Source organism: Pituophis catenifer, unplaced genomic scaffold, assembly GCF_029215685.1.
Source record: "Pituophis catenifer annectens isolate HBS135680 unplaced genomic scaffold, rPitCat1.0.hap2 SCAF_1, whole genome shotgun sequence".
NCBI classification, from domain to species: domain Eukaryota; kingdom Metazoa; phylum Chordata; class Lepidosauria; order Squamata; family Colubridae; genus Pituophis; species Pituophis catenifer.
Window position 1 is genome coordinate 433,485 of NW_027256881.1, and position 120,364 is coordinate 553,848.

At 46.6% G+C, this 120,364-nt stretch overlaps 4 protein-coding genes across 6 annotated transcripts; 2 read left to right on the forward strand and 2 right to left on the reverse strand.

The window, feature by feature from the left end:
* Positions 1–585: 585 nt before the first annotated feature.
* MRM3 (mitochondrial rRNA methyltransferase 3) lies at positions 586–9,457 on the reverse strand. The gene is made up of 4 exons (XM_070931985.1): positions 9,183–9,457; positions 7,133–7,377; positions 3,584–3,751; positions 586–2,629 (listed from the first exon to the last, which is right to left on the reverse strand). The coding sequence occupies exons 1-4, from the start codon at positions 9,455–9,457 to the stop codon at positions 2,091–2,093; spliced, it is 1,227 nt and encodes a 408-aa protein (XP_070788086.1). The 3' UTR covers positions 586–2,090.
* A 204-nt stretch (positions 9,458–9,661) lies between these two features.
* GLOD4 (glyoxalase domain containing 4) lies at positions 9,662–28,636 on the forward strand. Its single transcript, XM_070931986.1, has 9 exons — positions 9,662–9,902; positions 11,537–11,586; positions 13,978–14,098; positions 16,231–16,375; positions 19,257–19,393; positions 20,015–20,101; positions 22,375–22,488; positions 24,946–25,032; positions 27,794–28,636. Exons 1-9 carry the CDS (start codon positions 9,813–9,815, stop codon positions 27,857–27,859), a joined length of 897 nt encoding a protein of 298 aa, XP_070788087.1. The 5' UTR covers positions 9,662–9,812; the 3' UTR covers positions 27,860–28,636.
* Positions 28,637–34,457: 5,821 nt separating this feature from the next.
* GEMIN4 (gem nuclear organelle associated protein 4) lies at positions 34,458–41,883 on the forward strand. The gene is made up of 2 exons (XM_070944942.1): positions 34,458–34,632; positions 38,613–41,883. Exons 1-2 carry the CDS (start codon positions 34,458–34,460, stop codon positions 41,762–41,764), a joined length of 3,327 nt encoding a protein of 1,108 aa, XP_070801043.1. The 3' UTR covers positions 41,765–41,883.
* Positions 41,884–52,679: 10,796 nt separating this feature from the next.
* TLCD3A (TLC domain containing 3A) lies at positions 52,680–94,467 on the reverse strand. Of its 3 annotated transcripts, none has more exons than XM_070931989.1 (5): positions 94,226–94,467; positions 74,785–74,868; positions 64,407–64,620; positions 60,747–60,842; positions 52,680–57,892 (listed from the first exon to the last, which is right to left on the reverse strand). In XM_070931989.1, exons 1-5 carry the CDS (start codon positions 94,345–94,347, stop codon positions 57,620–57,622), a joined length of 789 nt encoding a protein of 262 aa, XP_070788090.1. In that variant the 5' UTR covers positions 94,348–94,467; the 3' UTR covers positions 52,680–57,619. The 3 variants fall into 3 exon arrangements, with proteins under 3 accessions (XP_070788090.1, XP_070788089.1, XP_070788088.1); XM_070931988.1 differs by lacking the exon at positions 94,226–94,467 and adding an exon at positions 92,595–93,151; XM_070931987.1 differs by lacking the exon at positions 94,226–94,467 and adding an exon at positions 90,031–93,131.
* Positions 94,468–120,364: the final 25,897 nt, after the last annotated feature.

Here is a 120,364-nt window from a genome sequence, read left to right on the forward strand (position 1 = left end):
GTGTGGGCACACGTGCCCAAATGCACACACGTGTACCCGGACCACCAAAATGCAATGCAAGCACCCCCCCGTGCATGCACCCTACTCCCATGATTTGCATGCATCTCCTGTGCATTTGTGCATGTCTCCTATGCATGCGCTCTGGGCCCTCCCTGCGCCGTTTTGGCTTCCAGATTGGTGCAGGGTGCAAAACAGGGTGTATGTGGGGAGGCATGCATGCATAAACCCTCAAATGCAATGCAAGTGCCCCCGCGCATGCTTCCCCCCCCTCACGTGGCAGATCCAAAGACCAGCTGGCTAGCGGGAGGCGCTCACATATGCACGGTGAAGCTGGGATAGGGCGACGGCTGGCGTGCCCGGGAACATGGCTCCGTGTGCCACTTTGGGCATGCGTGCCATCGTTTCGCCATCACGGGGATAGGGTCTCCTGCCTGAGCAGGGGGTTGGACTAGAAGACCTCCAAGGTTCCTCCTAACTCGGTTATTCTGAAATGAGTACCGTTAACTCCGCGAGGAGATTCGTATTTCCCGCAACCTGCTGAATTTTGGGGCGCCTTTTAACCACAGAAAGAAATCAATCCAGATGGCAGGTGGCCACGAGTGTTTTATTACATCGTCGGAGGCCAGCGGTGCTGGTCGATGCCCCCCCCCCCCAAAAATAGGAAGAATCCGACTCAAAACGTTTGATTGAAACCTCAAAAGCTTCCGTGAGCTCAATGGATGCACAACGCCCGGGGGGGGGGACTTAGAACCAAAATGGCGACCCGACGATGGTCGTTGAGGGCTAGCTGCATGAGGAAACCTCATCCGATCTCTTCTTGAATTTGGCAAGGAAGTGTGCCAATCCTGACCCACAACAGCGCAGTCCCTTTTGCAAACATCCTCCACCAACAACTCTCCCTTCGCAGGGCTGCCAACAATTGTCCCGTTTAGTCAGAGGGGAAGGAGATATATGTGTGTGTGTGTGTGTGTGTGTGAGAGAGAGAGAGAGAGAGAGAGAGAGAGAGAGAGAGAGGGAGGGAGAGAGAGAGATCTGCACGTGTGTGTGTGATTGTGTGTGTGAATGTGAGAGAGAGAGAGGGAGAGAGATCTGTAACTGTGATTGTGTGTGTGTGAGATCTGTACGTGTGTGTGATTGTGTGTGTGTGTGAGAGATCTGTATGTGTGTGTGTGATCTCTGTCAGAGATCTGTAACTGTGTGTGATTGTGTGTGAGATCTGTACATGTGTGTGTGTGATTGTGAGATCTGTACATGTGTATGTGATTGTGTGTGAGAGATCTGTACGTGTGTGTGTCATCTCTCTGTGACAGAGATCTGTAACTGTGCGATTGTGTGTGAGAGAGATCTGTATATGTGTGTGTCATTGTGTGTGAGATCTGTACATGTGTGTGTGATTGTGTGTGTGAGAGATCTGTACATGTGTGTGTGTCATTGTGTGTGTGATCTGTACATGTGAGTGTGATTGTGTGTGTGAGAGAGAGATCTGTACATGTGTGTGTGATCTCTCTGTGCGACAGAGATCTGTAACTGTGATATTGTGTGTGTGTGTGTGAGAGAGAAAGATCTGTACATGTGGGTGGGATTGTGTGTGTGTGAGATCTGTACGTGTGTGTGTGATTGTATGTGTGTGATCTGTACATGTGAGTGTGATTGTGTGTGTGTGAGAGAGATCTGTACATGTGTGTGTGATCTCTCTGTGCGACAGAGATCTGTAACTGTGATATTGTGTGTGTGTGTGTGTGTGTGTGTGTGTGTGTGAGAGAAAGATCTGTACATGTGGGTGGGATTGTGTGCGTGAGAGATCTCTAACTGTGTGTGATTGTGTGTGATTTGTGTGTGTGAGAGATCTGTACCTGTGTGTGTGATTTCGTGTGTGTATGTGCATGTCTCAAAAAGTCAAATGGGCCATCCCCAGCTTTGCGTGATCAAACCCTCGCACGCATAAAGGAGGGGGCGGAGTTTTCATGACCATAATTACAGTGGCCATCTTGAATTTTTTGCCTCCTCTCTGACCCCGGAAGCTGCAGAGGCTGAAATGGAGACCACTCGGAGAGCCTCGAAACAAAAGTCAAGTTTCGGGATTCTAGTCCTCATTGTTTTAACTGGAGCCTGGAAACGCCGCCTTCCTTGACCAGCAGCTGTCTCTTGGCTTCGAAAAGGAGGACGCTGGCAGCCATGGCAGAATTCAAACTCTCCACGCCGGGGACCACGGGGATGGCCAGCTGCTTCCCGCCGCTCCTCTGCGCCAGCTGCTTGGCTTCGGGGCTCACCCCGTGGGTCTCCCCGCCGACCACGACGGCGACAGAGGCATCCATCCACGGATTGTAATAAGGCTGGACTTCCAGCCAGTTTGGTTCTTCCTCCTCCTCCTCCTCCTGGCTCCCCTTTGATGGGGCCAGCTGGGACGTCCGGTTCGAGGATTTGGGGGGCTGGCAACCGGCCTGGGCTGGCGAAGCCCGTTCGGCCTCTTCTGGGGGTCTCTCACGGCAGCTCTCGGCCACGTGGATGCAGCTTTCGGTGGGCAGGTAATTGGGCACGAGGTCCCACTCCAGGTTGGAAACGATGGGGATCCGGAAATGGGCTCCCATCCCTGCCCGGAGGACTTTGGGCTCCCAGGCGTCAACGCAGCCTGCGGGAAGGAGGCAGAGGTGAGGGTTTCAGCAGGTTCTGACCAGTTCTGGCGAACCGGTAGCGGAAATTTTGAGTAGTTCGGAGAACCGGTAGTAAAAATTCTGACTGGCCCCGCTCCCATCTATTCTCTGCCTCCCGAGTCCCAGCTGATCGGGAGGAAACGGGGATTTTGCAGTAAACTTCCCCTGGATTGGGGAGGGAATGGAGATTTTATAGTATCCTTCCCCTGCCACATCCACCAAGCCATGCTACGCCCACCAAACCACGCCCACAGAAGCGTTAGTAAAAAAATTTGAAACCCACCACTGGAAGGAGGAGAGGAAGGCTGCGTTGGCAGCAATGCTACTCCATCTGGGCACTGGTAAAATGGGGGGATTTCAACTCCCAGAATTCCATGGCCAGTTACAGGGTACACCCCTCTAAAAGCATGGCTGGCTGGGGGATTCTGGGAGTTTGAGTCCATCCCTCTTAAAGCAGGCTGGCTGGGGGATTCTGGGAGTGGAAGTCCACCCCTCTTAAAGCATGCTGGCTGGGGAATTCTGGGAGTGGAAGTCCACCCCTCTAAAAGCATGGCTGGCTGGGGGATTCTGGGAGTTGAAGTCCACCCCTCTGAATGCAGGCAAAGACAGTTCTTGACAGTGAAAGAAGCTGCACAGAAGGAAAACTTTCTTTCGACCCTTCTCAAACTGAGACGATAGGAAAACCTTACAACCCAGGATTACGCGCTTGGGTTCGTCTCACGAAACCTTCCTCTCCTTTGCAGGGGAAACAGCTGGAGCCCCCTCCCCATAAAATTATCCAGCAGGGTCCTGACTTTTGCCACAAGTGATCCAACACCTCCCAACACCACTACCAATTCTGCCAATTTCTCCCTTTCCATCCCGTGGAGGAAGACCCGAGATCGACTCCAGCCCACTTCTTCCCACCCAAGGCCCAGTGGCCCCCTCCTCACCTTTGACAAGCAACACACTGCAGCAGCCGGCTCCCGCCGCCGATCTCAGGATGGTGCCCAGATTTCCAGGGTCCCGAATGTTGTCGCAGATGAGGGTGAGGGGCAGGGTGTGTTCCTGTGGGATTTCGGGGTAGGTCATTTTGGCGTGATGGGGCATGGCGAAAATGCCTGCGAGAAACCGAGAGAAGCAGGAGGTGATTGGCTGGGAGGGGAAGAAAAAGTCCGGGGCGGAGGGGAGACGGAGAGGAACAGGCCTCGGTCTACCCCCAACCGTTAGGAAATGATTATTTGTCTAACTAGTTGGTCAGGCAATATATAAACCAACAATGTATGTTTGCAGTCAGAAAGGTATTATATTGCTTTAAGACTGTATTGCATCATCCTGTATCCTGATTGGCTAAGCTCCGTAGCCAATGTACTTAAGGGAAGTCAGGATCATGGCTTGTGTGGACACTACACCATTTTACCTGCTTATTTGCTGTGACTCTCTACCTGATCTCTCTGCATGATCACTGTTTGGTCATAGCTACATGTTGCTTTCTACTACTTATTGAATGTTTTGATATTGAACTTGTTCCTGTTTTGAAACTCAAGAAGAACTGTTTTTATTGTATATGACTACAACTGGTAAGAAGACTTTGTACTTGAAATATCCCTGGATTGATCTTTTAACTCTCGTCTTATCTGTGTATGACTTGGATTGTTTTTGGACTTTGCTTTACTTTTTCTAAAAGTAAAAGACTACCACAACTCAGTGTGTTTGTATGTTAACTGTGATTGTTCACAACTACTCCCAGTCGTTTTTCATGCGTTTACTCAAAGGGTACTCTGCTCAATAACCTACAACATCGGTTATGAGCCACGAATATCCTTAACATGCTCAATGACCCTCTCTCAGCCCAGCCTACCTCACAAGGCTGTCGTTATGGGAAAAAAGAGAACTAGGGAAATCTATGTATACCAGTATAGGTAGCCCTCGACTTAACAACAGACTGTCCCAAGTAACAACGGTGCTGAAAAAAGTGACTTAGGACCGTTTTTCACACTTAACGACCGTTTCGGTGTCCCCGCGGTCACATGATCAAAATTAGGCACCTGGTTCCTATTTATGACAGTTGTAGCGTCCCGGAGTCACGCGGTCCCTTTTTACGACCTTCCGACAAGCAAAGTCAAAGCCACTGAACAACCGGGTTCCTAATTCAACCAGTGATTCGCTTAACGACCCTGGCAAGAAAGGGGCAGCTTTGGGTCATAAAAAGGGGGCAAAACTCACTTAATAAACATCTTATTTGGTGACAGAAATTTTGGCCTCAGTTGTGGTCATAAGTCAAGGACTAAATTAGTGAAACACTGATCCCGCAGCGAGTTGCCCTCTGGTGGGAAGGCCGTGGCGAGTTGTCGTAGATCCGTGATGGCAAACCTATGGCATACATGCCACAGGTGGCACGCAGCGCTATCTCTGCGGGCACACGAGTCGACGCCCAGGTCAGTTCCACCGCGCATGCCTGCACGTCTCTCACTGGCCAACTGATTTTCGGGTCTCTGCCGGGAGAGGTGCGTGCATGCATGGGGTGTGGGGTGCCCCCTTCCCCATTTTGGTGCTAGCAGGCCTCCCTGAAGCCTCCTGGGACCAAAAACAGGGCGTGGGGCACATATGTGCTGATCGTTCCCGACTCTAGGGGGCGTTGCTCATCTCCGTTTCAAAGCCGAAGAGCCAGCGCTGTCCGAAGATTGTCTCCGGGGTCATGCGGCCGGCATGACTCAACGCCAAAGGCGCACGGAACGCTGTTCCCTTCCCACCAAAGGTGGTCCCTATTTTTCTACTTGCATTTTTTACCTGCTTTCAAACTGCTAGGTTGGCAGAAGCTGGGGCAAGTAACAGGAGCTCACTCCGTTACACGGTACTGGGATTCGAACCACTGAACTTCCGACCTTTCGATCGACAAGCTCAACGTCTTAGCCACTGAACCACCGCATTCCACTCACTATCATCTTGCAACATTTCAAAGTTGTCATGGGGGGGGGGGGGTTCCAACATTCAAATCTTGAACCCTGAGCCCAACACAGAAGCTGCTGCATCTTTTCCACCCAGGGCCTCAACTGGAAGGCGAAAAGACGGAGCAAAAACGGCTAAATTTCTTTTTCTTTCTCTCTTTCGCTCTCCCAAGTTCAGAAATGTCTTTTTCACAACCCCCCCCACAAATCGAGCGCTAAAAAAACAAAGGCAGGTCCCTTCTTGAAAAACCACAAACTGCTTTTTCGGCGTCAGGTACGGGATTTCGCCCTCCCGCCCGAGCTTCCTTCATCCTGGGAAAAAAAAAAATTCGCGGTTAGGAAAAATCCCCAAAAAGATTGAGCGGCGCTTAGCCAGAGGGCCCCGTGGATAACCTCCTCGGACGCCAACGCACAACGGAGAGACGTGAGAAGGTGCGAAGCATCTGCAGGGATTTTTTTTATGAGACTTTCCCAGGAGTTTGTTCCAAAGTTTTAACTGCTGGAAAGCAGCCAGCTGTAGAGTGATTTATACGCACTGCTTTGAAAAAAAAAGCAAGAAAGATTGCTCAACAAGGAAAAACACCAAGAAAGGACCAAAAGCTTTACTCAGAGGTGGTTCCCGTGGGATCCTACTCAGCCCAGATGCTAAGGCGGGGACAAACCACTCTCTGAGTCAGCTTGGTGGAGTGGTTAAAGGCGCTGGCTTTGAAACCAGGAGAAGGTGAGTTCTAGTCCTGCCTTAGGTACGAAAGCTGGTAGGGTGACTTTGGGCCAATCGCCGGGTGGCAGTGAGTTCTAGTCCCGTCTTAGGCACGAAATTCGGTTGGGTGACTTTGGGTCAATCACTAGGAGACTGGGAATTCTAGTTTCATTTTAGGTGCGAAAGCTGGCTGGGTGACTATGGATCAATCATTGGCAGACTGAATTCTAGTCCCGCCTTAGGCACGAAAGCCAGTTGTGTGACTTTGGGCCAATCACTAGGAGACTGTGAGTTCTAGTCCTGCCTGATGCATGAAAGGTGACTGGGTGACTTTGGGCCAATCACCAGAAGACTGGGAGTTCTAGTCCTGCCTTATGCATGAAAGATGATTGGGTGACTTTAGGCCAATCACTGAGAGATGGTGAGTTCCAGTCCCGCCTCAGCCATGAAAGCAGGCTGGGTGACTTTGGGCCAATCACCAGGAGACTGGGAGTTCTAGTCCTGCCTTAGGCTCGAAGGCTAGCTAGATGACTTTGGGCCAATCAACAGGAGACAGTGGCTTTTAGTCCTGCCTAAGGCATGAAAGCCGGCTGGGTGACTTTGGGCCAATCACCAGGAGATGGTGAGTTCTAGTCCTATCTTAGGCATGAAAGCCGGCTGGGTGACTTTGGGCCAGCTCCTGTCTCAGCCCAACCCACCTCACAGAGCTGTTGTGGTGAGAAAAACAGGAGGAGGAAGGAACATTAAATAGATTCCCTGCTTCAAGTTACTTACGAAGTTGTAAAGGCAGGATAAAAATCTCATAAATACATAGCAACTAAATCTGAAGCCCTCCAATTTCTAGCAGAACTTACCGATCAACCCCTGTGGCGTGATGACATCCGACCACATCTTGATCTCATTGTATTTCACTTTGACCAGGGTGGCCCGTTTGAGTTTGGCCGCCGGCAGCAGCTTCAGATTCTCCATTAGGCTAAAGAAGATCGTCTGCGGAACAGCTCCTGCCTCCAGAGCGTCCGAAATGAGCCTCCGGCCTTCCAGCAGAATTCTCCCATTCTTCTCACGAAATGCCCTGGACTTAGCAAGGGTCACCAAATTCCTGTTGGGGAAAAAGGGGGTCTGTGAAAGTCTCCCCAGACAGGAAGGCTGTAAAACAAAAGAAAAAGCAAAAGAAAGAAACCGGGCATCACCCAAAAATGGACTGACTCCCTCTATTTAATCTCTGTCTCTATCTCTCTATTTTATAGAATAGAATAGAATAGAATAGAATAGAATAGAATAGAATAGAATAGAATAGAATAGAATAGAATAGAATAGAATAGAATAGAATTTTTTATTGGCCAAGTGTGATTGGACACACAAGGAATTTGTCTTTGGTGCATATGCTCTCAGTGTACATAAAAGATACATTCATCAAGAATCATAAGGTACACCACTTAATAATAGTCATAGGATTATACATCTATCTACGTATCTCATTTTATATCATTCTGTCTATCTCTTTCTTTATCTCTGTTTCTAATCTATCTAGCTCTCTATTTCTATCATACATCCATCAATATCTATCTATCTATCATCTACCTATATCATCTGTATCATCTATCATATTTATCCATCCATATCTATCCATCTCTATCATGTGTCTTTATCTACTGTTCCATCATCTATCTTATCTCTATTTATATATCATCTATCAATATCTAATCTATATGTATGTATGTATGTATGTACAGTATGTCATCTATATCTAGCTCTCTATTTCTATCATTCATCCATCAATATCTATCTATCATCTACCTATATCATCTGTAATATAATTACCCATCCATATCCATCTTCCTATCCATATCTATCCATATCTATCTATCCACCCGTTATCATCTATCTATCTATCTATCTATCTATCTATCTATCTATCTATCTATCTATCTATCTATCTTTTACCTATATCATCTGTATCATCTATCATATTTATCTATCCATATCTATCCATCTCTATCATGTGTCTTTATCTACCTACCTACCTACCTACCTCCATCATCTATCTTATCTCTATTTATATATACCTATGTATCATCCATCAAACTCTTATCTAATCTATATGTATGTACAGTATGTCATCTATCATCTATCTAGCTCTCTAGCTCTTTCTATCATTCATCCATCAATATCTCTCCCTCTCTCTCTCTCGTCTATCTATGTATATCATCTATCATATCCATCCATACCTATCCATTTCTATTGTGTGTCTGTCTGTCTATCTACCTGCATCTATCTATTTTAGAGGTAATCCTTAATTTACCACCCCAACTGAGTCTGAAATTTCCACTGCAAAGCCAGACAGTTAAGCTTCTTTTCTGTCTTTGGCCTGATTTGTTTAGGGGTGGATTGGGTTAGTCACACGTTTAAATCATGGTGCGTTAATTGCACATCCAAGCCTAAAATATTTCACGTGTAAGCGAAGAAAGAAAGAAAAAAGGGCTTTTCTGAGGCAGTTTACTTTAGTTCAAATGGACTACAACTCCCACTGTTACAGGCCAGCAAGGATTTGACTCCATCACTGGTGCTGCTGCCTGTGGGGAGTGATGGGCATTGATGGAAATCAGGAGTTGGAGTCCAATATGTCAGCTACGACAGCAGGATGAGGGAAAGAAGGAAAGGATAGGAGGAAAAACGAATATCCCCGGCGGATTTTTCACCAAAGAAAGAAAAATATAGCTTTTTTCGCCTTTATTTCCCCTCAAAACTACAATTCCCAGAAAGCATTGCAGGTGGTCACAACCCGCGACTCTCGTCTTTCTCCCGAAGGACGCTGGGAATTGTGGTTCGCTCCTTCCACCTCCGTTTGTTTTCCCCAGCAACTCACACTACAGTACCCAAGATGCTTTGCGCGAATTAAATTACCGCAGTCTTTTCTCAGTGGGTCCGGCCCGCTCGTAACGCAGCTCCGCCTCTTCGGGTTCCGGTTCCGGTTGGCGCTCCTTTGGAGGCGCTTTTGGGATGTGAGTGGCCTTAACTTTGCTGGGGACGATCCGTTCCTTCTCCTGCGCCTCCGCGACCGAGGGAAGCACACGGAGAGGTTTTCTCCTTAGACCGCGAATGCCGCGGCGGCTCACAGCGCTAATCCGACACGGCGTCAAGAGCACAGGAGCCCACGCATGCCTGAACAAGGATGCCATCTTGCTCACGGGCAGAAATAGTCAAAGACGCGGGACTTAGCGCTAGCCTCGCGAGATTTCGATGTCAAGGAGACGGATAGCTGTCTCGAATGAAAACAATGGTTCAGTTCAGCCATAGAGGCACTGATATAGAGCGCCTAGAAACAACAGGAACTTCCGGTTAGAAATAGCAGCTCCTATTGGCTTTCAATGGGGGGAAGGGGATTTTCTGTACCGGAAGATTGAGTCCGCGTGGAAGCGGGTCTCCGGCAATGTTGAGTCTGTGACGCTATCAGACGGCGACACGCCGCGACAAAATAAAATAGCTGACAATCGCAGAACTCGTGTTACCTCCGCGATCTTTTGAGAGACCAAAATGAAGGCGAGACGCGCGTTACACTTTGTCTTCAAAGTCGGCGACAGAGCTCAGACCATCCGTTTTTACCGAGAGCTACTGGGCATGCGCGTAAGTAGGTGGGGGAGGCGACCAGAGACCCGAGAAAACGCGGAGGGCTTGGAACCTAAGAAATGACGTCATCGCCATCTGCCCTCTGAGGCGGAAGTCCACCGAGAATTGATTCCCTAGAGCGGCCACTAAGCTACGGCTACCTGTTGCATCCAAGTTTCCTTGGCTAACGTCGTTTGCTTTCGCCAATCATAACTTTAAAGATTTACATTTAAATTGTTTTCTCTGCACTAAGTAAGACCGTAGTCACTTGTCCATGTACAGGGAGTCCTTGACTTACAACAATTCATTTAGTGACCGTTCAAAATTACAACGGCACTGAAAAATTGACTTAGGACCCTGTTTCACACTTACGACCGTTGCAGCATCTCCGTGGGCACGTGATCAAAATTCAGACACTTGGCAAACCGACTCATATTTATGACAGTCGCAGTGTCCCCGGGTCACGTGATCCTCTTTTGCGATCTTCTGACAAGCAAAATCAATGGGGAAGCCAGATTCACTTAACAACCAGGTTACTAACATCTTACTAACTACATACTACATACTACCTACATACTAACTTTTTTTTTTTTTGCTGTAAGCTGCCCAGAGTCTCTAGGGAGTTGGGCGGCATAGAAATGCAACTAACTAACTAACTAACTATATACTACTAACTACAGCAGTCCTTCACTTAACGAATGTGGCAAGGAAGGTCATAAAATGAGGCAAAAAACTCACCTAACAACTGTTTTGCCTAAGCAACAGAAATTTTGGGCTCAGTTTGGGGGGTCGTAAGTCAAGGACTTACTATGTAGAAATACATTTTGTAAATAAATCAGTTTCAAGAGACACTTGCCTGTGGCTCTCTCTCTCTCTCTGTGCAAGTGATTTGAATCTCAATCCATCGGAATAGAGCTGGAAGGGACCTTGGAGGTCGTCTAGTCCAACCCTCACTGCTCAAGCAGGAGATAGTAGACCATTTCAGAGAAAGGGATTGCAATTTTAGTGGATTGCAGTTTGCTTGGAGAGAGGTGGGTTTTTTTCCCCATATCCCCAAGTGGTTTGACATTGCCTCCTTCCTAGGGCTGGGAGAAAAGGGCTGGCTCAAAGTCACCTAGCTGGCTTTCCCCTTCAGACCAGTGGCTATCCTGTCTCTTCTTAAAACCTCCTGTGATGAAGCACTCACAACTTCTGGTGGCAAGCTGTTCCACTGGTTAATTGTCCTCACTGTTAGGTAGTTTCTCCTTAATTCCAGGTTGCTTCTCTCCTTGATTAGTTTCCATCCATTATTTCGTGTCCTGCCTTCAAGTGCTTTGGAGAATAGCTTGACTCCTTCTTCTTTGGGGCAGCCCCTCAAATACTGGAATACTGCTATCATGTCCCCTCTAGTCCTTCTTTTCTCTAGACTGACCAAATCCAAATCCTGCAACCGTTCTTCATAATTGTCTCCAGGCCTTTAATAATCTTAGTTGCTCTTCTCTGCACTTTTTCCAGAGTCTCGGTATCTTTTTTTGTAATGGGACCAAAACTGGATGCAGGATTCCAGTTGTGGCCTTACTAAGGCTTTATATAACGGTAGTAATAACTTCACGCGATCTTGATTTCTATCCCTCTGTTTACTGACCCAGTTTGATGTGGGCTTGATCCAACAGATCCTGAGGCATGAAGAATTTGAAGAAGGTTGCAAGGCCACCTGCAACGGGTATGTAGGTTTCATCCTGGCTACTCTTATCAAAGAAACTGACTGGATTTGGAGGGTTTACGGGCCCTGCTGTCTCACCAACGAGGAATGTATAGGGAACTACACAAGAGCCTTGGTAGTACAGTGGTTTAAAGCACCCTGTTATTAACACAGCTGCCTGCAATTACTGCAGGTTCGAATCTCACCAGGCTCAAGGTTGACTTAGCCTTCCATCCTTTCTAAGGTAGGTGAAATGAGGACCCAGTTTGTGGGGGCAATAAGCTGACTTTGTATAAATATACAAAAGTATGAAGGCTGTTGCTTAACGCATTGTAAGCCACCTTGAGTCTCCGGAGAAGGGCGGCATATAAATCAAATTTAAAAAAAACAAAAAACAACTAGGCAGAACTTCTCTACTCCTTTCTGCAGAGATTTTGACGCCTTATAATTGCAACCCTTCAGCAGGTATGATGATTTTACCTTCTGCGTTAGATTTATTTATTTATTTAATTAATTAATTTGATTTATATGCCGCCCTTCTCCGGAGACTCAGGGTGGCTTACAGTGCGTTAAGCAATAGCCTTCATACTTTTGTATATTTATACAAAGTCAGCTTATTGCCCCCACAATCCGGGTTCTCATTTTACCTACCTCGGAAGGATGGAAGGCTGAGTCAACCTTGAGCCTGGTGAGATTTGAACTCGCAGTAATTGCAGGCAGCTGGCAGCTAAGTGCTACTTAACAGCACTTTAGTCCGCTGCACTGCCAAGGCTCCCTAGGCTTTGGGTTGTCTTAGCTGCTGTGCAGGGAATCCTCGACATAGGACAGTTCTTTTAGTGACCGTCCGAAGTTACAACTGTTAGCAGAACGAAGAGACAAAACCCCTTGTCCCCTCTTGATTTAACTACTGGGAATTCATGGCATTCACACACAGAAAAGTCCACGCAATCCTAATCCTTCCAAGGGTTAACTGAAGTGCAGACCTTATCAGTTATTGGATTATTGCCAGGCCGGGAGCTTCCAGCTAAAAAGCCAGTGCTGAGATTCAGCCGGTTCGGGCAAAACGGTAGTTAAATTGCTGGCTGGCCCCGCCCCTTCCAGAAGTCCCCACACGCCCCATTTTGGCTCCCAGGTAAGTGCAGGGAGGCCTACTAAGCCCAAAACGGGGTGCAGGGGGTGTGCCCCTCCCCCGCGGCCCGTTTTCACTCCCAGGAGGCTGCAGAGAAGCCTACTAGGCCCGAAACGGGGCATTGGGGGAGCGGCACCCCTCCCTCGCGGCCCGTTTTTGCTCCCAGTGGTGTGCGGGAGGCGACGTGCTGCCTGTCACACACCTCTGGTCACGCCCACTGTGACCACGCCCACCCAGCCGGTCTTAAGGGCAGAGAACCAGTTGTTAAATTATTTGAATCCCACCACTGCACAAAGCTGTATATTAAACTCTCTCAAGCAGGCTCCGAGACACGAAACACAATGAGCAAAATCTTCAGAAATACGAACGGTTGTCTCCTACGACCACCACTCCCCTTTCCTTCTATTTATTCCCCAGCCAGGGAGGGGCCATTCAGCATCCACATGTGCTTTGCTTCCCGAGTCGACTCCTTGTCCTCCGTTGTTCTCCTCTCCTAACTGCTCTGCGCATACGCGCATCTGGAACAGGGCCCAGCTGTTCTTCCTCCTCACTCATATCCGCCTCCAAAGGCAGCTGGGAAATGTCCGATGGCCCTGGCTCTCTCTCTCTGCTTCCGACGCAGAGCATCCATCAGAGCCTTCCCCAGACTCCAGGACTGGCCCAAGTTCCTCCCCAACCCCCTCATCATCCGAGCTGGCAGCTGGCGGGCCATAACAACAACATTGGAAAAAAGTCACTTTTGACTGTTTTTTTTTTTAATTTGATTTATATGCCGCCCTTCTCCGGAGACTCAGGGAGGCTTACAGTGCGTTAAGCAATAGCCTTCATGCTTTTGTACATTTATACAAAGTCAGCTTATTGCCCCCACAAACTGGGTCCTCAATTTACCTACCTTAGAAAGGATGGAAGGCTGAGTCAACCTTGAGCCTGGCGAGATTTGAACCTGCAGTAATTGCAGGCAGCTGGTCTTGATAACAGGGTGCTTTAAACCACTGTACTACCAAGGCTCCTATTTGTCTCACTAATGATCATTGCAGTTTAATGACCGTGTGAATCACAAATCAGCTGAAGGGATTTGCTTAACAACCGTGGCAAAAAAAAAAGGTCATAAAATGGGGCACACCTCGTTTAACAACTGCCTCGTTTATCAATGGAAATTCTTGTTCCATCTGTGGTCATAAGGCGAGGCCTACTTGTAAACTCAAGGCTGTTCTGAGGGAAGCATAAGATGTTTTACTTGTGATGCTGTTCCTGTAAACAACTTAAGCTGAATATGTTTCTAGTCCCTATGATGGCAAATGGAGTAAAACTATGGTGGGCTACGGACCGGAGGATGGCCACTTCGTCGCCGAGCTAACTTACAACTACGGTGTTGGGAATTACCAGCTTGGCAATGATTTCCTGGTAAGTGTTATTCCCAGTGTGGCTTTGTCTATTGTTATATAATCTGGAATTTGCATAAAAAGGAATAAGGGTATTACAGATTGTCCTCCACTTACAACTATTTGTTTAGTGACTGTTCGACATTACGACAGCACTGAAAAAAGTGACTTATGACAGCTTTTTTTTTCACACTTACGACTGTTGCAGCATCCCCGTGGTCATGTGATCAAAATTCAGACGCTTGGCAACTGACTCGTATTTACGACAGTTGCAGTGTTCTGGGGTCACGTGATCCCCTTTTACGACCTTCTGACGAGCAAATTCAATGGGGAAGCCAGATTCACTTAACAACCGTGTAACTTACTTAACAACTGCTGCGCTTCCCTTAACAACGGTGGCAAGAAAAGTAAACTTTGGGGCAAAACTCAAGAACGGTCTTTCTTAACGAAAGAAATGTGGGGGTCCCTTGTGGTCATAAGCTGAGGACTATCTGGATGAAGATATTCCGTACTTTTTTCCCTCCTTCCAAAGTGCCGTGAATTTTTTTTAGCATTTTAAGGTTATTTTCATAATAGAATAGAATAGAATAGAATAGAATAGAATAGAATAGAATAGAATAGAATAGAGGAATGAAGAATGGAATAGAATAGAATAGAATAGAATAGAATAGAATAGAATAGAATAGAATAGAATAGAATAGAATAGAATAGAATAGAATAGAATAGAATAGAATAGAATAGAATAATGGAATGAAGAATGGAATGAAATGGAATAGAATAGAATAGAAGAATGGAGAATTTAATGGAATGGAATAGAATGGAATAGAATAGAATAGAATAGAATAGAATAGAATAGAATAGAATAGAATAGAATAGAATAGAATAGAATAGAATAGAATAGAATAATGGAATGGAGTGGAGTGGAGTGGAGTGGAATGGAATGGAATGGAATGGAATGGAATGGAATGGAATGGAATGGAATGGAATGGAATGGAATGGAATAGAATAGAGGAATGAAGAATGGAATAGAATAGAATAGAATAGAATAGAATAGAATAGAATAGAATAGAATAGAATAGAATAGAATAGCACCTTGGAGGTCATCTAGTCCAACCCCCTGCTTAGGCAGGAAACCCTACACCACTTCAGACAAATGGTTTAGAATTTTAGAATTGTAAGCCGCTCAGAGTCACTTGGTTGAGTTATTATTATTATTTATTGAATTTCTATACCGCCCTTCTCCCGAAGGACTCAGGGCGGTGAACAGAATAAGATTTCATATACATATAATAATTCTCTTTTTTTTTTATAAACAGTAAATAATAAATTGAGTCAACTTAGTGTATCTGCTAAGACCAGATAACTAAGAGTTGGGCAGCTTCACAAAATGAATGAATGAATGAATATTAACATCTGATCAGTAGATGTTATTTGTGCCTGAGGAAACCCATAACAGGATGAAAACTCTTACTAGCGTAGATGTCGCTTTACCGACGGCCTCCCATAGGCCCACCGCTCAACATTTTGACGGCGCTGAAAACAATTTAACTTTGCAGCCAAAGTGCACATCAGTTGGTTCTTGTGATAACAAAATAACAGAGTTGGAAGGGACCTTGGAGGTCTTCTAGCTCAACCCCCTGCTGAAGCAGCAAACCTTATACCATTTCAGACAAAGTTATGGCATTTGCAGTGTCCCACAATCACATGGCCATGCTTTATCATGGTTTTGCCGATAAATTAGCAGTTATGTTTGTCCAATCTCTTCTTAAAAGCCTCCAGTGTTGGAGCATTTACAACTTCTGGTGGCAAGCAGTTCCACTGGTTACTTGTCCTCACTGTTAGGACATTCCTCCTTAATTCTAAGTTGCTTCTTTTCTTGATTAGTTTCCACCCGTTGTTTCTTGTCCTGCCTTCTGGTGCTTTGGAGAATAGCTTGACTCCCTCTTCTTTGTGGCAACCCCTGAGATATTGGAACACTGCTATTATATCTCCCCTCGTCCTTCTTTTCATTAAACTGGACATACCCAGTTCCTGCAACCGTTCTTCATATGTTTTAGCCTCCAGTCCACTAATCATCTTCGTTTCTCTTCTCTGCACTCTTTCTAGAGTCTCCACATCTTTTTTTTAATTATTTTTTTTCTCGTGCTTATACAGGGGATGACCGTTGCCTCGAGCCAGGCTGTGAAAAATGCCAGAAAATTACAGTGGCCGCTGAAGGAGACCTCAGCAGGCATTTATGAATCAGAAGCCCCAGGAGGATATAAGTTCTTTCTGGAAGACAAAGAACGAGGCCAAGAAGGTAAGGAGCAGAACAGAATAATGAGGCTGCCGCCATTCTGTTTGCACATTTGAAGCCTAAATTCGGGGGAAGATGATAGAACGTCTTCAAGAGCTTTGAAGAATGATGAATGAAGAGCACCTCTTTATAAATCGTTAAGTTAAGACCACAACAGGAATACAGGTAGTCCTCGACTTACAACAGTTGACTTAGTGACCATTACGTCACTGAAAAATGACTTACGTGTTGCGACCAAGGCCCAAGTAGTTATTGCCAGACACAATCAGTCCTAAATGAACATATTTTATTAGAACAGCTGAGAATTACGTTCATTCTCAGCTTAGTCCAAATTAATTCCAAAACAAGTTCAGAAAAAGTCCTTCGGCCTTATCACAAACCTTTATCTTCTTTGGCACCCTGCCAAAGGCTTTTCATGGCAAAGCCCCACAAAGTTCAGGAACAAGACAAGAAACAAATGTAGCAACGTTGCTTTCCTACAAAGAGCCCAAGAGTTTGCTGCTCTTTTAAGCCTTATGGGAGGGGCCAATCATCTCCTGGCCTTACTCCTGAGTCGTCCTTTTTGCTTTTTGCTGCTCTTGCCTTCTGGCAGCTCTCCGCATGCGCGCACTACGAACAGGCTCCTCCTGTTCCTCTGCCTCTCTGCTGTCCGACTCTGGAGGCTCCGGAGTCCGTGCATTGCTCCCAGATGGCCCTCGCCCCATCTCTGCCTCTAATGCAAAGCCCTCGTCCGAGCCTTCCCCAGCCTCCAGGACTGGCCCATGGTCCTCCCCAGCCTCCTCACTGTCTGACTCCGCTGCCAGCTCCGCAGCAAAGTAAACAGGGAAGCCAGATTCACTTAACAACTGTATTGCTAACTTAACAACTGCAGTGATTCATTTAACAACGGTGGCAAGAAAGGTTGTAAAATGGAGCAAAATTCACCTCAGAAATGTCTCACTTAGCCACAGAAATTTGGGCTCAAATTGTGGACATTAGTTGAGGACTACCTATACACGTACGGCATCCAGTTATGGTCCCCACGTTACAAAAAAGATGTTGAGACTTTAGAAAAAGTGGAGAGAAGAGCAACTAAGATGATTAAAGGCCTGGAGACGAAAACATACGAAGAATATGGCCAATATTTGGCCAATCTAGAGAAAAGAAGGACTTGGGGGGACATGATAGCAGTATTCCAGTATTTGAGGGGCTGACAAAGAGGAAGGAGTCAATTTATTCCCCAAAGCTCCTGAAGGCAGGACAAGAAGCAACAGGTGGAAACTAATGAAGGAGAGAAGCAACCTGGAATGAAGGAGAAACTTCCTAACAGCGAGGACCATTTAACCACTGGAACAGCTTGCCACCAGAAATCGTGGGCGCTTCATCACTGGAGGTTTTTAAGAAGAGATTAGACAACCATTTGTCTGAAATGCTATAGGGCAATGCCAGGAGCCGGGGGGGTCATGCGCGTGCGTGCCCACACCCATAATTCTATGCGCCCCACCCCCATGCACGACCAACCCCACGTTCCCTCCGCTCCTGGCATGTGATGGCCCGGTGAGCCTGTTTTTCTTTCTCCCCAGGCTCCAGAGCATTTCTAGGAGTCAGGGGAGGGCGAAAACGGCCTTTCCCACCCCACTCCCAAGGCCCTCCGGAGGCTGGAAATGGCCCATTTGCCAACTTCCGGTGGGACCGGAAGGCCTGTTTTTTTGCTCTCCCCAGGCTCCAAGCCTTTCTAGGAACCTGGGGAGGGCGAAAACAGCCTTCCGCCAGGCCGGGCTATCAACATAATAATTTTAAATTGGGGTATTTTAAATTTCTGGGGTTTTAAATTGAGCCGAATTTATTTAATAATTTTAAATTTTTAATTGATGTTTGTCTTGTGTTTTTAAATAGGCTGTACACCGCCCTGAGTCCTTCGGGAGAAGGGCGGTATAGAAATAAAATTATATTTATACTTATAGTTCCCCGCTGGAAGTTGGCAAACAGGCCGTTTCTGGCCTCTGGAGGGCTTCCGGGGGGAGGGGGAGGCCATTTTCGCCCTCCCCAGACTCCTAGAAAGGCTCTGGAGGCTGGAGAGAGAGAAAATCAGCTGGCTGGCGCACGCATGTGTGCCGGAGCTGAGCTCGCGTGCCCACCGAAATGGCTACGCATGCCACCTGTGGCACCTGTGCACAGAGGTTCGTCTCCTGCTTGAGCAGAGGGTTAGACGAGAAGACGTCCAAGGTCCCTTCGAGCTCTATTCTATTCTAAGCACTCAGATATCCTTCAGATGCAGTTGGGAAACCATGGGACTCACTGCCGGTTGGGATTTAGTGGTGAAGGCCTCTGGCTGACCCAGGCGAGGATCCGAATGTCTCAGGGTGAATCTGCTCCAGGGCGAGATGCAGTGGTGGGTTCCTCCCGGTTCGGTCCGGTTCGGCCGAGCCGGTAGCAGTGACGATGACGTCACCGAAACGGTTCTCCCCCCCATGCCCTCCCACACCTCCCCACATTATTCTTACCTTTTATTTGGTCCCACCCCCAATCTATTGCTGCCTCCTGAGTCCCAGCTGATGACTAGAGGGAAAAAAACTGTTGAAACTCTTGTGGCGGGGCTTCAAAGGGCCGCCCTACAGCTGATCAGTGTTAAAAGCAAACAAATGAGTCGGGTCATAAGTGCGAGGACTGGTCGTAAGTGCGAGGACCTTCCAGAAATGACTGGCCAGCTAGCCACGCCCACCTAGTCACATGACCTCCAAGCCACGCCCACAAAATAAGCCACGCCCACAGAACCGGTAGTAAAAAAAATTAGAACCCACTCCTGGCGAGATGTTTTGAGTGGCCAGGGTGGCCCCCCAGGTCACCTTATCCTGCCACAAAGTCTAGACTTGAGCCCATCTATGTTGTTGTTGTTACCTTCCAGATCCGGTGTTGAAGGTAACCCTGGCTGTATCCAACCTGTCGAAATCGGTGGATTACTGGTCCAAATTGCTGGGCATGAAAGTGTATGAGAAGGACGAAGGCAAGAAGAAAGTTTTGCTCGGTTATGCCGATAACCAGGTGAGGTTGATGTTCTTAGGGTAGTGTTTCTCCACCTTAGAAACTTGAAGGTGGGTGGACTTCAGCTCCCAGCATTCCTCAGCCTGCGTGCTTTAAGATACCTGGACTTCAATTCCCAGCATTCCTCAGCCTGCCTGCTTTAAGATATCTGGACTTCAATTCCCAGCATTCCTCAGCCTGCATGCTTTAAGATGTCTGGACTTCAGTTCCCAGCATTCCTCAGCCTGCATGCTTTAAGATGTCTGGACTTCAATTCCCAGCATTCCTCAGCCTCCATGGTTTAAAATGTCTGGACTTCAATTCCCAGCATTCCTTAGCCTGTGTGGTTTAAGATGTCTGGACTTCAATTCCCAGCATTCCTTAGCCTGCGTGATAATCCCAGATAAGCAGGGATTAATACCAGACAAACACTCAAGCAGAAAATAAGTAGAAAACCACTCTCCCAAGACAGACAAACTACAACAAAACTGTCCGTCACAATATACAATTCAGAAGTTTTTGCATCCTGAAACCAGATTGGTAGCTGTGTGAAAACTGACCGGTGTCAGTTTTTTGTGTGGGTTTTTTTTTTTTTTTTTGTAAACCCAAATGTTCTTATTTTTATTTCTTTTTTGATTCTAGTGTAAACTCGAGCTGCAAAGCATCGGCCAGGATGTGGATCACGGCACAGCCTTCGGACGAATTGCTTTCTCTTGCCCGAAGGAAGAGGTGAGATCGCGGTGCGACAGGCACAAAGGTTTATTTTGCCCTTTACAAGTGGTCCTCATTTTACGACCTCAATTGAGCCCCAAATATTTCCATTGCTAAGCAAGCCAGTTGCTAAGTAAGCTTTGTCCTGCTTTTGTGACCTTTTTTTTTTGCCACAGTTGTTAAAAGAATCACGCAGTCGTTAAGTGAATCCAGTTTCCCCCATTGGCTTGGCTTCTCGGAACGAGCCAAGGAAGGTCACAAATGGGGGGTCACATAACCCCAAGGTGCTGCAACCGTCATAAGTACATGCCAGTTGCCAATCGCTCCCAATTTTGATCACATGGCCACAGGGATGCCACAGGGGCCGTTGTAAGTGTGAAAAATGGTCATGTCATTTTTTTGATACCGTTGTAACTTCAAACAATCACTAAACCAATGGATGGAAGTCAAAGACTTATCTGGCTGTTTATAGTACAAAGTCAGGAGTGAGGAAGGATTTTGAGCAATGTTTTGAAAACGATTTCTTTTTACGTTTGAGGGAAAAAAAATTGTTTTGAAAATATTTTCTTTTTACGTTTTGAAAATCTTTTTAGGTTTTAAAAAACTCCAGGTTTCGAAAAACATTTTTACATTTTCAAAATTCTTTTTGCATTTTGAAAATATTTTATTTTTATGTTTTGAAAAGGTTTTTCGGTTTTGAAAATTCGATGTTTAGAAAATCTTTTTACGTTTTAAAAAAGCTCTAGGTTTCGAAAAACATTTTTACATTTTCAAAATTCTTTTTACATTTTGAAAATACTTTGTTTACGCTTTGAACGTGCTTTCTTTTCATGTTTTTGGAAAATCTTTTTATGTTATGAAAATACTTTCTTTTTACGTTTGGAAAATCTTTTTATGTTTTAAAAACTCTTTTTACGTTTTGAAAAACCTTTTTAGATTTTCAAAATACTTTGTTTTGAAAATATTTTGTTTATGCTTTGAAAACACTTTCTTGTTCTGAAAATCATTTTATGTTATGAAAATTCTTTCTACGTTTTGAAAATCTTTTTACGTTTGGAAAATCTTTTTACATTTCGAAAAACCTTTTTAGATTTTCAAAATACTTCCTTTTTACCTTTCGAAAATACTTCGTTTACGCTTTGAACATGTTTTTCTTTTCATGTTCTGAAAATCATTTTATGTTGTGAAAAGACTTTCTTTTTACATTTGGAAACCCTTTTTACGTTTCAAAAAACCTTTTTACAATTTCAAAATACTTTTTTACGGTTTGAAAATGCTTTCTTTTCATGTTCTGAAAATCATTTTATGTTATGAAAATTCTTTATGTTTTGAAAATCTTTTTACGTTTTAAAAGCTCTTTTTGCATTTTGAAAATATTTTATTTTTATGTTTTGAAAAGGTTTTTCTGTTTTGAAAATTCGATGTTTTGAAAATCTTTTTATGTTTTAAAAAAGCTCTAGGTTTCGAAAAACATTTTTACATTTCCAAAATTCTTTTTACATTTTGAAAATACTTTGCTTACGCTTTGAACGTGCTTTCTTTTCATGTTTTGGAAAATCTTTTTATGTTATGAAAATACTTTCTTTTTACGTTTGGAAAATCTTTTTACGATTCGAAAAACCTTTTTAGATTTTCAAAATACTTTTTTATGTTTTGAAAATACTTTGTTTACGCTTTGAAAACACTTTCTTCTCATGTTCTGAAAATCCCTTTACGTTATGAAAATTCTTTCTATGTTTTGAAAATCTTTTTATGTTATGAAAATACTTTCTTTTTACGTTTGGAAAATCTTTTTACGATTCGAAAAACCTTTTTAGATTTTCAAAATACTTTTTCATGTTTTGAAAATACTTTGTTTACGCTTTGAAAACCCTTTCTTCTCATGTTCTGAAAATCACTTTACGTTATGAAAATTCTTTCTACGTTTTGAAAATCGTTTTACATTTTAAAAACTCTTTTTTTACGTTTCGGAAAACCTTTTTACATTTTCAAAATACCTTTTTACGGTTTGAAAATGCTTTTCTTTTCATGTTCTGAAAATCTTTTTGTGTTATGAAAATACATTCCTTTTACGTTTCGAAAATGCTTTCTTTTCATGTTCTGAAAATCTTTTTATGTTATGAAAATACATTCCTTTTACGTTTTGAAAATGCTTTCTTTTCATGTTTTGAAAATACTTTCTGGAAGGGGAGGGCTATTGTTTGCAGCAAATTGACTGTGCCTCTTTTATATTTGGCCTCCTCTCTTCCCCGCTCCCCAAATGTCTTCTTCCTTGCATCCTGTTTGCCAAGTTGCCGGTTATTGAAGCCTTAATGAAAAAGGAGAACCAGAAAATTTTGACGCCTCTTGTGAGCCTGGACACACCTGGGAAAGCAACAGTGCAAGTCGTCATTTTGGCCGATCCTGTAAGTGCCCTTAAAATAAATATATGACTGGATTGGATGGAGCAGAGCTATGTTTATTTCCAGTCCCTGCCTTTCAGAGATAGACTGCTCCTCAACGTGAAGGCTCCACGGAAAAAAAAAGAATATGGCTAATACCCAGAGTGGCTGGTGATAACAGATAGTCCATGAGTGAGGACCACAGCTGAGCCCAAAATTTATGTTGCTAAGTGAAACATTTGTTATTAGGGAGTGACGCCACTTTTTACTTTACTTTACTTTACTTTTACTTTTATTTGATTTATATACCGCCCTACTCCCGAAGGACTCAAGGCAGTGAACAGCCAACAATAAAATACATACATACAAAATTTAAAAAGCAGAGATAAAATCAAATTTTATCTCTGATAAAATTTGATAGTACAGGGGTTTAGTGCACCCTGTTATTAACACAGCTGCCTGCAATTTCTGCTGGTTCGAATCTCTCCAAGGCTCAAGGTTGACTCAGCCTTCCATCCTTTCTAAGGTAGGTTAAATGAGGACCCAGTTTGTGGGGGCAATAAGCTGACTTTGTATAAATATACAAAAGGATGAAGGCTATTGCTTAACGCATTGTAAGCCGCCCTGAGTCTCCGGAGAAGGGCGGCATATAAATCAAAAAAATTTTTTTAAAAAAAAAATAGATTGGCCCAGACAGATTTAAAACCCCAATCAATTTAAAACAAATTTAAACTTTGAATATTAAAAATACTAAAAAGATATTAAAAAAACGACTTTTGTGGCCACAGTTTTTTAAAGCGAGTCGTTTCATTTGTTAAGTGAGTCACATGATTGTTAAGTGAATCTGGATTCCCTATTGGCTTTGCTTGTCAGAAGGTCGCAAAAAGTGATCATGTGACACCCCCCCCCCCCCCCGGGACATTGCAACCATCATAAATATGAACTATTTGCCAAGCGTCTGAATTTTACGTGAACATGGGAATGCTGCAAAGGTGGTTAGGGTGAAAAACGGTCGTCAGTCACTTTTTTCAGTGCCGTAGTAACTTTGAACTGAGTGGTGCAGTGGCCTAGAGATCAGGAGGCTGTGAGTTCGATCCCAGGTAGAGGCAGATATTTCTCTCTCTGGGCACGATGTGAATATATCTGCTGAATAGAACTCCGCACTGGCGACAGGAAAGGCATCCGGCCAGTAAACGCTCAGCTCCATTCAGTTGCCCACGACTCTACCCCGCAAGGGATGACGGGGTCGTTAAATGAAGGTGGTGGTAACTTGGAACCCTCGCTAAATGAACCGTTGTAAGCCGAGGACTATCCTGTATTGTATTCTCCACCGATTTGCTTCCTCCTTAAAGAAACATTTTAAGTTCTGTCACGTGTTATGTGACTATGAAGTCCACCAAGGAGAAGTTTTGTGTGTGTGTGTCCTGATTCGACCAACTGTCCATTTTGCTGGTACATTCAGGAATCTAGTGGAAAACCAGAAATGTCTCTGTCTGCAAGATTCAGAATTTTTAAAATGGAATTTTAAAATCGGTCCAGTGGTGGGTTCCTCCTGGTTCAGCCCGGTTCAGCCGAGCCGGTAGCGGTGACGATATGACGTCTTCGACTTAACAACAGTTCATTGAGTGACCGTTCGAAGTTACAACGAGTGATTCACTTAACAACTGTGGCAAGATTGGTCGTACAGTGGGGCAAAACTCACAAATGTCTCACTTAGCAGCAGAAATGTTGGGCTCGGTTGTCGTAAGACAAGGACTACCTGCATATCCAAGGGAGACACATCGGAACCGGTCCTTAAGTGACCGGTTGCAAGCCAAGAACTACCTATATCATTGATGGCTAACCTTTTTTTTCCTCGGGTGCCGAAAGCGCACATGTGTGTGCGACAGTGCACGCACGCGTGCCCACACCCATAATGCAATGCCTCCCACGTGCCCTGCGCATGCATGCGCGCCCCGTGTTTCCCCACTCCCTGCGCATACGCGTGTGACCCCATTCCTCCACCTCCCGCGGTCCCCTCCACCACACATGCGTGTGTGTCCCCGGCCTATTTTTGGTCCCAGGAGGCTTCACAGAGTCCTGCTAGGCCCAAAATGGGGATGGAGGGCACACCGCAACCCCCCTCCCCCCGTGCATGCGTTCACGCCCCCACGACTCCCTGCATTTGTGTGCACGACCTCCCCCCAGTACCCCTCGCACATGCACGCGTGTCTCTGCAAACCAGTCAGTCAGTCGGCGGGAGGGAGGCATGCGTGCATACTCAGTGGAGCTGACCTAGGGCGATGGCTCCCGTGCCCGCATAGATGGCTCCGCGTGCCACCTGTGGCACCGGTGCCATACGTTCACCATCACGGACCTATAGAGTTTCGAAGACAGAAAATACATTTGTGCTGATCATCATCTCCACTTCGTGTTGGGCAACCCCCCCAATGATGTTGTCTCACTTGTGTTTTGTGGGTCTCCCTCTTCCATTTCTCGTAGGATGGCCACGAAATTTGCTTCGTCGGGGACGAGGCCTTCAGGGAGCTCTCCAAGGTGGACCCGAACGGCGAGAAGCTCTTGGACGAGGTGAGTTTGGGGGGGGGGGGGTGTCTTCTCTTCCAGGTCTCTGATAATGTGATGACCTGGGGGCACGGCACAGAGGCAATACAGGCAGCTGGCAGTTCAAACCGGCCCTTTATTGCTCCAAATTCCCCCCAAACGCTCCGTTTCTGGCCAGTCCCAGAGCCAAGTGATGACATATGCACACATACGCACCTCAAGCAGCCTCTGGCTGCAAATAGTCCACCCCAATACTGTGAGCACCACGGCTGCAAGCAAGAAAATCCAGCAGGCAAGTCGAAGAGTCCAGAAAGCCAAGAATCCCAAAATCAGGAAGGACTCCAGGAAAGGTCAAAGGTCGGCACTCAACACTCCAGGAATTCAGCATTTGTTCCTGACGAATGCTCCTCCCTACAGCATCTCCTTAAATCTCAGTCCCCAAGGTGTGTCTTGTGAAGAGGGGCGCGGCGCTCTCCTCCCGAGTAGTCGGGCCAGTCTGCGCCGTTCTCGCCTTCTCTCCGCTCTCCGTGCTCGAGGATCGGGAGGGAGCGGTTCCTGCTCAACGCCTGAGCTCTGTCTCATGTTCACTCTTCCACATCCTGCCCCTGTTCCTCCCTGCTTACAAGCCGTCCTAATTCTGAAAGGCCCTGGTCTGTTACTCGGCCTGCTCCTCCCCATCTTCCTCCGAAGCCAACGAAGCCGCCCCCTCAATCTCCATCGGCTTCAGTTCTAGCTTGCGGATTCAGGCTCCGGAGGTGGGACATGACAGATAAGCTCAGATCTCCACAAGAGAACCAGGGATGGTCAAAACTTTGAAACAATAGAAAATACTCGGTGATAGCTCGGCTTTTATATTTTAGCAACGGTTTGCTCTCCAAACTTGTTTCGATTCAGCTTCTGAACGTTTCGTTACCATCATCAGGATTTTCTCGTCCTACTCCTCTTTAGCTTAAAACTCTGAACTTCCTAGAAGGGACCTGAACATTTTGATTCCACGTGACTTTGAATGCTTCAAAGTCTTAAGTATGAGAAAAAGGTGATAAGTTTCTTTTTTTTTTCCCCAGGGCCCTCATAACTCTGGTCACTAATTTTTTTTTCCAAAAAAACAAAACAAAAGAAAAAAAAACCCTATTTCCTTTTCTATTTATGACTATAACTTTGATGCTTGTACCTTTACGATTTATATTCTTTTATTTAGTTCCCTGGTACGATTTATGCTGACTCTATCCCTAAGTCTTGTATCTTGTGATTTATGATGAATGTATTTTGATGATGACTGCGATCACGGGTGGGATTCAAATAATTTAATCTGCCCTAATGACCGGCTGGGTGGGCGTGGTCATGGGGGGGCGTGGCCAGGGGGTGTGACAGGCAGCACTCCGCCTCGTGTACCCCCCCCTGGGAGCAAGAACACGCTGCGGGGGGCGGGGGGCACCTCTCCGTGCCCCGTTTTGGGCCTAGCCTCCATGCACTTACCTGGGAGGCGAAATGGGGCACGTGAGGACTCCTGGAAGAAGATTTTTAGATTTTGGATTTTATTCGATTTATATACCGCCATACTCCCGAAGGACTCAGGGCGGTGAACAGCCACAGATAAAACACATAAATATAAAATTTAAAAGCAAAGTAAAACCGAATTAAACAATTTTGGCCCAAGACAGATTTAAAACACCCCAATAATTTAAAACAGGTTAAAATTTACATTTTAAAAAGGGAAAAAGGGAAAAGATTAGGCCAGGCCAGCCTGATGGAATAAAAAGGTTTTAAGAGCGCGGCGGATGGTGCGCAGATCCGGGATCCTCCGTATCTCCGGGGGGAGCTCGTTCCAGAGGGCAGGTGCCCCCACAGAGAAGGCTCTCCCCCTAGGGGACGCCAGTCGACATTGGCCGACGGCACCCGGAGGAGCCCCTCTCTATGAGAGCGTACCGGCCGGTGGGAGGCTATTGGTGGCAGCAGGCGGTCCAGTAGGTAACCAGGTCCTAAGCCATGGAGCGCTCTAAAGGTGGGGTGAAAGGGTGGAGCCAGCCAGCAATTTAGCTACCGTTTTGCCCGAACCGGCCTGAACTAGTTGAATCCTACCGACTATGATCATGATTTATCACTTATAGCTTTTATGTGCAATGTGAGCTTATGCAGCGAAGACAAATTCCTTGTGTGTCCAATCACACTTGGCCAATAAAGAATTCTATTCTATTCTATTCTATTCTATTCTATTCTATTCTATTCTATTCTATTCTATTCTATTCTATTCTATTCTATTCTATTCTTTCCTAATTCTATTCTTTCCTAATTCTATTCTATTCTACTCTACTCTATTCTATTCTTTCCTTATTCTATTCTATTCTATTCTACTCTACTCTACCCTACTCTACTCTACTCTATTCCATTCCATTCCATTCCATTCCATTCTATTATTTCCTAATTCTATTCTATTCTATTCTATTCTATTCTATTCTATTCTATTCTATTCTATTCTATTCTATTCTATTCTATTCTATTCTTTCCTAATTCTGTTCTATTCTATTCTACTCTACCCTACCCTACCCTACTCTACTCTACTCTACTCTATTCCATTCCATTCCATTCCATTCTATTATTTCCTTATTCTATTCTATTCTATTCTATTCTATTCTATTCTATTCTATTCTATTCTATTCTATTCTATTCTATTCTATTCTTTCCTAATTCTATTCTATTCTACTCTACTCTACTCTATTCTGTTCTATTCTATTCCATATGAATTATTGTAAGTCGGAAATACTATTTATTTAATTTTTCTTCCTTGCAGGCAATGGCGGCCGATAAGAGCCACGAGTGGTTTGCCAAACATAACCGCCCGAAGCCTTCGGCGTAACCCACCTACGATTCCCTTCTGAGCCTGGCAAACCGGAAGCTTAAATTCCACCTCTACGGTATTGCCAGATATTTTTCCTTTTTCTTAAAGTTTCTTTTCCCCGCCTCTTCTGGGTCCTTGCAGGGTTTCACGATGAGGGTCATTGTGTCATTGTGTGTTCCAGTCAATGCAACCCAGAGCTTCCCACCAGACCCAGTTGTGATGGGCGTTGTCTTGTTGTTTTGCACAATTACTTTTTCTCATTCCGCTGAAAAATGCATCCGTTGAATTTTGGCTGGGAAATTACTCGGAAGGGATTGCAAGGAAGATCTCGAGCTGTCCAGGCCTGCTGGCTAAAATGGAGATTTTTTTTGTGTGTGTGTGTGTGTGTGTGTTTCCCCCAAACCTTCAATTTAATTCTAGCAAATTGGCATTCCTCTCCGTTTAACGTGGCTCGAATTTTGAGTGGATAGATCGACAGTGCCAGATTTTGGCGCAGAGATTCCATGTGCTATACTTTCAGCCCGGCAAGATATTGATTGCAACTGCCGTTAAGACTTTTTTGGCTTGCCCCTTTGGGCTTTTTTCTCTTCCCTTCCACCCCAAGCATTAAGTGCATATTCCATCCGACTCAAGATTTATGAACCGTAGAGGCAGCTCCAAGAAGTCACAAACGCTAAACCTGGTTTACAGGCCAATTGCGGAGGAAAAAAAAAAACTGATGTTGAGAATTAACATTGGCCTGCAAAATCTCGAATGTGAGCTCTGTGGAATTTAAAAGACAACTTATGAAAAGTGTTTGTATATGTCTGTTTCTTTCTTGCAGAGAGTTGCTTGTCAATAGCAATAGCATTTACACTTATATACCTACTTCATAGTGTTTTGCATCCTTCTCTAAGAGGTTTACAGAGTCAGCCTCTTGCCCCCAAGAATCTGGGTCCTCATTTTACCGACCTCGGAAGGACGGAAGGCTGAGTCAAATTTGAGCTGGTCAGGATCGAACTCCTGACTGTGAGCAGAGTTAGCTTGCAATATTGCATTACAACAAGTGTGTCACCATGCAGCACTTACAACTTATATACTGCTTTATACTTCTGTACAGCCCTCTCTAAGCGGTTTACAGAGTCGGCCTCTTGCCCCTCCAACAATCTGGGTCCTCATTTGACCGACCTCGGAAGGACGGAAGGCTGAGTCAAATTTGAGCTGGTCAGGATCAAACTCCTGACTGTGAGCAGAGTTAACTTGCAATACGGCCTTATAACAACTGTGCCACCATGCCTTCCTTCCTTCCTTCCTCCCTCCCTCCCTCCCTCCCTTCTCTCTTCTCTTCTCTTCTCTTCTCTTCTCTTCTCTTCTCTTCTCTTCTCTTCTCTTCTCTTCTCTTCTCTTCTCTTCTCTTCTCTTCCCTTCCCTTCCCTTCCCTTCCCTTCCCTTCCCTTCCCTTCCCTTCCCTTCCCTTCCCTAGCAATAGCATTTAGACTTATATACTGCTTCATAGTGCTTTGCAGCCCTCTCTAAGCGGTTTACAGAGTCAGCCTCTTGCCCCCCAACAATCTGGGTCCTCATTTTACCCACCTCGGAAGGACAGAAGGCTGAATCAAAACTGAGTCGATCAAACTCCTGACTGTGAGCAGAGTTAGCTTGCAATATTGCATTACAACAAGTGTGTCACCATGCAGCACTTACAACTTATATATACTGCTTTATACTGCTTTACAGCCCTCTCTAAGCCGTTTACAGAGTCAGCCTCTTGCCCCCCCAACAATCTGGGTCCTCATTTGACCGACCTCGGAAGGACGGAAGGCTGAATCAACCTTGAGCTGAGTCAGGATCGAACTGGTGGCAGTGGGCAGAATTACCTTGCAATACTGCATTCTAACCACCAGGGCTCCTACAGCCATAATACGGGAACTATCACTTCATGTAGAATCTGGGACGGTGGAGTCAAGAGAGGAATAAGCCTGGAGTCCTTACGTTCCCACAAATTCTACCCCTCTTCAATTCGGTAATTGACTCTTACCTAGCACCAATTTGGTGCTGACAGTTGACTAGATTCTTGTGTGCAAGTAGTCCTTGACCTACAACCATTCATTTAGTGACCATTCGAATAGCAAAGGCAAAAGCATTTAGATAGTGCTTTACAGTCCTCGCTAAGTGGCTTACGCTGTCAGCCTATTTTGCAACCGTCTTGCTTAGCAACAGAAATGTTGGGCTCCATTGTGGTCGTATGTCGAGGACTGCCTGTATTTCTCGTTCCGGCCTTCCGGTGCTTTGCAGAATAAGTCTTGACGTAGCACCATCCGGTCCTAGCACATGCTAGCTAACTAAGCCTTTAACAACTCAGCCAAGAATTTGGAGGCACAAAGACAGGGGTGAAATGCTCCCGGTTCGGACCGGATCGCCCGATCCGGTAGCGATGGAGGCGGGTGGTTCGGAGAACCGGTAGCAAAAATCTCTGCCCACACCCATACCCACCTGAGCCGCACAATCATCAGAGGCTTTTTTTTTTTACTTTTAAAAGCATTTTTTCTACAACCTCTTTGGCCGAAAAAATGTTTTTAAAAGTAAAAAACATGAGTCTCTGATGATCGCGCAGCTCAGCTGGGATCCTCAAAGGCTTTTAAAAGCATTTTTTTCTACAACCTCTTCAGAGGTTGTAGAAAAAAATGCTTTAAAAGCCTCTGAGGATCCCAGCTGAGTTGCCTGATCGGCAGAGGCTTTTTTTCTTTTAAAAGCCTCTGAAGATCCAAGCTGAGTTGCCTGATAGGAAGAGGCTTTTTTTTTCTTTTAAAAGCCTCTGACGATCCAAGCTGAGTTGCCTGATTGGCAGAGGCTTTTTTTCTTTTAAATGCCTCTGACGATCCAAGCTGAGTTGCCTGATCAGCAGAGGCTTTTTTTCTTTTTTCTTTTTTTTATTAATTTGATTTATATGCCGCCCTTCTCCGGAGACTCAGGGCGGCTTACAATGCGTTAAGCAATAGCCTTCATACTTTTGTATATTTTTACAAAGTCATCTTATTGCCCCCACAAACTGGGTCCTCAATTTACCTTCCTTAGAAAGGATGGAAGGCTGAGTCAACCTTGAGCCTGGCAAGATTCGAACTTACTAATTGCAGACAGCTGGAGTTAAATTACAATGCATTAGTCTGCTGAGCTATCCAGGCACCTTTTAAAAGCCTCTGAAGATCCAAGCTGAGTTGCCTGACCGTCAAAGGCATTTAAAAGAAAAAAAATCCCCTCTGACGATTGAGGCAACTCAGCTGGGATTGTCAGAGGCATTTAAAAGAAAAAAAGTCTCTGACGATCAGGCAACTCAGCTGGGATCCTCAGAGGCATTTAAAAGGAAAAAAAAAAGCCTCTGAAGATCAGGCAACTCAGCTGGGATCCTCAGAGGCATTTAAAAGAAAAAAAAGCCTCTGAAGATCAGGCAACTCAGCTGGGATCCTCAGAGGCATTTAAAAGAAAAAAAAGCCTCTGAAGATCAGGCAACTCAGCTGGGATCCTCAGAGGCATTTAAAAGAAAAAAAAGCCTCTGAAGATCAGGCAACTCAGCTGGGATCCTCAGAGGCATTTAAAAGAAAAAAAAAGCCTCTGAAGATCAGGCAACTCAGCTGGGATCCTCAGAGGCATTTAAAAGAAAAAAAAGCCTCTGACGATCAAGGCAACTCAGCTGGGATCGTCAGAGGCATTTAAAAGAAAAAAAGTCTCTGACGATCAGGCAACTCAGCTGGGATCCTCAGAGGCATTTAAAAGAAAAAAAAGCCTCTGAAGATCAGGCAACTCAGCTGGGATCCTCAGAGGCATTTAAAAGAAAAAAAAAGCCTCTGAAGATCAGGCAACTCAGCTGGGATCCTCAGAGGCATTTAAAAGAAAAAAAAAGCCTCTGAAGATCAGGCAACTCAGCTGGGATCCTCAGAGGCATTTAAAAGAAAAAAAAAGCCTCTGAAGATCAGGCAACTCAGCTGGGATCGTCAGAGCCTTTTGAAAGCATTTTTTTACAACCTCTTCGCCGAAGACGTTGTAGAAAAAATGGTTTTAAAAGTTAAAAAAAAAATTGGCCATGCCCACCCAGTCACATTACCCCACCCCCCCACCAAGCCACGCCCACAGAACCGGTAGTAACAAATTTTAGATTTCACCCCTGCAGAAAAAGAGGCTGCTTAGCTAACTTAATCTACCGTTTTATTAACGTTCCCACGGCAGGGAAGGGAATACAAGATACAAGGAAGGGAAGCGACTTGCACCGGGGTTAAGCGTTTAGATGCCTCCTGCCAGAGTTTGGGGCTTTTTCTCCATCATTCCTGCCTCTCCTTTCCTGCCAAGATGGTTCTTCAAAGTTCCTTGCTTAGACATCCTCCAGGTTTCCATTCCTCCGGCCAGGCCATTCTCCCCAGAAACGGCTAATCCCCAGCCGCCAGCGGTCACCGATTTTAAAGGCAAAAAAAACAGATTTTTTTTCCTCCCCCCCCCCCCGGCCGGAGGAGGCTGCCCTTACTTGTTGGACCACTGCAGAGGTTTCTTCAAATTCAAACGATGGCAGGCGGTCATAAGCGCCCCTTCCTTCTGGCCGGTGCAGAGCGACCGGCGGCTGATCAAGCGAGTGTCCGATTTATAAGCGCTGTCCCTTTAAGGGAGAGAAAAAGGAGACGTATCAGAGGCGACCGAAGACTTTGAAATTGATGCTGGGTGCTTTTTATTTCTCCGTTTTTGAGTCTGTTATGAATCCTGGCAACTGGTATAGAAATTTAATAAAAGAAATAAAATAAATAAATAAACTGCCTGGATAAGTCTTCAGTCCCTGCTGTTTTTCTGGCGAGATTTCAGAAATAGTTTGATCTTGCCACTGCCTCCTCCTCCTCCTCCTCTCCACAAACCCCACTCCCTTCTAGCATGGATGATGTTACCTAGTTGGGTCATGAAAGGTCTACGAGAAAACAGCCAAGCTCAGAGAGCATCAAGGACCCCACAGTGGTCCTCCTCCTCCTCCTTTCCCTTTTTCTTCTCCTCCTCCTCCTCCCCTTCTTCTTCACTCCACACACCTCACTCCCTTCTAGCAGTGATGATATTGCCTAGTTGGGTCATGAAATGTCTACAAGCTCAGAGAGCACCAAGGACTCGCAATCACAGTCCTTCTGCCGTTCTTTTTTCCTCTCCCTCCTCCTCCTCCTCCTCTTTCTCCTCCTCCTTCGCTCTACAAACCTCACTCCCTTCTAGCACTGATGACGTTATCTAGTTGGGTCATGAAATGTCTACGAGAAAACCCCACCAGACTCGGAGACCACCAAGGACCCCACAATTTTCCTCTTTCTCTTTGTGGTTTAGTGAAAGGAGGGGGAGTTGTGATACGTCACGTGATGACAATGTGACAACTCGGGTTTGATTCCCCTGGTCTAGGGTCTCCTGCTTCAGCAGGGAGCTGGACTAGATGACCTCCAAGCTCCCTTCCCAGCTCTATTCTGAGTGATTGATTAAAATGGTGCAAAGTGGCTGGATTAGGAGCCCTCCATTCCTAGCTCTGATTGATTGAGTGATTGATTGATTGATTGAAATGATCAAGGATTCTAGGGTCACCTGCTGGACCAGAAGACCTCCAAGCTCCCTTCCAGCTCTTGAACGATTGATTGATTGATTGATTAAAATGGTGTAAGGTGGGTGGATTAGGAGTCCTCCCTTCCCAGCTCTGATTGATTGATTGATTGATTGATTGATTGATTGATTGAAATGGCCAAGAACTCTATGGGTTCCTGCTTGAGCAGGAGGCTGGACTAGATGACCTCCAAGCTCCCTTCCCAGCTCTATTCTGAGTGATTGATTCAAATGGAGTAAAGTGGCTGGATTAGGAGTCCTCCCTTCCCAGCTCTGATTGATTGATTGATTGATTGATTGATTGATTGATTAATTGAAATGGCCAAGAATTCTATGGGTTCCTGCTTGAGCAGGAGGCTGGACTAGACGACCTCCAAGCTCCCTTCCCAGCTCTATTCTGAGTGATTAATTGATTGATTGATTGATTCAAATGGTGTAGGGTGGCTGGATTAGGAGTCCTCCCTTCCCAGCTCTGATTGATTGATTGATTGATTGATTGAAATGGCCAAGAACTCTATGGGCTCCTGCTTGAGCAGGAGGCTGGACTAGACGACCTCCAAGCTCCCTTCCGGGGCCAGCTCTATTCCGATTCGGGGAAAGCGTCTCCAAAGGACAAACCTCCCAGAAACCGTGCGTAAAAGTCAGCGCGCGCGGGAGTGGGAGTGGGATGCCGAGCTTCCCGCCCTGTCCCTTGGTCCGGGGGGGAGGGCAGGGGAACCAACCCCCGCGCGCAACGCGATCCTATGCCGAGCCGCGCAGCGCGATCCTAGGCGCGGGGGCGCAGTTACCAGCAGGTGTAGGCGGGGAGCGAGCCGGCTCGGGCGCGGCGTGCGGTGTTGCGCAGGAGCCGGCAGAGGTAGCTCTTCCGACGGTGCTTGGCTTTGAGCTGCCCCGTCTCGCTGGCTGAGCCGGGGCCGGAGGAGGAGGAGGAGGAGGAGGAGGCGGGCGGGCGGAGCCGGGGAGGGAGGCCGGGGAAGCGGCTGGTGCTGGGCAGGCGCGCCTTGTGCCGTGGCCGCTGCGCCCTGAGCGCACAATGGCTCGGCTCGTGTGCGGGGCCGGCGATGCCCAGGCGCTCGGCTCGGCTGGCTTGGCGGAGCCCGCGGGCGGCAAGAGGCGGCCGCGCAGCCCGGATCTCGACCATGCCTGCGCCTTGGCTCGGCAGGCAGGAGCCGCGTGGGGAGGGGACCCGGCGGCAGCCATGGACGTAGGTGGGTCGGCCGAGGAAGGAGAGCCTTCCCTTCCTTTTCCTTTTGTTATTTCTCTCCCTCCCTTTTCTCCTGAATACTTCTTCCTTCTTTTCTTCCTTCCTCCCTCCCTCCCTCCCTTTCTTCCTTTCTTCCTTTCTTTTACTTTTGTTATTTCCTTCCCGCCCTTTTCTCCTTCATACTCCTTCCTTCCTTCCTTCCTTCTTTCCTCCCTCTCTTTGTTTCTTTCTTTCTCTTCCTTCCTTCCTTCCTTTTACTTTTGTTATTTCCTTCCATCCCTTTTCTCCTTCATACTCCTTCCTTCCTTCTTTCCTTCCTTCCTTCCTCCCTCTCTTTGTTTCTTTCTTTCTCTTCCTTCCTTAATTCCTTTTACTTTTGTTATTTCTCTCCCTCCCTTTTCTCCTTAATACTCCCTCCTTTCTTTCTTCCTTCCTTTTTCTTTCTTTTTCTTCTTCCCCTTCCTTCCTTCCTTCCCTCCCATATTTTCCCTTTCCCTTCTTTCCTTCCAGTCTTTTTTCTTCCTTCCTTCCTCTCTTCATCATTCATCTGATCTCTCCTTCCTTCCTTTCCCTCCTTCCCTCCATTCCTTCCTTCCCTTCTCTAGCCATCCTTCCTCCATCTTTTCTGTCCTTTCTTATTTCCTCCCCTTTCCTCCCTCCCTCCCTTCCCTTTATCCATCCTTTGTCTGATTTCTCCTTTCTTCCTTCTTCCCCACTTTCCTTTCTTTCTTCCCTCCCTCTCTTCCTCTTCATTCTGCTAACCTTCCTTCCTTTCTTTTCTCCATCCCCCTAATCCACCTTTTCTCCCTTCTTCCCTCTTTATCTTCCCCCTCTCCCTTCCCTTTTCTATCCCTCCTTCCTTTCTCCCCCCCTCCCTTCTTTCCTTCCTTCCTCTATATCCCTCTCCCTCTCCCTTTCTATCCATCATTTCTTTCTCCCTCCCTCTTTCTTTCTCCTTCCCTCTTTCCCCCCCATGCTTGCTTCCTTCCTTTCCTCCATACACTTTATATTATTCCTCCCCCCACCGTCCAACTCCCCATTTCTCCTCCCTCCCTCTTTACCTCTCTTTCCCTCTGCCTCTCATTTCTCCTTCCTTCCTTCCCCCCCTCTTCCCCTCCCCTTCTCAGCAACACATGGCGCTGTCCTCCATGTTCCTCCTCCCAACAACCCTGCAAGGTAGGACAGGGCCGGAGTTGAGGACAGAGCCTTCTCTACTTCCTCTTCCTCCTTCCTGCCATCTTGCCTGATTTTGGGACTGGGCTTGGTTCACTTAAGGACTGAATGGACAGCGGCACCACATGTTTGATCTCAGTTCCTTTTAGCCTATTTTCCTGAGTTCATTCAATCACGATCACTTGGGTGGGGATCCACCCAGCTTTGTCTCAAATACAGCCATGGCCAAAATTGTGGAAACCTTTTGGGAAAAGTTGTATTTTTGAGATTTGTTGGTTAATAACACCACTTTTTTCTTTTTTTGGAGTTTCAAGATAATCCTATTCCACTCCTGGAACGGCCTGGGAATAGCCCAGACCTTCACCCAATTGAAAATCTATGGAGAAACTTGTTAGTCAGAAGTAAGCCAGCAATAAAACCCAGTTAATCGAAGCCATCATTCAATCTTGGTTTCACATTAGAACAGCTGCAGAACTAAAAGACTGGGTTCCCTCCATGGGAAGACGTTGTAAGGCCGTCATTCATGCTGAAGGTTACCCAATGAAGGATTAACTGACATGGGGATCATTTCTGTATATCTCATTTCATTTCATTTTCATTTCATTTATTAAATTTTTATACCCCTCCTCTCCCGCAGGACTCGGGACGGTGAACAGCCAGGATTAAAAAACATACAATATAAACATTAAAATACTTTAAAACATAATTAAATCTATATTGGCTTCCCCCAATTTAAAACCCCTTACCCATAAAATTAACCAATTAAAAAATTTTAAGCCAGTCGTTTTTTCTACGTGTTTCACTTTTCTTCTTTGTACTGTGACTTCTGTTCTAATAGCAAATCCTTCCTAAAAGTGATTGCATTACATTCTGGATTAAATTATCTTTCCATTGATATATAATTTTATGGTACTACTCCCCCAAAAAAGGTGGTGTTATTAGCTAGTTTTAGAAAATACACTTTTCCCAAAAGGTTTCCACAATTTTGGCCACTGCTGTAGAGTCGTGCAAACATAGCTATTGTGTTACACACACAGCATGTTCAACCGCCATCCGATGAGTTCATCTGGGCATGGAGGAATAAACCCAGTTATTGTGGCTTGCCGACGGCAGGGTGAAATCGCCTTTGTGTCTTATCCAACAACCGAGGATTAAATCATTTTTTTTTTATGCCTGTGGCGGGAGTAGAAATCGCCACCTCCCACTTTCTAGGCCCGTGATGGTGAACCTGTGGCACACGGAGCCATATCTGTGGGCATTTGAGCGTTGCCCTAGCTCAGCTCCAATGCGCAAGTGCGCACCAGCCAGCTGATTTTTCGGCCTTCCGGGCCCACCGGAAGTCAAGAAATGGGCCGTTTCCAGCCTCCAGAGGGCCTCTCAGGGGATGGGGAAGGCTGTTTTCACCCTCCCCAGGCGCCAATAAAGCCTCTGAGGCCTGAGGAGGGCGAAAAATGGGCCTACCGGTGGTAACCTTTTTGCCGTCACGTGCCAAAAGCGGTGGTAGTGCAGGGAGGTCGCATGCACATGCGTGAGGGTGCGGGGTGTGGCGGGGCATTGAATCATGCGTGTGGGCACACGTGTGTGCAACCCCCCCCCATGCTCCCCACGCTTTTGGCACGCGATGGCAAAAAGGTTAGCCATCACTGTTCTAGGCTGATGCCTCAAATGCAGGTAGTCCTCGACTTACAACAGTTTGTTTAATGACCGTTCACTGACCGCGCTGAAAAAAAAGTGACCTATGGCTGTTTTTCACACTTACGACCATTGTTGCATCTCCATGTTCACGTAATCAAAATTCCGAGGCTTGGCAACTGACTCGTATTTATGACGGTTGCCATATCCCGGGGGGGGGGGGGAGTGGGTCACGTGATCCCCTTATGCGAATTTCTGAGCAGCAAAAGTCCATGGGGAAGCCAGATTCACTTACCGACCGTGTGTCTACCTTAACACTGTAGTGATTCACTTAACAACGGTGGCAAGGAAGGCCGCAACATGGGGTAAAAATCGCTTGACAAATTTCTCCCTTAGCAAGAGAAATTTTGGGTCCAGTTGTGGTCATAAGTCGAGGACTCCCTGTACCATTACAGTTCCTGAGTTCTCCAGGCCACTAGAATACAGGTAGTCCTCGACTTAACAACAGTTCGTTTAGTGACCGTTTGAAGTTACAACGGCACCGAGAAAAGTGACTTATGATCATTTTTCACACTTGACCGTTGCATCCTCGTGGTCAGGTGATATAGATTCAGAAGCTTGACAATTGATTCACATTTATGACGGTTGCCGTGTGCCGGGGTCACGTGATCCTCTTTTGTGACCTTCTGACAAGCAAATTCACTTAACCCAAAGATGCATTTTTCAAGAGGCAACTGGATTTTCTGGTTTTTCTTTGAAGACATTTCGCTTCTCATCCAAGAAGCTTCTTCAGCTCTGACTTGGATGGTGGGGGAATGGAAGGATCCATCTAGCCAGAGCTGAAGAAGCTTCTTGGATGAGAAGCGAAATGTCTTCAAAGAAAAACCAGTTGCCTCTTGAAAAATACACCTTTGGGACAACCGTAACCTGGATGGCTGAGAATCTCTATAGACATTCAGATTCACTTAACAACCGTGTGACGAGTTTAAGAACCGCAGCGATTCACTTCACAAATCTGGTGAGGAAAGTCGTAAAACGAGGCCAAGCTTGTTTAACCCATTTCTCACTTAGCGACGTAACATTTTGGGCACCGTTGTGGTCGTAAGTCGAGGACTACCTGTAGAAAACCTTAAGCTCACCCTGCTTGCTCTTCACCGTATCGTTCATTCTTTGCAACAGGGCCCGTCACCATCTGCGGCGAAGTGACCATCTTGCACGGAGGATTTCTGCTGGCATCCAGGCTGTGCCACCCTAAACCGTTATCCGAACTGACCAAATCCGACTGGTCGGTGGTGGGCAAACCCATCCTGGAAGCTCTGCAGGAGATCTGCACCTCCTATTCTTCTTATCCACACCAGCCCAACCTCTGGAAGAGGAAGGCCGCCGTTGTCCTCTGGTCCAAAATCATCCTCTCGAGCGTCCCGTCCGATGAAAGGTGGAAGAGCGATGCTTTCTTCTCTGTCAGCAATGCGATCCCCGAGATCAACCGTACCGTCCTTTTTGAGCTGTTCAAGGCGATCAACGCGCCCCGGCTTTTCGCCCAGCTGCTTCTGGCGTTGCCGGATCCCCTTTGCCAAAGAGAGCTTCGGATATTCGTAGAGTATGTTGCCAAGGATACGTCTCCGGCTGACGTGGCGTTCTTCTTGGACGTTTGGTGGGAGATTATGAAACACAAAGGAGGCGAGGAAGACCGGTTGGTGCTGCTCTTCCAAAGCGTGACCCACCAACATGTTTTGGAGTCCGAAGAACTGGGCCAACCGCCAAAGAGGTTCAAGAGCGGCCCTTCGTCCACGCCGGAGAACTCGGCCGTCCCTCTCACCCTCCCGATTTTGACCGAAGGGCTCAAAATGATCAAAGATAACCTCGGATCGAGCAGGATGAAGTGTTACGCCCTTGCTAACTTAGTGGATGTCTTGTCTGCCTTGGTGGCCACCGAGCGCGAAGCGAAGGCATTGTCTCCTCAGGCTTACTTGGAAAAGATCTCCTCGGTGGTCACTCTATGGAGCTGTGATGGTGAAAACCGATACAGCAAGAAGGATTTGGACGTCAAGGTGAAGGAAGCCGAGAGGAGCATGAGTTTGCTGGACATGGGAAAGTTGTCCAAGCAATCAGTGCTCTTCAACTTAAGCTTCCTCCTCTCCTTGTTGAAGGAGTGGTCTTCAGAGCTCCAGGTCTTCTTGAATGACCCTCGGCAGGTCTGCTACGAAAGCTACCGGCTCCTCGATTGCTTGGCATCTTTGCAGAAGAGGTCAAGTGATTGTGGTCTAGAGGACCTCGACCAAGCCCGACTGATGTTGGATTTGGGCAAAGTCATCGCAGACCTCCTGAAGAAGGTCAACCCTGAGACTTGGGGGAAGAACACCGGCGGCGATCTGGTGGCTTCAGTAGCCATGATGATCATTGACAAGAAAATGGACCGACACAAAGAAGTGTGCTCTGTGTTTGCTAAGGAGAAAAGCTGGGCCTTGAGTAAGGATTGGGCAGCTTGCCTCATTAAGAATAAAGAACTGTTCCAGGATCCAGAACTGATCTTGAAGTTGCTGGAGACTGTCGCATCTCTAGAATCCTCTGAGGATTCATCCAGAAACCAAGAAGAACAAACCAAAATAGTCACGATCATCCTTGAGTGTTATACCGAACTTACCTTGCCGGATAAGAACCAAGTCATTGCTGGCGTTTTGGCGACTTGGGGCAGACAAGGCCTTTCCAAGCTGATGGTAGCGTTCTCAAAAATGTTTCAGGAGGAACTCAACGTGGCCTTCAACCAGATCATCAAGAGTGCCTCTGGGGAAAGTTTTAAGAAAGCCATTGTTGCAGTCTCCCGGCTGGTGGTCCTCAACCCAGAAGGTACCATCAAGAAGATCAGTAATTTAGCTATCGCCAACTTGGGAACCCATCAGTACTTGGCCGAGATCCTCTGTTCGTTCCCGTCTCTGAACTTCCAAGAACCTCGGGATCCACCGGAAGTATCTGTCAACTTTCTCCTAGAGTGTTTGAAAGAGACGGTTTGGGACCGTCTCTCTTCTCCCAAGGAGAAAGAGCAATTTTTAGAGTTCCTAGTTCATCTCATGCAACCGAGTGGAACAAGCCCCCTCCTCTCTCCTGCAGAGGTCATCCAAAGCTTGATCTTCCCATTCCTAAAGTCCGATTCTCCCCGAATTGAGCTCTGCTTGCAAATCCTGGACAAGGCTTTGAAAGTCCCCTTGGAGCAGAGTTGGATTCACACCTGCCACCCGTTTCCACTCGTCTTTTCTCTCTGCAAACTCCTGGATGGGTTCTGCCAATATTGGCACCAACCACAAGACCAAGAGAGGTGTTCCCTGGAGACCAAAGATTTGGTGGTCACCAACCTAGCACAGCTTTGTGATATCCTTCTGGTCCAGAAGGACTCCTTGTCTCCACAGCTGTGGACCCAATCGGTAGCTTGGTTGCACAAGAAGATCAACGTCTTGGACTGGACCATCGGCCTCCGCGTGAAAAACGTCTTCGGAGAACATTTCAAGAATGAAGTCCCGGCTACTCTTTTTGAGGTCTGTAAGCTTCCAGAGGAGGAATGGACAACCCGTCCACTCCCAAATTATGGGCCAGGCAGTGGGTTGCTGGCCTGGTTGGAGACGTGTTGCGTCTCAACAGCCCTACGGGAGCAGATGCTCGTTCTCCTTGTGATTAACGTGGACAACCCTGAAGAAGTCAACCTCTTCAGCAAAGGGTTTTTGGTGGCCCTGGTCCAGGTCTTTCCGTGGTGTAGCCAAAGCGAGTGGAGAAGACTTGTCCATGTGATCAAAAGTCTCTTGGAACGAGAGATCCTCTACGTACCTTACTCGCTGGAGTACGTCCAATATTTACCGTTGTTGAACTTCCGGCCTTTTGCCTATCATCTCCAGTTGTCCGTGCTTCTCTTGCGGGCCTTCCAGTTCCTCTGTGGTTCCAGCGGCACGACGTGGATGCCAGCAGAGGCGTGGAAACACATAGGAAGGCTCTACTGCCTCAGTTTATCCGATCTGCTGGGCTCGGTGAAGACCATTGCCCGCGGCCAGTGGCACTCGGCGGAAGAAAAGAACGTCATCCGGGAGTTGTCTTTTGTTTACATCCAGATCTTCTGCCACACGCTTCACATAGCCGCCATGTTACCCAACCACGGGACCGGGGAACCTCTCCTGCTCCTCTCCTTGGAGGTCCTGTCACAGTACGAGATGCTGTACGACCTCGATGAATCATTGGGGAGCGCCCTGCGCAAGGCGAACGAGACCCACTTCCTGGAATCCATCGTGGAGAACGTCGCCAACAGGGAGCTGCGCACCATGCTTCTCCATAAGCTCCATAAGCTCTGAGGATCCAAATTTGGATTTTAGGAGGCGCATGGATGGCAGGGCCCTGGGTTGGGGTTCGAGAGAAGCCAAAAAAAAGCAGCGTTCAGCAGAGGAGAGAAAATCTCAACGGGAAATTTGCAAGATCTATTAATAAACCTTTATTATCTCTTTCTCCAGAAGGTTATTTGCTGGGGTTGGGCGGGCTGAGGAGATGACGGGTAGTCTCAATGTACGACCACAATGGATTGCAAACATTTTCATTGCTAAGCGAGACCGTTGTGAAGTGAGTTTTGCCTCATATTACAGCCTTTTTTTGTCCCCATCCTTAAGCAAATCACTTGCAGTCGTTCAGTGAATCGTGTGGTCCTTAAGCAAATTGGACAATTTCCCCATTGTCAGCAGCTGGCTGGGAAGATCACAAAAGGGAAGATCACATGATCTCAAGACAGCGCAATTGTCCTAAGTACATGCCAGTCGCCAGCTGCCCAAATTTTGATCACGTGACCAGGGGGATGCCACAATGGTCGTTAAGTGTGAAAACCAGACATAAGTCCCTTTTTTCAGTACTGTAACTTCGAAAGGTCACTAAATGAATAATTGTAAGACAAGGACTGCCCGTAACGCATGGGCAAAGTCAAACTCAAGGCCCGGGGGCCGCATCTGGCCCGTAGAGTGCTTAAGATTCGGCCCACCCTGAAAACAGTGAAGAACCAGCCCACGGTGCCTCTGCCAGCCAAAACGGAGCCCAGGTGGGCCATACACAACCTCCCCGAGGCTCCGTTTTTGTTGGCAGAGGCCTGCAGGAGGCCGTCGCAGCCAAAACGGAGTCTTAACGACTGACATCAAGCTGGCCCACCCTGCCCATGTCCACCAGCCAGTGGTGGGATTCAGCCAATTTGGGCAAACCAGTAGTTAAATTCTGGTTGGCCCCGCCCCTTCCAGGAGTCTCCAAGTGCAGGGAGGCCTCCTAGGCCCAAAATGGGGTATGGGGTGTGTGTGTGGTGCCCCCCCTCCGCAGCCCGTTTTTGCTCCCAGGAGGCTGCAGGGAGGTGTACTAGGCCCAAAACGGGGCATGGGGGAGTGCAATGCAGCCCCTCCGCAGCCCGTTTTTGCTCCCAGGAGGCTGCAGGGAGGCCTACTAGGCCCAAAACGGGGCATGGGGGAGTGCAATGCAGCCCCTCCGTGGCCCGTTTTTGCTCCCAGGAGGCTGCAGGGAGGCCTACTAGGCCCAAAACGGTACATGGGGGAGTGCAATGCAGCCTCTCCGCAGCCCGTTTTTGCTCCCTGGAAGCTGCAGGGAGGCCTACTAGGCCCAAAACGGTACATGGGGGAGTGCGGTGCACCCCCTTCCGCGGCCTGTTTTTGCTCCCAGGAGGCTGCAGGGAGGCCTACTAGGCCCAAAACGGCCTCTTTCCCCCTCTTTCCCTCCCTCGCTCTCCCTCTCACACCTCCTCCCTCTCCCTCCCACCACTGCCACCAGCCACACCTCCGCAGCCCCCCCCCCCCAAGGTCAAACAACCCTGATAAGGCCCTCAATGAAATTGAGTTTGACACCCCTGATTTAGATCACAAGGCCGAGGGATTCTGGGAGTTGAAGTCCAGACATCTTCACGTGGCCGAATTAGAAAACATATGACTGGAAGACCCTAAACAGTGCACAGGTAGTCCTTGAATTACAACCGGTCGCTAAGCAATCGCTCTTAAGTTCCGATGGGCCTGCCTAAGGCTACTTATGAGCCGGTTTTAAACTTCCAACTGCCACCCCGAACTTCCCTCCCCCCCTTCCCCCAATGCCACACGAACGCATTTGGGACATTTGGCAACTGGACCATATATTTTTTTTTTTTAATTTGATTTATATGCCGCCCTTCTCCGGAGACTCAGGGCGGCTTACAATGTGCTCAGCAATAGCCTTCATCCTTTTGTATATTTATACAAAGTCATCTTATTGCCCCCACAATCTGGGTCCTCAATTTACCTACCTTAGAAAGGATGGAAGGCTGAGTCAACCTTGAGCCTTGGCGAGATTCGAACCCTGCAGTAATTGCAGGCAGCTGGTCTTAATAACCAGCTTAATAACAGGGTGCCTTAGACCACTGTACTATCAAGGCTCTTATTTACAACCGTTGGCCTTGTGCTGTGGTTGCAATTTACAATGTTTTTTTTTACCGGAAACTTGTGGTTTCCTGCACAGCATTCTCTTAACGACTGGGGTGCTCATTTAATGACCACTGCAAAAAAAAAAAAGTTGTAAAATTGGGTGTCGATATGTGGCCACCCACTTCACACCCAGTGTGACTTTTGACCGTAATTTAGAGCTTAGTTATGGCCATAAGTCAAGGACTTTCTGTACTTTGGGTGTATATGCTAACGTTGGGCATCCTCATGTTGTAGGAACAAATGCAGGAAATAGTCTAGGCCGGTGTCGGCCACTTGAAGGCGTGTGGACTTCAACTCCCAGAATTCTTTGCTTTGTTGACTCAGGGATTCTGGGAGTTGAAGTTCACACGCCTTCACCTTGAAATTCCAGCTGCCACCCCCTTCCCCAAGGCCACATGATCAAATTTTGGGCACTCGGCAACCAGACCATATTTATATAACTTTTGGCTTTGCTGGCTGGGGAATTCTGGGAGTTGAAGTCCACGTAACTTCCAAGTTGCCACGGTTGAGAAAACACTAGCCTAGGCTACAGATGGGCTATCAAGCCTCCATCTGATTTGTCCAATTCTGTGATCCTTGCCTGCTTTTGATTGGGACGGAGTCAGATGCTACACCATGTTGGACCAAACAGTCCTAAATCCCGCTGAGGTCTGAGCTGGAAGAGGTTTGTGGGCTTTGTGGTGAGACAAAGTCCGCCATTGGTGGTCTGAATCTTTTGTCCATCCTGGCTGGTGTGAGTTGCCAGTGAGGGGAGAAGGGAAGAGGGTCAGGTGGTATTGAACCCCTTAAATGCTTTAAGAGAGGTGGACTTCCACTCCCAGAATTCACCAGCCGTCATGCTTTAAGATGGGTGGACTTCAACTCCCAGAATTCCCCAGCCAGCATGCTTTAAGATGGGTGGACTTCAACTCCCAGAATTCCCCAGGCAGCCTGCTTTAAGATGGATGGACTTCCACTCCCAGAATTCCCCAGGCAGCCTGCTTTAAGATGGAGGGACTTCCACTCCCAGAATCCTCCAGCCAGCATGCTTTAAGATAGGTGGACTTCCACTCCCAGAATTCCCCAGCCAGCATGCTTTAAGATGGGTGGACTTCAACTCCCAGAATTCCCCAGGCAGCCTGCTTTAAGATGGGTGGACTTCCACTCCCAGAATTCCCCAGCTGGCATGCTTTAAGATGGAGGGACTTCCACTCCCAGAATTCCCCAGGCAGCCTGCTTTAAGATGGAGGGACTTCCACTCCCAGAATCCTCCAGCCAGCATGCTTTAAGATGGGTGAACTTCCACTCCCAGAATTCCACAGCCAGCATGCTTTAAGATAGGTGGACTTCCACTCCCAGAATTCCACAGCCAGCATGCTTTAAGATGGGTGGACTTCAACTCCCAGAATTCCCCAGGCAGCATGCTTTAAGAGGGATGGGCTTCCACTCCCAGAATTCCCCAGCCAGCATGCTTTAAGATGGGTGGACTTCCACTCCCAGAATTCCCCAGCCGGCATGCTTTAAGATGGAGGAACTTCCACTCCCAGAATTCCCCAGGCAGCCTGCTTTAAGATGGAGGGACTTCCACTCCCAGAATCCTCCAGCCAGCATGCTTTAAGATGGGTGAACTTCCACTCCCAGAATTCCACAGCCAGCATGCTTTAAGATAGGTGGACTTCCACTCCCAGAATTCCACAGCCAGCATGCTTTAAGATGGGTGGACTTCAACTCCCAGAATTCCCCAGGCAGCATGCTTTAAGAGGGATGGGCTTCCACTCCCAGAATTCCCCAGCCAGCATGCTTTAAGATGGGTGGACTTCCACTCCCAGAATTCCCCAGCCGGCATGCTTTAAGATGGAGGAACTTCCACTCCCAGAATTCCCCAGCCGGCATGCTTTAAGATGGGTGGACTTCCACTCCCAGAATTCCCCAGCCGGCATGCTTTAAGATGGAGGAACTTCCACTCCCAGAATTCCCCAGCCGGCATGCTTTAAGATGGGTGGACTTCCACTCCCAGAATTCCCCAGCCAGCAGGCTTTAAGATGGGTGGACTTCCACTCCCAGAATTCCCCAGGCAGCATGCTTTAAGAGGGGTGGGCTTCCACTCCCAGAATTCCCCAGCCAGCATGCTTTAAGATGGGTGGACTTCCACTCCCAGAATTCCCCAGCCAGCCTGCTTTAAGATGGGTGGACTTCCACTCCCAGAATTCCCCAGCCGGCAGGCTTTAAGATGGGTGGACTTCCACTCCCAGAATTCCCCAGGCAGCATGCTTTAAGATGGGTGGGCTTCCACTCCCAGAATTCCCCAGCCAGCCTGCTTTAAGATGGGTGGACTTCCAAAATTCCCCAGCCTACAATTAAATCCACCCTTCTTAAAGCAGTCAGGCTGGGAAATGCTGAGCATTGAAGAGTCCACTGATCTTTGAAGAACTCTGGGCAGAGAATTCTGGGAGTTGAAATAGATGTTGAAATCCTAGAAAGAGTGCAGAGAAGAGCAACCAAGAGGATTAGGGGACTGGAGGCTAAAACATACAAAGAACGGTTGCAGGAACTGGGCATGTCTAGTTTAATGAAAAGGAGGACTAGGGGAGACATGATAGCAGTCTTCCAGTATCTCAGGGGTTGCCCCAAAGAAGAGGGAGTCAAGCTATTCTCCAAAGCACCTGAAGGCAGGAGAAGAAGCAACGGATGGAAACTAATCAAGGAGAGAAGCAACTTAGAACTAAGGAGGAATTTCCTGACAGAACAATTAATCAGTGGAACTACTTGCCTCCAGAAGTTGTGGGTGCTCCAATACTGAAGGTTTTAAAGAAGAGATTGGACAACCATTTGTCTGAAATGGTATAGGGCCCTGATGGCGAACCTATGGCACGGGTGCCACAGGTGGCACGCGGAGCCATATCTGTGGGCATGTGAGTGTTGCCCTAGCTCAGCTCCAGCGCGCATGTGCGCGCCGGCCAGCTGATTTTTCGGCCTTCCGGGCCCACCGGAAGTCGGGAAACGGGCCATTTCTGGCTCCGGAGGGCCTCTGGGAGGATGGGGAAGGCTATTTTCACCCTCCCCAGGCGCCAAGAAAGCCTCTGGAGCCTGGGGAGGGCGAAAAACAGGCCTACCAGCCCCACCGTTAACCTTTTTGCTGTCACTTGCCAAAAGCCGGGGTAGCACGGGGAGGTCGCATGCGCAGGGATGTCGGGGGGGGGGGCATTGAATTATGGGTGTGGGCCCGTGTGCGTGCAACCCCCCCCATGCTCCCCACGCTTTTGGCACGCGATGGCAAAAAGGTTAGCCATCACTGGTATAAGGTTTCCTGCTAGAGCAGAGGGTTATATATATATTTTATTACAAGGCACCAGGTTCACAAAGGTGAAGCAATTTCGGTTCGTGTATAATATTTGTATTTCTTGATTAAGAAGGGGAAAAAAATGGGTCAGATGCTGGCAGGGGAATACTGGGAGTTGGAAGTCAATCCATCTTAAGTAGCCCGCTTGGACTACTGTAATACTCTCTACATGGGGCTCCCCTTGAGGGGCACCCGGAGGCTCCAACTGGTCCAGAATGCGGCCGCGCGGGTGGTTATGGGGGCGACTCCGCGCTCCCATGTAACATCTCTCCTACGCGAGCTGCACTGGCTCCCAGTGGTCTTCCGGGTGCGCTTCAAGGTATTGGTTACCACCTTTAGAGCGCTCCATGGCTTAGGACCCGGGTATTTACGAGACCGCCTTCTGCCGCCGGTAGCCTCCCACCGACCAGTACGCTCCGACAGAGAGGGGCTCCTCAGGGTGCCGTCGGCCAAACAATGCCGACTGGTGGCCCCCAGGCGGAGAGCCTTCTCTGAGGGGGCACATACCTTCTGGAACGAGTTGCCCCCGGAGAAACGGCAGATCCCGGATCTGCGCACTTTCCGCCGTGCCCTAAAGACGTTTCTGTTTCATCAAGCCGGGCTGACCTGAGCTAACTTTTTAAAATTGTTTTAATTTTAAATTATTAAATTATGGGTTTTAATAGAGGGGTGTTTTAACTGTGGGCCAAATTAATTTGATTGGATTTTAATATTGTTTTAAATTTTGTATTTTTTGTATTTTATCTGCTGGCTGTTCACCGCCCCAAGTCCTTCGGGAGAAGGGCAGTATACAAATATAATAAACATAAACAAACATTAAATTTGCCAAGTTTGAAAAAGAACACTGTGATTGAAATCTGGAAACCCTTCCTTCCATTTCCCCTCCAGAATAAGCATTCCAGAAATTGTGCCTTTCTAGAAATGTGTCCTCTGCCACCGGAACTAGAGTTCAAACACTCTAGAAAAGATTTTCCCTTGAAATATTTTGAAAACAAAAACTTTCTATTATGGCTTTTCAACTCCGAAAGGTTACCCACTAGCCACCAAGTCTGCATTACTTAAGGTTTCTGGATTTTCAGAGAACTATCGGTTAAGCAGAAAAATCAAAGTATGAAGCAAGACTGAAAAATAAAAATAAAAATAAAAAAACACCATTTCTTCACTGAAATTGTTTATTAGTTGCCAAAAATCAAAGGCTCAAGTTGTGTGCAGGGCTGAAACAATCCAGTGGAATTGGAAACCCAGGCAATCCATATGTTATTATTTATTTGTATCCTGCCTTTATTATTTTTGCAAATAACTCAAGGCGTAAACATATCTAACACACGTTCCTCCTGTTTTCCCTACAACCACCACCCTGTGACGTGGGCTGGGCTGAGACAGGGACCGGCTCGTGGTCACCCAGCTGCTTTTCATGCCTAAGGCGGGACTAGAACTCAGTGTCTCCTGGGGATTGGCCCAAAGTCATGCCTAAGGCGGGACTAGAACTCACTGTCTCCTGGGGATTGGCCCAAAGTCATGCCTAAGGCGGGACTAGAACTTACTGTCTCCTGGTGATTGGCCCAAAGTTACCCAGTTTTGATGCCTAAGGTGGGACTAGAACTCACCGTCTCCTGGTGTTTGGCCCAAAGTCACCCAGTTTTCATGCCTAAGGCGGGACTAGAACTCACTGTCTCCTGGGGATTGGCCCAAAGTCATGCCTAAGGTGGGACTAGAATTCACTGTCTCCTGGGGATTGGCCCAAAGTCATGCCTGAGGCGGGACTAGAATTCACTGTCTCCTGGGGATTGGCCCAAAGTCATGCCTGAGGCGGGATTAGAATTCACTGTCTCCTGGGGATTGGCCCAAAGTCATGCCTAAGGCAGGACTAGAACTCACTGTCTCCTGGTGATTGGCCCAAAGTCACCTTGCTGGCTTTCATAGCTAAGTCAGAATTCAAAATGGTGAACATACATAATTTCCTTCCTCCTTTTTGCCCCACAACAACCCTGTGAGGTAGGTTGGTCTGAGAGAGAAGAAGTGGTTTAAAGTCTCTCAGCTGGTTTTCATGCCTAAGACAGGACTGGAACTCACCGTCTCCTGGTGATTGCCCCCCCCCCCAAATCACCCAGCCAGCTTTCATAGCTAAGGCAGAATTTGAACTCACAATTTCTTGCTCTGTAGCTTGGTTAGCCTTAATTACTCATCTGTTTTTCAGGGCTGTTTCATATTTTTTTTATAAAAAAAGTCACATTTTTGTGTGCAACCGGATACCCTGGCCAATATAATATAAATGCAAACTGGTTGCGTCCCTTGGCAAGTCACTCTCATGGTTTCAGACATCAGCCCGAGCGATGGTTTTTCAAAATCAATTGGTCCCATTTTTTTTAATTTTTCAAAAGGGTTAAAAATACATCGTTCCTTTCCTTCTAGCACTGATGACGTTACCTGGTTTGGTAATGAAACGTCTGCAAGAAAACCAACCAAACTCAAGAGAACGCCAAGGACCCCACATTCTTTTCCTGCCTCAATTTTTCTGAATATTCTTCAGGAATGTGAACATCTGTTAATGGCATTAGAAATTAGTTCTTCTAAGTCCGTGATGGCGAATCTATGGCACACGTGCCACAGGTGGCACGCGTAGCCATATCAGTGGGCACGCCAGCTCAGCTCTGGCACGCATGCGCGCGCTGGGCAGCTGATTTTTGGGCCTTCTGGGCCCACCAGAAGTAGGGAAACAGGCTGTTTCCTGCCTCCGGAGGGCCTGCGGGGGGTGGGTAAGGCCCGGTTTTCTTTCTCACCTGGTTCCAGATCTTCTCTATGCACCTGGGGAGGGCGAAAACAGCCTTCCCCACTCCCTCAAGAGGCTCTGGAGGCTGGGGACAGCAAAAAACGTCACTTCCTGTCCAACCAGGACAGTGGTGGGTTCCTCCCGGTTCGGTCCGGTTCGGCTGAACCGGTAGCGGTGATGATATGACGTCACTGAACTGGTTCTCCCCCCCCCTGCCCTCCCACCCACCCACGTTATTCTTACCTTTTATTTGGTCCCACCCCCAATCTATTGCTGCCTCCTGAGTCCCAGCTGATGACTAGAGGGAAAAAAACTGTTTAAACTCTTGCCGCGGGGCTTCAAAGGGCCGCCCTACAGCTGATCAGTGTTAAAAGCAAACAAATGAGTCGGGTCGTAAGTGCGAGGACCTTCCAGAAATGACTGTGACCAGCTAGCCACGCCCACCTAGTCACATGACCTCCAAGCCACACCCACAAAATAAGCCACGCCCACAGAACCGGTAGTAAAAAAAATTAGAACCCATCCCTGAACCAGGAGTTGGGAATTGGGCTGTTTCAGGCCTCCGAGGGGATGGGGAAGGCTGTTTTCGCCCTCCCCAGATGCATAGAGAGGAACTGGAGCCAGGTGAGAAAGAAAAATGGGCCTACCAGGCCATCGCATGCCAGGAGCGGGGGGGGGAAGGGAGGGTTGCGCGCACATGCGCAGGGTGGGGCGCATAGAATTATGGGTGTGGGCACGCGTACGCGTGAACCTCCCCCGCCCCCCCCCTCCCACTCCTGGCACGTGATGGCAAAAAGGTTAGCCATCACTGTTCTAAGTTATTGCCTTTTAGTCTCCCCCCCCCCTTTAAATTGTCCCCACAACTTTAAAATCGTTAAAACAGCCCTCTTAAATGGGGCTTTTGTGATCCATTGCAAACACAAAAAGGTCGAGCTTGCTTTCAACAACAACAAGAAGAAGAAGAGTTGTATGTCTATCACAGGAAGAGAAAAATAAATACAGCAGACGTGGGAGCGTTCGCCAGGGGGCGTTAGCACAAAAACAGCAATTTTAATAACAACAGAAGTTGTGCCCGCTTGGCCGGATTAGACCCCTGGCCTGTCCTCCAGCAGTTTGTTATCCTGTTGTCCAATAACTGGCCAAGGAAGCCCACAGGCCTCGCAGCAGATGGTCTTCAAAGCAGAAGGAAGGAAGAGAAGGAGGGGAGGGAGGGAGGAGGGGAAGAAAAAAAAGAGAGGAAAGGGAAAGGAAAGGAAGGAAAAGAAATGGAATGGAATGGGAAGGAAAGGAGAGGAGAGGAGGAGGGGAGGGGAGGGGAGAGGAGGAGAGGAAAGGAAAGGAAGAGGGAAGGCAAGGGAAGGAAGGAAAGGAAAGGAAAGGAAAAGAGGGAAGGAAAGGAAAGAAAGAAATGGAATGGGAAGGAGAGGAAAGGAAAGGAAAGGAAGAGGGAAGGCAAGGGAAGGGAAGGAAGGAAGGAAAAGGAAAGGAAGAGGGAAGGCAAGGGAAGAGAAGGAAAGGAAAGGAAAAGAAGGGAAGGAAGGGAAGGAAAGGAAAGAAAAGGAAAAGAGGGAAGGAAGGAAAAGGAAAGGAAAGGAAGAGGGAAGGCAAGGGAAGAGAAGGAAAGGAAAGGAAGAGGGAAGGCAAGGGAAGAGAAGGAAAGGAAAGGAAAGGAAAGGGCAGGAAAGGAAAGGAAGAGGGAAGGCAAGGGAAGAGAAGGAAAGGAAAGGAAAAGAAGGGAAGGGAGAGAAGGAAGGGAGGGAAGGGAAGGAAGGGAGGAAGGAAGGAAAGAGAGAAGGAAAGGGAAGGAAGAGAAGGGAAGGAAGAGAAGGAAAGGAAAGGAAGGGAGGGAAGGAAAGGAAGAAGGGAGGAAGGAAGGAAGGAAAGAGAAGGAAAGGGAAGGAAGAGAAGGGAAGGGAGAGAAGGAAAGGAAAGGAAGGGAGGGAAGGAAAGGAAGAAGGGAGGAAGGAAGGAAGGAAAGAGAGAAGGAAAGGGAAGGAAGAGAAGGGAAGGGAAGGAAGAAGGAAGAGAAGAAAGGATGGGGGGGCAGCAGAGGAGTTCTTGATTTACGACCACAATTAAACCCAAAATGTCCACTGCTACACAAGGAAAAGGAGGAGGAGAAGAAAGGGGAGGAGAAGGAAGAAAGGAGAAGAAGGAATAAAGGAGAGGGGAGGGGAAGGAAGGAAGAGAAGGAGAAATGAGGAAGGAAAGAGCAACCGGGAGGGAAGGAGGAAGGAAGGAGAGAAGGGAGGGAGGGAGGGGAGAAGGGAAGGAAGGAGCAGGAGAGGTAGGGAGGAAAAAGAGAAGGAAAAAGGAGAAGGGAAGGAAGGAGGAAGGAGAGAGCAATGGAGGGAAGGAGAGAAGAAAGAAGGGAGGGAGGGGAGAAGGGAAGGAAGGAGCAGGAAAAAGGAGAAGGAAGAGAAGGGAAGAAAGGGGAGGAGGAGATGGAGGGAAGAAGGAAGGGGAGAGGAAGGAGAGGAGAAAGGTAGTGAGCGAGGATGAGAGAGTGCCTGTAGCTTGTACTTGTACACCTCATCTCATCTTCAAAACTTTAACAAGTTTTTTTCTTTAGCCTACAGCGTTTCTCGATCTCAGCCATTTTAAGATGGGTGGACTTCAACTCCCAGAATTCCCCAGCCAGCCATGCTGGCTGGCTGGGGAATTCTGGGAGTTGAAGTCCACCCATCTTAAAATGGCTGAGATCGAGAAACGCTGGTTTAAAGATGGTTGTGATACAGACACACTCTTGGGCAAAATTTTCCCAATCTGATAACGTTTCAGACTCAAAACATAGCATTTTAGGCCCGAGACGGCCATTCTAACCCTACCGTAAATATTCAAATCCCCCCCGACTCAAAAAAAGGCCGTTTCAAACATTTCCAGCCGCATAGATGGAACTGTATACAGTTTAAGTCTTCGTCTTATAACCACAATGAAGCCCCAAATTCCCGCTGCTAAGCGAGACCGTTGTTAAGTGAGTTCCCCCCCCCGGTTTTATGACCTTTCTTGCCACGGTTGTTCGGTGAATCGCTTTAGTTGTTAAGTTAATCACACAGTCATTAAGTGAATTCCGGCTTCCTCGTCAACTTTGCTGGTCAGACGTTCGCAAAAGCAGGGGAGGACGGGACCCTGCAGCCGTCATAAATACGAGTCAGCGGCCAAGAGTCTGAATTTTGATCGGGTGACCACAGGGGATGTCGCAATAGTGTGAAAAACGGTCATATGTCGCTTTTTTTTCAGTGCCATTGTAACGTTGAACAGTTACTAAATGAAGCGTTGTTAAATCGAGGACTATCGGTAGTAGCAAATATCCAGACTAATGTTTCAGCTTTCTCCTCCTCGTCAAGTCATATCAATTTGTTGTTTCCACCGCCAATGTTTGGAAAAGTTTTCTCTGTTCTCCCCCGCCCCAGAAACACGACCTTGAGGGAGCAGTGCCCTACCGTGTTTTCCCAAAAATACGACCCTGTCTTATTTATTTATTTATTTTGCCACCAAAAAAAGGCACCAGGTCTTATTTTCAGGGGGGATGTCATCCACAATTGATCCGGAGCTCTGTTATCAGCTACAGAGGCCTTCAGGAAAGCCTTGCTGGCTGCAGCAAAGGAAATGGGCCGAGATGTGCGAGGCCTACTGTGTTTCCCTGAAAATAAGACCAGGTCATATATTAATTTTTGCACCAAAAGACACATTAGGGCTTATTTTCTGGTTAGGTCTTATTTTGGGGAAAAATACTGACAATCTTAACTGGGGCTTATTTTGGGGGTAGGTGTTGTGGTCCACCAGCAGCCTGCGGAGCATTGGAGTTGGACAGTGAGGAGGCTGAGGAAAAACATGGGCCAGTCCGGGAGGCTGGGGAAGGCCCGGACGAGGGCTCTGCGTCGGAGGCAGAGATGGAGCCAGGGCCATCGGGGTGTGATGTGCGGACTCCGGAGCCTCCAGAGGCTGACAGCAGAGAGGCAGAGGAACAGGAGGAGCCTGTTCCTAGTGCATGCATGAGAAGAGCTGCCAGAAGGCAAGAGCAGCTAAAGCAAAAGGGACGACTCGGGAGTAAGGCCAGGAGATGATTGGCCCCATAAGGCTTAAAAGACCGGCAACGACTCTTGGCTCTTTGTCGGAAAACAACGTTGATAGATTTGTTTCTTGTCTTGCTGCATTTATTTCTTGTCGGCGTCTTCTGCTCCTGAACTTTTGCCGAGAAAAGCCTTTGGCAGGTTGCCTAATTATACCAAGGTTGGTGATTAGACTGAAGAATTTGTGTTATGAAGAATTTGCTTTAATTTAGTTTGGACTACGCTGAGAATGAGTTAATTCTCAGCTGTTCTAATAAAGTCTGTTTGTTTTCCAGCTGATTGCATTTGATAATACCTACTTGGGCCTGGGTCACAACAAGAGGGTTTACATGACAAGCATCCTGAAAAATCATGTTAGGGCTTATTTTCTGGTTGGGTCTTATTTTCGGGGAAACAGGGTAGCTGCAACTATCCGAAGGTAAGTAGTAGGGCAGCACTACCTCCCACCATCCGCAGCCAAGTTTAATTTTGTGAGAAAAAGGGACAAATAGCCTATTGGGCTACCAGAGTCCATAGTTCTCAGAAGGATAGCAGCAGGCCCTAAAAAGCGACACGAACCAAAGTTTTAGATAGAAAGATTGCAAACTGTATCAGAGCTATTTGTAATCCCACTGAGCTGTTGCTGCGACATGTGACTTTGCAAAGTATGTCGTTTTAAAATATATATTTGGACATAGAAGGATGAAACCGAGAGAAATAGAGAACGGAAAGTAGCAGATGGATAGAGGTTTTGAGATGCACACGGACATATATGGAAACTGTCATTGCTGTCTCCTGTTTCTTTTACTGGGATATTTTTATGACACTGTCCACCCTGCTGTGGGTGGGGTCTTAACTAGGGCTTTTTTTGGGGGGTGTAGGGCTTATATTGGGTGCACGTGTAAAAAAAATCAAGCTAGGACTTACTTTCGGAGTAGGTCATATTTTTGGGGAAACACGGTATCTTTCCAAAGTTGAATGGAAATAAGGACTCTCTATATAGTATGGGACAACTCAACTGTGGCCAACTTTTCGTGGCCAATTCGCCACGGCTAGCTTGTTGCAGGACAACTTGCCACAGCCAATTCGCTTCCAGAAAACTCGTCCTGGGTCAATTCAACACAGGATAACTCAACGCCACGGATTCTTCAACACTGTTCAAATTGTTCTCGTTCTTCTTTTTTTTTTTTTTAATTTGATTTATATGCCGCCCTTCTCCGGAGACTCAGGGCGGCTTACAGTGCGTTAAGCAATAGCCTTCATACTTTGGAATATTTATACAAAGTCAGCTTATTGCCCCCACAAACTGGGTCCTCAATTTACCTACCTTAGAAAGGATGGAAGGCTGAGTCAACCTTGAGCCTGGCGAGATTCGATCTTACTTTAATTGCAGACAGCTGGTGTTAAATTACAGTGCTTCTGTCTGTTGAGCTATCCAGGCTCCTATTTGTTTGTTCTTATTTCATTGTGTCCCTCCTTTAGCATCCTTGCTTTAATCATTCTGTTCCACCATTGCCTTGCTATTAGTGTAACTGCTGTCCTGCGGCGAATAGGCTGGGACAAGTTGTCCTAGATCTCACTCTATACAAACTCTATTTTCCCGTGGATTTTTCTTGTTGGGCCTGGCTTAGGCCAAGTTGAGGAGGTAGCTGCCACTGAATTTGGCAGCTACCTCCTCACTGAATTTGGCTACCGATAAGAAATCTGGCCTGTTTGTGGTGCCAGTGAATTGGCCTCTCGTGCGTGATCCTGGTTTGCTCATCCAACAGACTTCTGGGGACCAGAGTTAGAACCACAAGGCAAAAAAGAATCTGTTGTGGCCTGTTGGTCACCAGCCCCTCCAGCTGCCGAATCAGGTGAGGAGGCAGCGTAGGAGTCAGGGTCAGCATCAAGGCAACCTGAGAGCTCCGAGGAGGAAGAGGGAATGGAGCTGGCAGAGAGAAAGAGACAGGCTGAACTGTCCATCAGCCCTCAGATGGAGAATCAACAGCCCCCAGGTGGCTGATGAGGAGGAGGAGGAACAGCTGGGTCCAGTGCCTGACGCGCGGATGCACAGAAGGCAGAAGAGAGGAGAGCAGTGGAAATCTACGGGCCGGTCCTTGGGACAGAAGAGCCCACCGCTGCTAGCGAAGCCCCATCCTAGCTCTGGGGATAAAAGGCAGGGGGCGGAGATGAATAGGTGTAGCAGACAACTATTAATCTCTCTGTCGGTCAGCCATTGATAGTCTGCTGTGAGAGAGAAACCTTTTGCCAGGGCTGCTTGCGCTCCTAATAAAGGAATAGTTGATTTAACCACAGAGGGTTTGTCATGTTTGGGAGCCAAGTCAGATCTTACGAGAATCCTTCCAAATCTGAACAGCTGGTTTGGTCCATCCTCAGCAACTTCTGATTCATCTTCACTCTCTCAATTTTCCTTCCTTTCTTTGTTGAATATCTGCAAAGTCAGAAAAAAATCAAGATGGCAGTGGGAACGCCATTGTTGAAGCCTCATTGATTTTTACGTGCGTCTCTCACACACACGGAGCACCAAAAATTCTCTTCTTGAACCTTATCTTCTTGAATCACGATCCAGTTATCCGCCTCAAAGGTTGGCACCTGTTCCGAAATGACCTTGACGTCGGCCAAGTTTTCCATCTTGTGCATGGAAAGGAAACTTGGAATGTGCAAAAAATGCAACATTGTACAATATTGTCTGTTCGAAGTGAGAATCTTTCCACGATATGGGACAAGGGCGATCCCAATTCTCTCCAGCTTCCGTTATTTTGCTGGGCATGGCTATACGAAGGAGAAGCACAAGAACGTTGAGATGTATTTTTAACAAAAATCAAAAGGGATGCTAAAATTTTCCAGGAGCAATCCCTCGGTACTTTCGGTAAAATCAAGGTGGCCATCAAGACGTCCAAATAAGGCTATCTATATTTCACCAGCAGCAAACTGGCACAACAGGGAGCATATGGAAGAAGGTTTAGAACATGGGCGTCAAACTCGCTGCGTCATGTTGCCATCACATGATGTTTCATGACATTTTTTTTCCCTTCACAAAGCTGGGGTGGGCGTGGCCTGCGCATGACGTATCCGGTCCGTGGGCCACCAGTTTGACACCCTTGGTTTAGAAGGCCGGCAATTTTTCAAGGTGAGGAAATGAAAAGATCAGGGCACACTCTGACAAGGGATAATCAAAGAAGGACGTGTAGATCAAGCTGTGTGGTGTTCTTTAACCTCATTGCCCTAAACTGCCAACTGAAAATCTCAGGGCAAAAGATGAGATTTGCAGAATTCTCATGGCCTCCAAGGCTGGCCAGCCACAAGTCTCAGTTTCCACTTTCAACATCTGGAACACATCTGGAACACCGCTGCAGTCACTGGGCACGGATACGGGGAGACTTGGAAAGCATACAGCCTCCAGGCTCGTGATTGTTTGGCGACCACGAAGGCACCTCCGTGGAGGTGATTCGCGATTCTCCATCTCGACTGGGAAGAACGGCAGCCAGTTGCAAAATGGCGCCTCCCCCAAATCCCCCAATCTGTTAAAGTGAGGCAGGTTGGTTCCAAAGGGAATGTTTAGGCGTTTTTTGCTATCGCGTTCGATCCGGTGCTGGAGAACTGCTGTAGAGCCTCATTGCTTTGCGGCAGATGAGGCTAAACCAGTAGATTTGGGGCGCGATTAAGAAGGCGTTGGCCACGTTGCAATGCAGAGGGATGCGAAAGGGCACCTCGTAGATAGGTATGTTCATCTGTCGCCCGTAGGCCCAGTACATGTACGGGAAGAGGAGGATCCGGCAAAGGAAGAAGGTAACCAGGATGAGAATCCCGTTGATCTTATGCAGGAGGGAATCTTGCATTTTCAGCTGTCAACAACCACCAAAAGAAGAAAACGTTGAGAAGGTTAACGGAGAGGCAAGTGCTGACCCACAAAATAACAAGATCAAAGCTGGGAGAAATTCCAGCAGCTGCTCTTTTAATTCCCACATCAGGCAGGAGGGGGCCTGCTGCATCTCTGTACGATTTGCGTTCTGACTTTCTTCCTTTTCAGACTTAGTACAGGTAGTCCTTGACTTACGACCCCAATCGAGCCCAACATTTCGCTCGACAAGTTGTTAAGTGAGTTTTGTCTCATTTTACAACCTTTCTTATTAAGTGAATCACTATAGTTGTTAAGTTAGTAACCTGGTTGTTAAGTGAAACCGGCTTCCCCGTGGACTTTGCTTGTCAGAAGGTCACATAAGGGGAATCGCATGACCCCGAGATACTGCAACCGTCATAAATATGAGTCAGTTGTGTCTGAATTTTGATCGTATAGCCAACCACAGGGATGCTGCAATAGTCATAAGTGTGAAAAACAGTCGTAAGTCACTTTTTTAGTGTCGGCGTAAGTTTGAAAGGTCGCTAAATGAACTGCTGTAAGTCAAGGACTACCTGTAGTGGGCTTCCGAAATTCTACCACAGGTAGTCCTCGACTTATGACCATAATCGAGCCCAAAATTTCCACTGCTAAGCAAGGAAGTTGTTAAGTGAATTGCGCCTCATTTTATGACCGTTTTTGCCACAGTAGTTAAGCAACTTGAACCGCCCTGAGTCTCCGGAGAGGGGCGGCATATAAATTTAATAAATAAATAATAAATATATTTAATAAATAAACTTATTACGAAGTTGTAAAGTGACCACCGTTTGTAACGTTTCCCTGTCAGCTTCTGACAAGGACAGCCAAGGGCGCAACAGGTTCTGGACAACTGGTAGCGGAAATTTTGAGTAGTTTGGAGAACTGGCTGAGCTCAGAGTGGGGAGGGAATGGGGATTTTGCAATATCCTTCCCCTGGAGTGGGGTGGGATTGGAGATTTTGCAGTATCCTTCCTCTGCCACACCTACCAAGCCACACCAAGCGCACCAAGCCACGCCCACAGAACCGGTAGTAAAAAATTTTTGGATTTCACCACTGACTCAGAGGTGTCAAACTCAAGGCCCATCGGCACATGGGGTGCTTAGATCTGGCCCGTGGGGCCACCCTGGAATCAGCGAAGGAGTGGTCCGCGGTGCCTCTACCAGCTAAAACGGAGCTCGTGGCCGGGGTGAAATGTAAAATTTGTGACTACCAGTTCTGTGGGCGTGGCTTGGTGGGGAGGTAATGTGACTGGGTGGGCGTGGCCAACTTTTTTTTAAAAAAAAACTTTTCAAATCATTTTTTCTAATGCTTTGAAAAGCCTCTGCCGATCAGGCCACTCAGCTGGGATCGTCAGAGACTTTTCAAAGCATTTTTTTTAATCACCTCTTCGGCCAAGAGGTTGCAGAAAAAAAATGCTTTGAAAAGCCTCTGACGATCCCAGCTGAGCCGCACGATCATCAGAGGCATTTTTTTTTTTTTACTTTTAAAAGCATTTTTTCTAATGCTTTGAAAAGCCTCTGCCGATCAGGCAACTCACCTGGGATCGTCAGAGACTTTTCAAGGCATTTCTTTTACCAACTCTTCGGCCAAGAGGTTGCAGAAAAAAATGCTTTGAAGAGCCTCTGATGATCCCAGCTGAGCCGCACGATCATCAGAGGCTTTTTTTTTTTTTACTTTTAAAAGCATTTTTTCGTCGGAAGAGGTTGTAGAAAAAATGCTTTAAAAAGTAAAAAAAAAAAGCCTCTGATGATCATGTGGCTCAGCTGGGCATGGGGGGGGAGGCGCAGGGATTTTTGCTACCGGTTATCCGAACCACCCGCCACCATCGCTACCGGATCGGGTGATCCGGTCTGAACCGGGAGCATTTCACCCCTGCTCGTGGCCCGCCAGGCTGTCACACGTGGCCCTCCCAGGCTCTGTTTTCAACCAGGATAGCCTCCTGCAGCCCTCTGCCAACAAAAATGGAGCTCGGGGGGGGGCTGCGTGCGGGAAATGGGACCACGCCCACACGGCGTGCCGAGGTCAAACAAAACCCTGATGTGGCCCTCAATGAAATCGAGTTTGACACCCCTGCAACAGCGGAAGCCCGGTTCCCTAAATGATTGCATGATTCACTTAACAACCGCAGCAATTCGCTTAACAACCATGGGGGGGAAAAAAGGTCGTAATACGAGGTGAAGCTCACTTAACAGCTGCCTTGCTTAGGAAAGGAAATTTGGGGCCGAAAGTCAAGGACTACCAGGATTTAGCATTCTAATTGAAAGGCGCCCAGAGTCGCTTTGCGAGGTGAGATGGGCGGCATCTAAAGTTAATAATAATAATAATAATAATAATAATAATTTATTTATTTATTTATCCAATTTATATGCCGCCCTTCTCCATAGACTCAGGGCGGCTTACAATGCATTATAGCAATAGCCTGCATGCTTTTTTGTATATACCTGCTTAGTTGGGCTTTCTTTTTTTATACAAAGTCAGCTTATTGCCCCCACAATCCGGGTCCTCAATTTACCTACCTCGAAAGGATGGAAGGCTGAGTCAACCTTGAGCCTGGGGAGATTCGAACTTGCACTAATTGCAGGCAGCTGGCAGCTAAGTGCTAGCACTTAACAGCACTTTAGTCTGCTGCACCACCGAGGCTAATAATAATAATAATTATTATTAATTATTATTATATTTATTATTATATCTATTATATATAATTAATAATAATAATAATAATAATAATAATAATAATAATAATAATAATAATAATAATAATAATAATAATAATAATAATAATAATAATAATATAGGGAGGTCTCAGGTCTGACATGCTCACCTGCATCAGGATCTTTCCCAGGGATACAAACGGGGTGCTGAGCTCAGCAGTGAAGATGCAGCCCACGAAAAAATCTCCGAGTTCACCTCGCAGATGCTGTAGAGAAAGAGAGAGAGGGAGAGGGAGGGAGGGAGGAAGAGGGAGAAAGAGGAAGAGTGGAGAGGAAGGGAGGGAGAGGGGGGAGGGAGAGGGGAGGGAAGGAGAGAAGGGAGAGAGGAAGAACGGGGAGAGTGAGAAAGAAGGGAAGAAGGAGAGAGAAAAAGGAAGAGGGGAAGGGAGGGAGTGGGAGAGGATGAGGTGGAGACAGAAAGAGGAAGAGGAGGAAGGAGGGAAAGAGAGAGGAAGAGAGGGACAGAGGGAAAGAGAAAGATGAAGAGATGGGAGAGAGGGGGGAGAGGGAGGGAGGGAGGAAGAATGGGGGAGGGAGAAAGGAAGAATAGGGGAGAGTGAGAAAGGGGAAGAGAGGTCGGGAGATAGGGAGAGGAAGAGAGAGAGAGAGAAAGGAAGGGGGAGAGGGAGAGAGAGAGGAAGAGGGGAGAGGAGAAGAGGGGAAGGAGAGAGAGGGAGGGAGAGAGGAAGAATGGGGAAGGCGGAGAGGGAGAGAGGGAGAGAAGGAAGGAGGGAGAGAAGGAGGGGGGAGAGGAAGAGAGAGAGGAAGAATGGGAAAGTGAGAAAGAGAGGGAGGGAGAGAGGAAGGGAGGGAGAAGGAGGGAGAGGGGAGGGAGGGGTAGGGAGAGAGGGAGAGAAGAAGGAGGGAGGGAGAGGAGGAGGGAGGGAGACAAAAGGGAGAGAAAGAGGGGGAGGGAGAAAGAGAGGGGAAGAGGGAGGGAGAGAGGAAGGGAGGGAGAGGGGGAGGGAGGGAGAGGGAGGGAGGGAGAGAAGAAGGAGGGAGGAAGAGAAGGAGGGAGGGAGAGGAAAAGAGAGAGAGAGAGAGAGAGGAATAATGGGGGAGTGAGAAAGAGAGGGGAAGAGAGGGAGGGAGAGAGGAAGGGAGGGAAAGGGAGGGAGAGGGAGAGGGAGAAGAAGGAGGGAGGGAGAAAAGGAGGGAGGGAGAGGAAAAGAGAGAGAGAAAAAATGGGGGAGTGAGAAAGAGAGGGGAAGAGGGAGGGAGAGAGGAAGGGAGGGAGAGGGAGGGAGAGGGGGAGGGAGGAAGAGGGAGAAAAGGAGGGAGAGGAAAAGAGAGAGAGAGAGGAAGAGAGAGAGGAAGAATGGGAGAGTGAGAAAGAGAGGGGAAGAGAGGGAGGGAGAGAGGAAGAGAGAGGAAGAATGGGGGACAGTGAGAAAGAGAGGGGAAAGGAAGGGGGGAGGGAGGGAGAAAGTGTGAGCGAGGGAGAGAGTGGAAGAGAGAGGGAGGGAGGGAGGGAGGGTCCAGGGGAAAGGATGTTTTAGAGCCACGGATGGGATGCAAAATGTTTTTCAGCCTCACCTCCCAGCTAGCTTCAAGGCCTGTGAGCCCTTTTTGGGTTCCCTGACCCCGTGGGCACACGGGTGCCCAGACACACTCATAGGCGGCACAGCTATTTAGCAGCCTTGGCGCAACCACGACCTTCGCGGCCAAAGGAAGGTGGCTCAATTCCCGGCTCAGGAACCCAAGAAAAAAAACTTGGCCGCGGGAATCAAACCCAGGATTACCTGTCGGATCTTGAAAAACCCACCGATGGGGCCCAGAGGGACGCCGGATCGTCTTATCGAGGAGCCCCGAGACTTGGGCGTGCGAGGGAAGGCTGGCCTTGATCCGGCAAAAGATTACACAACGCCCCCCGCCAAACAAACCCCAAGGCGAACCGGACGTGCCTTTGATGTCCATCGGGAGAACGCAAGCTTCACAGGTGGAATGTCCGCCTGCAGCATTAGAGAAGTGGTTGGGCCGCATTTCCCGAGCCATTTCAAAAAAAAAAAAAAAACGGGAGTTTTGGAAACATCTGTCCATCCAGGTGTTGTCTGATCTGTTTCGAGATGATCTCGTATTGATCTCGTGCAGGAGTCTTTCATGGATTTAAGGATTCGTTCGTCGTAATGAATTAATTTCAAAGAAAACGGCAGGCCGTCCTCGACTTACAACCATTCATTTAGCGACCGTTTGGAGAGGGAACGGCACCGGGGGTGAAATGTAAAAATTGTTACTACCGGTTCTGTGGGCGTGGCTTGGTGGTGGTGGGGGTAATGTGACTGGGTGGGCGTGGCCAACTTTTTTTTCTTTTTAAACTTTTAAAAGCATTTTTTCTAATGCTTTGAAAAGCCTCTGCCGATCAGGCCACTCAGCTGGGATCGTCAGAGGCTTTTCAAAGCATTTTTTTTAACCACCTCTTCGGACAAGAGGTTGCAGAAAAAAAATGCTTTTAAAAGCCTCTGACGATCCCAGCTGAGCCGCGTGATCATCAGAGGCTTTTTTTTTTTTTAACTTTTCAAAGCATTTTTTCTAATGCTTTGAAAAGCCTCTCGGCTGATCAGGCAACTCAGCTGGGATCGTCAGAGACTTTTCAAAGCATTTTTTTTTTAACCACCTCTTCGGACAAGAGGTTGCAGAAAAAAAATGCTTTTAAAAGCCTCTGACGATCCCAGCTGAGCCACGCGATCATCAGAGGCTTTTTTTTTTTTTTTTACTTTTAAAAGCATTTTTTCAGCCGAAGAGGTTGTAGAAAAAATGCTTTTAAAAGTAAAAAAAAAAAAAAGCCTCTGATGATCCTGAGGCTCAGCTGGGCATGAGGGGTGGGGGTTGGGGGGGCGCAGGGATTTTTGTTACCGGTTCTCCGAACCACCCGCCGCCATCGCTACTGGATCAGGCGATCCGGTCCGAACCAGGAGCATTTCACCCCTGAACGGCGCTGAAAAACGTGCGTTATGACAGTTTTTCACACTTATGACCATGGCAGCATTCACATGGTCACGCGATCAAAATTCAGAGGCTTGGCAACTGGTTTCAAATTTATGACGGTTGCAATCTCCCCGGGGTTCATGTCATCCCCTTTTGCAACCTTCCGACAAGCCAAATCCACGGGGACGTCGGATTCGCTTAACGACCATGCCAATTGGCTCAATGGCCACGGCAAAACATTCGTGAAAAAAAATGATCATGGGATGACTCGCTTAACGACCACATCACTTAGTGACCAAAATCCCAGTCGCAATTGCGGTCATAAGTCGAGGACTGACTCCACAGGTAGCCCTCGATTTACAACAGTTCATTTAGCGACTGTTTGAAGTTACAACAGCATGGAAAAAAAGTGACTTCTAATCGTTTTTCACACTTGAGACCATGACGGCCTCCCCGTCACGGTCACGTGATGAAAATTCAGATGTTTGGCAACTGACTCATATTTATGACCGTTGCAGCGTCCTTGGGCGGGTCACATGTTCCCCTTTTGCGACCTTCTGACAAGCAAAGTCAATAGGGAAAGCCCGATTCACTTAACAACTGTGGCAAGAAAGGTCGTAAAAATGGGCAAAAGCTCACTTCACAAATGTCTCACTTAACCGCAGAAAGTTGGGGGCTCAATTGTGGTCGTAAATCGAGGACTAACTGTGTTTAGATTTTTTTTAAAAAACAACAAGAACAACTAGGAATCACATTGTTTTCCATGGACTTCCCTCACAAGAACACGGATGGCCACATCAGACCTATAGCTTGAGCACCCTTTGGCCCTCAGGAGGTGGCCTCACCACAGCGACCGGCGTTAAGACGAGGAGGATGAAGAGGTGGTGGGTGACCATCAGCCGTTCCTTCTGAAGAAAGCTTCGAAGGTTCTCCCAGAAGTTCTTCCCGTCTGCCAGCCCTTTGTCTTGATTCTTGTGCCAGTGGCAAAGATACATGACGTAGATATCGTAGGTCATGTATGACACCACGATCCAGACATATTCCCTGGCGATCCAGTGTCTGTTGCGGGAGAGAAGAACGTTAAGGGCGACTAGATTGGGTCAAGCCTCACTCCTTCATGTCATTCATACATGTAATGTAACATACGATGACTAAGTTCTTTTTTTTTTTTTAATCAAGTTTTATTGGGTTTTTTTCCCCCCTAATAACACACCCACATATTTTATGAAACAGAGTATTGACCGTATCATATCATATGCAATTTATCATATCCAAATATATTTTACTTACTTACAATTTCGGCCAAAGTGTTCTTTTTCCATATTGTTAATCAAGCTCTTAATATTTCTATTCTATTTTTTTTCCCAAATCATTTTTTATTTTAAAACAAAAAAATAAAATAAAAAGTAAAAACAAATAAGACATCATTCATTCAATCCAGTACAGATAGAACATCGGTCGGGTTGCATCCCTCTCCTCTTTTCATAATATTACTACTTGCTAAAAATTGGAAAGAAAAAAATGATATCTTCGGATGAAGAAATTATTAGGAAAATGTTGGACTGTGCCGAAATGAGCAAATTGACATTTGAAATAAGAGAGCGGGAAGAAAAACAATATTATTTGATATGGGATTTATTTTACCACTGGGTAGATAACAAAAAATGGTGATATGTAAGGAAATGTCGAAATACTTAAATGATGATATAACTGATATATTTTATGTAAGATTAAATTTTGGATATGTAGTAATTAATATTTCTATTCTTATTTCTATAAACAGTATCTTCTTTCACCCTCAAATTCTATTTTCTCCATTTTTAATCATATATATTATCTTTTAATATTTAATAATTCATTCTTTATCCTAATATATTTAAACATGGTCAGGGATGCCTTTCTTCCATTTCACAATGATTAAGTTCTAAATGTTTATATATATTAACCCATAGACGAAGGATGGGGAACGATGGCCGTTTTATGACTTTTGGACTTCAACTCCCACAATTCATGAGCCAGCATGGGGAACAGTTGTTTCCACTTTCTCTTCTATTATAATCCTCTCTCTGTTACTATTTAATTTCATTGGGCAATTCTCTTTCAGTTTACCTAAATACAATGCGTCTGGTATTAATTTTTTTGCTACTCTGTCCCAATTTTTAGTCAAACTAACCAATAATTACAAATTTTAACCTTACCTTTAAAATTTTCCAAAAACCATTTGTAACCAAACTTCTTTATTTCCTTCATTTCCAAATTACCCCAAAGTTTAACATCTCCTTTTAAAATTTTTACTACTGTTTTTATATTAAATGCTCTATATAGTTTAATAATTTTGGAATTCCTAAACCACCTTGTTTTTGGTTCTGATACCACATTTTCTTAATCAGTCTTGGTTTTTTATCCCCATTACAAAATTTATCTAATTTTTTTTATATACTTCAATGTATAATAAGAGCCTTGATAGTACAGTGGTTTAGTGCACCCTGTCATTAACACAGCTGCCTGCAATTTCTGCTGGTTCGAATCTCTCCAAGGCTCAAGGTTGACTCAGCCTTCCATCCTTTCTAAGGTAGGTGAAATGAGGACCCAGTTTGTGGGAGCAATAAGCTGACTTTGTATAAATATACAAAAGTATGAAGGCTATTGCTTAACGCATTGTAAGCCGCCCTGAGTCTCCGGAGAAGGGCGGCATATAAATCAAATTAAAAAAAAAAAATGTCCTTTTCGGTTAAAAAAATCGGAAGCATCTCGAATAAAAAGTTAAATTTAGGAAGTAACATCATTTTACATAAAGCTACTCTACCAAACCAATGATGGCCCTTTTATGACTTTTGGACTTCCACTCCCACAATTCCTGAGCCAGCATGGGGAATGATGGCCCCTTTATGACTTTTGGACTTCAACTCCCAGAATTCCTGAGCCAACCAATGTTAATGCTGGCTCAGGAATTCTGGGAGTTGAAGTCCACAAGTCATAAAGGGGCCATCGTTCCCCACCCCTGCCACAGAATGTGGCTGTAGTATTCCTTTTACAGGTAGTCCTCAGCTTACAACAATTGAGCCCCAAATTACCGTTGGTAACCAAGACGGTTATGTGAGTTTTGCCTTACTTTACGACCATTCTTGCCAGAGCTGTTACGTGAATCACTGCCGTTGTTAAGTTACCTCACACAAGTTGTTAAGTGAATCTAATTTCCCCATTGACTTTGCTTGTCAGAAGGTCGCAAAAGGGGATCACATGACCCCGGGGCACTGCAACCGTCATAAATATGAGTCGGTTGCCAAGCGTTCTGAATTTTGATCATGTTGCAACGGTCGTAAGTGTGAAAAAAAGGTCACAAGTCACTTTTCTCAGTGTCCTTGTAACACTGAAAGGTCACAAAATGGGGCAGAAGTGTTTCACTTAGCAACAAGTGTTTCACTTAGCAACAGAAATGTGGTCGTAAATCCATTGTGGTCGTAAATCGAGGACTACCTGTCACCAAGGAGGAATGAGCCGAATTCAAAATCCAAAAGGTATCAGGTTCCAATATATTAAGATCTCCTACACCTCCCATTAAGGCAAATATTATTAACATGCTCGGCGTAAGAGCTGCCCAATCGTTAATCCACAGATCAGGATAGATCTCGATATTCCAGTTTTTCTTTTTCTTTTTTCTGAATTAGACCCAGCCGGATACAAGCTTCACCGGTTTCCCTTTTCTAAGCGATCTCTCCTATTAATAGAAGCAGCAAGGTGGGGTAGACGGAAATGTAACCAAAATATTTAATCAGGCACACAAAATACTTTTTCGGAACATCAAGCGTCTACATAACTCTGGGGGACGATGTTCCCAAAATGATATTTCCTTGGCAAGCTTTTCACATGCCTAATTCATGACTGTCCTGACATGCATCGGCTGCGGGTAGATTTAAGTACAGGGAGTCCTCCCCTTACGGCCGCAACGGAGCCCCAAATTTCCATCGTGAAGCGAGACGTTTCTTAGATGGGTTTTGCCTCCGTTTTACGACCTGTCTCGCCGCGCTTAAGTGTTAAGTGAATCACTGCAGACGTTAAATTGGTCACAAGGTTGTTAAGTGAATCTGGCTTCCCCCTTGACTTTGCTTGTCAGGAGGTCGTAAAAAGAGGATCACGTGATCTCGGGATCCTGGAAGCGTCATAAATAGGAACCAGCTGTCAGGCGTCCAAATTTGGATTGCATCACCATGGAGATGTTACAACGGCCGTAAGTATGAAAATCGGTTGTGACTTTTGTCATCGCCGTTATTTGAATGGTCACTAAACGAGCGGTTGTAAGTCGAGGACTACCTGTACAGTACAGGTAGTAACATCATCTGTCATCATGACTTATGACCATTTCACCATCCTCATAGTCACATGATCAAAATTGGGCCGCTTAAGCAGTCAACTCGTATTTATGACAATTGCGGAATCCCAAGGTTGTGTGATCCCCTTTTGCGACCTTCGGACAAGACAAAGCCAATGGGGAAGCCACTTAATAACTGTGGTGATCCACTTAACAACTCCGGCAAGAAAGTTCATAAAAGGAATCACAACTCAATTCTACCACTATCTCGCTTAGCAACAGAAAGTTTGGGTTCCATTGTGGTCATAAGTTGAGGACTACCGCCAACTCGCAAATCATCCTTGGCCTGCTCTCGAGTTGCCATAGGCGAAGGTGGATGGGAAACCAGCGAAATGGCAGGGCAAGCAAAGACAGATGCACATTCCAGACTTATCTCTCTCAAGGCTGTATCCCAGGGTTACCTTCAGCAGCCGGAGGGGAGTGACCTCTACAACCCTTGAAATTGCTCTGTTGGCGAATGTGATTGATGACACAGCCTGGGAGGAGGAGCGGGGTGGGGGGAACAGAGTCATGACTGGGGCGTAAATTACGTAGGGTCAGAGCTGGCTTCACTTGGGAATCTGCCATCGGGAACCCTGACAGCTACCTGTATTGTGGTTGACTCATTTGTTTCCTTGACTTATTTTTTTTTAAATCTCATTTTAGGCCTCGTCTGGAGAAGGGCTCACATCTAAGAGGTCGTGTGGATGGGGAAATGTTGAAAAAAAAAGAGATTCGCAAATATTTAAGCACCACTCTGGATGACGTTTCATTCGCCTCCCTTTTGCCAAACACTTTACAGTTTCAACATTTCAACAGAAATGATTATTCTGAAACCGTTTTCCATGATTCGGCAAGTTTCTTGTTTGCCTGACCTCTTTTCCTCCAGGTTAAAATCTCCAAAAAGTTAATTCAAAACCTACAACTAGCCCATTTTCAAACCCAGAAAAAGAGGGGGTGGGGGGGTGGGAAGAGCTGACAAATCCACCCTCTCTGTCCTTTTGGAACCTTCTGGAACTTTTTCAAATGTAATCCGGGAATAGAAGACTCTTACAACATAGAAAATAGGGCTGGAGAGGGACCTTAGAGGTCTTCTAGACCAACCCCCTGGTAAAAGATCACGTATATGACCTCCCCCCCCTCCTTCGGGCCCAGTCTGGTCCGTCTCCTACATCCTTCTGTTCAATATACCGTTTCCAGACAAATGGTTATCCAGCCTCTTCTTAAAAGCCAGTGATGGAGCACCAACAATTTCTGGAAGCAAGGAGTTCCACTGGTTAATTGTTCTCACTGTCAGGGAATTTCTCCTTAGTTCCAGGTTGATTATTTTCCATCCGTTGCGTCTTTTTCTTGGCTTCTGGTGCTTTGGAGAATAGCTTAACCCCCTCTTCTTCCTCAAATATTGGAAGACTGTTATCATGTTACCCCTAGTCCTTAAGAGAATAACAGAGTTGGAAGGGACCTTGGAGGTCTTCTAGTCCAACCCCCTGCCCAGGCAGGAAACCCTACACCACTTCAGACAAATGGCTGTCCAGTCTCTTATTGAAAACGTCCAGTGTTGGAGCATTCACAATTTCTGGTGGCAAGTAGTTCCATTGGTTAATTGTTCTCACTGTCAGGGAATTTCTCCTTAATTCTAAATTGCTTCTCTCCTTGATTAGTTTCCACCTGTTGCTTCTTCTCCTGCCTTCAGGTGCTTTGGAGAATAGCTTGACTCCCTCTTCTTTGGGGCAACCCCTGAGATACTGGAATATACTGCTATCATGTCACCCCCTAATACTTCTCTTCATCAGACTGGAGATACAGGTATTCTTCAACTTACAAAGGATTCGTTTAGTGACCGTTCAAAGTTACAATCGCACGGTGCTGTTGCAACTTTGAATGAACGGTGGTGAGACCAGGACTACACCTAACTACTACGTAGTCCTCAACGTACGACCAGAACTGAGTCCCCAAGATTTATGTTGCGAAGTGAGACGTTTGTTAAGTGAGTGTTGCCTCGTTTTACAACTTTTCTTGCCACGGTCGTTAAGTGAATCACTACAGCTGTTAAGTTAGTAACGCCGTTGTTACATGAATCTGGCTTCCTCGTTGACTTGGCTGGTCAGTAGGTCACAAAAGGGGATCATATCAGTGGTCAAATCCTCCGCGGATTGCCACCGGTGCATGTGGTGTGCGCCAAAAGCACAGTGCGTACATGCAGGCGCAGTGCACGCCAAACACATGCTGCACATCCATGCATAGTACGTGCCAAACGCGCGCTTCGTGCAGAAAAAGGAGGCTTAACAAGATAAGTAGAACAGTGATGCGGGGGAACAGCTGTGCCGCGCGATTTAGATTTGCTAGAAAGCAGGATTTCCTGCTTCCTAGCGAATATAAATCGCGCGGCACAGCTGATGGTTGGAAATACCGCTTCAGATGAACCAGTAGCTTTTTTTACTACCAGTTCGCCGAACCGGTAGATTTTATCACTACCGATTCGCCCGAACCGGTGCAAACCGGTAGCATTTCACCCCAGGATCATATGACCCTATGACACTGCAACCGTCATACATATTATTATTATTATTATTATTTATTATATTTCTATACCGCCTTTCTCCCGTAGGACTCAAGGCGGTGTACAGTCAAGAAAAATATAGACACACAAACATCATAAAATTGCTAATTAAAATTGTTACTTAGTTTGGTCAATTAAATAAAACCCAGAATTAGATAACATTTAAAAAATCATTTGCATGTTTGTATGTTTAGCCCTGCCTGTTGGAACATCAGGGTCTTGAGGGCACGGCGGAAAGCACGGAGATCAGGGATATTCCGTATCTCCGGGGGCAGTTCATTCCAAAGGGTTGGAGCCCCCACAGAGAAGGCCCTCCCCCTGGGAGTCGCCAGTCGACATAATTTGACTGACGGTACCCTGAGTAGTCCCTCCCTGTGAGAACGAACTGGTCGGTGGGAGGCTATTGGTGGCAAAAGACGGTCTCGTAGGTACCCAGGTCCTAAGCCATGGAGCGCTTTAAAGGTGATAACTAACACCTTGAATCGCATCCGGAAGACCACCGGGAGCCAGTGCAGCTCGCGTAGGAGAGGTGTTACATGGGCGTAATGAGCTGCGCCCATAATCACCCGCGCGGCTACGTTCTGGACCAGTTGGAGCCTCCGGGTGTTTTTCAAGGGGAGCTCCATGTAGAGAGCATTACAGTAGTCCATACGGGAGGTAACTAGGGCATGAGTGACCGTGCGCAAGGCGTCCCGATCCAGAAAGGGACGCAACTGGCGGATCAGGCGAACCTGATAAAAGGCACCCCTGGCCACGGCTGTCAAATGATCTTCTAAAGATAACTGTGAATCCAGGAGGACACCCAAGTTGCGGGCCCTCTCTGTGGGGAGCAAGATCTCATCCCCTATTGTCAGTGATGGTACCAGCTGACTATACCGGGACGCCGGAAGCCACAGCCACTCGGTCTTGGAGGGGTTGAGTCTGAGCTTGTTTCTTCATATCTTCTTGATATGAACACATTATCAAGCATCTGAATGTAAATAAATCAATGTGACTATGTGATTTATCTTAAATACTAAACTGTTTACATACATGCATACACACATACATAGATACATACTAAATAAACTGTTACACACACACACACACACATATATATACACATACATATACAAAAAGAAAGAAGCAGACATCCTGCGAACTCCGGAACTTAAAATTTTAAAAGAATTAAAATTTTATTTAACTAAGCTTTCATCAGCCATCTGCTGACATCGTCAGGGTATTAAACTACCATTACAGAGATTTCTGCCTTTACACATGCAAGGGCCAAATTGATTAATGGCATATAAAGGTAGAGATCTCTGTAATGGTAGTTTAATACTCTGACGATGACAGCAGATGGCTGACGAAAGCTTAGTTAAATAAAATTTTAATTCTTTTAAAATTTTAAGTTCCGGAGCTCGCAGGAAGTTTGCTTCTTTCTTTACTAATATACCTGGAACTCATATTTTTAGAATAGTTTGTAACACATATACATATATATATATATATATATTGGTGGGATTCAAGTAATTTAACAACCGGTTCTCTGCCCTAATGATTTCTTCCAACAACCAGTTTGCCAAACTCCTCAGAAAGTTAACAACCGGTTCTCCCGAAGTGGTGCAAATTGGCTGAATCCCACCACTGTATACATATATATATATATACACACGTGCGTGTGTATGATAAACTGAATAGTTTATTCAGTATTTAGTATATACCGGTATACACACACACACACACACACACACACATATACAGAGGTATGTACTAAATATATACAAGTATATACTAAATATATTACAAACTATTCTAAAAATACGAGTTCCAGGTATATTTGTAAAGAAAGAAGCAAATATTCTGCGAACTCCGGAACTAAAATAATTACAATTTTATTCTGCTAAACTTTCGTCAGCCATCTGCTAACATGGTTGCAAACTGGTAGTAAAGGAAAGTAGAACCCACCCCTGTGTCATACAATATATATATATATATAAAAACACTGATCGGGTTGGTGATCCGAATCGCATCCAAAAGACCGATTTCTTTTCTTTGTGAGCTTAGACCTGGCATAATTTTCCACTCAGCTGCTAAAAATGCCTGCCCTGTGGTCATCGCGCACTCTTTCCTTGATGCTATCAGCTGCCCTCAAATAGCCCTGCCAGAAGCCGCTCGCGAACTCTGCACACGCCAACGTTGCTCTTTTTTTGCGAGCGATGCACAAAACGTGAAGGTTTGTTTGCAGAACAAAACCAGCTGCGTGTGGGTCAGATTAACAAGCGTTGGGAAGGGATCTGGGAGGTCTTCTAGTCCAGCCCCCTGCTTAGGCAGGAAACCCTACCCCGTTTCAGACAAATGGCTGTCCAGTCTCTTCTTAAAAACTTCCAGGGTTGGAGCATTCACAACTTCTGGAGGCAAGTAGTTCCACTGATTAATTGTTCTCACTGTCAGGAATTTTCTCCTTAGTTCTAAATTGCTTCTCTCCTTGATTAGTTTCCATCCGTTGCTTCTTGTCCTGCCTTCAGGTGCTTTGGAGAATAGCTTGACTCCCTCTTCTTTGGGGCAGCCCCTGAGATATTGAAACACTGCTATCATGTCTCCCCTAGTCCTTCTCTTCACTAGAGTAGCCATGCCCAGTTCCTGCAACCGTTCTTCATATGTTTTAGCCTCCAGTCCCTTAATCCTCTTTGTTGCTCTTCTCTGCACTCTTTCCAGAGTATACACACTGAACTGAATTTTTAAATTTAATAACTCTATTGTTTCAATGTTTTCCTTTACAATTTATTCAATGTCTGTAAGCCACCTTTGGTGAAATGGGTGCAGTGGTGAAATCTAATTTTTTTCCCTACCAGTTCTGTGGGCGTGGCTTGGTAGTGGTGGGATCATGTGACTGGGTGGGCGTGGCTATGTAGTCATGTGACTGGGCGGTGTCCAAAGACAGAAACTCACTTTAACAATGTCCTGCTGGACCAGCGGGTTGGACTAGATGACCTTCAGGTCCCTTCCAGCTCTGGATTGATTGCTGTGCTCTTTCAAGGTATCCTCTGAAGCTGCGTCTAGCGCCCCCCTCTCTCTCTCTCTCTTTCTTTCTTTCTTTCTTTCTCTCTCTCTCTTTCCTTCTTTCTTTCTTTCACAGCACCCCTCCTGGGAGCAAAACCGGACCCCTAATAGGTAGTAAAAAATGCTTTGATAAGTAAAAAAAAGTTCCCAGGATTGCACGCAACAGCTGATTAAAACAGCTGATTGTCGGAATCTTTTTTATTTATTTATTTTTTTAGCATTTTTTTACTACCTATTGCCCGAATGAGTAGTAAAAAAATGCTAAAAAAAAGTAAAAAAAAAAAAAAGTTCAGCTGTGCCGGCGATCGTGGGAACTTTTTAAAGCATTTTTTTTTACTACCGGTTCGGGCGAACCGCCTCAAACCGGTAGCATTTCACCCCTGGATGGGTGACATAGTTCGATAAATAAATAAATAAATACAGGTAGTCCTCAAATTACAAGCATTCCTTTAGTGACCATTCAGTCACAATGGCATTGCAAAAAATGACCTATGACCGTTTTTCACACTTACGACCGTTGCAGAGTCCCCGTGGACACGTGATCGAAATTCAGACGCTTGGCCACTGACTCATATTTATGACGGTTGCAGTGTCCCTGGGGTGACAAGCCAAGTCAACCCAGAAGCCTGATTCACTTAACAACCGTCTGGCTCACTCTACAACTGCAGTGACTCGCTTAACAATTGTGGTGGGAAAGGTCGTAAAATGGGGCAAAGGTCACTTTGCGATTGTCTCGCTAAGCGACAAGACGTTGTGGGCGCAATCGTGGTGGAAAATCAAGGTCTTCCTGCAAGTAAGTCTGGCCTAACTCTCCCTTTTTAATTGGCTTTTAAACTGGCTTTTAAATCGGGTTTTAGACCTCTTTAGATAAATTTGGATGTTTTAATCTTTGAGCCTAAATTACTTAATCTGTTTTTTAATAGTTTTTAACTTCTATATGTATTTGTATTTATTATGGCTGTTCACCGCCCTGAGTCCTTCGGGAGTAGGGCGGTATACAAATATGAAAAATAAATAAAATAAATAAATAAATAAATAAGTAAAGATATTTTGAAATTGGGGCTCTGGCTTTAGCCATAAATGGCTAATTATTACCCATTTACGGCCTTGAGGGTACCTGGTGTCATCCTGCCACCTGTCTGAACATCCCATCTGATTTTGTAATGTCCTATCTTGGCAGGTGAGTATCCTGTCCAAAGTCCAAGCAGGATTTCAGATGCCTGGGGTTTTTTTTCTCTCTCTCTCTTTCTGCAAAGGCCCCATTTTTCATTACCTGCCGTGTACCACATCTTTGCAGTTGAAAATGACAACCAGGCCGGAGAGGGTGGCCATGATGGCTTGGACGGAAGAGACCAGCCTGGAGGAAGAAAGAAAAATTAAAGTCAGAATAAGGGACGTGACCGAGAGGGAAGAGGGGAAATAGACAGGCAAAAATATGAAATATTTCTGGAGGGAAACGAATAGAAACTTGCAACGGACATAGGGTGTAGGGTTAAACGAACTGGGTATGCTTAGTTCACAGAAAAAAGGAAGAGAAGAGAAGATAGGATAGGATAGGATAGCAGGCTAGAGTTATCTGGAGCAGTATTTTTCACACTTGGCAACTGAGGGGTGGACTTCAACTCCCAGAATCCCCCAGCCAGCATGCTTTAAGAGGGGTGGACTTCAACTCCCAGAATCCCCCAGCCAGCATGCTTTAAGAGGGGTGGACGTCAACTCCCAGAATCCCCCAGCCAGCATGCGTTGGGATGGGTGGACTCCAACTCCCAGAATCCCCCAGCCAGCATGCTTTAAGAGGGGTGGACGTCAAATCCCAGAATCCCCCAGCCAGCATGCGTTGGGATGGGTGGACTTCGACTCCCAGAATCCCCCAGCCAGCATGCTTTAAGAGGGGTGGACGTCAACTCCCAGAATCCCCCAGCCAGCATGCGTTGGGATGGGTGGACTCCAACTCCCAGAATCCCCCAGCCAGCATGCTTTAAGAGGGGTGGACGTCAAATCCCAGAATCCCCCAGCCAGCATGCGTTGGGATGGGTGGACTTCGACTCCCAGAATCCCCCAGCCAGCATGCTTTAAGAGGGATGGACTCCAACTCTCAGAATCCCCCAGCCAGCATGCGTTGGGATTGGTGGACTATAACTCCCAGAACTTCCCAGCCAGTATGCTTTAAGATGGGTGGACTTCCACTCCCAGAATTCCCCAGCCAGCATGCTTGAAGATGGGTGGACTTCCACTCCCAGAATTCCCCAGCCAGCCTGCTTTAAGAGAGGTGGACGTCCATTCCCAGAATCCCCCAGCCAGCATGCTTTAAGAGGGGTGGACTTTGACTCCCAGAATCCCCCAGCGAGCATGCTTTAACATGGGTGGACTCCAACTCCCAGAATCCCCAAGCCATCATCCTTTAAATTGGGGGGACTTCAACTCCCAGAATTCTTCAGCCAGCAGATGTCAAGCTTCAAAAGACGCTTTAGATGTCTCTTCTCAGCTTGCCAACAAACTATGGGGGGAGGAAAGGGGAAGGGGTAGATAGAAATTTGGTTCCGGACGTCACGATGCCAGCCATGGGAACCAAGGACACTTCAGCAGGGGTTTACCAAGACTTTACCAGACTTTCTCATAACAATACCAAGAAACTTCATTGGACAATGTGACCTGGTCTTATAGGGGGAAGGAGGACCTGAACTTTTAGCTATGTGGGTCTGCGTGGGAATTAGCTAGATCTGGTTTTGCCCTCATCTGTTCCGATATGATGTAGTCAATAAAGTTTTGCGTTAGAGATTGGATTGTCTCGATCGGGCTTGCCTTGGTTGAGTTTGTCATTCGGAACAATGACGGCAGACTTTAAGATATGTGGGTTTAACAGCCACATGATTCACTTAACAACGGCAGATGATTTGCCTAACAACCATGGCAAGAGATCATAAAAATGGCCGTAACAAAGTTGGCAAAAACTGGTTGTAAAATCCGACATGACTCGTTTAACAACCGCCTCCCTTAACAACTAAAATTCTGGTCTCTGTTGAAGTTGTAAGTCAAGGATCCCTTGTATTCACAGGTATATAGCAGCCCATCTCACAGGAAGGGACTCTGGAGGGCGTACAATAATCAATAAAAACGTTGCGCAGATTAAAAACTGGCATTTTATAGCATGGTGGATCCTGCCCTAGGAATTGATCTAGAAAACCTCTAATATTCCTTCAATTCTATTGAAGGGTGCTAGTTTGATCTAGTGCAGCGGTGTCAAAATCGCGTCGTCACGTCGTCATGTGACGTATCGCGACTTTCCCCCCTTCAGTGAACCGGGATGGGCGTGGCCAGCGTGTGACGCATCTGGCGCACGGACCTCAAGTTTGACATCCCTGATCTAGTGGCTAAGGAACCAGACTAGAAAGCAGGAGACTGTGAGTTCTAGTCCCACCACAGCCATAAAAGCCAGGTAGGTGACTTTGGTCCAATCACCAGGAGACGGTGAGTTCTAGTCCTGCCTTAGGCATGAAAGGCGGCTGGGTGACTTTGGGCCAATCACCAGGAGAAGATGAGTTCTAGTCCTGCCTTAGGCATGAAAGCTGGCTGGGTGACTTTGGGCCAATCACCAGGAGAAGGTGAGTTCTAGTCCTGCCTTAGGCATGAAAGCTGGCTGGGTGACTTTGGGCCAATCACCAGGAGAAGGTGAGTTCTAGTCCTGCCTTAGGCATGAAAGCTGGCTGGGTGACTTTGGGCCAATCACCAGGAGAAGGTGAGTTCTAGTCCTGCCTTAGGCATGAAAGCTGGCTGGGTGACTTTGGGCCAATCACCAGGAGAAGGTGAGTTCTAGTCCTGCCTTAGGCATGAAAGCTGGCTGGGTGACTTTGGGCCAATCACCAGGAGAAGGTGAGTTCTAGTCCTGCCTTAGGCATGAAAGCTGGCTGGGTGACTTTGGGCCAATCACCAGGAGAAGGTGAGTTCTAGTCCTGCCTTAGGCATGAAAGCTGGCTGGGTGACTTTGGGCCAATCACCAGGAGAAGGTGAGTTCTAGTCCTGCCTTAGGCATGAAAGCTGGCTGGGTGACTTTGGGCCAATCACCAGGAGAAGGTGAGTTCTAGTTCTAGTTCCACCTCAGTCATGAAAAGACGACTGGGTGACTGACAAAGCCTGCCAGATGTTTAAAAAAACATCCAGAGAGCCTCCATATGCATGACCACTCTACCTCTCCATATCAATTAACAGGGAAAGCTACCACATTTTATTTATGTAACAAAAGAATGCACGTGGATGAATGAGTAAATCACCAAACCCTCTAAATCACAAAATAGAAAACAAAATTAACATAACCAGAAGAAAAATAAGCTCTGTTTGTGTTTTTGTATCTGGCCAGCTACCGCAAGAACCAGTAAGGACAGAATCATGTTTTCCTCAGCTTGAGTATAAATTGGTTTCCATCCGAAATAAGCATTTGAGGCAGATTCTGAGGGAATATTCGGAGGGGGAAAAAAATCACAAGATCAAGGTCAATTTGAGGCAAATTGACAGAGGGACCAGTGACCCAGACAGAAGATGGACTTTGTTTCTCACTGGTCAGATTTGAGGATGGGATAAATACAGATCTGTCGCAATATTTTAGGACAGTGTTTCTAAATCTTGGCAGGTTTAAGCTGGGTGGATCTCAATTGCCAAAATCCCCCAGCCAGCCTGCTTTAAGAGGGGTGGACTTCCACTCCCAGAATTCCCCATTCAGCATGCTTTAAGATGGGTGGACTTCCACTCCCAGAATTCCCCATTCAGCATGCTTTAAGATGGGTGAACTTCAACTCCCAGAATTCCCCATTCAGCATGCTTTAAGATGGGTGGACTTCCACTCCCAGAATCCCCCATTCAGCATGCTTTAAGATGGGTGGACTTCAACTCCCAGAATTCCCCAGTGTGTCTGGTTTAAAATGGTTGGCCTTCAATTCCCAGAATTCCCCATTCAGCATGCTTTAAGATGGGTGGACTTCAACTCCCAGAATTCCCCAGCCAGCATGCTTTAAGATGGGGGGACTTCAACTCCAGAATTCCCCAGCCAGCATGCTTTAAGAGGGGTGGACTTCCACTCCCAGAATTCCCCAGTGTGTCTGGTTTAAGATGGTTGGCCTTCAATTCCCAGAATTCCCCATTCAGCATGCTTTAAGATGGTTGGCCTTCAATTCCCAGAATTCCCCATTCAGCATGCTTTAAGATGGGTGGACTTCCACTCCCAGAATTCCCCATTCAGCATGCTTTAAGATGGGTGGACTTCAACTCCCAGAATTCCCCATTCAGCATGCTTTAAGATGGGTGGACTTCAACTCCCAGAATTCCCCAGTGTATCTGGTTTAAGATGGTTGGCCGAGGAGCTGAGGGAGTTGAAGCGCCGGAAAAGACGCCTAGAGAGCAGTTGGAGGGCCAGCCGTTCTGAATCGGACCGGACACTGGTAAGATCTCCTATTAGGACTTACCTAGTGGCGATAAAAGCAGCGAAATGTAGCTATTTTCCTGCTCTTATTGCGTCATCAGATAATCGCCCGGCCGCCCTGTTCAGGGTGACCCGCTCCCTGCTCCACCAGGAAGCGCGGGAGGACCCCTTGGAGGGTAGAGCCGAGGATTTTGTTCAATATCTGTATGACAAAATCACTCAGATTCGGGAAGATCTGGACTCCGACTGGGTAGTCTCAGGAGGAGGGACAGGGGCAGGTCTTGAGAATGTTATCTGGGATGAGTTTGATCCTGTGACCCCTGAGGATGTGGACAGGATTCTGGGTAGACTGAACGCGACCACTTGTTTATTGGACCCGTGTCCCTCCTGGTTAGTGCTGGCTTCTCGGGAGGTGACACGAGGCTGGTTCCAGGGGATTATAAATGCTTCGTTGGGTGAGGGTGTCTTTCCTGCCGCCTTGAAAGAGGCGGTGGTGAGGCCTCTCCTCAAGAAGCCATCCCTGGACCCGGCAATGTTGGTAAATTATCGTCCGGTCTCCAACCTTCGTTTTGTGGTGAAGGTTGTTGAGAGTGTGGTCGCGAAACAGTTCCCCCAGCACCTGGATGAAACAACGTATCTGGATCCGTTCCAGTCGGGTTTCAGGCCCGGGTACAGCACGGAAACGGCATTGGTCGCGTTGGTTGATGATCTCTGGAGGGCTCGGGACAGGGGGTGCTCCTCTGTCCTGGTCCTGTTAGATCTCTCAGCGGCTTTTGATACCATCGACCATGGTATCATGCTGCACCGGTTGGAAGAGTTAGGAGTGGGAGGCACTGTGTTACGGTGGTTCTCCTCCTTTCTCTCTGACCGGTCGCAGTCTGTGTTGACAGGGGGACAGAGGTCGACCCCGAGGCCCCTCATATGTGGGGTGCCACAAGGGTCGGTCCTCTCGCCTCTCCTGTTCAACATTTATGTGAAGCCGCTGGGTGAGATCATCCGTGGTTTCGGGGTGGAGTACCATCAGTACGCTGACGACACCCAGCTGTACATCTCCACCCCGGATCACTCCAACGATGCCCTTGAAGTGATGTCCCGGTGCCTGGAGGCCGTACGGATCTGGATGGGGAGGAACAGGCTCAGGCTCAACCCATCCAAGACCGAGTGGCTGTGGTTTCCGACGTCCCGATATAGTCAGTTGACGCCATCTCTAACTATTGGGGGCGAATCACTGGCCCCCACGGAGAGGGCTCGCAACTTGGGCGTCCTCCTGGATTCACGGCTGTCTTTAGAAGAGCACTTGATGGCCGTGACCGGGAGGATTTTTTATCAGGTTCGCCTGATTCGCCAGTTGCGTCCCTTTCTGGATCGGGACTCGTTACGCACAGTCACTCATGCCCTCGTCACCTCCCGCCTGGACTATTGTAATGCTCTCTACATGGGGCTCCCCTTGAGGAGCACCCGGAGGCTCCAACTGGCGCAGAGTGCGGCCGCGCGGGTGGTAATGGGAGCGTCATGGCGCTCCCATGTGACACCTCTCTTGCGCGAGCTGCACTGGCTCCCGGTGGTCTTCCGGGTGCGCTTCAAGGTTTTGGTTACCACCTTTAAAGTGCTCCATGGCTCAGGACCTGGTTATTTACGGGACCGCCTACTACCACCAATAGCCTCCCACCGACCAGTACGCTCTCATAGAGAGGGACTCCTCCGGGTGCCGTCAGCCAAACAATGTCGGCTGGCGACCCCTAGGGGGAGAGCCTTCTCTGTGGGGGCACCTACCGTCTGGAATGAGCTCCCCCCAGAGATACGGAGGATCCCGGATCTGCGCACCTTCCGCCGCGCTGTGAAGACTCTTTTATTCCATCAAGCAGGCTTGGCCTAATCTCCTCCCTCTTTTAATACATAAATTTTAAATCTGTTCTTAAATTATTGGGGTGTTTTAATTTGTCTGGGCCAAAAAATGATTTAATTCGATTTTAACTGGTTTTTTAAATTTTTGTATTTATGTATCTTATTGCTTGGCTGTTCACCGCCCTGAGTCCTTCGGGAGTAGGGCGGTATACAAATCAAATAAAACACAAACATAAAACATAAAACATAAACAATTCCCAGAATTCCCCATTCAGCATGCTTTAAGATGGGGGGACTTCAACTCCCAAAATTCCCCAGCCAGCATGCTTGAAGATGGGTGGACTTCATCTCCCAGAATTCCCCAGCCAGCATGCTTTAAGGTGGGGTGAAATCCAGCAGGTTCTGAGAGGTTCTGGAGAACCGGTAGTGGAAATTTTGAGTAGTTCGGAGAACTGGTAAATACCACCTCTGGCTGGCCCCAGAGTGGGATGGGAATGGAGATTTTGCAATATCCTTCCCCCAGGAGTGGGGTGGGAATGGAGATTTTGCAGTATCCTTCTCCTGCCACGCCCATTAAGCCCCACCACGCCCACCAAGCCACGCCCACAGGTAGTAAAAAAAATTTGGATTTCACCACTGCCTTCACACCCCCAGAATTCCCCAGCCAGTATGCTTTAAGAGAGCTGGACTTCCACTCCCAGAATCCCCCAGCCATTTATTTACAAGTGGTTAAACGTATTTCCAAAACAAGGCCGGATTCCAAGAAACGCAAAATGAAGGTGGCAGAGGAAAAATAAAAACCCAGAGAGAAAACAAGGAAGGTCCTCCCCAGGAGCGGGGTTTGGCTAGATGACCTCAAGAGAACCCTTCCAACTCCCCCTTCGTTCGAGGGGGGATCTGCAGTTGGCTGAGCCCGTTTATCCAAGGAAAGCAACACAGCCTGCCTTTGTCAGGCGACCCACTTTCGACTTCACGCCGCTGAGTTTCAAAGGCCTTAAATGCCCAAATCTTTCCTTTCCCGCGCCCCAAACATTAAAAAGAGCAAGGAAAGAAGAAAAAAAAAAACAGCTTAAAAATTGCAAATCACGTCTAAAATTCACATGGCAGAGGCAGTCCTCGACTTACGACCACAGCCGAGCCCCAAAATTTCCATGGCTGAGCGAGACAATGATTGAGTGAGGTCTTGTCCCGTTTTACGACCTTCTCTTGCCACAGGCGTTAAACGAATCACTGAGGGTGTGAAGTCAGTCACACCGTTGTTAAACGAATCTGGCTCTCCCCCCACCCCCCGTTGACTCTACTTGTTGGAAGGTCGCAAAAGGGGATCACATGAGCCGCCCCCCCCGGGACACTGCAACCGTCATAAATATGAGTCAGTTGCCAAGCGACTGAATTTTTGGTCACGCGACTATGGGAATGCTGCAAGTGCGAAAAATGGTCACAAGTCTGGTTTTTTCAGCGCCGTTGTAACTTTGGTCGGTAAACGAATAGTTGTAAGTCGAGAACGGCCTATTTGAAGAAGATCTCCCAAAAGTACAGGTCCTCCTTGAGTTACAACCGTTTGGAAGTTACGACGGACACCAAAAAAGTTACTTATGATCCTGATTCAAAGTTTCCCCCTTGCTTTACCCGTGTTCACATGACCACACTTGGCACTCGGCACTCGGCGACCAGTGTAAACCAGCATTTAGGGCAGTTGGTGGCATTGCACCTTTTTTTCTTTTAAAAGCCTCTGATGACCTAAGCTGAGTTGCCTGATATTCAGAGGCATTTAAAAGAAAAAAAGCCTCTGACGATCAGGCAACTCAGCTGGGATCATCAGGGGCATTTAAAAGAAAAAAAAGCCTCTGAAGATCACGCAACTCAGCTGGGATCGTCGGAGGCATTTAAAAGAAAAAAAAGTCTCTGACGATCAGGCAACTCAGCTGGGATCGTCAGAGGCATTTAAAAGAAAAAAGCCTCTGAAGATCAGGCAACTCAGCTGGGATCGTCAGAGGCATTTAAAAGAAAAAAGCCTCTGAAGATCAGGCAACTCAGCTGGGATCGTCAGAGGCTTTTAAAAGAAAAAAAGCCTCTGACGATCAGGCAACTCAGCTGGGATCGTCAGAGGCATTTAAAAGAAAAAAAGTCTCTGACGATCAGGCAACTCAGCTGGGATCATCGGAGGCATTTAAAAGAAAAAAGCCTCTGAAGATCAGGCAACTCAGCTGGGATCATCGGAGGCATTTAAAAGAAAAAAGCCTTTGAAGATCAGGCAACTCAGCTGGGATCGTCAGAGCCTTTTGAAAGCATTTTTTTACAACCTCTTCGCCGAAGAAGTTGTCGAAAAAATGGTTTTAAAAGTAAAAAAAAAAAAAAATTGGCCACGCCTACCCAGTCACATTACCCCCACCACCACCAAGCCACACCCACAGAACCGGTAGTAACAAATTTTAGATTTCACCGCTGCTAATTGGGTCATGAAACGTCTGTAAGAAAACAAGCAAGCTCAGAGAGCGCCAAGGACCCCACAGTCCTCCCCCACCACCACTTTTACCTCCCCCCTTTCTCCGCTCTGCAATCCCCGCTCCCTTCTGGCACTGATGATGTTCCCTAGCTGGGTCACGAAACGTCTTCAAGAAAACCACCAAGTTTAAAGAGCACCCAGGACCCCTGAGCCACAAATATTCTCCTTTATTGAAATAACACCCCATAGCAAACAATGGGCTCGCTTAGCAACTGCACTGTTCACTTAACGACCACCGCAAAAAAAACAGAAATCATAAGAATGGGATTTGTGATGACCCACTTAATGACTGCCGTGATTTACGACCGAAATTGTCCAATACTCGTAGGCCAAAAGCTTTATTTTTTTGGAGATGAAGCCAGGAACCAGGTGTATCTCAGATGTGGGTTTTTCAACTGGGAAAAGGAGGGCAGGTATTGGAGAACAAGAAACGCCGTGCCAGAAATAACTCCCGGTTGAATCCGGCAAGGTCGCTGTGTCCGGATCGCCGTGTAAATATCCTTAAATCAATAACTTTGGCTTTCCTTTCATCCTACTCTTAATCTACTCTGGGTCCAAATTTGCACAAGGGCCTCCAGCGTTTTTTAGACATTCCTTCCTCCAGGTTTACTCCTCTCTTTTCCGGGGAGAGGTCTCGTCGGGCAGATCAAAGAAGGCACCCCAAAATGTAAGCAAAAAGAGAGGGACACCAAAAAATATTTTTGGGGGGGTTTTATTTTAAAAAATGCCATTTCCAGGAATCAGCCGTATTGCTCCTGACGGCAAGGAGTGGGGAGAAAAAAAAAAACCTTGTCGGCTCTACCGTAGAGCCTCCAGCCTCAGGAGCAGTCTACCTCCAAATATCGACGGCAGCGCGGAGCAACGATGATGGAAAGTCGTTTGTCTCCAGACCTCACATAAGTAGTAGTATTTAACTGGAGGGGTTTATTTTTTGTGTATTTTTCTTTTCTTTTCTTTTCTTTTCTTCTTTTTTTCTTTTCTTTTCTTTTCTTTTTTTCTTTTCTTTTCTTTTTTTTTCTTTTTTTCTTTTCTTTTCTTTTCTTCTTTTTTTCTTTTCTTTTCTTTTCTTTTCTTTTTTTCTTTTCTTTTCTTTTTTTTTCTTTTTTTCTTTTCTTTTCTTTTTTCTTCTTTTTTTCTTTTCTTTTCTTTTCTTTTCTTCTTTTCTTTTCTTTTCTTCTTTTTTCTTCTTTTTTCTTTTCTTTTCTTTTCTTTTCTTTTTTTCGTCCTGGTTAACCGAATCCACCCCAAAGTCAGCAGGGGAGAAGGAAGTGAAGCAATTCTATGAATATTTTTTGAGCTCTGGCGGTGACTAAATTTCCCCCTGCTTTTAAACCGAAATCCAGTGGGGAATTTTTGCAGAAATTCACATACTGTAGCTACCGGTTCACCCAAGCACCGGAAATGTGCATGTGCACCACGGCAATTCGCTTGCACATGTCATCTACACATGCAGGCAGCATCGAACAACACGGCAATTCGCTCACGTGCCGGCCGCACATGTGTGCAGCATCAAAAACACAACGATATAGGACGGGATTTGCGCTCGGACGGGTGGCCTCACCCGCAGATCACTATTACCGGTTCGCTTGAACCGGTGCGAACCGGCTGAATCCCATCTCTGGGATGTGTGTGTGTTAAGCCTGCTTTTTTCCTTCTCCCTCCCCGTGTGTTTTACCTCGTGTGTCGTATTTTTTCCCATCTGCAAAACCCGACAATCGCACTCTCTCTATGCTACTGATTTTTGCAAACTGGTCTCGGAAACCTTTTGTCCCAAAAGCAAGATAATTCTTCCCTTAACAAGGTTTTTTGTGGTTGTTTGGTTGTTTTGTAAAACAAAAACGTCCTCCGGCTAACCTCTTCCAATATTAAGGAATACACGTAGTCCTCGACTTACAACCGTTTGTTTAGCGACCGTCCGAAGCGACAATGGCGCTGAAAAAAGTGATTTATGACCAGTATTCGCTTACTTTCCCTACCGGTTCGCAAATGTGAGAGCATGCGCCCGGCCTCAAATACGTGCCTTTTTCATACTTACAACCGTTGCAATATCCCCAGGATCACGCCGTTAAAATTCAAACACTTGGCAACAGACTCCTTTTTATGACGGTTTCAGTGTCCCGGGGGGGTAGTCATGTGATCCCTTTTGCGACCTTCTGATAAGCCAAGTCAGTGGGGAAGGCGGATTCGCTTAACAGCCGTGTGACCAGGGGTAAAATGCTCCCGGTTCGGACCGGATCACCTGATCCGGTAGCGATGGTGGCGGGTGGTTCGGAGAACCGGTAGCAAAAATCCCTGCCCACCCCCCCAATGCCCAGCTGAGCCGCACAATCATCAGAGGCTTTTTTTTAACTTTTTAAAGCATTTTTTTTACAACCTCTTCCGACGAAAAAATGCTTTTAAAAGTAAAAAAAAAAAAAGCCTCTGATGATCGCGTGGCTCAGCTGGGATCGTCAGAGGCTTTTCAAAGCATTCGGCAGAAGAGGTTGTAAAAAAATGCTTTGAAAAGCCTCTGACGATCCCAGCTGTGTTGCCTGATCGTCAGAGGCTTTTTTTTTTTTTACTTTTAAAAGCATTTTTTTCGGCCGAAGAGGTTGTAGAAAAAATGCTTTTAAAAGTAAAAAAAAAAAAAAGCCTCTGATGATCGTGCGGCTCAGTTGGGCATGGGGGGGGAAGGCACGGATTTTTGCTACCACCCACCTCCATCGCTATTGGATCGGGCCATCCAGTCCGAACCGGGAGCATTTCACCCCTGAAGTATTATAACCCTTGTTTAGCGATCTTTCGCACCTATAACAGCGATTTTAAAAAGTAACTTTGCAATCAATCCTGGCACTTATAACCTTTGTGGGTCTGTACAGCTAAAGTACAGGCAATCCTGGTTTAATAATGGTAATTAGGAGTGAAATTTCTGTCACTAAACAGTAAGGTCGTATAGCGCAAGAGCAGTTCCAGCAGTCCTGGTTACTGCTATTAAACAAAGATGTCCTATTATAACATGACTTCTGATTTCCCGCTGGCTTCCCCATTGCCTTTGCATATGGGAAGCAGGCAGGAAATTCACGGATAACAATCCTATCGTTCAGTGCTGTTGCAAGTTCAAATGGGCATTGTTAAGTGAGGACCACTTGTTAGATCATAAGACCAGGCATGGTTTCACTTAACAATTGCTCCACTTAACAACCAAGTTGCAAGTCTCAATTGTGGTCACTAATCGAGAACGACTCGTACACTCACTCTGAGGCCAGTGGGTGTTCTGGTGTGAACCCCCAAAGCAGCATAATATGTAGGAATCCTGAATTGGCATTTTCCTTGGACGCAAACCAGCGGCGCATAAAATACAGGTAGTTCTCAAGTTACGACAGTTTGTTTAGTGACTTTTCGAAGTGACGGCACATATTCGACCGTTGCATCAACCCCGTACGCACGAGATCAAAATTCAGATGCTTGGCAACTGGTTCAAATTTACGACGGGGTCATGTAATCACGTTTCGTGATCCTCTCCCAAGCAAAATCAACGGGGAAGCCTTAACATTCTGATTAACACCAGCTGTCTGCAATTACTGTAAGTTCGAATCTCACCAGGCTCTTTTCTTTCTTTTATTTGATTTCTATACCGCCCTACTCCCGAAGGACTCAGGGCGGTGCACAGCCAAACAATAAAACACATACATACAAAATTTAAAAGTAGAATAAAATCAAATTAAATAATTTTGGCCCCGACAAATTTAAAACCCCAAACTATTTTAAAACCAATTTTAAAATTGAATATATAAAATACTAAAAGATATTTAAAAATTAAAAATCTTCTATAAAAGAGGGAGAAAATTAGGCTCAAGGTTGACTCAGCCTTCCATCCTTTCTAAGGTAGGTAAATTGAGGACCCAGTTTGTGGGGGCAATAAGCTGACTTTGTATAAATATATACAAAAGGATGAAGGCTATTGCTTAACGCATTGTAAGCCGCCCTGAGTCTCCGGAGAAGGGCGGCATATAAATCAAATTAAAAACAAAAACAAAAAAAAAACACCTCCAGCGATTCACTTAGCAACCGTGGAAAGGAAAGTCGTAAAATGGGGCTGAAATCACTTATCTACTGTCTTGCTTAGCCACGGGAATTGTGGTCGTAAGTTTGAGGACTGGACATTTTTTTCCGCACAAACGAAAAAGACAACCCAAAATCCAAAATTGTGCACCGCTGGAGCTCTAAGGCTGAAGCCCCTTGATCAAAAGTATTCAGGTGCTATATCTCACCTTAAGCAGCTGGGAAACGACAACTGCCCACCAGTTACGGGGTAGTCCTCGACTTAAGACCACAACCACCGCCGTTGTTAAGTGAACCGTGCAGTCATTCAGCAAATCGGGCTTCCCCAGTGTCAGAAGGTCACAAAAGATGATCGCATGCAGAACTGGGTTTTACCATCAGTTCGCCGCGCATCAAAAATGTGCATACATGCCTTCCGCGGATGCGCCCGGCCTCCCGCGCATGTGCTTTGCTTGCGTGCATGGCTTGCACGCATGCACGCAACTTAGAAAACATGGCTAAATAGGACAGGTCGCCTCTACCGCTTCGCCCAAACAGGTCCGAACTGGCTAAGTCGCCTCTACCGCTTCGCCCGAACCGATCCGAACCGGCTGAATCACCACCCCCTGATCACATGACTCTGGGAGATTGCAACCATCGTAAGTACATGCCCCTTGCCCAGCGCCTGAATTCTGATCACGTGACCATGAGGATGTTGCAATGGTCGTGTGAAACACAAGTCCCGTTTTTCAGTGCCGTTGTAACTTCAAACAGTCACTAAACGAATCATCGTCAATCAAGGACTATCGGGTACATTTCCCGATGTACGACATCGTTCTATCCCAAATGTTCTTCCGAGCGTCTCTTAAGTGGGTGGCTCATTTGCGGCTGGGAGAAACAGCCCGACGCGTCAAGCAGCTAGATCTCAGTGAGGAGCAATAACTTCAAGGTGAGAGATCTGAAGAGAGGGAAATTCCTTGTTCATTCTTCTCGGCGGTTTGGTCTGTCCCAATCTAGGTGTTACTCAATTAGATCTGGTTAGTCACAGACTAAAGTTGACACATTCTCTCTTGGGAGGAGGTAGACACACTAATTGTCAAGGGGCCTCTCCCTCCCTGTGGGTGCACAACAACACAACTTATTTCCTTGCATTAATCCAGGGCGCACCTCAGCTCAAGGGCAAGAAAGATACCACGGGTTTCAAATTCCTTGGCCCTAAAGCTTTACTCCCACGAGCAAACATCCGGGCCCCCAGCATATTCTTCTCGGAATATCTCTTACAACGTTCCTGCGAGGTTGCGCTGTCAGACAACAACTGCCCCCCCCAAGGCATTAAACGTCAAAAAGTGAGGAGGATTTGAACTCGGGTCTTCTATTCCTAGGCCGGCGTTTTAAGCAGGTAGTCCTTGACTTACAACTTTTCATTTAGTGACCGTTCGAAGTTACAACAGCACTGGGAAAAAAAAGGGGCCCATGACCGTTTTTCACACTTACGACCGTTGCAGCAACACGATCGAAATTCGGACACTTGGCAACTGGCATGTACTTAAGGACGGTTGCAGTGATTTCCCTTTTTTGGCGACCTTCTGACGAACAAAGTCAAGCCAGATTCGCTTAACAACGGTGTTCCTAACATAACGACGGCCGTGATTCGCTTAACAACTGTGGCAAGGAAGGTCGTAAAAAAGGAGCAGAACTCACCTAACCACCGTCTCGCTTAGCAGCAGGCATTTGGGGCTCCGTTGCGGTCGTAAGTTGAGGACTAACTGGATGACACTGGACGCTGGCGAATGGCAAGCGTTTGCGCCAACACCGAAATACAGGTATCCTATGAGTTAAGATCGCAATGGAGCCCAGCTATAATAGTCATAAGGCAAGTCCAGAGATGGCATTCAGCCGGTTCCAGGGGTGAAATGCTCCCGGTTCAGACCGGATCACCCGATCCGGTAGCGATGGTGGCGGGTGGTTCGGAGAACCAGTAGCAAAAATCCCTGCCCCCCCCTCCTGCCCAGCTGAGCCACGCGATCATCATAGGCTGTTTTAAAAACTTTTAATAGCATTTTTTTCTGCAACCTCTTCGGACGAAAAAAATGCTTTTAAAAGTAAAAAAAAAAAAAAAAGCCTCTGACGATCGCGCGGCTCAGCTGGGATCGTCAGAGGCTTTTAAAAGCACTTTTTCTACAGCCTCTTCGGCCGAAAAAATGCTTTTAAAAGTAAAAAAAAAAAAAAAAAAGCCTCTGACGATCGCACAGCTCAGCTGGGATCGTCAGAGGCTTTTAAAAGCATTTTTTTCTACAACCTGTTCGGCAGAAGAGGTTGTAGAAAAAATGCTTTTAAAAGTAAAAAAAAAAAAAATTGGCCACGCCCGCCCAGTCACTTTACCCCACCACCACCAAGTCACGCCCACAGAACTTGGAGTAACAAATTTTACATTTCACCACTGGCCGGTTCGTGAGAACCGGTAGCAGCGACTGTGGGTGGTGTAATGTCGCCCTATTTAGCCACGTTTTCGAGGCCGGACGCATGCACCGACGGCGTGCGCGGCAAACCGGTGGTAAGAATATTGGATACCCACTGCGGGGCAAGTTGGTTATAAACTGAGTCTGTCCTGTGACTGAACTTTTGACGTTAAGCAACCATGAGTAAGTGTTAATTAGATTGATGGTTGCTTCACTTCCGACCTCAGACAGGTTATTTCAGTTGTCGCCATTTGCAACGATCTTATTCACACATCTTACCGTTGTAACAACAATGGCAGTCTTTTCGGCCATCGATCCACGTCTGTCATCACGCCCAAGGAAACGAGGAGAGGGAATTCCTACCTAATGAGATCTAGAAACTTGCTGAAATGGGACGATGTGAACCAGTGATTGGGAAGCAGAGTAGAAATGGTATTCAGCCGGTTCATCCCAGTTCTGGTAAACCGGTAGCGGAGATCGCAGCTCTATGCTGTCCTATTTAGGGATGTTTCTTTTTTTTTATAAAAAGTTTTTTATTAGCAGTTGAAAATTAAAAACATTGGACATAGATACGACTGTCCACTTGCAAAGCTTTCAAGTTGCCATGAGCAGGAGGGAGGGAGAACTGATGGAGCTGATTGATTTCCCTAACTGAAGCTGCATTCCATACATTCTTCCTGACCGCAATCAGAAGGAGGGTGTTAGGTTTCACAGCCAGCCAAAGTGGTTAATTGGAGAATGTGATTTATGACATGGCCAGGGAGGAGGAGAGAGACAGGGTCATAGGGGAATGTAAATCTACATAGGATCAGTCCTAACTGCATCCGAGTATTGCCGGAATGGTGCTCCTAATAAATGACTGTATTTCTTTTGAAGTTTGGCTCATGGCTCATAAATTAACTAACCCTTGACTTACAGCCACAACTGAACCCAAAATTTCTGTTGTTAAGTGAGACCTTTGTTAAGTGAGCTTTGCCCCAGTTTACGACCTTTCTTGCCACCGTTGTTAAGCGAAGCATTGTGGTTGTTAAGTGAGTAACAGGGTTGTTCAGTGAATCCGTCTTCCCCATTGACTTGGCTTGTTAGCAGGTCCCAAAACAGAATCAAATGATCCCAAGATATTGCGACCGTCGTAAGTATGAATTGGTTAGTCAAGTGTGTGAATTTTTATCACGGCATCCACAAGGATGCCGCAACGGTCATAAGTGTGAAAAAGTGCTATTGTCGTTTTGAATGGTCACTAAGTGAATGGGCGTAAATTGGGAACGCCTGTAATATTTAATGTTTTGTTCCTAAAATGTAATCACACGTAGTCCTCCACTTACAACCAGATTAGGACTAGGATTCCCATTTCTAAGCAAAATTGTTCTTAAGTGAGTTGCGTCTGATGTTACAACCTTTTTTGCCACTGTTGTTGAGCCAATCCCTATGGTTGTTAAGTGAATCACCTGGTTGTTAAGTGGATCCAGCTTCCCCCATTGACCTTGCTTGTGGCGATCACATGATCCTTCATGCTGAAACTGTCATAAATACAGGTAGTCTTCAATTTACAACAGTCCATTTAGTGTCGGTTCAAAGTTACAACGGCACTGAAAAATATGACCATTTTTCACAGATACAACCTTTGCAGCATCCCCAGCATGGGTCACGTGATCAAAATTCAGACGCCTGGCAACCGATTCACACTTACGACTGTTGCTGTGTCCCAAAGTCACATGACCCCCTTTTGGCGACTTTCTCACAAGCAAAGCCAACGGGGATGCCAGATTCACTTAACAACCATGTTACTCACTTAACAACCATGTTACTCACTTAACAACTGCAGCGATTCACTTAACAACAGTGGCAAGAAAGGTCGTAAAATGGGGCAAAGCTCACTTAACAAACGCCTCGCTTAACAGCAGAAATCTTGGGCTCAATTGTGGTCATAAGACGAGGACTACCTGTTACATGCCAGTTGCTAAGTGCCCGAATTCAAGACCATAGGGATGTTTGTGAGGGTCGTAAGTGCAAGGACCGGTCACAAGTCACGTTTTCACTGCTGTGGTAACAGTCACTAAGTGAATCTTTGTAAATTGAGGATTGCTTGTGTATGCCATTTTCAGGATGGAGCCACTAATTGTACCACGAAGCAAAAGTGAGGCTTACTACTGGTATTTGTTATGTGTAAAGTTTGCTAGGTGAACCATGAGGTAAATTTTGAATTAATGCTTCCTCCTTTGATCCGGATTAGAACCCAGATCACCTCATCTTCCTCAATTTCCTGGTCGGAAGGGAAAACAGGACACTGTGGAGGAATTTGTAATGTCCTAAGGGGCTCCCAGAGAATTAGAGGTCATCCTCAATTTACAACCATTCAGTTAGTGACCGTTTCAAATGACCACGGCACCGAAAAAAAAGACTTACGACCATTTTTCACACTTTACGACTTGCAGACTTCAACTCCCAGAATTCCCGAGCCAGCCACGCTCAGGAATTCTGGGAGTTGTCATCCACCGGTCATAAAGGGGCCATAGAGGTAGTCCTCGACTTACAACCGTTCATTTAGTGACCGTTTGAAGTTACAACAGCACTGAAAAACCCGAAACGGCGACCATTTGCTCACACTTAACGACTGGTGCAACGTCCCCTTGGTCACGCGATCAAAATTCAGACGCTCGGTGACCGACTCGTATTTATGACGGTTGCAGTGTCCCGGGGGTCTTCCCTTTGGCGGCATTCCGACAAGCATAGTCAATGGGAAAGCCCAGATTTGCCGAAGCACCGCGTTCCTCACTTAACCACTGCAGGGATTGACTTAACAAGCAAGGCAAAGAAATGCCATAACACGGGGCAAAACTCACTTAACCGCTGTCTCTCTCAGCAATGGAAACTTTGGGCTCCCTTGCCGTCGTAAGTCGAGAACTTTTATGCCAAGGTTGGCATCTTCTTCACACAGCAGGTTTCATCCTTTCTTAACTCAACCCGGTTTTTCTTTCTTTTTCTTTCTTTCTTTCTTTCTTTCTTTCTTTCTTTCTTTCTTTCTCTCTCTCTCTCTCTCTCTCTTTCTTCCTTGTTTCTTTTCTTTCTTTTCTTTCCTCTCTTTCTTTCCTTTATTTTTTCCTTCTTTTTCTCTCTCTGTCTCCCTCTCTCTCTCTCTCTTTCTTTCTCTCTTTTCTTTCCTTCTCTCTTGCCTCACTAGGTGGTTCAGTGGCTAAGACACCGAGCAGGTTTCATCCTTGCTTAACTCAACCTGGTTTCTTTCTTTCCTTTCTTTCTTTCTTTCTTTCTTTCTTTCTTTCTTTCTTTCTCTCTCTCTCTCTCTCTCTCTCTTTCTTCCTTCTTTTTTTCTTTTCTTTCTTTTCTCTTTCCTCTCTTTCTTTCCTTCTTTTCTCTCTCTGTCTCCCTCTCTCTTTCTTTCTTTCTCTCTCTTTCTTTCTTTCCTTTCTTGCTTTCCTTCTCTCTTACCTCACTAGGTGGTTCAGTGGCTAAAACACCGAGCAGGTTTCATCCTTGCTTAACTCAACCCAGTTTCTTTCTTTCTTTCTTTCTTTCTTTCTTTCTTTCTTTCTTTCTTTCTTTCTTTCTTTCTCTTCCTTCTTTTTTCTTTTCTTTCTTTTCTGTTTCCTCTTTCTTTCCTTTCTTTCTTTCCTTCTTTTTCTGTCTCCCTCTCTCTTTCTTTCTCTCTCTCTCTCTTTCTTTCTTTTCTTTCCTTCCTTCTCTCTTGCCTCACTAGGTGGTTCAGTGGCTAAGACACCGAGATTGTCGATCAGAAAGGTTGGCAGTTCGGAGGTTCGAATCCCTAGTAGGGGTCTCCTGCCTGAGCAGGGGGTTGGACTAGATGACCTCCAAAGTCCCTTCCAACTCTGTTACTGTTACATTCCTTCCTTCCTTCCTTCCTTCCTTCCTTCCTTCCTTCCTTCTTCCTTCTTCTCCTTCCTTCCTTCCTTCCTTCCTTTTCTTCTCTTTCTCCCTCTCCCTCCCTCCCTCCTTTTCTTTCTTTCTTTCTCTCCCTCCCTCCTTCTTTCTCTCTCTCTCCCTCTCTCTGTACAGAAGGACCGAATCTTGCCCACGCCAAGCCAGAAGCCTGCAGTCCTTGGCACAACGGGGCTTGGGGGGGGGGAGCAGTAGCTTCCCCAACCTGGCGCCCCCCATCTGCGGGGCGGCAGGGGGGAGAGAGAGAGCCTACCCCCAAGATCCCACCCCTCGGGAAGGAGCGGGACGGGGGGGGGTGGCTCCGCTCTTCCCCAGCCCCTCGCCCCCCTCCCACCCTCAAACCCTTCCGCAACTCAGCTTTTCTTGCGCAAGCAACAGGTTCGATCCCCGCGAAAGCGCTCTCTGCAGCTTCTCTCGGCTGAGCCCGCCGCCCCCGCTGGCTATTTTTGCACGGCTTCCTGAGCAGATCCGGGTCGGGGGAGGAGTGGGGGGGGGTCTCCCGCCGCCTTCCTCCGGGGATGCTGCCCGGCTTCCTCCCCCGCCCGGTGCCAGCCGGTACCTGCCGCTGAGAAGGATCCGATCTTTGAGGCTCCATGCCGGCGCCAGCCAGCGCAGGCTGCGGATGCAAGCGGCGAAGAGAGCCGGGAAGAAGACCAAGCCCAGGGCCAGAGTCTGCCACATCCCAACGGGCCGCCGGCTTTGCTCTGCTCCGCCCGGCCTCCTGGAGCTCCCGGAGCCTCTCGCTCGGCGCTCCCCGCCCCGGCGGGGCAAGAGGCAGGCACGCACTCCGGAGCCAGCCGCTCCCCGCGGCCCGACGCCCGCCCAGACCCGCCCTGGCCGGCTGTTTGTCAACAGCAGGCCGGGCAGTGGAGGAGAAGGCGGAGGAGGGCGGAGGGGAGGGAGGAGCTGCCGCCGCCGCCGCCGCCGCTGCTGCTGCGACCGTCGGCCGAAAGAGACGGCCGTCGGAAGGGAAGGACGTGGGGGGCTCGAAGGCGGCCGGGGCGCTTCCTCTCTCCCTCCCTCTCCCTCCCTCTTTCTTTCTTTTCTTTCTCTCCCTCCCTCCCTCTTTCTTTCTTTCCTTTCTCTCCCTCCCTCTTTCTTTCTTTCCTTTCTCTCCCTTCTTCCTTTCTTTCCTTTCTCTCCGTCCCTCCCACATTCTTTCTTTCCTTTCTTTCTCCCTCCCTCTTTCTTTCTCTCTCTCTCTCTCTCTTTCTTTTTCCTTTTTCTCCCTCCCTCCCTCTTTCTTTCCTTTCTCTCCCTCCCTCCCACATTCTTTCTTTCCTTTCTTTCTTTCTCCCTCCCTCTTTCTTTCTTTCCTCTCTCTCCCTCTTTCTTTCCTTTCTCTCTCCCTCCCTTCTTCCTTTCTTTCCTTTCTTTCTTTCTCCCTCCCTCCCACATTCTTTCTTTCCTTTCTTTCTCCCGCTTTCTTTCTCTCTCTCTCTCTCTCTTTTTCCTTTTTCTCCCTCCCTCCCTTTCTTTCCTTTCTCTCCCTCCCTCCCTCCCTCCCACATTCTTTCTTTCCTTTCTTTCTTTCTCCCTCCCTCTTTCTCTCTCTCCCTCCCTCCTTTTCTTTCTCTCCCTCCCTCCCTTTCTTTCTTTCCCTTTTCTCTCTCCCTCCCTCCCTCCCTCTTTCTTTCTTTCCTTTTTCTCCCTCCCTCCCTCTTTCTTTCCTTTCTCTCCCTCCCTCCCTTCCTCCCTCTTTCTTTCCTTTCTCTCTCTCCCTCCCTCCCACATTCTTTCTTTCCATTCTTTCTCCCTCCCTCTTTCTTTCTTTCTCTCCCTCCCTCTTTCTTTTTCCTTTTTCTCCCTCCCTCACTCTTTCTTTCCTTTCTCTCTCCTTTTCTTTCCTTTCTCTCTCTCTCTCCCTCCCTCCTTTTCTTTCTCTCCCTCCCTCCCTCCCTCTTTCTTTCCCTTTTCTCTCTCTCCCTCCCTCCCTCTTTCTTTCTCTCTCTCTCTCTCTCCCCCACTCCGCCCTCTTGCTTTCCCATTCACCGAGACCCCACCCGTCCCCCACTTCTCTCCCCACTCCACGCAGGATTCGCTGCAAGCAACGGCCCGGTTCTGGAGTGGAGTGGAGTGGAGTGGAGTGGGGGGGGGGTCGTGGTTCGACTAGAACGCGGTCTGCGCCGCGAGCAGTGAAAGTTCTATCGGAACGGCTATGGGAAGTCAACGTTCTATAGTGGAACGTTGGAGAGGCGAGCGTTCCAGCCGGTCGAAACGCCAGACTTCTGAACGTTCCATACAAGCGCTGGAGAAGCCTTTGAGCGTTCCATCCGGTCGTCGAACGCTAGAACTCTGAACGTTCCATGCAGCCGAACGCTGAGACCCTGAGCGTTCCATCCGGCCGAACGCGGGAGCTCCGAACGTTCTATCCCGTAGAACGCTGGAGCTCCGAACGTTCCATCCAGTCGAACGCGGAGACTCTGAGCGTTCCATGCCGCCGGCTATTCAACCGCGATCCCCGAGACTGCGGGAGATGGCTTCCCCTCCCACTCAAGGGCCCCCCTCACTCAAAGTGGCCCCTCCACGCGGAAAGAACAGGGAACGTTTGCTTTAAGATACAAACTTCCTCGGACCACCCGCCACAATGTATCTATTGGGGAGGGGGGGGAAAAGGGGGGGGCTGCATTCCTGTAATTCCCCACCCCCGGTTAGATTTCCAGGAGGGTTTCCCGCCACCGAGATCGCAGCCCGTAACCGTCTCCCCACGTTGTTTTCAAAATCCCCAGCAAACACCAGTCTGTGTTTGGGGATCGGGAACCGCGTTCCTGCCAGGATTAAACCTGATTGGGCAGATGGTGGATTGAGAGATGCCCACCGCGGGTTTCGGCCGTTTGTTTGAATGTTACTTGTTGGGTGGATATTTTGTTTTTAAACCGGATTAAAGATTGTGTGTGTGTTGCAGCCAAACCGTAGCCTAACCTGGACAAAAAGCAATCAAAAAGAAAAATTATAGCCACACCGAGAAAAATCCACAATAATTTTTTAAAAAAGCATCTGTACTGGAGCTGGGCAATTCCAGGTAGTCCTCAATTTACGACCATAACGATCCCTGGAGCTCGGCAACTCCAGGTAGTCCTCAACTTACGACCATAACTGAGCCCCAAACATCTGTCGCTAAGCAAGACACTTGTTCAGTGAGATTTACCCCCGTTGTACGAACTTTCCTGCCCTATTCGTTAAGCGAATCGCTGCGGTTGTTAAGTTAGTAATGCAGTCGTTATGCGAATCTGGCTCCCCCCATTGACTCTACTTGTCAGAAGGTCGCCAAAGAGTATCACGTGACCCCGGGACGCTGCAACCGTCATAAATACAAGTCAGTTGCCAAGCATCTGAATTTTGATAATGTAATTTATGACCACAGCAATGGTCATAAGTGTGAAGAATGGCCATAGTTCGCTTTTTTCAGTTCTGCTGTAACTTCAAACAGTCGCTAAACAAAGGATTGTAAATCGCAAACTACCTGTACGGCCCCTTTATGACCGGTGGACTTCAACTCCCAGAATTCCTGAATATGGCTGGCTTAGGAATTCTGGGAATTGAAGTCCACAAGTCATCATAGTTTCCCTTCCCGATCTGAATAGACAGCACCTCCCCATATCATCTTTGGCTCTGCGGATCAGGTGGCATATACATTTAATAAATCCGGTAATCCTCGACCTCTGACCACAATTGAGCCCCAATCATCTGTTGTTAAGTGAGACCTTCGTTAAGTGAGTTTTGCCCCATTTGATGACTTTTTCTTGCCACAGTTGTGAAGTGAAACACTGCAGTTGATATATTACTAACCCGGTTGTTAATTGAATTTGCTGGTCAGAAGATCTCATTTTCTCTGTCAGGGAAATTCCTCCTTAGTTCCAGGTTGTTTCTCTCCAGGATGAGTTTCTTCTTGTCCTCTTTTCTGTGGCAGCCCCTCAAATATTGGAAGACGGCCATCAGGTCACCTTATCATGTCACTTCAGTAAGATAATATTTATTTGCAGCTGTGGATTGAACTGGGAAAAGCTTGCTCCTTTCTGAGTTTCCTTCTTGGCTTCCAGATGTTTCATTTATCAATAGATAGACGGGGAGAAAATACCATTCAAAAGAGACTACCCAAAAAAGAATCATATAATAGATGTGGGTATATGCATAATTTTGTATTTATTTATTTATTTATTTATTTATTCATTCATTCATTCTGTCAGCACTTCAAGCTGCAGTTACTCTAGTGCTGACGTAAGAAGGAGAAGCGGAAGCGTCTGGAAAGGGACGTTTGATTTTTCACCTACTTCTTTTCCCTGGAGATAATAGGAGATGGGATGGGAGGGGGGAAATTCCTTTGAGCTAGAGCAGTAGATTAGGGGTAGAGTGGCTTGGAAGATGGCCAATGAGTGCAGGGAAGTGGGGAACGGAAAGGGAGGGTTTTGGGTCAGGAAGTCAGTGTTGGCTGCGATGAGTCGGAGTTAGAATGTCGTGCTTAATAAATGGGAGTTTTTGTTCAAAGACTGTTTGAAATACAATTTATTTGAGACGACCTCGAAACCTGACACATTCATTCATTCATGTTTACAGTAGTGGCCAAAATTGTGGAAACCTTTTGGGAAAAGTTGTATTTTTGAGGTTTGATGGCTAATAACACCACTTTTTTTTTAAATGGAGTTTCAAGATAATCCTATTCCACTGTTGGAATGGCCTGGGAAGAGCCCACACCTTAACCCCATTGAAAATCTATGGAGCCTTAATATTGAATATACTTACCGCGGCAAGAATAGAATTTGCTCAAAAATGGAAGTGTAAAGAAATACCTGTCAGACTGCGGTGCTATCTCAAAATTAAATGAATTTCCAAACTGCCAATCTTTAAGGAAATCTTTCTTTAATTGAGCTCAGCCACCGGATCATGACTCCGCGCGGACAAGACTGACCTTTTGCCTCCCAATCCCTCCCTTTCCGATCCCCAAATCTCTGCTTCTCATTGGCTGTCTTCCAAGTCATTCTTCAGACTTCTTTTCCTCGTCATTTCCCATGAATGTGCCCCCTCCCCTCATTTCCACGACAACTGGGCTTCAAAGGGATTTAGCAGGCAAAAGTTTCAGAGTTTATCTCTCGCTCTCCTCTGCTCTCTCTATGCCAGCGTTGAAACACTGACAATACCCTCAGAAGAAGAAGTAATACACAAAATTTACAGCTATGCAGCTATGGACAGACTTACCTTAGAACTCAAAGACAAAAGTGAATCAACATACTATGAAGTCTGGAATAAATTTTATAATTGGTTAGATTTTTTTTTTTTTATTTGATTTATATGCCGCCCTTCTCCGGAGACTCAGGGTGGCTTACAATGCGCTAAGCAATAGCCATCATTCTTTTGTATATTTATACAAAGTCAGCTTATTGCCCCCACAAACTGGGTCCTCAATTTACCTACCTTAGAAAGGATGGAAGGCTGAATCAACCTTGAGCCTGGCGAGATTCGAACCTGCAGTAATTGCAGGCAGCTGGTCTTAATAATAGGGTGTTTTAGACCACTGTACTATCAAGGCTCTTCTAGATAAGAGAAATAATGCCAAAAACAAGGGATAACGAATATCTGGAAATGTATATATCAATGTATATCAATGTATCAATGTATATTTAATTTGTGAATGTAATATAGGTTTATTAAATACACGCATAGTTGTTTAGGAAGTAAAATACTGCATACTTGATATATAATGAAATAGGAGATATGTAAATTTGTATCTAGATCAAGGAATAGATTACTTATTAACTTGATTTAGACGCAAATGTTAAAAACCAGAGACGTTGAGTAATGTCCATTGTTTTACTTTTAAAACTAATAAAATATTTTTTTAAAAAAAGAAAGAAAGAAAAAGAAAATCTAGGGAGCTGATAAAGAAACTTGCTACTCAGAAGCAACCCGGCAATAAAACCCAGTTAATAGAAGCCATCATTCTATCTTGGTTTCACATGATAACAGCTGCAGAACTAAAACATTGGGTTCACTCCATGGGAAGACTGAGTGGCGTAGGAGGCTAATGCCTCCTACTAAGGCAGCATTTAACATCCAGCTGCCTGCAATTACTGCGAGTTCAATTCTCACCAGGCTCAAGGTTGACTCAGCCTTCCATCCTTTCTAAGGTGGGTAAAATGAGGACCCGGTTTGTGGGGGCAATAAGCTGACTTTGTATAAATATACAAAAGTATGAAGGCTATTGCTTAACGCATTGTAAGCCGCCCTGAGTCTCCGGAGAAGGGCGGCATATAAATCAAATTAAAAAAAAAAAAAAATAGAAACCGAGATAAGTAAACCATTCATTGAGTGACTGTTCAAAGTTACCACGGCACTGAAAAAACTGGGTTTCACACTTACGACCGTTGCAGCATCCCCATAGTCACGTGATCAAAATTCGGGTACTTAACAACTGACGTGTAATTATCACAATTGCAATGTCCTGGGATCGTGTGATTCTCCTTTCGTAATCTTGTCACGGGCAAAGTCGAAGGAGAAGGCAGATTCGCTTAACAACCGTGTTCCTCACTTAACAACTGCAGCGATTCGCTTAACAACGGTGGCAAGGAAGATCGTAAAGCAGGGCAAAACTCACTTCACAACAGTCTCACTGAGCAACTATTGTGGTCGTAGATCGAGGACGACCTGTAGCCTGTAGTTACAGGCTGTCTCAAATTACGCAGTTGTAAAAGCAGGAATACAAATGAAACTAGAACACTGTCGGCTAATGTAATATGCAGATTAAATATTTTATTTGCTTATGATTGAGCATTTACTATGCTTAACCTAGATACTAAATGAACCCCTTGTTGGGTCCATTGCGTAAATTAAACTATCAATTAATCAAACTGGATTGCACAACATGCTAAAACATGCTCACATATTAGCGTGTCCTCGTTCAGTCTTTACCTGACCTGATTATGATTCTGGGATCACCTGATGGTCTCCCATCCACCAAATGCTAGTTATCTTCAGTTTTTCAATATCAGCCAAGGTATAAATGTCCAGGGAGGTTAAATGATGAAAGCAGAGTTGCCCTGACATGAATCAAGTTCCCACCCCCCGTTTTGCACAGGTAGTCCTCGACTTCTGACCGTAAAAGGGGTCGGAAAATTGGTCCTTAAGTGGTACAGAATAACAAGAGTACAGGTAGTCCTCGACCTATGACTCACAATTGAGCCCAAAATTTCTGTGGTTAAGTGAGACCTTTGTTAAGTAAATTTTGCCCCAGTTTACGACCTCTCTTGCCACCGTTGTTAAGTGAATCGCTGCAGTTCATAAGTTATTAACCTGGTTGGTAAACGAATCTGGCTTCCCCGTTGCCTTTGCTGGTCAGAAGGTCGCAAAAGTGGATCAGCACGACCTTGGGATACCGCAGCGGTCATAAATATGAGTCAGTTGCTAAGCAGTTTAATTTGGATCACGTGACCACAGGATGCTGAAACGGTTGTTGAGTGTGAAAAACGGTTGTAAAGTCACTTCTTCCCATGCCGTTGTAACTTTGAATGGTCACTAAACGAACGGTTGTAAGTCAATCTGTAGCAGGACTCGAAACACTTTGGCTTCCCAGCAACGGGTTCAGACTTACGACCGTTGCGTGTGATCCTTTTTTGTGACCTTCTGAACAAGCAAAGTCTATGGGGAAGCCCGATTCACTTTAACAGCGGGGTTACTCACTTAACTGCAGTGATTCGCTTAACGACGGCGGCAGGCAAGGTCGTAAAATGGGGGCAAAACTCAACTAACAAATGTTTCACTTAACAATGTAACCAAAACTGGGCTCTATTGTGGTCGTAAGTCGAGGACTATCTGTATTTTGTTAGGTTACCACTTTTAATGTTGCACAGTTAAAGAAAAACAACCAATTCATCGCAATTAGTCAAGCCAATTGTGTGTTGTGTCTACCCGAACTGCTGTGAATGACAAGCCAAGCTTTGCCGTGTAAGCACCAGACTGCCTTCATTCAGCCAGCTATATTTTTTAACGGTTTATTTATTTAAACTAGAACGTATAACACCACCCAGCTCCTAATTTATGAGTCTGAGAAGCAGTATAAACTGCCACAAAATAATGTATTGTATACAAAGCATGGGAGACAGATAGGTCTGCCTTCCTCCCTCCCTTCCTTTCTTTCCTCTTCTTTCTTTCCTTCCTTCCTCCCTCCCTCTTCCTCCCTTCCTTCTTTCCTTTCCTCTTTTCTTTCTTTTTCTTCCTTCCTTCCTCCCCTTCTCTCCCCCCTTCCTTCCTTCCTTTCCTTTTTTCTTTCCTCCCTCCCTCCCTCTTCCTTCCTTCCTTTCCTGTTCTTTCTTTCCTTCCTTCCTTTTTCTTTCTCTTCCTTTCTTTCTTCCTTTCTTCCTCTTCTTTTCCTTCCTTCTTCTTCCTTCCTTTCCTTCCTCTTCTTCTTTCCTTCTTCTTTTTCTTTCCTTCCTTCCTTCCTCCCACTCCGTCCCACCTTTCCTTCCTTCCTTCCTTCCTTCCTTCCTTCCTTTCTTTTTCTTCTTTCTTCCTTCCTTTCTTTCTTCCTTCCTTCCTTTCCTTCCTCTTCTTTCATTTCTTCCTTTTTTCTTTCCTTCCTTCCTTCCTCACACTCCCTCCCACCCTTTCTTTCTTCCTTCCTTCCTTTCTTTCTCTTCTTTCTTCCTTCCTTTCCTTCCTCTTCTTTCATTTCTTCCTTTTTTCTTTACTTCCTTCCTTTCTTCCCCCTCCCTCTCTCCCTTTCTTTCTTTCTTCCTTTCTTTTTCTTTCTTTCTTCCTTTCTTCCTTCCTGCCTTGCTTTCCTTCCTCTTCTTCTTTCATTTCTTCCCTTTTTCTTTCCTTCTTTCCTTTCTTCCCCCTCCCTCCCTTTCTTTCTTTCTTCCTTCTTTTCTTCCTTTCTTTTTTGATTTTTACCCCACCTTTATTACCTCATAAATCACGGTGTCATCCATTTAATAATTTGTTTTTATTTAATTAATTTTATTTATTAATTTATTTATTTTATTAATTTATTTAATTAATTTTATTTATTTATTTTATTAATTTGTTATCACACCTTTATTATTTTTACAAATAACCTATCCAACACTCCTTCCTCCTCCTATTGTCCCCTCAACGACAACCCTGTGAGGTTGGTTGGGTTGAGAGGGAATGATTGGCCCGAAGTCACCCGGCTGTCATTTCATGCCTTTAGCAAGACTCGAACTCACAGCCTCCTGGTGATTGGCTCAGTCACCCAATTGTGGTGGAGGTTTTTTTTTGTCGGCTCATTTGTGGTTATAAGTCAAGAACTATCTGTATAAGGAAATGCAGCCTGTGGATTTCAGGGTGGTCTCCTATCCAAATAGTCACCAGGTCCAACTTTCAAGATTAGCCAATATCAGATAGATGTCCCTGCTATCTTCATCACTATGTTCAAATGGTCATGTGAAAACTCATCATATGAGTTGGGCCCAGTCACTCTCTCACGCCCGCCTACACCACAGGATTGTGGTTGTGAGGACAAATAAAAGAGAGCATGGTATGTATGTTAAATCAAATATCAGAAGGAAAAGGAGGACTCCAGTCATTAGTTTGATTACAAGTTGTTGGATAATTTGTGCTAAAATGATACCTTTGGCTACCATGTGAAACCATCATAATTAAAAACATTTTAATTGTTTGGGTGTGTAGATCGAGATTACAGATCCCGGTATACATCTCGACAAAAGTATGTTCCTCCTACATGTCACCCCACACAAAAGGTTTTCCATTGTTGCTTTAAAAAGTGGTGAGTAAATTCAGCTTGGCCACTTTAAGATGAGTGGACTTCAGTTCCCAGAGTTCTCCAGTCGAGGACTGCTTTAAATGAAAAAAAGGGGCAAAGTGTGTGTGTGTGTGTGTGTGTGTGTGTGTGTGTGTGTGTGTACCATCAAAATTAAATATACATATATACATAAAACATATCCATATATTCATATCCCCATATCCATATCTATCTATCATCTGTCTGTCCATCCATCCATCCATCCATTATCTATCTACCTATCTATCTATCATGCTTGCGGTGTCTTTGGTGTGAAGATAGATAGTTAGATAGATAGATAGATAGATAGATAGATAGATAGATAGATAGAAATGGATAGAAGATGTATGTATGTATGGGTGGATGGATGATAGATAGATGATAGATAGATGATAGATAATAGATAGATAGATAGATAGATAGATAGATAGATAGATAGAAATGGATAGATGGATGGATGGATGGATGGATGGATGATAGATAGATAACTAGATGGATGGATGGATAGATAGATAGATAAATAGATAGATAGAAATGGATAGAAGATTGATGGATGGATGGGTGGATGGATGATAGATAGATGATAGATAGATGATAGATGATAGATAGATAGATAGATAGATAGATAGATAGATAGATAGATAGATAGAAATGGATAGATGGATGGATGGATGATAGATAACTAGATGGATGGATGGATGGATGGATGATAGATAGATAGATAGATAGATAGATAGATAGATAGATAGATGATAGATAGAAATGGATAGAAGATGGATGGATGGGTGGATGGATGATAGATAGATGATAGATAGATAGAAATGGATAGATGGATGGATTTGATGGATGGATGATAGATAGATAGATAACTAGATGGATGAATGGATGATAGATAGATAGATAGATAGATAGATAGATAGATAGATAGATAACTGGATGGATGGATGATAGATAGATAGATAGATAGATAGATAGATAGATAGATAGATGGATGGATAACTAGATGGATGGATGGATGGATGGATGATAGATAGATAGATAGATAGATAGATAGATAGATAGATAGATAGAGTCAGTCCTAGAAGCCATCTTTTACTTTGGACCTTTCGAGGAACTTCTAGGCTTGGAGTCTTCTTTCGTTGGGGGGGGGGCTGTTACTTGGAATCCTGACGGATAGATAGATAGAGTTATATAGATAGATAGATACAATATATACCTATAGATATATAGATTTAGAAATAGAGATGAACAATTGGTCTCCTGGGTCAATAGGCCTGTTTTCCAGCTGTGCTAATTGTTATAATCACCCTCCAGCCAACCCTTTGGGGACTCAAGTCAATTATCCTCCGTTTGTTTCAGTCTCTCGGGGCTAAGAGGGGCCAATCCACCGCTGAATTGATTTCCCAGGACACGAGTAGATTTATCGCAGCAAAGCTATGAAGTCCCTGCCAGAGCCTCCCCGGGGGAATTGCCGCTGAGTGTGAAACGCCAGGCCTCTCGATAACCATCTGCGCTCGAATTCCTCGCGTCTCTTTCTCATTCTACGCAAAGAGCCGGGGGGGGCGAGTCTCCCCAGGCGGGGGGCGGGAGACACAGTCTGGATCGGTTCCTTGTTTTTTAAGCCGCCTGATCGTAAAGTGAATAATGTGAATAATATAATAATGTGAATAATGTGAACGCTATAGGGCCGTGATGGCGAACCTATGGCACACGTGCCACAGGTGGCACACGTAGTCATATCAGTGGACACGCCAGCTCAGCTCTGGCATACATGCGCGCGCTGGGCAGCTGATTTTCGGGCCTTCTGGGCCCACCAGAAGTAGGGAAACAGGCTGTTTCCTGCCTCCGGAGGGCCTGCGGGGGGTGGGTAAGGCCCGTTTTTCTTTCTCACCTGGTTCCAGATCCTCTCTATGCATCTGGGGAGGGCGAAAACAGCCTTCCCCACCCCCTCAAGAGGCTCTGGAGGCTGGGGACAGCAAAAAACGTCACTTCCTGTCCAACCAGGAGTTGGGAATTGGGCCGTTTCAGGCCTCCGAGGGGATGGGGAAGGCTGTTTTCGCCCTCCCCAGATGCATAGAGAGGAACTGGAGCCAGGTGAGAAAGAAAAACGGGCCTACCAGGCCATCGCATGCCAGGAGCAGGGGGGAAGGGAGGGTTGCGCGCACATGCGCAGGGTGGGGCGCATAGAATTATGTGTGTGGGCATGCGCACATGTGAACCTGCCCCGCCCCCCTCCCCCTGCTGGCACGCGATGGCAAAAAGGTTAGCCATCACTGGTATAGGGTCAGCTATATGAACACTGGAGGACCCTCTTTATTCACATTATTATAAAGAAAGAAATGTGCTTGTTCGGAGATTACACTGTCAGCTAAATTCCATTCTTGGCAACGTATCTTTTGAGGGGCCTATCTGTCAAAGATGCAAGGACCATATGTAATATATATCTTCTGAGGAAGATATCTGTCAAGGATGCAGAGACATCCATCTGAAACAAAAAGTTACTTATTAATCCAAGACCAGCCATGAATCTACGCATCAGCGGATACAGAACTAAGGAGGATGTTTAGGTCAAATTATCTCCTGTACTATAAATTCATGTAGGAATTTGGTAATTAAAAAGTGTCAATTATCATGTAACAAATGTATGTTAACCATATATGGAAAACTACTGTTCCAGCAAAGTCCTTTGTCTTGGATATGTATAAAAGCAGTTGTATCAGAACTCTTCCTTTGTTCAGAATTGCAGATACGAATCTGGTTCTGAAACTGCGCAATAAAACTGTCTCTGGCTGACCAAGGAATGTTGTTTGGTCCCATCATTCCACAGCAATCGGGGAGCAGGTTTATTTTAGATCCATGGTGGGGAACCTATGGCATGTGTGCCAGAGTGGCACGCAGTGCCCTCTCTGATGGCACGCGAGCCGTTGCCCCAGGTCAGCTCTGCTGCGCATGCGCATGTGCCTCCTGCCGGCCAGCTGGTCTTCAGGTCTCTGCCGTGCATGCACGGGGGTGGGGTGCTTGCAGGAGGGCAATGCGGGCATGCACGGGCCCCATGTGTGCATGCACAGGGCCCACATGCCCATGCACACGGGTGCAGCGCATGCATGGAGCCATGCACACATTGCATTTTTGGGGTTTCGGCATGCAGCACACCGTCCAGTCTCCAACCTTCGCTTCGTTGCGAAGGTTGTTGAGAGTGTGGTAGCGCGACAGCTTCCTCAGTACTTGGATGAATCGGCTTATCTAGATCCGTTCCAGTCGGGCTTCAGGCCTGGATACAGCACGGAAACGGCATTGGTCGCATTGGTAGATGATCTCTGGAGGGCCTGGGACAGGGGTTGCTCCTCTATCCTGGTCCTATTAGACCTCTCAGCAGCTTTTGATACCATCGACCATGGTATCATGCTGCACCGGTTGGAAGAGTTAGGGGTGGGGGGCACCGTGTTGCGGTGGTTCTCCTCCTTTCTCTCTGATCGGTCGCAGTCTGTGTTGACAGGGGGGCAGAGGTCGACCCCGAGGCCCCTTGTATGTGGGGTGCCACAGGGGTCGGTTCTCTCACCCCTTCTGTTCAACATTTATGTGAAGCCGCTGGGTGAGATCATCCGTGGTTTTGGGGTGAAGTATCATCAGTATGCTGATGATACTCAGCTATACATCTCCACCCCGGACCACCCCAATGATGCCCTTAAAGTGATGTCCCAGTGCCTGGAGGCTGTACGGATCTGGATGGGGAGGAACAGACTCAGGCTCAACCCATCCAAGACCGAGTGGCTGTGGTTTCTGATGTCCCGATATAGTCAATTGGTGCCATCACTGACTATTGGGGATGAGTCATTGCCCCCCACAGAGAGGGTTCGCAACTTAGGCGTCCTCTTGGACTCACGGCTGTCTTTAGAAGAACACTTGACGGCTGTGGCCGGGAGGTCTTTTTATCAGGTTCGCCTGATTCGCCAGTTGCGTCCCTTTCTGGATCGGGACTCGTTAAAAACGGTCACTCATGCCCTCGTCACTTCACGCCTGGACTACTGTAATGCTCTCTACATGGGGCTCCCCTTGAGGAGCACCCGGAGGCTCCAGCTGGTCCAGAATGCGGCCGCGCGGGTAGTTATGGGAGCAGCATGGCGCTCCCATGTGGCTCCCCTCCTGCGCGAGCTGCACTGGCTCCCTGTGGTCTTCCGGGTGCGCTTCAAGGTCTTAGTTACCACCTTTAGAGCGCTCCATGGCTTAGGACCGGGGTACTTACGAGACCGCCTTCTGCCACCAGTAGCCTCTCACCGCCCAGTACGCTCCCATAGAGAGGGGCTTCTCAGGGTGCCGTCAGCCAAACAATGTCGACTGGCAGCCCCCAGGGGGAGAGCCTTTTCTGTGAGGGCACCCACCATCTGGAACGAGCTCCCCCCAGAGATACAGAAGATTCCGGATCTGCGCACTTTCCGCCGTGCCCTCAAAACATTCCTGTTTCAGCAGGCCGGCCTGGCCTAACTTTCCCTTTATATTGCTTTTTGATTTTATTTTAAACTGGGATGTCTTGAATTATCTAGGACCAGAATGTTTAGTATATTTTAATTGGTTTTTTATTATTAACGTTTGTATTACATGTATTTTTATCGTTCGCTGTTCACCGCCCTGAGTCCCTTAGGAATAGGGCGGTATATAAATTTAATAAATAAATAAATAAATAAATAAATAAATTTACACACGCACATGCATGCTTTGGGCACTCGGTCCGGAAAAGGTTAGCCATCACTGCCCTAGGTCAGGCCCACTGCGCATACATGCACACTTCCCGCTGGCCAGCTGATTTTTGGGTCTCTGTCACGCATGTGGGAGGCAACCTCCCTCACTGCGGCCCGTTTTTGGCCCCAGGAGGCTTCAGGGAGGCCTGCTAGGCCCAAAAAGGGGCACGGGGGGAGGTCGTGCATGCAATGCAGAGGTGTTGTGGCCCATCAGCGGCCTGTGTAGATTGTAGTCGATTCCGACAACGAGGAGACTGGTGTGGTGCTGTGTCAGCAGCCTGTGCAGCTGGTGCTCGAGTCGGACAGTGAGGAGGCTGGAGAAGATGTGGTGCCAGAGGCAGGGATTCAGCCAGGGCCTTCAGAACCTCCAGAAGCTCCTTTAAGTGAAGAGGATGAAGAGGAGGAGCCTCTTCTCGATGCACGGGCGCGCAGAGCTGCCAAAAGGCAGGAGTGGCTCCTCAGGAGGAGGTCTCCTCGAGAGTAAGGCTTGGGGCTAATTGGCCACCCCCTTAGCCTATTTAAGGAGGAACACCGACTGAACGAATTTGCAGGGAACAACTTTAGTTCTCTCTCCTTCGTGTCTGCAAAATTGCTTCTGGGCTTTCTGCCAACTCTAGTAAGACTGTGATTAACTTATCTTAGAATTCTGGTAGGCTGTTGAGACAGTTCATTAACAGCCTTTGAATGATAAAGACTGAGTTATTTTGAGTAAAATAAGCTCTGTATAGAGTTTCTGAGTGCTGCGTTCTTTGGGGTCAGTAGCTGGGGCAGAACAACGGGGCAGAGCGCAGGGGGTTTGCATGTGCATGCACAGGGGGCATACCACATGTGGGGGGCATTGCATTATGCGTGTGGGCACGTGCGCGAGGAAAAAAAGGCACCCGAGGGAAAAAAAGGTTAGCCATCACTGTTTTAGATGATAAGAAAATCCCACAAGCATTCATTATGTTTTGTAATAGGCAAGTGGCCCAGGCAAGATAAGTAAAGGTAGTCCTTGATTTATGACCACAATTGGGTCCGATGTTTCCGCTGTTAAGCAAGACAGCCGTTAGGGTGAGCTTTGCCCCAATTTTATAACCTTTCTTGCCACCATTGTTAAGTGAATTGCTGCAATTGTTAAGCTAGGCCCCTCCTCAAGAAGCCTTCCTTGGACCCAGCAGAATTAAAGAACTTCCGTCCAGTCTCCAACTTACCCTTTGTAGGGAAGGTTGTAGAGAAAGCGGTGGCACTTCAGCTCCGACGGACATTGGACGAAACGGATTATCTGGACCCTTTTCAATCTGGCTTCAGACCTGGCTACAGCACGGAAACTGCTTTGGTTGCGCTGATGGACGATCTCTGGCGAGCCCGTGATGGGGGTCATTCCTCTATCGTGGTGCTACTTATTTATTTATTTATTTATTTGATTTGATTCGTATACCGCCCTTCTCCAGCAGGACTCAGGGCGGTGAACAGCCGAGGTAAAACATAGGATACAAAATTTAAAAAACAATTTAAAAGGTATTTAAATAATTTCGGCCCACAATTTAAAACAACCCAATTAAAACCAATTTCAAATTAAAACCGAAACGGATGGGATCAAGCCAGCCTGGCTAGGTGAAATAAATGAGTTTTCACGGCCCGCCGAAAAGTCCGGAGGTCTGGTATCGTGCGTATCTCTAGGGGGAGGTCGTTCCAGAGGGCGGGTGCCGCCACAGAGAAGGCTCTCCCCCTGGGGGTCGCCAGCCGACATTGTCTGGCGGACGGCACCCTGAGGAGGCCCTCTCTGTGCGAGCGTACTGGCCGGTGGGAAGCTATTTGCGGCAGAAGGCGGTCTCGTAGATACCCCGGCCCTAAGCCATGGAGTGCTTTAAAGGTGGTCACCAACACCTTGAATCGCACCTGGAAGACCACCGGGAGCCAGTGCAGCTCGCACAGGAGAGGTGTCACATGGGAGCGCCCCGTCGCTCCCATAATCCCCCGCGCGGCCGCGTTCTGGACCAGCCGGAGCCTCCGAGTGCACCTCAAGGGGAGCCCAATGTAGAGAGCATTGCAGTAGTCCAAGCGGGAAGTGACGAGTGCCTGAGTGACCGTGCGTAGGGAGTCCCGATCCAGAAAGGGGCGCAACTGGCGTATCAGGCGGACCTGATAAAAAGCCCCCCTGGCCACAGCCGTCATATACTTGACCTTTCAGCAACTTTCGACACCATCGACCATGGTATCCTACTAGGCCGACTAAGGGAGTTGGGAGTGGGAGGCACCGTGTTACGGTGCTTCTCCTCTTATCTCTCCGGTCGGTCTCAGTCGGTGTTGATAGGAGGACAGAAGTCGACCCCTAGGCCCCTCGTTTGTGGGGTGCCTCAGGGCTCGGTCCTCTCTCCCCTTCTATTCGACATCTACATGAAACCACTGGGGGAGATCATCCGACGATACGGGGTGGGATATCAGCAGTATGCTGATGATACCCAGCTGTATATCTCCACCCCGCGTCATTTCAGTGAAGTAATGGATGTGATGTGCCAGTGCCTGGAAGCTGTGAGAGTCTGGATGGGAGTCAACAGGCTCAGACTTAATCTAGACAAGACCGAGTGGCTGTGGGTATTGCCTCCCAAGGACCATGTCGATTGTCCATACTTAGCCCTGGGGGGGGGGGAGAAGCTCTCCCCCTCAGAACAGATTCGCAATTTGGGTGTCCTTCTTGACCCACAGCTGAGATTAGAGCAACACCTGGCAGCTGTGGCTAAGGCCGTGATGGTGAACCTATGGCACACGTGCCACAGGCGGCACATGGAGCCATGTTTCCCGGCACACCAGCTCAGCTCCGGTGCACATGCGTCGGAGTCTCTGGAGGCTGGGGACAGCAAAAAAGTCACTTCCTGTCCAACCAGAAGTTGGGAAATGGGCCGTTTCGGGCCGCCGAGGGGGTGGGGAAGGCTGTTTTCACCCTCCCCAGATGCATAGAGAGGATCTGGAGCCAGGTGAGAAAGAAAAACGGGCCTACCGGGCCATCGGAAGGGGGAGTCACATGCGCGGGGCAGGGTGTGGACACATGTGCATGTGAACCTCCCCTGCCCCTGCTTCCTGGCATGCGATAGCAAAAAGGTTAGCCATCACTGGGCTAAGGGGACCATGATCATGTGACCAGGGAGATGCCAGAACAGTTGTAAGCATGAAAAACAATTACAGGTAATCCTTGATTTACGACCACAATTGAAACCCAAAATTTCTGTTGCTAAGTGAGACATTTGTTAAGTGAGCTTTGCCCCATTTTATGGCCTTTCTTGCCACCGTTGGTAAGCAAACCAGCGCAGTTCTTAAGTTAGTCACCCGGTCATTAAGTGAATCTGGCTTCCACATCACCTTTGCTTGTCCGAAGGTCGCAAAAGGGGATTACGTGACCCTCACGGGACACTGCGACCATCATAAATGCAAGTCAGTTGCCAAGCATATGAATTTTGATCACATGACCACGGGGGGGATGCTACGATGGTCGTAAGTGTGGAAACTGATCCTAAGTCACTTTTTCCACTGCTATTGTAACTTCGCACGGTCGCTAAATGATCTGCTGTAAGTCAACGAGTATCTGTAATGTAAAATAATAAAAAAAATAAAAATAAAAACAAGTAAATAGGAATAAAGTAAAACAAAGCAAAGCAAAATCAATAAAAATAATAAAATAAAATATAAAATAAAATAGAATAAATATAAAATAATGAAATAATAAAATAAAATAAATTAAACAAGATAATAATAAAATAAAATAAACTAGAATAAAATAATAAAATAAAATAAAATAAAAAATAAAATAATTTATAAAAAATAAAAAATAAAATAAAATAAACGAATAAGATAAAATAATAATAAAATTAAATTAAATTAAAAAAATTAAAAATTAAAATAAATAAAAGAAAAGAAAAGAAATAAATAAATAAAAGAAAAGAAAAGAAAAGAAAAGAAAAGAGAAAAGAAAATAATGAAATAAACAATAAAACAAAACAAAACAAAATACTTTTGCCCTCTTTTGGTTGTTTGATTTGCACAGCTTAACTGACTTTTCCATATTTCCCATTTGGTGCCTTCACAAACTGCTCTTAACGCAGCTGTAGCTCACACTATCAATAGACAAAACTTTGTCTACCGGAAAAGACAAAACAGCCTGAAGGGCATTTTTTTTTTTTAAAATTTGATTTATACGCCGCCCTTCTCCGGAGACTCAGGGCGGCTTACAATGTGTTAAGCAATAGCCTTCATACTTTTGTATATTTATACAAAGTCAGCTTATTGCCCCCACAAACTGGGTCCTCATTTCACCTACCTTAGAAAGGATGGAAGGCTGAGTCAACCTTGAGCCTTGGAGAGATTCGAACCAGCAGTAATTGCAGGCAGCTGTGTTAATAACAGGGTGCTTTAGACCACTGTACTACCAAGGCTCATCACAGACCACTTCTTATCTGTTTTATGAAAAAGCACCTTCTGATTATCGGCCTAGCTCTAGGATAGGATTTGGGAGGAAAATGCAGAAGAATTTTGAAATATGTCACCGAGGACCGGGATGCAGTTTCCGATTATACGGTAGGTAGTCCTCGACTTACGACCACAATGGAGCCCACAATTTATGTTGTTAACTGAAAAACTTGTTAAGGGAGATTTCCCCCATTTTACGACCTTTCCTGCCACAGTTGTTAAGTGAATCACTGCAGCTGTTAAATTAGCAACACGGTTGTTAAGTGAATCTGGCTACCTCGTTGACTTTCCTTAGAAGGTCGCAAAAGGGGGGGGGGTGTCATGTGAACCCGGGATACTGCAACCATCATAAAGGTGAGTCGGTCGTCAAGCATCTGAACGTAAATCACTTTATTGTTAAAGATTTGGAAGTAGGATTTGGGAGGAAAATGCAAGGGAATTTTGAAATATGCCACCAAGGGTATGGAGGAAAAGAAGCATTGGACTGGCCTTCAAATCTGGCACCTACTGGCAGTTTGCAACTTACGATGGTTCATTTAGTGACCAAAAAAACCATCCTACAGTAAGTCGCATTTTTTCCAGGCTGTTCAAACACTTCAAACAGTCACTTAAAGGAACGGTTGTAAATTCAGAACTCCCTATATAGGGCTGCGTATCCTGGGACATCTGTACCTCGTGGTCACAGCTGCTGGTTGAATCTAAATAAATGCATAAATAAATAAATGCATGAATAAATGTATAAATGAATGAATACGTATGTCTGCTTTCTGTTCTGAGCCTGCCTTAGCAGAAGCAAGAGACAGACTCCTTGTCACGAAAAAACTCCTCGACTTATGGCTTTCCACTTAGTGACTTGGCTGTGCTTTAACTTTGCTTCTTCGTTTAAAAAAGCAAAAAAAGAATCACATTCGCTTTGCAAGGGCTCTCTGACCTTGGGGACGTTAAGACTGGCGGACTCCAACTCCCAGAATTCCGCAGGTAACTCATGACTGGCTGAGGAATTCTGGGAGTTGAAGTCCGCAAGTCGCCAAGGTTGGAGTCCCCTGCTTTAATGCAGGGGTGTCAACTCAAGACCCACGGGCCGAATCCAACCTGTGGGGTGCTTAAATATGGCCCACAGGGCTGGCTTGGAAATATCAAAGGACCGGCTTGCAGAGTTTCTGTGGCCCCCGTGTGACCCATTTTCAGCCTCCATGGTCTCCAGCAGCACACTCCCGGCTAAAAACGGGCCGCGCGGGACCTCCGCACGGGCTGTTTTCGGCCGAGAGAGTGCTGCAGTGGGCCATGGAGGCCGAAAACGAGGCCCCCTCCCGTGCCCTGTTTTGGCCATCAGGGTGCTGCAGGAGACGTCCATCGTCCGTCCGTCCATCCGCCGGCCTGCTGATCCAGCCCTCGAAGAAATCCAGTTTTTATTTATTTATTTATTTATTTATTTATTTATTTATTTATTTATTTATTTTTCATTAATCAAATTTCTATACCGCCCTACTCCCGAAGGACTCAGGGCGGTGAACAGCCAAGATAAAATACAGATAATACAAATATTTAAAAAATCCCTTAAAATTATTAAATATTTTGGCCGAAACACAAGATTAAAACACCCACTTTATAAAATCACATGAATTAAAAATTTAAAAGAGGAGTTAGGCCAGGCCAGCCTGCTGAAATAAAAAAGTTTTGAGAGCACGACGAAACGTGCGCAGGTCCGGGATCCTCCGTATCTCTGGGGGGAGCTCGTTCCAAATAGTAGGTGCCCCCACAGAGAAGGCTCTCCCCCTGGGGGCCGCCAGTCGACACTGTTTGGCTGACGGCACCCTGAGGAGCCCCTCTCTATGGGAGCGTACTGGTCGGTGAGAGGCTATTGGTGGCAGAAGGCGGTCTCGTAAATACCCCGGCCCGATGCCATGGAGCGCTCTAAAGGTGGTAACCAAAACCTTGAAGCGCACCCGGAAGACCACCGGGAGCCAGTGCAGCTCGCGCAGGAGGGGGGTCACATGGGAGTGCCACGTCGCTCCCATAACCACCCACGCGGCCGCATTCTGGACCAGCTGGAGCCTCTGGGTGCTCCTCAAGGGGAGCCCCATGTAGAGAGCATTGCAGTAGTCCAGGCGGGAAGTAACAAGAGCATGAGTGACCGTATTTAACGAGTCCCGATCCAGAAAGGGACGCAACTGGCGAATCAGGCGGACCTGATAAAAAGTCCCCCTGGCCACGGCCGTCATGTGCTCTTCCAAAGACAGCCGTGAGTCCAGGAGGACACCCAAGTTGCGAGCCCTCTCCGTGGGGGCCAATGATTCGCCCCCAATAGTCAGTGATGGCACCAACTGACTATATCGGGACGTCGGAAACCACAGCCACTCAGTCTTGGATGGGTTGAGCCTGAGCCTGTTCCTCCCCATCCAGATCCGCACGGCCTCCAGGCACCGGGTCATCACTTCAAGGGCATCGTTGGGGTGGTCCGGGGTGGAGATGTACAGCTGAGTGTCGTCAGCGTACTGATGGTACTTCACCCCGAAACCACGGATGATCTCACCCAGCGGCTTCACATAAATGTTGAACAGAAGGGGCGAGAGGATCGACACCCCTGCTTTAACGAATCGCCTGCTTAAAGCAGCCACGACGATTGTACAAGCTTCTGGGTGAAGGTTGCCAAATTGAAGGCCGAAGGAATTTCTCTGAAGCCTGGATTTAAAACAGGGTCAGTCAAAATAGCTCCCGATTTGCACTCCAGCTGTTAAAGCAGGAAGGAAGTTAGGACAATGCTGGAGGCCGGTCACGACACTCCACACACCCAGAGACATGCAAATGTCTTCAATAGCAAAACAGAATTTCCAAGGAATTTCCCCACCTTTTGGAAGGATGCAGCTAATTATCTAAAGTCGTCGACTACACTTAAACTTCTTTTTTTTCCTCCCTAAGTCTAAGTACATTTTTCCGCAGCAAATCACCCAGCTTCTGGGTTTTTTTTCCAAAACAGAGAGTGCAGAACATCTTAGCAGGAACAAATATTAATAGGGAGGCATCGAGAGCTCGACATCTGCCTTGTTTGTGCTTGTTTATTTATTAGGTTTTTATTCCAACTTCATTATTATATAAGTAACTAAAACTCCCTGTCTCCTGGTGATGGACCCAAAATCCCCCAGCCAAGTTTCTTGCCTAAAGTGGGACTAGAATTCACTGTCGCCTGGTGATTGGTCCAAATTTACCCAGCTAGCTTTCTTACCTAAAGCAGGACTATAACTCATGGACTCCTGGCAATTGGGCCAAAGTTACTCAGCCGGCTTTCGTGCCTAAGGCGGAACTAGAACTCGGAGTCCCCGTGAGATTGGCCCAAAGTCAGACAACTTAAGCTTTCGTGCTTAAGGCAGGACTAGAAGTCACCATTCTCTTCCTCCTGCTCCCTCTTTCCCCTTCCTTCTCCTCTTTCCTTTCCTCTTCTTCTCTTCCTCCTCTCCACATATTCTGTTCCCTTCTAGCACTGATGTTGTTTCCTAGCTGGGTCATGAAACGTCTGTACGAAGCATTTCTTCTTTCTCCTAGTTCCTCCCCCTCCCCCTCCTTTTCCTCTTCCTCTTCCTCCTCCTCTTCTTCTTCCTTTCCTCCTCCTCTTCATATTCCTCTCCTGCTCCTCTTCTTCCTCTCCTGCTCCTTCCTCTCCTCCTTCTCGTCCTCCTCTTCTTCTTCCTCTCCTCCTCCTCGTCCACCTTCTTCTTCTTCCTCCTCTGCTCCTTCCTCCTCTCTTCCTCCTCTTCCTCTCCTCCTCCTCGTCCACCTTCTTCCTCTTCTTCTTTCCCTCCTCCTCCTTTTCTTCTTCCTCTCCTCCTCCTCGACCACCTTTTTCTTTTTTCCTCTCCTCCTCCTCTTCTTCCTCTCCTCTTCTTCTTCCTCTCCTCCTCTTCTTCCTCTCCTCCTCCTCGTCTTCTTCTTCCTCTCCTCCTCCTCCTTCCGCTCCTTCTCCTTCTCTTCTTCTTCCTCTCCTCCTCCTCCTCCTTGTCCACCTTCTTCCTCTTCTTCTTCCTCTCCTCCTCCTTCCTCTCCTCTTCTTCTTCCTCTCCTCCTCCTCGTCCACCTTTTTCTTTTTTCCTCTCCTCCTCCTCTTCTTCTTTCTCTCCTCCTCCTCCTCGTCCACCTTCTTCCTCTTCTTCTTCCTCTGCTCCTCCTTCTTCCTCTTCTCTTCTTCTTCTTCCTCTCCTCTTCCTCGTCCACCTTCTTCCTTTTTCCTCTCCTCCTCCTTCTTCCTCTCCTCCTTCTCCTCCTTTTCTTCTTCTTCTTCTTCTCCTCCTCCTCCTCCTCCCCCTCGTCCACCTTCTTCTCTTCTTCTTCTCCTTCTTCTTCTTCCTCTCCTCCTCCCCCTTGTCCACCTTCTTTTTCCTCTTCCTCTTCTTCCTCTCCTCCTTCCCTTCTTTCTCCCTCACTTTCCTACAATATATACTGCATGTATGCATGCCTGTCTCAGCTCAAGACAGCAAACAAACTTAAGTATTCCTGCCCGAATTGAATTTGAATCGAATTAAACAAATAAAGCCAACAAGGAAATAAATTTGTCTGGACATGTATGCCCACGGGACTTGAAGGACTGGCCTGGCGTGACCAAAGAGACATGGCTTGGAAGCCTTGCAAACTGATTTATGCAACCTGATTTGCCAGTTAGGGAAATAACAATAGTTCGACTTTTCAAACAGGACAGATCAGAAAAGGCTGGCCCATTTTGGGACATTGTTTACCACCCTCCCCTAAGACATCTTTTATACATATCTTGGTTTGCACAGGTGGAGCAAAGGTAAATAAATCACATTATCTTTAGTGAAGCTCAGCAAGATAGGAGTTCCTGTTCATTCATCGGGTATGTTAAGGTGACTTGCCACGAAGAGTGCAGAGAAGAGCAACAGAGATGGTTAGGGGACTGAAGGCTAAAACAAATGAACGAATTTGCAGGAATTGGCTGTGTCTAGTTTAATGAAAAGAAGGACTGAATGGAATAGAACAGTATTAACAGTGTTGGAAGGGACCTTGGAGGTCTTATTTATTTATTTATTTATTTATTTATTTATTTATTTATTTATTTATTATTTATTTATTTATTATTTATTTATTTATTTATTTATTTATTTATTTATTATATTTCTATTTATTTATTTATTTATTTATTTATTTATTTATTTATTTATTTATTTATTTATTAATTATATTTCTATACCGCCTTTCTCCCGTAGTTCTCAAGGCGGTGTACAGTCAAGAAAAATATAGACACACAAACATCATAAAATTGCTAATTAAAATTGTTACTTAGTTTGGTCAATTAAATAAAACCCAGAATTAGATAACATTTAAAAAATCATTCGCATGTTCGTATGTTTAGCCCCGCCTGTTGGAACATCAGGGTCTTGAGGGCACAGCGGAAAGCACGGAGATCAGGGATATTCCGTATCTCCGGGGGCAGTTCATTCCAAAGGGTTGGAGCCCCCACAGAGAAGGCCCTCCCCCTGGGAGTCGCCAGTCGGCATAATTTGACTGACGGTATCCTGAGTAGTCCCTCCCTGTGAGAACGAACTGGCCGGTGGGAGGCTATTGGTGGCAAAAGACGGTCTCGTAGGTACCCAGGTCCTAAGACATGGAGCGCTTTAAAGGTGATAACTAACACCTTGAATCGCACCTGGAAGACCACCAGGAGCCAGTGCAGCTCGCGTAGGAGAGGTGTTACATGGGCACAATGAGCTGCGCCCATAATCACTCGCACGGCTACATTCTGGACCAGTTGGAGCCTCCGGGTGCTTTTCAAGGGGAGCCCCATGTAGAGAGCATTACAGTAGTCCATACGGGAGGTAACTAGGGCATGAGTGACTGTGCGCAAGGCGTCCCGATCCAGAAAGGGATGCAACTGGCGGATCAGGCGAACCTGATAAAAGGCACCCCTGGCCACGGCCGTCAAATGATCTTCTAAAGATAGCCGTGAATCCAGGAGGACGCCCCCTCTGTGGGGAGCAAGATCTCATCCCCAATTGTCAGCGATGGTACCAGCTGACTATACCGGGACGCCAGAAGCCACAGCCACTAGTCTTCTAGTCCAACCCCCTACTCAAGCAGGAGACTCTTTAGAGACATGGTTGTCCAAACTCTTCTTAAAACCCTCCAATGTTGGAACATTCACAACTTCTGGAGGAAAGCCATCACACTGATTAATAGTCTCCGGAGAAGGGCGGCATATAAATCAAAATAATAATAATAATAAAAATAGTTCTCACTGTCAGGAAATTCCTCCTTAGTTCTAGGTTGCTTCTCTCCTTGATTGGTTTCCATCCATCGCTTCTTGTTCTCCCTTCTGATGCCTATTAGAGAATAAGTCAACCTCCTCTATAAAGCCTTAGTAAGGCCACACCTAGAGTACTGCATCCAGTTTTGGTCACCACACTATAGAAAAGATGTTGAGACTCTAGAAAGAGTGCTGAGAAGAGCAACCAGGATCATTAGGGGACCGGAGGCTAAAACATACGATGAACGGTTGCAGGAACTGGGCCTGGCTAGTCTAGTGAAGAGAAGGACCAGGGGAGACAGGAGAGCATCTTCCAATATTTGAGGGGCTGCCACAGAGAGGAGGAAGGGGGTCAAGCTATTTTGCAAGGCACCTCTGAAGGCCAGACAAGGAATAATGGATGGGAACGGATCAAGGAGAGATTCGACCTGGAAATAAGGATAAATTTTCTGACAGTGAGAGCAATCACCAAGGAGCCTTGGTGGCGCAGCAGACGAAAGTGCTGTTAAGTAGCACTTAGCTGCCAGCTGCCTGCAATTACTGCGAGTTCAAATCTCACCAGGCTCAAGGTTGACTCAGCCTTCCATCCTTCCGAGGTAGGTAAAACGAGGACCCGGATTGTGGGGGCAATAAGCTGACTTTGTATAAAAAAAAGAACACCGCTGGGGGGGGGCCCCGAAAGCCCTACTAAGCAGGTATATACAAAAGTATGAAGGCTATTGCTTAACACATTGTAAGCCGCCCTGAGTCTCCAGAGAAGGGCGGCATATAAATCGAACCAATAAATAAATAAATAAAATCAACCCATGGAACAGAAGTTGCCTTCAGAAGTTGTGGGAGCTTCATCACTGGAGGCTTTCAAGAAGAGATTAGACTGCTGTTTGTTGGAAATGGTGCAGGGTCTCCTGCTTGGGCGGGGGGTTGGACTAGATGACCTACAAGGTCCCTTCCAACTCTTGTTAATTTATTTCTAATAATTTCTTCTTTGTGGCAGCCCTTTGGATATTGGAACATTGTTATCATATCACCCCTCGTCTTTCTTTTCTTTTCATTAAACTAGACATACCTGCAACTGTTCTTTGTTATGTTTTACTCTCCAGTCTCCTAACCATCCTTGTTGCTCTTCTCTGCACTCTTTCTAGATTCGACTGTGCTTTTAATTTATTTTACATTTAATTTAAATGTTTTAAATTGTTTTAATTGGTAGTGAGTTTTAATTTATATATCTTTTAATTGTTTTTTAATATTTGTCCTGCATGTTTTTTAATTCTGGCTGTACACCGCCCTGAGTCCTCAGGGAGAAGGGCGGTATAGAAATTAAATAATAAATAATAAATAAATAAATAAATTTTAAATTTATTTTTATTAAATACCGGTAGTTATTAATTGATTGATTAATTCAATGTTTATGCTGTCTGTCACTATGCAAAGTGAATCTGGTCCGCTTACAATACAGTACTTTGCTTTTTTTTTTTTTTCCCTGCACTCCTTAAGCAGAAAGCCCTCTGTACTTGC

Coding starts and splice junctions, on each gene's coding strand:
- MRM3 (XM_070931985.1), bottom strand. CDS start 9,457: ATGGCATCCTTGTTCAGGCATGCGTGGGCTCCTGTGCTCTTGACGCCG. Junction 7,378..9,182: donor CCCACTGAGAAAAGACTGCG/GTAATTTAATTC, acceptor TTTCCCCAACAG/GAATTTGGTGACCCTTGCTA. Junction 2,630..3,583: donor CAGTGTGTTGCTTGTCAAAG/GTGAGGAGGGGG, acceptor TCCTTCCCGCAG/GCTGCGTTGACGCCTGGGAG.
- GLOD4 (XM_070931986.1), top strand. CDS start 9,813: ATGAAGGCGAGACGCGCGTTACACTTTGTCTTCAAAGTCGGCGACAGA. Junction 16,376..19,256: donor CAAAGAACGAGGCCAAGAAG/GTAAGGAGCAGA, acceptor GTTACCTTCCAG/ATCCGGTGTTGAAGGTAACC. Junction 25,033..27,793: donor GCGAGAAGCTCTTGGACGAG/GTGAGTTTGGGG, acceptor TCTTCCTTGCAG/GCAATGGCGGCCGATAAGAG.
- GEMIN4 (XM_070944942.1), top strand. CDS start 34,458: ATGGCTCGGCTCGTGTGCGGGGCCGGCGATGCCCAGGCGCTCGGCTCG. Junction 34,633..38,612: donor GGCGGCAGCCATGGACGTAG/GTGGGTCGGCCG, acceptor TCTTTGCAACAG/GGCCCGTCACCATCTGCGGC.
- TLCD3A (XM_070931989.1), bottom strand. CDS start 94,347: ATGTGGCAGACTCTGGCCCTGGGCTTGGTCTTCTTCCCGGCTCTCTTC. Junction 74,869..94,225: donor CGGATCCTTCTCAGCGGCAG/GTACCGGCTGGC, acceptor TTCTTCCTCCAG/GCTGGTCTCTTCCGTCCAAG. Junction 57,893..60,746: donor TGGGAAAGATCCTGATGCAG/GTGAGCATGTCA, acceptor GGTTGTTGACAG/CTGAAAATGCAAGATTCCCT.